The sequence below is a fragment of the Oncorhynchus mykiss genome, chromosome 25 (assembly GCF_057628025.1).
Source record: "Oncorhynchus mykiss isolate SJ-2025 chromosome 25, ASM5762802v1, whole genome shotgun sequence".
Taxonomy (NCBI): domain Eukaryota; kingdom Metazoa; phylum Chordata; class Actinopteri; order Salmoniformes; family Salmonidae; genus Oncorhynchus; species Oncorhynchus mykiss.
This window is the reverse complement of record NC_143046.1, coordinates 50,549,395-50,693,573: the sequence shown is the minus strand read 5'-3', so window position 1 is coordinate 50,693,573 and position 144,179 is coordinate 50,549,395. Positions and strand designations below refer to the sequence as shown.

At 41.8% G+C, this 144,179-nt stretch overlaps 1 protein-coding gene and 2 non-coding genes across 3 annotated transcripts; all 3 read right to left on the bottom strand.

Annotated features, from left to right (window-relative positions):
• Positions 1-54,982: 54,982 nt before the first annotated feature.
• Positions 54,983-143,688, bottom strand: eprs1 (glutamyl-prolyl-tRNA synthetase 1). The gene is made up of 34 exons (XM_021584352.3): positions 143,496-143,688; positions 141,527-141,611; positions 137,135-137,234; positions 131,456-131,612; positions 130,799-130,944; positions 130,454-130,551; positions 130,250-130,376; positions 129,770-129,962; positions 120,670-120,841; positions 115,941-116,174; positions 115,583-115,667; positions 113,947-114,006; positions 92,588-92,698; positions 84,137-84,273; positions 83,548-83,755; positions 83,215-83,327; positions 72,741-72,849; positions 71,868-72,224; positions 70,068-70,283; positions 69,396-69,614; positions 68,950-69,177; positions 68,419-68,678; positions 63,938-63,989; positions 60,689-60,898; positions 60,397-60,469; positions 60,064-60,143; positions 59,721-59,822; positions 58,292-58,447; positions 57,364-57,561; positions 57,040-57,213; positions 56,372-56,532; positions 56,115-56,193; positions 55,923-55,987; positions 54,983-55,762 (listed from the first exon to the last, which is right to left on the bottom strand). Exons 1-34 carry the CDS (start codon positions 143,536-143,538, stop codon positions 55,612-55,614), a joined length of 4,959 nt encoding a protein of 1,652 aa, XP_021440027.3. The 5' UTR covers positions 143,539-143,688; the 3' UTR covers positions 54,983-55,611.
• LOC118944385 (small nucleolar RNA SNORA5) lies at positions 56,669-56,805 on the bottom strand. Its single transcript, XR_005039611.1, has one exon. It is a non-coding gene; the product is annotated as a small nucleolar RNA SNORA5 (small nucleolar RNA).
• LOC118944384 (small nucleolar RNA SNORA5) lies at positions 57,951-58,088 on the bottom strand. The gene has a single exon (XR_005039610.1). It is a non-coding gene; the product is annotated as a small nucleolar RNA SNORA5 (small nucleolar RNA).
• Positions 143,689-144,179: the final 491 nt, after the last annotated feature.

Sequence of the window (144,179 nt, the reverse complement as noted above, 5' to 3'; positions counted from 1 at the left end):
GAAAGAGGAGTGGGAGGCCTCAATGCACAACTCAGCAAGAGGACAAGTACATTAGAGTGTCTAGTTTTAGAAACAGATGCCTCACCAGTCCTCAACTGGCAACTGGCATTAACTTCTTTGGAATAGGGGGCAGCATTTTCACTTTTGGATGAATAGCATGCCCAGAGTAAACTGCCTCCTACTCAGTCCCAGATGCTAATATATGCATATTATTATTACTATTGGATAGAAGACACTCTGAAGTTTCTAAAACTGTTTGAATGATGTATGTGAGTATAACATAACTCATATGGCAGGCAAAACCCTGAGAAACCATCCAAACAGGAAGTGGGAAATCTGAGGTTTGTAGTTTTTGAACTCAGCCCCAATCGAATTCACAGTGGGATACGGGTTATTTTGCACTTCATAAGGCTTTCACTAGATGTCAACCGTCTTTAGAATGTTGTTTCAGGCTTCTCCTGTGAAGGGGGGCCGGATGAGAGCTGTTTGACTAAGGGGTCTGGGAGCAGCCTCGTTCTCAGTCACATGCATTTCACATGAGAGGTATCTCTCGTTCCATTGCTTTTCTACAAACAATGGAATTCTCCGGTTGGAACATTATTGAACATTTATGATAAAAACATCCTAAAGATTGATTCTATCCTTAGTTTGACAAGTTTCTTCAACCTGTAATATAACTTTTTGAACTTTTCGTCCAACTGGACCTGAACGCGCTTTTGGATTTGTTTACCAAACGCTCTAACAAAAGAAGCTATTTGGACATGAATGGACATAAATTATGGACATTATCGAACAAAACATACATTTATTGTGGAACTGCGATTCCTGGGAGTGCATTCTGATGAAGATCAAAGGTAAGTGAATATTTATAATGCTATTTATGACTACTGTTGACTGCGCAACATGGCGGATATTTATTTTGGCTGGTTTGGGCTCTGAGCGCCATACTCAGATTATGCTTTTTCCGTAAAGTTTTTTTTAAATCTAACACAGCGGTTGTTGTAAGGAGATGTGTATCTAAAGTTCCATGCATAACACTTGAATTTTCATCAACATTTATAATGAGTATTTCTGTGAATTCATGTGGCTCTGCAATATCACAGCATGTTTTTGAACTACTGAACATAACACACCAATGTAAAATGAGATTTTTGGATAGAAATATGCACTTTATCGAACAAAACATACATGTATTGTGTAACATGAAGTCCTATCAGTGTCATCTGATGAAGATCATCAAAGGTTAGTGATTCATTTATCTCTATTTGTGCTTTTTGTGACTCCTCTCTTTGGCTGGAAAAATGGCTGGGTTTTTCTGTGGCTTGGTGGTGACCTAACATAATCGTTTGTGGAGCTTTTGCTGTAAAGCATTTTTGAAATCAGACACTGTGGCTGGATTAACAATAATTTTATCTTCAAAATGGTGCCTAATACTTGTATGTTTTAGAAATTTGATTAATGAGATTTCTGTTGATTTGTATTTGGTGCCTTGCAATTTCATTAGCTGTTGGCAAGGTTTCGGCTAGCGGTACGGGGTTCCCCAGTCCTAGATAGGTTAAATAGTACCCGCAAAACACCAGTCTCAACGTCAACAGTGAAGAGTCAACTCCGGGATGCGGGCCTTCTAGGCAGAGTTGCAAAGAAAAAGCCATATCTCAGATTGGCCAATAAAAAAAAGTAAGATAGGCAAAAGAACACAGACACTGGGCAGAGGAACTCTGCCTAGAAGGCCAGCATCCCGGAGTCGCCTCTTCACTGTTGACATTGAGACTGGTGTTGTCTTTCTCTCTCTTTGAGCCTACTGACCATATTTTATCTACTGCAGTGCTAGCTAGCTGTAGCTTATGCTTTCAGTACTAGATTATTCTCTGATCCTTTGATTGGGTGGACAACATGTCAGTTCATGCTACAAGACCTCTGATAGGTAGGAAGACGTCCTCTGTAAGTTGTCATAATAACTGTGTAAATCTATGGAAGGGGGTGAGAACCATGAGCCTCCTAAGTTTTGAATTGAAGTCAATGTACCAAGAGGAGGACGAAAGCTAGCTGTCCTCAAGCTACACCATGGTGCTACCCTACAGAGTGCTGTTGAGGCTACTGTAGACCTTCTTTACAAAACAGTGTGTTTTAATCCATTATTTGGTGATATGTGAATACACTGCATTTTATATAGTTTTATCTAAAAATGAAAACTTTTGAAATGTTTCATGATTTTATTTTTTCGAATTTTACTGTGCATGTGCCGAACTCGCTCTCTCTCCCACCCACACACACGCACACACACCCCAGATACCAATTTCAAAAAGCCTTACTGTTAAATATCTCAAACGTTGACAAGGATTTGCATACACAGGTCCAGTGTCTGTGAAAGAATAGCCCACTACCACTCACGTCAGTAGCCATGAAGTGCTTTGAAGGCTGGTCATGGCTCACATCAACAGCATCCTCCCGGATACCCTAGACCCACTCCAATTCGCATACCGCCCCAAAAGATCCACAGATGACGCAATCTCAATCGCACTGCACACTGGCCTTTCCCACCTGGACAAAAGAAACACCTATGTGAGAATGCTATTCCCTGACGACAGCTCAGCGTTCAACACCATAGTGCCCACGAAGCTCATTACGAAGTTAAGGACCCTGGGATTAAACACCTCCCTCTGCAACTGGATCCTAGACTTCCTGACTGACCGCCCCAAGGTGGTAAGGATAGGCAACAACACGTCTGCCACGCTGATCCTCAAACCTTTTCAGGGAACCAATATACACAGGCAGTTAGGAAAGCAAAAGGCTAGCTTTTTCAAACATAAATTTGCATCCTGTAGCACGAACTCCAAAACGTTCTGGGACACTGTAAGGTCCATAGACAAAAAGAGCACCTCCTCTCAGCGGCCCACTACACTGAGGAAACAAATTTTTCTACGGCTGGCCATGCTTTCCACCTGGCTACCCCTACCCCGGTCAACAGCCCTGCACCCCCCACAGCAACTTGCCCAAGCCTCCCCATTTCTCCTTCAACCAAATCCAGATAGCTGAGGTTCTGAAAGCGCTGCAAAATCTGGACCCCTACAAATCAGTCGGGCTAGACAATCTGGACCCTCTCTTTCTAAAATTATCCGCTGAAATTGTTGCAACCCCTATTACTAGCCTGTAAGAAGCATTTCAAGGTCCTGGAGTGGCCTAGCCAGTCTCCAGATCTCAACCCCATAGAAAATCTTTGGAGGGAGTTGAAAGTCTGTGTTGCCCAGCAACAGCCCCAAAACATCACTGCTCTAGAGGAGATCTGCATGTAGGAATGGGCCAAAATACCAGCAACAGTGTGAAAACCTTGTGAAGACTTACAGAAAACATTTGACCTCGGTCATTGCCAACAAAGGGTATATAACAAAGTATTGATAAACTTTTGTTATTGACCAAATACTTATTTTCCACCATTATTTGCAAATAAATTCATTACAAATCCTACAATGTGATTTTCTGGATTTTTTTCTTCTCATTTTGTCTGTCATAGTTGAAGTGTACCTATGATGAAAATTACAGGCCTCTCTCATCTTTTTAAGTGGGGGAACTTGCACAATTGGTGGCTGACTAAATACTTTTTTGCCCCACTGTATATCTATCCTACCCTGCCTTTCTAAGGTCTTCGAAAGCCAAGTTAACAAACAGATAACCGACCATTTAAAATCCCACCAAACCTTCTCCGCTATGCAATCTGGTTTCCGAGCTGGTCATGGGTGCACCTCAGCCACGCTCAAGGTCCTAAATGATATCATAACCGCCATCGAAAAGAGACAATACTGTGCAGCTGCATTCATCGACCTGGCCATGGCCTTCGACTCTGTCAATCACCACATTCTTATTGGCAGACTCAACAGCCTTGGTTTCTCAAATGACTGCCACGCCTGGTTCACCAACTACTTCTCAGAAAGAGTTCAGTGTGTCAAATTGGAGGGTCTGTATTATTGACTGTATGTTTGTTTATTCCATGTGTAACTCTGTGTTGTTGTTGTGTCACACTGCTTTGCTTGATCTTGGCCAGGTTGCAGTTGTAAATGAGAACTTGTTCTCAACTAGCCTACCTGGTTAAAGGTGAAATAAAAAAATATATAAAAACTAAACATCACTGGGGCCCCTCAGGGGTGTGTACTTAGTCCCCTCCTGTACTCCCTGTTCATCCACGACTGCGTGGCCAAACACGACTCCAACACCATCATTAACTTTGCTGATGACACAGCAATGGTAGGCCTGATCACCGACAATGATGAGACAGCCTATAGGGAGCTGGCAGTGTGGTGCCAGGACAACAACCTCTCGCCCAGTGTGAGCAAGACAAAGGAGCTGATCGTGGACTACAGGAAAAGACGGGCCGAACAGCTCTCCATTAACATCGACAGGGCTGTAGTGGAGCAGGTCAAGAGTTTCAAGTTCCTTGGTGTCCACATCACCAATCATCTATCATGGTCCAAACACACCAGACAGTTGTGAAGAGGGCACAACAAAACCTTTTTTCCCCTCAGGAGACTGAAAAGATTTGGCATGGGTCCCCAGATCCTCCAAAAGTTCTACAGCTGCACCATCGAGAGCATCCTGACCGGTTGCATCACTGCCTGGTATGGCAAATGCTCGGCATCTGACCGTAAGGTGCTACAGAGGGTAGTGCGTACGGCCCAGTACATCACTGGGGCCAAGCCAAATTGTTAGAGACTCCAGTCACCTAAGTCATAGACTTTTCTCTGCTACCGCACAGCAAGTGGTACCGGAGCACCAAGTCTAGGACCAAATGGCTCCTTAACAGCTTCTACCCCAAGCCATAAGACTGCTGAACAATTAATCAAATGACCACCGGTCTATTTACATTGACACCCCCCCCCATTTGTTTTGTACACTACTGCTACTCGCTGTTTATTATCTATGCAAAGTCACTTCACTTTGTACAAATTACCTCAACTAACCTGTACTCCCACACACTGACTTGGTACCGGTACCCCATGTATATAGCCTCGTTATTGTTATTTTATTGTGTTACTTTAGTTTATTTGGTAAATATTTTCTTAACTCTTCTTGAACGGCACTGTTGGTTAAGGGCTTGTAAGTAAGCATTTCACTGTAAGGTCTAGATTTGATGTATTTGGCGCATGTGACAAATAAAGTTTGATTTTATATTGTTCTGTTAGTTTTGTCAGTAGGCTAGGTATTTATCTTTGATCATCTCTGAAAAGTATAACGTAATAATTACAGGTGCCCTGAGGCAAATACTTTGATCCTGTCCTCAAGGAATGTCCTTCCTTTGAAAAACACCTTTGATATTTATAAGTGTGTGGACTCAAGTACCTAGCTCTCACACACATAATAAGGAAACACTCATGCTGCTACAGGTGGCTCCTTTTATAGTGAAACGACACCGCTGTTAACAATTAAACCTAATTAAGTAGAGATTGTGTTGGCATAGAGCCTGAAAATTGAGTAATACTTGATTACTGCAAATCTAGGGCAAATCTACTCGCCATATATCCAATACGTGATTTGTGGGATTTTATTGACATGCTACAACCGAGAGATGAGAGCAGAAAACAAAGCAGAAATTCCATGCCGCTAACAAGGAGAGTCCTCTAAAAGTTAACTAAACTTGAGGTAACACGTCCTATGAATACCCTCTTCATAATGCATTATAAACACAATATTATGAGTACTGAGCTTTGCATTATGCACTTTAATGCACAACATAAGTGCTAATAGCTAACCTTGTCTAATAGCAGTACATCAATGTTACTTAACATGTATAAATCTGTTAAAAATCTGTAAAAAATGTACAAAGTTGACCTCATTTGAATTAAAAAGACAACAGGATCCAAAGGTTAGAGCTGTGGCCCCACACTGTAAAGAGGTTTCTGTGAATTTGACAACAGTTTACAGGCAGCTCAGTGACAAGTAAAATTCTTTATTTCATATTACAGTACACCTACTGTAATATAAATATGGTATCAAAGCCAGTACTGTGTAATGACACACAGTACAATACCGTAAAATGGACTGTAATTATACTGTAAAAAAAAAAAAGTAACCGCTACTGTAATCGTTATGAATGGAGGAATACATTTAATTGAGGAAAGGGGTTTGTATCTCACAGTATTTTACTTTACAACCGATTGGTGCATGCAGGTTGGCTGCTAGGTAACACAGTTTACACACTCTTTACACATTACAGTACATTAATAATGAATATTTGGTGTTTTATATCACTTGCAGTTCTAGAGGTCTTCGCAAAGGCTTCCATACTGGCAGCAACTACAGGGCAAAACAGACCTAAAGGACATGGCAAAAGTCTCAACTATTTGAAGACTAAGACTGACTGCCTCTACAATCTGTCCCCTATACAGGTTGATGGGGCACTTTAATAACCACATAGGAGTTCAATTTGTATAGCTTTCTCACTCATAAGTACAACAAATATAGCTGCTTGCAAGGCATGCCTCAAAATATGTTCATGTGGCAGAAACAACAATAGCATGCACCCACTAGCGGTCAAATGTTTTTTGGCGATCAAAAGGTACTAGGAGGAGTATTTGCATACCTATAGGGCGCGTAGGGAGGTAGTAGTTCCGTTTTGTACCGTCAAAACTGTAATTACATGTAGAAGACAGGCAACATAGTTTAAATTTAGCCTTTAAAATCAATAGATCAATGTATCCCCAAGAGACCAGGAAATCGTGAGCAGTCAGTATTACGTTCCCCAGTTTCTGTGTTGAAGTTTGTGTATTTGAGTGTTTCAGGAGATGGCTTCCTGAAATCCCCCAGCAGCTGATTGGTCGACTCCACAATTAATTGGAGAGCTGACCCCGCCCCCTCATCAGGACACAGCTGTCTCCAATTTCCAATGCCTTCTGAAGCTATAAAAGCCAGTGTTCTGTTGTTCAGAGGAGAGACATTGATTGTGATATAGATCATTGCTGAGAGAGAGGAGGTTGATGGCTGAGGGGTATAGCGTGTTGGTCGTTGGTATGTACTATGTTAGTTGTTGTTGGTAGCGGCTTTGGTATGTTCTGTGTTTGTTGATTTGTCAGAGCTTCTTTAATGGCCTGATTTAGTTTTTTCTCAGTTTTGTGAAGTGGATTGTGTAATATTCTGTTTCATTTGTTCCCAGGGGGGAAGGGGAAGGCACCTAGGGAGTGCTTAGGCAAGAGGCCAGCAGGCATACATTTACCCATAGTATATTCACTGTCTAGGCACACTAGGTAAGACCTGGGCGGACCACCCCCTGTATTTTGGTTAGTGCACCAGGTGGTGCTAAATTAGGTAAGTAGTGGGTAGTAAGGTAGGAGAGGGGCTTTGAGATTTACTTTTGTTGCTTTGGTTCCGTCCAGACCCTTTTCCCCATATTACCGTGTGAAGGAATACATTCCTTGTAAATGGTAAATTCTCTGCCTTTTGTCATTCTTACTCACACCTACAGTCCATAACTCTTTCACTTCACGGAGAGTTGAGTTGTAGCAGGGTGTTGCGTTCCCTCTTCACAGAGTCGTCTGTAACATAATGCCTCAGCCATCAATGGGGAATGTAACAGTCAGTTACAAATGAGCAAACCAATCTGAGTAAAGCGACGCAGAGACTCGCCATGGCTTCCCTTAGAGAACTCTACAAAACTGTCAGTGTCCAACCTAGACATGTGATAACAATGCAACAAAGTAAATGTCATTCCTGTTCATCTGTTAACAGGTGGCCCAAAAAAATATTTATCATAGACTCCTCCAGGAAACCATTGCTACATAAATCCATTAAAGGTTCCTCCAAGAACCCCTCAACTAACAACTAACCAAAGGTGAAGATATGAACCATTGACTAGCAATGTTTCCTTGAGGATCTCCAGGGTTCCTCTAGTTGCCACTAATTCTAAGAATGTATGGGCCCTGGTCAAAGGTAGTGCACTATGTAGGGACTAGGATGCCATTTGGGATGCTTACATCTCGTATCAGTCTGGGTAACAGGTGGCCTCTCCAACCTTTTTTTTAAATCAATTAGTATATTTGAGTTCAACAATAGTATTTGATATATTTGTCCTGTCTTTTCTAGTGGATTCAACTGAAATTGCAACCAACTTTCTATGGCTTGTTTAATAGTAGTGATATTTTGGAGATTATTTCATTTTCAAATAACTGAAATTGAGAGGATGTAATCTGAATAAATGGAAAAAGGCCATTCTTGAACATGGTTTGAGACATTCTTACTAATCTGCTAGAATACCAGTTCTGATTTAAGTATAACTTTTGTATGACTGATGCCTTTAGTGAGAGGTCTAATGCTTTAATATTTAATCATGTCTGTCCTCCGCATTCATATTCATTATATCAATAGGCCTGTTTTGTCTGGTTTGCAGTTCCAAATAAAACTGAATATATTTAGCTCAAATAGGTAAACTGGGATATGACTAATCAGGGTGATTTTTCCACAAATAGACAGGTGTTATCTATTTTTGATAACTTTCTATTAAAATGTGTTGCAGTGAGATCATTTTTTGTCTTTGGGGATATGAATTCCATGTCCACTTTACTGTGATAATTTTTTGGGTAAACTACACGACAATGTAAAAGTTGTATTTTTTTGTGATCTAATATAGCACATTTATCATAATTTGACTGTAATCCAGAGGGTTATTTGGTGCCTTTTTCCCCATATTCCATCCAGTTCACTTTATTTTCATAATATGTTACTTAATCTTTCTTGAATAATTTCCTCCATTTCTTTTAGTTTTTCCTCTGTATTATGTGGCTCTGTGGTACGTATTTTATTGCTGTCTATCTGTACTGTTAGTCCCTCTATTTACTTTGTTAATATGAATTATTTTGAGCTAAATTACTTTTGTTTTAAAGATGAGTATTGAATTGCATGGCCTCTATAGGCTGCCGAAGTTCTATCAACACATTGACTGTAATACTAAAACACTCGACAACTGCTACTCCAATTTCCGGGACGCATACAAGGCCCTCCCCCTCCCTCCTCCTGGCAAATCTGACCACGACTCCCTTTTGCTCCTCCATTTCTATAGGCAGAAACTCAAACAGGAAGTACCCGTGCTAAGAACCATTCAATGCTGGTCTGACCAATCGGAATCCACACTTCAAGATTGTTTTGATAAAAGCGGACTGGGATATGCTCCGGGTAGCCTCCAATAAGAAGTTTATCAGGAAGCGTATAGGAGATGTTGTACCCACTGTTAAAACCAGAAACCGTGGATAGATGGCAGCATTCCAGCAACTGAAAGCGCGAACCACCACATTTATCCATGGCAAAGTGACTGGGAATATGGTAGAATACAAACATAGTTGTTATTCCCTCCGCAAGGCAATCAAACAGGCAAAATGTGAGTATAGAGACGAAGTGGAGTCACAATTCAACGGCTCAGACACGAATCGTATGTGGCACAGTCTACAGACAATCACTGATTACAAAATGAAAACCAGACACCAACGTCTTGCTTCCGGACAAACTAACACCTTCTTCGCCCACTTTGAGGATAACACAGTGCCACCGACGCGGCCCGCTACCAACAACTGTGGGCTCTCCTTCTCCGTTGTCCAAAGTGAGTAAGACATTAAATCTTGTTAACCCTCGCAGGCGGCATTCTTAGCCGCAAACTTCAGAGCATACGTAGACAAGCTGGCTGGTGTGTTTATGTACATATTCAATCTCTCCCTATCACAGTCTGCTGTCCCCACATGTTTCAAGACGGCCGCCATTGGTCCTGTACCCAAGAAAGCAAAGTTAACTGAACTAAATGACTATTGCCCGTAACACTCACGTCTGTCATCATGAAGTGCTTAGAGAGACTAGTCAAGGATCATATCACTTCTACCTTAACTGGCACTCTAGCCTCTGGGATAAGGGGCAGTATTTTCAAGTCCGGATGAAAAGCGTGCCCAAAGTAAACTGCCTGCTACTCAGGCCCAGAAGCTAGGATATGCATATAATTAGTATATTTGGATAGAAAACACTCTGAAGTTTCTAAAACTGTTAGAATAATGTCTGAGTATAACAGAACTGATTTGGCAGGAGAAACCCTGAGCACAATCCATCCAGGGAATTCTTTTTTTCGGGTCACTGTTTTCCAATGGATTTCTATGGGAGACCTGATTTATTACGGCTCAGATTGCAGTTCCTATGGCTTCCACTAGATGTCAACAGACTTTAGAAATTGTTTGAAGTAGGGCTGTTCTTTGTAGGTGTCACTCTGAAGGGCTTTTGTTGCGCATGAACCGGAGTGCGCTTAAAGTTGTTTTTATCCGGTATTAGAAACAGTTTATTCAGTCTTTAAATTTTATCGTTTATTTACATTTTAGGATACCTGAGGTTGGATTAGGAACGTTGTTTGAAATGTTTGGACCAAGTTTACAGGTAACTTATTAGATACTTTGTAGTCATGCTGGAACCGGTGTATTTCTGAATCAAACGGGCCAAATAAATTGACATTTTGGGGATAAAAGTAGGAATTTATCAAACAAAAATAACATTCATTGTGTCACTGAGACATTTGAGATTGCAAAAAGATCTTCAAAAGTTAAGGCATTTATTATATGGCTATTTCTGACTTTTGTGTCGCACCTACCTGGTTGAAAAATGATTGTCCTCAGATAATCACAAGGTTTGTTTTCGCCGTAAAGCATTTTTGAAATCTGACACAGCAGCTGGATTAACAAGAAGTTAAGCTTAATTTTGATGTATTACACTTATATTTTCGTGAAGTTTGAATATTGATATTTCTGTAGTTTGAATTTGGCGCGCTACAATTTCACTGGATGTTGTCAAATCAATCTCGCTAACGGGATTCGAGCGGGATTCGCGCTTAAGGGATCCAAAAGAGGCTAGACCCCCTTCAATTTGCTTACCGCCCCAATAGATCCACAGATGATGCAATCACAATTGCACTGCCCTATCCCATCTGGACAAGAGGAATACCTATGTAACAATGTGGTTCATTGACGATAGCTCAGCATTCCTCACCATAGTACCCTCCAAGCTCATCATTAAGGTTGAGGCCCTGGGTCTGAACCCCACCCTGTGCAACTGGGTCCTGGTCTTCCTGACGTGCCGCCCCCAGGTAGAGAAGGTAGGAAACAACAACAGGTCACGTCCAACCAGTGCAGTTCAGGGTTGCTTATCCAATGTTCACTAGATCTATGAATGTAATTACACCCAACACAATGTTGAATAGCATTCTTTATTAAAAAACTATTCATTGTGGCTAAGTAATAACGGAGTTCCTTGAAACTGCAAGGATGTCTGTGTATGACTGGAAGAAAAAAAACGGTGATAAATTGTAAGGTAATAAGTTGTGGCTATTTTGGAGATGACATCGCCGAAGTCGAGGATCGGTAGGATTGTCAGTTTTACGTATCATTGTTCGTATCATCTGAGATCCCCCAAGGATTGGAAAGCTGCCACGGTCATCTCGCACTTCAAAGGGGGAGACACCCAGGACCCAAACTGTTACAGACCTATATTTTATTTTTTATTTCACCTTTTATTTAACCAGGTAGGCTAGTTGAGAACAAGTTCTCATTTGCAACTGCGACCTGGCCAAGATAAAGCATAGCAGTGTGAACAGACAACACAGAGTTACACACGGAGTAAACAATTAACAAGTCAATAACACAGTAGAAAAAAAGAGTCTATATACATTGTGTGCAAAAGGCATGAGGAGGTAGGCGAATAATTACAATTTTGCAGATTAACACTGGAGTGATAAATGATCAGATGGTCATGTACAGGTAGAGATATTGGTGAGCAGAAAAGTAAATAAATATAAACAGTATGGGGATGAGGTAGGTAAAATTGGGTGGGCTATTTATCGATAGACTATGTACAGCTGCAGCGATCGGTTAGCTGCTCAGATAGCAGATGTTTGAAGTTGGTGAGGGAGATAAAAGTCTCCAACTTCAGAGATTTTTGCAATTCGTTCCAGTCACAGGCAGCAGAGAACTGTAACGAAAGGCGGCTAAATGAGGTGTTGGCTTTAGGGATGATCAGTGAGATACACCTGCTGGAGCGCGTGCTATGGGTGGGTGTTGCCATCGTGACCAGTGAACTGAGATAAGGCGGAGCTTTACCTAGCATGGACTTGTAGATGACCTGGAGCCAGTGGGTCTGGCGACGAATATGTATCGAGGGCCAGCCAACTAGAGCAGACAGGTTGCAGTGGTGGGAAGTATATGGGGCTTTGGTAACAAAACGGATGGCACTGTGATAAACTGCATCCAGTTTGCTGAGTAGAGTATTGGAAGCTATTTTGTAGATGACATCGCCGAAGTCGAGGATCGGTAGGATAGTCAGTTTTACTAGGATAAGTTTGGCGGCGTGAGTGAAGGAGGCTTTGTTGCGAAATAGAAAGGCGACTCTAGATTTGATTTTAGATTAGAGATGTTTGATATGAGTCTGGAAGGAGAGTTTACAGTCTAGCCAGACACCTAGGTACTTATAGATGTCCACATATTCTAGGTCGGAACCATCCAGGGTGGTGATGCTAGTCGGGCGTGCGGGTGCAGGCAGCGAACGGTTGGAAAGCATGCATTTGGTTTTACTAGTGTTTAAGAGCAGTTGGAGGCCACAGAAGGAGTGTTGTATGGCATTGAAGCTCGTTTGGAGGTTAGATGGCACAGTGTCCAAGGACGGGCCGGAAGTATACAGAATGGTGTCGTCTGCGTAGAGGTGGATCAGGGAATCGCCCGCAGCAAGAGCAACATCATTGATATATATACAGAGAAAAGAGTTGGCCTGAGAATTGGACCCTGTTGCACCCCCATAGACTGCCAGAGGACCGGACAGCATGCCCTCCGATTTGACACAATGAACTCTGTCTGCAAAGTAGTTGGTGAACCAGGCAAGGCAGTCATCAGAAAAACTGAGGCTACTGAGTCTGCCGATAAGAATATGGTGATTGACAGAGTCGAATGCCTTGTCAAGGTCGATGAAGACAGCTGCACAGTACTGTCTTTTATCGATGGCGGTTATGATATCGTTTAGTACCTTGAGCGTGGCTGAGGTGCACCCGTGACCGGCTCGGAAACCAGATTGCACAGCGGAGAAGGTACGGTGGGATTCGAGATGGTCAGTGACCTGTTTGTTGACTTGGCTTTCGAAGACCTTAGATAGGCAGGGCAGGATGGATATAGGTCTGTAACAGTTTGGATCCAGGGTGTCTCCCCCTTTGAAGAGGGGGATGACTGCGGCAGCTTTCCAATCCTTGGGGATCTCAGACGATATGAAAGAGGTTGAACAGGCTGGTAATAGGGGTTGCGACAATGGCGGCGGATAGAGGGTCCAGATTGTCAAGCCCAGCTGATTTGTACGGGTCCAGGTTTTGCAGCTCTTTCAGAACATCTGCTATCTGGATTTGGGTAAAGGAGAACCTGGAGAGGCTTGGGCGAGTAGCTGCAGGGGGGGGCGGAGCTGTTGGCCGAGATTGGAGTAGCCAGGAGGAAGGCATGGCCAGCCATTGAGAAATGCTTAATGAAGTTTCAATAATCATGGATTTATCGGTGGTGACCGTGTTACCTAGCCTCAGTGCAGTAGGCAGCTGGGAGGAGGTGCTCTTGTTCTCCATGGACTTCACAATATCCCAGAACTTTTTGGAGTTAGAGCTACAGGATACAAATTTCTGCCTGAAGAAGCTGGCCTTTGCTTTCCTGACTGACTGCGTGTATTGGTTCCTGACTTCCCTGAACAGTTGCATATCGCGGGGACTATTCGATGCTATTGCAGTCCGCCACAGGATGCTTTTATGCTGGTCGAGGGCAGTCAGGTCTGGAGTGAACCAAGGGCCATATCTGTTCTTAGTTCTGCATTTTTTGAACGGAGCATGCTTATCTAAAATGGTGAGGAAGTTACTTTTAAAGAATGACCAGGCATCCTCAACTGACGGGATGAGGTCAATATCCTTCCAGGATACCCGGGCCAGGTCGATTTGAAAGGCCTGCTCACAGAAGTGTTTTAGGGAGCGTTTGACAGTGATGAGGGGTGGTCGTTTGACTGCGGATCTGTAGCGGATACAGGCAATGAGGCAGTGATCGCTGAGATCCTGGTTGAAGACAGCGGAGGTGTATTTGGAGGGCCAGTTGGTCAGGATGACATCTATGAGGGTGCCCTTGTTTACAGATTTAGGGTTGTACCTGGTGGGTTCCTTGATGATTTGTGTGAGATTGAGGGCATCTAGCTTAGATTGTAGGACTGCCGGGGTGTTAAGCACATCCCAGTTTAGGTCACCTAACAGAACAAACTCTGCAGCTAGATGGGGGGCGATCAATTCACAAATGGTGTCCAGGGCACAGCTGGGAGCTGAGGGGGGTCGGTAGCAGGCGGAAACAGTGAGACTTATTTCTGGAGAGAGTAATTTTTAAAATTAGTAGTTCGAACTGTTTGGGTATGGACCTGGAAAGTATGACATTACTTTGCAGGCTATCTCTGCAGTAGACTGCAACTCCTCCCCCTTTGGCAGTTCTATCTTGACGGAAAATGTTATAGTTGGGTATGGAAATCTCAGAATTTTTAGTGGCCTTCCTGAGCCAGGATTCAAACACGGCAAGGACATCAGGGTTAGCAGAGTGTGCTAAAGCAGTGAGTAAAACAAACTTAGGGAGGAGGCTTCTGATGTTGACATGCATGAAACCAAGGCTTTTTCAATCACAGAAGTCAACAAATGAGGGTGCCTGGGGATATGCAGGGCCTGGGTTTACCTCCACATCACCCGCGGAACAGAGGAGGAGTAGTATGAGGGTGTGGCTAAAGGCTATCAAAACTGGTCGCCTAGAGCGTTGGGGACAAAGAATAAAAGGAGCAGATTTCTGGGCATGGTAGAATATATTCAGGGCATAATGCGCCGACAGGGGTATGGTGGGGTGCGGGTACAGCGGAGGTACGCCCAGGCACTGGGTGATGATAAGAGTTTGTATCTCTGGACATGCTGGTTGTAATGGGTGAGGTCACCGCATGTGTGGGAGGTGGGACAAAGGAGGTATCAGGGGTATGAAGAGTGGAACTAGGGGCTCCATTGCAAACTAAAACAATGATAACTAACCTGAACAACAGTATACAAGGCATATTGACATTTGAGAGAGACATACAGCGAGGCATACAGTAATCACAGGTGTTGATTGGGAGAGCTAGCTAAAACAGTAGGTGAGACGACAGCTAATCAGCTAGCACAACAACAGCAGGTAAAATGGCGTTGACTAGGCAGAGAGGGTCGGATTAACTACACACAGAAGAACCTGAGTGCGGCTGGGGCCGACAGATAAAACATAAACCAACAGAATGGAGTACCGTGATTAATGGACAGTCCAGCAGGCATCAGCTATGTAGCCAAGTGATCACAGTGTCCAGGGGGCAGCGGTGGATGGGACAGGGAAGCTAGACTGGCGAGTATTATCCAGGCTAAAAAAAAACTGGCTGGCTGTGCAGAAGGTAAAAGCCGCTAGCAGTGGCTAACAATGACTTAGCTAACAATAGCTTGTAGCTAGTTAGCTGGTTAGCTTCTGGAGGTTCTTGAATGTGTTCTAAAAATAATAGCGATTCCGTATCACATTGGGTGAGGCAGGTTACCGGAAGGTATAATAGAATTAAAAATCAAAAAGAGATTGAAAGTAAATATGGGTCCAGTGAGTGGTTGGGCTGGCTGGGGACGCGGCGATTCAGACAGTTAGCAGGCCTGTGCTAACAAGCTAGCAGTTAGTAGGCCGGGGCTAAACAAGCTAGCAGTTAGCAGGCCGGGGCTAAACAAGCTAGCAGTTAGCAGGCCGAATTAGCAAGCAAGCAGAAAGCAAGGGCTAGAAAGTTAGCCTTTGGAGGACGTCGCGATGGGGGTTAAGTCTGTTTATGCCTCTTCATGCGGTGACATCGATAGACCGGTCGTGGGTCCGGATATTGTAGCCCAGGAGTATGCTTCGGTGGTAGCACAGGAGCTCTGGCCGGGCTATTTTTAAGCTAAGTGGATGGAAACGCTAGCCAGGTGTAGTCATCGGTGGTTGTGGTTATCTAGTTGTGAAGATCCAGATGAAAATGTTCCGTTTGCGGTGGGAATCCGGGGATAAAAATAATAGGTCCGTTATGCTCTGGTTAGAGTCGCATTGTTCGAACTGGCGAGAGCTTTCCGAGCTAAAGGTTAGCTGATGACCGCTAGCAATGGTTTGCTGACTGATAGCTGGTAGTTAGCTGGCTAGCTTCAGTTGAGCGGTTCCGGATCCGAAGTAAATATAAATACTTTAGAAAAAAAAAGCAGATCCACTCTACATTGGGAGAGGCGGGTTGCAGGAGAGTATTTAGATGTTGAATTTTATCAAAATGTTTTAAAAGATATGCGAAGAAAAATATGTATGTATATCAATGATGTTGCTCTTGCTGCGGGCGATTCCCTGATCCACCTCTACGCAGACGACACCATTCTGTATACTTCTGTCCCTTCCTTGGACACTGTGCTATCTAACCTCCAAACGAGCTTCAATGCCATACAACACTCCTTCCGTGGCCTCCAACTGCTCTTAAACGCTAGTAAAACCAAATGCATGCTTTTCAACCGTTCGCTGCCTGCACCTGCACGCCCGACTAGCATCACCACCCTGGATGGTTCCGACCTAGAATATGTGGACAAGTACCTAGGTGTCTGGCTAGACTGTAAACTCTCCTTCCAGACTCATATCAAACATCTCCAATCCAAAATCAAATCTAGTCGGCTTTGTATTTCGAAACAAAGCCTCTTTCACTCACGCCGCAAAACTTACCCTAGTAAAACTGACTATCCTACCGATCCTCGACTTCGGCGATGTCATCTACAAAATAGCTTCCAATACTCTACTCAGCAAACTGGATGCAGTTTATCACAGTGCCATCCGTTTTGTAACTAAAGCACCCACCACTGCAACCTGTATGCCCTAGTCGGCTGGCCCTCGCTACATGTTCGTCGCCAGACCCACTGGCTCCAGGTCATCTACAAGTCTATGCAAGGTAACACTCCGCCTTATCTCAGTTCACTGGTCACGATGGCAACACCCACCCGTAGCATCCGCTCCAGCAGGTGTATCTCACTGATCATCCCTAAAGCCAAAACCTAATTTGGCCGCCTTTTCTTCCAGTTCTCTGCTGCCTGCGACTGGAACGAATTGCAACAAATTGCAGACATTTTATTTCCCTCACCAACTTTAAACATCTGCTATCTGAGCAGCTAACCGATCGCTGCAGCTGTACATTGTCCATCGGTATATACAGTGCCTTGCGAAAGTATTTGGCCCCCTTGAACTTTGCGACATTTCAGGCTTCAAACATAAAGATATAAAACTGCATTTTTTTGTGAAGAATCAACAACAAGTGGGACACAATCATGACGTGGAACGACATTTATTGGATATTTCAAACTTTTTTAACAAATCAAAAACTGAAAAATTGGGCGTGCAAAATTATTCAGCCCCCTTAAGTTAATACTTTGTAGCGCCACCTTTTGCTGCGATTACAGCTGTATGTCACTTGGGGTATGTCTCTATCAGTTTTGCACATCGAGAGACTGACTTTTTTTCCCATTCCTCCTTGCAAAACAGCTCGAGCTCAGTGAGGTTGGATGGAGAGCATTTGTGAACAGCAGTTTTCAGTTCTTTCCACAGATTCGATTGGATTCATGTCTGGGCTTTGACTTGGCCAGTCTAACACCTGGATATGTTTATTTTTGAACCATTCCATTGTAGATTTTGCTTTATGTTTTGGATCATTGTCTTGTTGGAAGACAAATCTCTGTCCCAGTCTCAGGTCTTTTGCAGACTACATCAGGTTTTTCTTCCAGAATGGTCCTGTATTTGGCTCCATCCATCTTCCCATCAATTTTAACCATCTTCCCTGTCCCTGCTGAAGAAAATCAGGCCCAAACCATGATGCTGCCACCACCATGTTTGACAGTGGGGATGGTGTGTTCAGCTGTGTTGCTTTTACGCCAAACATAACGTTTTGCATTGTTGCCAAAAAGTTCAATTTTGGTTTCATCTGACCAGAGCACCTTCTTCCACATGTTTGGTGTGTCTCCCAGGTGGCTTGTGGCAAACTTTAAACGACACTTTTTATGGATATCTTTAAGAAATGGCTTTCTTCTTGCCACTCTTCCATAATGGCCAGATTTGTGCAATATACAACTGATTGTTGTCCTATGGACAGAGTCTCCCACCTCAGCTGTAGATCTCTGCAGTTCATCCAGAGTGATCATGGGCCTCTTGGCTGCATCTCTGATCAGTCTTCTCCTTGTATGAGCTGAAAGTTTAGAGGGACGGCCAGGTCTTGGTAGATTTGCAGTGGTCTGATACTCCTTCCATTTCAATATTATCGCTTGCACAGTGCTCCTTGGGATGTTTAAAGCTTGGGAAATCTTTTTGTATCCAAATCCGGCTTTAAACTTCTTCACAACAGTATCTTGGACCTGCCTGGTGTGTTCCTTGTTCTTCATGATGCTCTCTGCGCTTTTAACGGACCTCTGAAACTATCACAGTGCAGGTGCATTTATACGGAGACTTGATTACACACAGGTGGATTGTATTTATCATCATTAGTCATTTAGGTCAACATTGGATCATTCAGAGATCCTCACTGAACTTCTGGAGAGTTTGCTGCACTGAAAGTAAAGGGGCTGAATAGTTTTGCACGCCCAATTTTTCAGTTTTTGATTTGTTAAAGTTTGAAATATCCAATAAATGTCGTTCCACTTCATGATTGTGTCCCACTTGTTGTTGATTCTTCACAAAAAAATGCAGTTTTATATCTTTGTTTGAAGCCTGAAATGTGGCAAAAGGTCGCAAAGTTCAAAGGGGCCGAATACTTTCGCAAGGCACTGTAGCCCACCCAATTTACCCACCTCATCCCCATACTGTTTTTATTTCATTTACTTTTCCACTCTTTTGCACACCAGAATCTCTACCTGCGCATGTTCATCTGATCATTTATCACTCCAGTGTTAACCTGCTAAATTGTAATTATTCACTCCAATGGCCTATTTATTGCCTACCTCCTCATGCCTTTTGCACACAATGTATACAGATTTTTTTTTCTATGTTATTGACTTGTTTACTCCATGTTGTTGTCTGTTCACACTGCTATCGCAGTTGCAAATGAGAACTTGTTCTCAACTAGCCTACCTGGTTAAATAAAGGTTAAATAAAGGTAAAATAAATAAATACAAATAAAAATGAGTGAAGGATGCTTTGACTGAAGTATAGACTGAAGAAGAAAGTGCTTATAAGAAAAGAGTTAGCGAAAAGACTGAAATCCTTCCATAAGAAATGCCTGTAACTAACAAATCCAAAAACATAACGTTTTTTAAAGTATAAGTAAAAAAAATGTAATGACTTACTTTTGTGACCCTATATATTGCCACCATTGCTTTCATCTTAAATAATCTTTGACTTTTAATGCCTTCAGGTTCCCCTTCAACTCCTGACCTCCTGCCTGTTGCTTGTCTGCCTCCTCACTGTAATGGGCTTTTGAGGGTGGCGGGAATGCCTGCCATTTGCCCTGTGTACCTGCCATATCTCCTGACATACAACAGAAAACATGACAATGTCAGTGACATTGTTTTATCGATCTAGTCTATCAAGGTATTAAAACAACAACAACATTTACTTGTTGAAACAAAGTAAAAATATTATCAGATGGAGTCAGTAGACTTCAGAATTTGTTGTTAGACCCATAAAGTTCTGAAGAGAAACACCTCTGATAATTCATCTAGAAATAATATTTACAAAGAAACAACGATTGAGAAATGCATACAGTCCACAATACTTGAATCCCCGCCTTGCTCTTGTAATTGCAAACAGGTAATTAATGACAAACCTGCACGAACCTTTTGCTTTAAGGTGGTCCCTCATAAACAGGTTGTAAGCTGACACATTACATTTGTGGAGCTTATTTTTAGGGACAGCTTGACTTTGGCCCAGTTCTTTCCTTCCATAACCAATTCTAGGGGAAACAATAGGAAGATAATAGTAAGCAATACTGCATCACATTTTCAAATCAGAGTACTTGCATATAAATGTATTAAGAGTAGACACAAAAATACTGCTCCACCAACTTAGCTTTTTATCTAACAGATGATTGGAAAAGGAGCCCTTATATACTATGAATTGTCTGTATTGTGTCACAATATAAAACTAGAGGGAAAACACAAATAACAAGTGGAAAAAGTTTAAATAACATAATCATTATTATCACCACAATAGCAGAGGATAAGATTCAGATTGCATGTTATTTTTTTCAGGAATTTGAAGTCATGACCCTCTGATAGCTAGCCAAGGGGAAGTGAGTGCATTGGGACCAGGTAAGGGAATCCAATAGTCTGAATATCACAGGACATACTTCACAAGACAAGGTCAGACAGACAAATAGAGGTATACTGTAGTGGTGGGTAACGGTTTTACTCTTCCTGGATTTAGGAACCTGATGCTGGTTGATATGAATGACTTGTGTGTCCTGTTTGTTCTACAGAGTGATGTTTTGAACCTTCGACTTGACAGCAGCAGTTGGTAGTGGGTGTGTCTTAGTAAAATTGTCTGGATTTATGGATGGTTCTTGTTTTGTAGAGTGATGGTATGCTTTGAGACTTGAAGCTGCCGAACCATACCACACAAGGAAGCAGAAGGTTAAAATGCTGTCAATGAATGTTTTATGTTTGTATTAATTATGGATCCCCATTAGCTGCTGCAAAGGCAGCAGTCCCTGCTGTTTTATCTATATTACAAAATCTATGTGCACTCGTATGTATAGTGCGCATGTTATCGTGTGTGTGTGTGTTTATGCATGTGTCTGTGCCTATGTTTGTGTTGCGTAACAGTCCCTGCTGTTTTATCTGTTTTTTAAATCTGATTCTGATGCTTGCATCAGTTACTTGATGTGGAATATAGTTCCATGTAGTCATGGCTCTATGTCGTACTGTGCACCTTCCATAGTCTGTTCTGGACTTGGGGACTGAAGCGAGCTCTTGTGGAATGTCTTGTGGGGTATGCATGTGTGTCCGAGCTGTCTGCCAATAGTTCAAACAGACAGCTCCTCTCACAAATACAAGTAGTGATGAAGTCAATCTCTCCTCTACTTTGAGACAGGAGAGATTGACATGCATATTATTAATATTAGCACTCTGTGTACATCCAAGGGCCACCTGTGCTGTCCCGTTCTGAGCCAATTGCAATTTTCCTAAGTCCCTTTTTGTGGCATCTGATCACACGACTGATCAGTAGTCCAGGTGTGACAAAACCAGGGCCTGTAGGACCTGCCTTTTTGATAGTGTTAAGGTAGAGCAACACTTTATTATGGACAGACTTCTCCCCATCTTAGCTACTGCTGCATCAATATGTTTTGACCATGACAGTTTACAATCCTGAGTTACTCCAAGTAGTTTAGTCAACTCCACGTGCTCAATTTCCACTTTATTTATTACAATATTTAGTTGAGGTTTAGGGTTTGTAGGGCTAACTTAGTCCTTGCCACGCACTCTTAAACTAACTGCAGCTGTTTGATAAGTGTTAGTCATTTCAGTCGCTGTAGTAGCTGACGTTTACAGTGTTGAGTCATCTGCATACATAAACACACTGGCTTTACTCAAAGAATGTCGTTAGTAAAGTCTAGAAAAAAAGGGCCTAGACAGCTGCCCTGGGGAATTCCTGACTCTACCTAGATTATGTTCGAGAGGTTTCCATTAAAGAACACTGTGTTCTGTTAGACAGGTAACTCTTTATACACAATATAGCAGGGGGTGTAAAGCCATAACAAATACATTTTTCCAGCAGCAGACTATGATCGATAATGTCAAAAGCCGCACAGAAGACTAACAAAACATCCCCCCAATATTTTTATCATCAATTTCTCCCACCCAATATTCAGTCATTTGTGTAAGTGCTATGCTTGTTGAATGTCCTTCCTTAAAAGCATGCTGAAAGTCTGTTGTCTGTTTTCAAAAGTTTACTAACGGTTGGTATCCGGCTGATGGGTCTACCATTTGAGCCAGAAAGGGAGGCTTTATTATTCGGAAAGACTTTTGCTTCCCTCCAGGCTTGGGGGTACACACTTTCTAGTAGGCTTAAATTGAAAATATCGCAAATAGGAGGCGCAATATCGTCCACTTTTATCCTCAGTAATTCTGCATCTAAGTTGTCAGACCCGGTGGCTTGTCATTGTTGATAGACAACAATTTCTCTCACCTCTTCCACACTCACTTTACAGAATTCAAAATTACTATTCCTGTCTTTCATAATCTGGTCAGATTTACTTGGATGTGTAGTGTCAGCATTTGTTGCTGGCATGTCATGCCTAAGTTTAATAATTCTTTAATTGGCAAGATTAGCAAAGCACTTGGCAATATCAGTTGGTTTTGTGATGAATGAGCCATCTGATTCAATGAATGATGGAGCTGAGTTTGCCTTTTATCCCCAAATGTAATTGAAGGTGCTCCAAAAGGTTTTTACTATCATTTTTTTTATGTCGTTTATCTTTGTTTCATAGTGTAGTTTCTTATTATTTTTATTCAGTTGCCACATAATTGTCAATTTGTATTAAGTTTGCCAATTGGTTGTGCAACCCAACTTATTTGCCATTCATTTTGCCTCATCCCTAAACCATACAATTATCCACAGGGTTTTATACAATTTGTCATTTTCTTAATGGGTGCATGCTTATTAGTAACTGGAATAAGCAATTTCATAAATGTGTCAAGCGCAGTCTGTTTCTTCCTCATTACACACAAACAAATATTCTTTACATCAACAACATAGGAATTACTACAACCCTTCTTGTATGACCTCTTCTACACTATATTAGGCCCAGCCTTTGGAACTTTGGTTATCCTAGATATGGCTACTTTATATTATGATCACTACATCCGATGGATCTAGATACTGCTTTCAAGCACATTTCTGCAGTATTAGCAAAGATGTGATCAATACATGTTGATGATTTCATTCCTGTGCTGTTTGTAATTACCTTGGTAGGTTGTCTGATAACCTGAACCAGGTTGCAAGCACTGGTTACAGTTTGAAGCTTTTTCTTGAGTGGGCAGCTTGATGAAAGCCAGTCAACATTTATAATCACACAGAAAATATCACATACATTATCAAGCATTTCACACATTATCCAGATAGTTAGCACTTTGGTCTATAGCAGCTTCCCACAAGAATGGGCTTCAGGTGAGGCAGATGAGGATTACTCAGACACCTTCAGAGGTGAAAATTGACAGATGAACCTGTAGCCATATTACTTCAACAGTATTTAACATGAGATCTTCTCTAAGCTTTACAGGAATGTGAATATAAACAACTCCACCATTGACATTTCTCTCTTCTGTAAATGTTATAAACTTGTATTGCTACCACTGTAGCATTAAAATGTATTATTTAAGTGAGTGTCAGAGATATGAAGTCAGAAGTCAGAATATGAATGTCATCTGTTACTAGCAAATTATTGATTTCATGAACATTGTTTCTTAAGCTACATATGTTAACGTGGGCTGTTTTGAGCTCTTTTCTTCTGGGATGCTTGATTATTTTCATTGCTTTACTGGGAAGCTTAACAGAAGTAGATATGCTCATGTTATATATGTTAGTGCAGGATGAGCTGCACACATTGGACTTCCTTACTAGTGCACAACGCCTCAGTGCTAACAGTATACATCTGGTTCATAAGCACATGATTACAGCATACAATAGCTGTGGGATCAGAAGAGGCATTCAGGGCAGTTAGAGGAACATACATTTGACTACTTACATTGTGTCTATCAACGCCCTTGGTATAATGTACATTTGCTGAAGAATGACAACTCAGCGTCACAATGGTAGGAATTAACTGAGCTGGGCTTGGATCATTAATAAGTCATTGTCTCAATGCAGCCGTATAATGCTGTGAAAGGATCCAGGAACCCAAATTATTTCCAATAAACCTCTCTTTGATCGGGAAGAATTTATAATTTTCTTTGTCCAAAGAACAGAATGACACTTGTTAAGACACATCCTAATTCAGTGTTATCTATGGATCAGTATACATTTCACATGATTCATATGAGAAGTGTACCATAAACAGCTAAGAAATCACTAAGGCATAATACAAGATTACATGCAAAGCAAGGCCCATGGCAGATGATACTGACTTAACATTATTCCCATCCAGCCAAGGCATGTTTCAGTATAAGCTTCACGCCCTTAGCCAGTAACACACTAAAAATCTACTCCACTGATTATTGCTATGACTTCCTAGTGAGGTCATTTCCATGATATGTAGGCTGATGCGGTACACTATTGTTATGTTACTGTGTTGTGTTGCTATTGACGTGGTGATTTTGCTTCTGTTTGTAAATAACTTTGTAACAATGGGCCGTAAAATCAGAACAAGCTTCACCAAGAACATTTACATGTACCAGAAATTTGACCTGGTGACATGGTGCTGATTTACTGTATGTGGATTATAAGAATATTATAAGAATATTACAAGGGCTCATGTATTCAAGTACGCTGTGCTGGTGTATGGTGATGTTCAGCTTGTCAGTAGCACCAAAGAGCTAGAGAAGGAGCTTGAGTGAGCACAATGCCGATGGCTATATTTTGCCACTCTGCTCCCCAGCTCTACCCTCACGTTTTTGGCCATGGTTGGTGACCTTAACAGAATGTAGATAGGAAGCCATCATTTTACTCTTCGAAGACATGAGAGATCCATCACACCCCCTTCACGACCTCCCTCCACTCAGAGAGCGCTGACAGTTCACAGCTTCTTATCCCACCTGCACGGATAAAGTGATAGATGAGAATTGTCTGTTAATTGAATTATTATAATATTCCGCCCTGAAACATATAATTGTATGGAATTGATTAGAATGTATAAAATCATCATCAATAAATTTGTAGTCCTAGTCAGAATTAGGGTATTTTAAACACAGCCTGTCTGAGCTTGGTGCCGACCTGACTAGAGAACGGGGAGTACGTCTCAAGGACAAGGTCACCATCTCTGTCGGCTGGGTAGTGAGACAGACAGTGTGTGCGTATGTTTGTGTGTGTGCGTATGTATGTGTGGGCGTGAGAAGTCAGTATAAAATTAATTGTTTTGTATTCTTGACGGGAGAACGTTGCCGTGAACCTTTTTGACTATTTAGCTGGGCCTCCGTCTGTTTCATTCGACCATGATCTTACAAATTCTGGTCTGCAGACAGAGTAAATATAATTAAATTGGGTTATGTACCTGGAGAACATAATTCTCTTATCAATTGGTCCTTCGAGCCGGATCTCAATATCTGCCGCTGTCGTCCCAAGGAACTGCTGAGAACCGTGCACGGGCGGATCCAGGATCCGTGAGACAAAGACCTGACCTCTGAATTGAGGGTTTATTGTGGGTGAACAGGTACACGACAGAGGTGGTGACGAGATCCAACCTACATTGCTTTTCCCAGTCTACGAAAGTAAAGCTTTATTCACGAATTTGGGGAATTAACGCTTAGGCTACATTCAGAAATATATTTGATTGTTTTTGGGTAGTTTAGGTGTTGATTTTAAATTCCCGTAGTAGGGCATTCTTACCCGGTGACCTATCTTTAGAATTTTGTGTAGAGAAAGGTTTTAAAGGCAACAAAGTATTCTATGCAAATGGATGGTAGGAATTGAGAGCCACCTAGGCAACAGTAGAAGGGGGTGCGTAATGACACCGGGTATGTGCAGTACCGAACTATACTAAAGATTATTAGAGAATATATTAGAAGGTCCGTAAATTACGCGAGGTATCAGTGACACCAAGATTATCAGTAGACACTACACTACCTATATAAACTAAAGAAGAGAGAAGGGAAACCTAATATAGCGGAGTGAGTTACGAGATATTAACGTCAAAAGAACAAGCAACAACAGTTGTATACGGGTGAGGCTTAATGTCCGATCGAAAGACACCTTCATAGATAAAGTTTCAGGAAAGGAAAAGCACACAGCGGTTAAGAGAGAGCAAAATACACGAGTGTGAGCACACACACAGGGAATAGTGGCATAGGAGATCAGAGTTTTAAGCACACACATAGAATGAGAAGATGATTATTTGCGTGTGAGAGATATATTTATCAGTCAAAAGTCATAAGGAGAAACTAAGAATAAGTAGAACGTATAGTCGTATAAAGTGTGAGATCTAAATAATGTATCAGGATACGTAAAATTCTAGGAAAGATTAACGGGGTATTTCTCAACATAGGTTCAGGAGAGCTCCTATAGTACTTGGACAACAGTAAAAAGCACATATATAGAAATAGATACACCTGGAGTGAGTTTGAGAATAAGCATAGAAACCACAAGGTTTTACTAAACATGAGTAGTAAATCCTCAATGGAGATTCCGGAATTAACTGGAGATGAGCGGGATATGCATCTAAAACATAAAATATATGTCTACTTCTGTTTAAAGTGGAGGAAGAAGTATGAATTTGATGGGAGTTTGGACGTAGAAAGGTTGGAACTGATGATACGGCGAATGCGTAAGACATGTGGAGACAAGGCAGATAAGCAGCAGGCAGAGGGCCTAGACACAGCGAGAGTATGGTTAACCGAAGCAAGGAAGAGAGCAGAAAGAGAAAATAAGTAAAAAAGAGGGAAGATGTAAGTAGTCAGCAACTAACTAACTCCCACAGCTCCTTTGGAGGTCTCTCATAAGCCTAAATTATAGCCAACCCTGATAGACCAGGCGTGGAGAGAGAATCCAATGATGAAATAGTGGTGGTGAGATGACGGCAGCCAAGGCTTCCCGTCCCACCCCCACCACTCCCATATGGGGAACCATCTGGAGCCTAGGGAGGAGTAGAGCAGGAGGAGGAAAGGATAGGGCTAGCTGCCCTAGGGAAAGTCAGGAAATATTTAACCAAACTAGGACAGGATATAGCAGACCTACTGAGAAAGTCGAGAAAAGTGGATAGAGACAGTCAGAAGAAAGGGGGAGATAGATGCTTTAACTGTCAAAACCGGGTCACTTTGCTAGAGATTGTGAGGCTCCGTGTAAATACTGCAATAAAATAAGCCATAATCACTGAGACTGAAAACAGAGAGAACAGGTTGAGTCAAAGCATCTGACCGTAACTATCGGGGTAATTCTAGACAAGCATAAAGGAGGCCTTAAGGGGAAGGGACCTAAGAGAGAAGGGAAAAATTGGACAGGATCAGACGATTACAAAATGTTTCAATTGCAATGAATGAGACAGGACATTTCGCCCGGAAGTGTAATGCTCCCTGCAAACATTGTGACCGAGTAGGGCACAACCACCAAGATTGTAATTCAACTAAGGGAAGGTCAGGTGTGACAATCGGGAGAAAAAGAGAGAGGCAGAGACAGACAACGAGAGCGAGATTAATGAGAATCTTAGCCTTTAAATTAGGGCTATTTTGGGGAAATTTTTATTTTTGGGGAATTTGTGGCTCCATCTCTTAAATAGTGCTGTTGTCAAAGGGTAGAATTTTTGCCTACAACGCGGGAGACTCGGGTTCGTATCTCAGCCTTGGCACCGATAGACTAAAATTAATTATGATTATAATTCAACTATTTATAGGTTTTGCCTGGAAAGATACGGTTGTTAGTGTTTGTTTTTTGATAGCTTGGTTAGGTTCAATTGAAAGACTAATTCCTTCCAAAATAATAGCGAGGCGATTTTGATGTGATACGTTGTGTTGCCTAAATGATCTGCTGGAATAATGTATTGAGACGGGAGTTGTATTTAAATTACTGAATCATAGAAGAGACAGTTACCTAAACCTGATGAATTCTAAAGAATAACGGAGAGATACGATAAAGCTGTGCCCATCAAAATGTTTTTATTCTTATGGATTGACTGACATGCAATATAAATTTAGCGAAGTACATGGAACTTTTAAAATTTGGAGTAGAGAAAGTTGGAAAGCTTGCGATAAACTTAAAGCGGATCTCGGTTTGAGTAGAGGGTAAATTGCAGGAGGCAGGTTGGGTTGTTGCTAACTAACGTTGTGATATCATTGAGTACTAACATATAACCGTGTCATAAAGTAGAATACACCATAACGGTACTCAAATTGATTTGACAGTTGTTCGGGTACAGACTCTTTTCTGTACTTCTGTCAGTACTATTTTGATTGAGAGATGTTGATTGATGTTGTAAATTCTGTTCAAGATCTGACATTCGTATTCTAAACATTATAATCTGTTTCCATTACGTGGAACCATGTCCGGTCGGTAGAGGGGATTGCAGGTTAGTTAATTTTATTTTAAAGGGACAGTGCACATTAATCACATTAGGTTTTGTTTGTAGTCACTGAATTGGGGTAGTTTGACAAAGTTTTTTTTGTGTGTGGGGGGGGGGGGGGGGGGGTAATGCTTCATTGTCTTTCTGTGGAAATGTTTTCAGGGGCTGTAATCTTGAAGGGGGCGAGTGATTGAGATAGAGGCATGTTTCTACCAAAATTGAAAAAGCCTGGATCTGTTTGTTTTTAGCCTTTGGGTTTGAGGAAGATTTCCATTTTCCTAGAGACACAATATCTTAACTTCTTGACGCCACCCATTCCTTTAGCGGGATAATTGTCATCAACAACCGCTGAATTGCATAGCGCCACATTCAAATAATATTACTAAAAATATTTATATTCATAAAATCACAAGTGCAATATAGCAAAACACAGCTTAGCCTTTTGTTAAATCCACCTGTCGTGTCAGATTTTGAAAATATGCTTTACAGCGAAAGCAATCCAAGCGTTTGTGTAAGTTTATCGATCGCTCGACAAAACATTATGAAAACCTAGCATCAAGTAGCTTGGTCACGAAAAGCAATCAAATTAGTCGTTTACCTTTGATCTTCAGATGTTTTCAAGTCACGAGACTCCCAGTTACACAATAAATGTTCCTTAAAGATGATTTTTATATCCAAAATACCTCCGTTTTGTTTGACGCGTTATGTTCAGAAATCCACAGGAAAGAGCGGTCACAACAACGCAGACAAATTCCAAATAGTATCCGTAATGTCCACAGAAACATGTCAAACGTTTTTTATAATCAATCCTCAGGTTGTTTTTAAAATATATTCAATAATATATCAACCGCAACTGTTTTTTGCAGTAGGAGGGGGAAAGGCAATGGTTGCCCAAACTCTGTTGCGACAAGCAAAACGCTGCTGGCTCCCGGCCATACAATGACGCAATGTTATCGTTCTCGCTCATTTTTCAAAATAAAAGCCTGAAACTATGTCTAAAGACTGTTGACACCTTGAAGCGATAGGAAAAGGAATCTGGTTGATATCCCTTTAAATGGAGCAAAGGCAGGCTATGGAACATGGAGTTTTCAAAATAGAAGCCACTTCCTGGTTTGATTTTCCTCAGGGTTTCGCCTGCAATATCAGTTCTGTTATACTCAACGACAATATTTTGACAGTTTGAAACTTTAGTGTTTTCTGTCCTAATCTGTCAATTATATGCATATTCTAGCATCTAGTCCTGAGAAATAGGCCGTTTACTTTGGGAACGTTATTTTTCCAAACATAAAAATAGTGCCCCCTTGCTTCAAGAGGGGTACACACATGTGGAATATGATACGTTTATTTTCTGAGTTTTAATTAAACACGTGAATTCTGTTGATAAGGGCATGTTCTGGATATGGGGTACAACATGTAGAAGCCGTTTGAGGGGTTCTTTAATTTGCATAATATAAATTGAGTAACACGACTGTAAAAGGGTGGTATAACCTTTGACCTCATGGCTTTCCCTTGTGGTCTGATCATCCTCAGGGGAGGGCCATTGGATAATGTATTTGTGGTCATTTGAGGTACTGATTTAAAGGTAAATTAATGATGAGTTTATAGCTCTTGGACATAATTGTAGGTTGAACCACAGAGGAGAAAGTGGAATTGAGACAGGACAAATTATGGGGAGCAGTGGAATAGACTCTAGTGAGGATAAGAAAGAGGTACAGGATTCTGTTGTAAACACTGACTGTGAAGGTTTGAATTGGCTACTATTGATTTGGTATTACAACAAGAACAGAAATCCCACTTATCATCGATAATAAATAGGGGAAGATATGGTACATTGAGGTTTGGACAGGACATATTTTAAGCAAATAGGGCAGGAAAATACATTGAGATTGAAAAATAATGATTTTATAAGCATTAAGATTATTTATGAAAAGAAATGAGTTGCAGTTCTTAGGGATGGTAAATTACTGTAGATACTGTATCCCACACTATGCAACATATATTAACATATATGCAACATATATTAAATTATTGATGAGACTGATTTAAGGTAGATAAAATACAGTGGACTCCCGAAGGAGAGATTTGATTAGTACAGAAAGCATATGATATGGTTAGCATTCGTTTTGGTTTCATTTGATCATTAGAATATTTTTTTTTAAATAGTATAAAGTGGACAGGGATATGACATCTGTGGTTATTCAGGATTATTGATAGGTTAATTAACCTATGTGAGGACTTTAGAAATTGCCACCAAAGACATGTTTTTTCATTTTATCCATGAGTTCAGATAAAGCCAAACAGTGAGACACTTAGTTAATGTTTGGAAACAACACATACAGTGGGGCAAAAAAGTATTTAGTCAGCCACCAATTGTGCAAGTTCTCCCACTTAAAAAGATGAGGCCTGTAATTTTCATCATAGGTACACAAAATGAGAAAAAAAATCCTGAAAATCACATTGTAGGATTTTTAATGAATTTATTTGTAAATTATGGTGGGAAATAAGTATTTGGTCAATAACAAAAGTTTCTCAATACTTTGTTATATACCCTTTGTTGGCAATGACAGAGGTCAAACGTTTTCTGTAAGTCTTCACAAGGTTTTCACACACTTGCTGGTATTTTGGCCCATTCCTCCATGCAGATCTCCTCTAGAGCAGTGATGTTTTGGGGCTGTTGCTGGGCAACATGGACTTTCAACTCCCTCCAAAGATTTTCTATGGGGTTGAGATCTGGAGACTGGTTAGACCACTCCAGGACCTTGAAATGCTTCTTACGAAGCCACTCCTTCGTTGCCCGGGCGTTGTGTTTGGGATCATTGTCATGCTGAAAGACCCAGCCACGTTTCATCTTCAATGCCCTTGCTGATGGAAGGAGGTTTTCACTCAATCTCACGATACATGGCCCCATTCATTCTTTCCTTTACACGGATCAGTCGTCCTGGTCCCTTTGCAGAAAAACAGCCCCAAAGCATGATGTGTCCACCCCCATGCTTCACAGTAGGCATGGTGTTCTTTGGATGCAACTAAGCATTCTTTGTCCTCCAAACATGATGAGTTGTTTTTACCAAAAAGTTATATTTTGGTTTCATCTGACCATATGACATTCTCCCAATCTTCATCTGGATCATCCAAATGCTCTCTAGCAAACTTCAGACGGGTCTGGACATGTACTGGTTTAAGCTGCAGGATCTGAGTCCCTGGCGGCGTAGTGTGTTACTGATGGTAGGCTTTGTTACTTCGGTCCCAGCTCTCTGCAGGTCATTCACTAGGTCCCCCCGTGTGGTTCTGGGATTTTTGCTCACCGTTCTTGTGATCATTTTGACCACATGGGGTGAGATCTTGCGTGAAGCCCCAGATCGAGGGAGATTATCAGTGGTCTTGTATGTCTTTCATTTCCTAATAATTGCTCCCCCAGTTGATTTCTTCAAACCAAGCTGCTTACCTATTGCAGATTCAGTCTTCCCAGCCTGGTGCAGGTCTATCATTTTGTTTCTGGTGTCCTTTGACAGCTCTTTGGTCTTGGCCATAGTGGAGTTTGGAGTGTGACTGTTTGAGGTTGTGGACAGGTGTCTTTTATAGTTCAAACAGGTGCCATTAATACAGGTAACGAGTGGAGGACAGAGGAGCCTCTTAAAGAAGAAGTTACAGGTCTGTGAGAGCCAAATCTTGCTTGTTTGTAGGTGACCAAATATACTTATTTTCCACCATAATTTGCAAATAAATTTAAAAATCCTACAATGTGATTTTCTGGATTTTTTTTCTCATTTTGTCTGTCATAGTTGAAGTGTACCTATGATGAAAATTACAGGCCTCTCATCTTTTTAAGTGGGAGAACTTGCACAATTGGTGGCTGACTAAATACTTTTTTGCCCCACTGTAGGTATTCCTCTTGTCCAGATGGGTTAGGTCAGTGTGCAGTGTGGTTGCGATTGTGTTGTCTGTGGACCTATTGGGGCGGTAAGCAAATTGGAGTGGGTCTAGGGTGTCAGGTAGGGTGGAGGTGATATGGTCCTTGACTAGTCTCTCAAAGCACTTCATGATGACAGGTAGTCGTTTAGCTCAGTTACCTTAGCTTTCTTGGGAACAGGAACAATGGTGGCCCTCTAGAAGCATGTGTGAACAGCAGACTGGGATAAGGGTTGATTGAATATGTCTGTAAACACACCAGCCAGCTGGTCTGCGCATGCTCTGAGGACGTGCCTGGGGATGCCGTCTGGGCCTGCAGCCTTGCGAGGGTGATAGGTGAGAATTGTCTGTTAATTGAATGATTTGAATATTCCGCCTTGAAACATATAATTGTATGGAATTGATTATAATGTATGAAATTATAATCAATAAATGTGTAGTCCTAGTCAGAATTAGGGTGAAAAGATATGCCTTTATGGTATTCTAAACACAGACTGTCTGAGCTTGGTGCCGAGCTGACTAGAGATTTGTGAGAGAATGAGGAGTACGTCTCAAGTCACTATCTCTGTCGGCTGGGAAGTGAGAAAGACAGTGTCTGCGTATCAGGACGTGTGTATGTGTGTGCGTATGTTTGTGTATGTGTGGGCGTAAGAAGTCAGTATAAAATGAATTGATTTGTATTCTTGACTTCAGAACGTTTCCGTGAATAAACATTTAACATGCATTTGGTTTTACTAGTGTTTTAAGAACAGTTGGAGGCCACGGAAGGAGTGTTGTATGCCATTGAAGCTCGCTTGGAGGTTAGTAACCTCTCTGGGATAGGGAGGACGCAAATGTCCCACCTGGCCAAATGCCAGGGAAAATGCAGGGCGCCAAATTCAAATAAAATGCTATAAAATTCAAACTTTCATTAAATTACCCATGTAAGATATCAAATTAAAGCTACACTCATTGTGAATCCAGCCAACATGTCAGATTTCAAAAAGGCTTTTCGGCGAAAGCACAAGAAGCTATTATCTGATGATAGCACAACAGTAAACAAAGAGAGAATAGCATATTTCAACCCTGCAGGCACCACACAAAACGCAGAAATATGCCTTACCTTTGACGAGCATCTTTTGTTGGCACTCCAATATGTCCCATAAACATCACAAATGGTACTCCTGTTCGTTTAATTCCGTCGATACATATCCAAAATGTCTATTTATTTGGTGCGTTTGATCCAGAAAAAAACAGCTTCCAATTTGCGTAACGTCACTAAAAAATCTCAAAAGTTACCTGTAAAACTTTGCCAAAACATTTCAAACTACTTTTGTGATAAACTTTACGTATTTTTAAACATAAATAATCGATTAAATTGAAGATGAGTCTGTTTTTCAATAGAGGATCACAAACTAACGCTACTTTTCAAGTCTTGCGCAACTCTCAAACAGTACACATAACGTTACCCTGTTCAAAGATGGCCGTACTTCTTCATTGCACAAAGGAATAACCTCAACCAAATTCCAGAGACTGGTGACATCCAGTGGAAGCGGTAGGAACTGCAAACAAGTGCCTTAGAAATCTCATTTCCCAATGAGACTCATTGAATAGACAGTGACAATACTTCCGGCGCCGACAGAGATGGCCGCCTCGCTTCGCGTTCCTAGGAAACTATGCAGTTTTTTGTTTTTTTACGTGTTATTTCTTACATTGGTACCCCAGGTCATCTTAGGTTTCATTACATACAGTCGAGAAGAACTACTGAATATAAGATCAGCGTCAACTCACCATCAGTACGACCAAGAATATGTTTTTCGCGATGCGGATCCTGTGTTCTGCCTTACAAACAGGACAACGGAGTGGATCCCATGCAGCGACCCAAAAAAACGACTCCGAAAAAGAGGGAAACGAGGCGGTCTTCTGGTCAGACTCCAGAGACGGGCACACCGTGCACCATTCCCTAGCATTCTTCTTGCCAATGTCCAGTCTCTTGACAACAAGGTTGATGAAATCTGAGCAAGGGTAGCATTCCAGAGGGACATCAGAGACTGTAACGTTCTTTGCTTCACGGAAACGTGGCTTACTGGAGAGACGCTATCCGAGGCGGTGCAGCCAACAGGTTTCTCCACGCATCGCGCAGACAGAAACAAACATCTTTCTGGTAAGAAGAGGGGCGGGGGCGTATGCCTTATGACTAACGTGACATGGTGTGATAAAAGAAACATACAGGAACTCAACAACAAGAACAGAAATCCCACTTATCATCGATAATAAATAGGGGAAGATATGGTACATTGAGGTTTGGACAGGACATATTTTAAGCAAATAGGGCAGGAAAATACATTGAGATTGAAAAATAATGATTTTATAAGCATTAAGATTATTTATGAAAAGAAATGAGTTGCAGTTCTTAGGGATGGTAAATTACTGTAGATACTGTATCCCACACTATGCAACATATATTAACATATATGCAACATATATTAAATTATTGATGAGACTGATTTAAGGTAGATAAAATACAGTGGACTCCCGAAGGAGAGATTTGATTAGTACAGAAAGCATATGATATGGTTAGCATTCGTTTTGGTTTCATTTGATCATTAGAATATTTTTTTTTAAATAGTATAAAGTGGACAGGGATATGACATCTGTGGTTATTCAGGATTATTGATAGGTTAATTAACCTATGTGAGGACTTTAGAAATTGCCACCAAAGACATGTTTTTTCATTTTATCCATGAGTTCAGATAAAGCCAAACAGTGAGACACTTAGTTAATGTTTGGAAACAACACATACAGTGGGGCAAAAAAGTATTTAGTCAGCCACCAATTGTGCAAGTTCTCCCACTTAAAAAGATGAGGCCTGTAATTTTCATCATAGGTACACAAAATGAGAAAAAAAATCCTGAAAATCACATTGTAGGATTTTTAATGAATTTATTTGTAAATTATGGTGGGAAATAAGTATTTGGTCAATAACAAAAGTTTCTCAATACTTTGTTATATACCCTTTGTTGGCAATGACAGAGGTCAAACGTTTTCTGTAAGTCTTCACAAGGTTTTCACACACTTGCTGGTATTTTGGCCCATTCCTCCATGCAGATCTCCTCTAGAGCAGTGATGTTTTGGGGCTGTTGCTGGGCAACATGGACTTTCAACTCCCTCCAAAGATTTTCTATGGGGTTGAGATCTGGAGACTGGTTAGACCACTCCAGGACCTTGAAATGCTTCTTACGAAGCCACTCCTTCGTTGCCCGGGCGTTGTGTTTGGGATCATTGTCATGCTGAAAGACCCAGCCACGTTTCATCTTCAATGCCCTTGCTGATGGAAGGAGGTTTTCACTCAATCTCACGATACATGGCCCCATTCATTCTTTCCTTTACACGGATCAGTCGTCCTGGTCCCTTTGCAGAAAAACAGCCCCAAAGCATGATGTGTCCACCCCCATGCTTCACAGTAGGCATGGTGTTCTTTGGATGCAACTAAGCATTCTTTGTCCTCCAAACATGATGAGTTGTTTTTACCAAAAAGTTATATTTTGGTTTCATCTGACCATATGACATTCTCCCAATCTTCATCTGGATCATCCAAATGCTCTCTAGCAAACTTCAGACGGGTCTGGACATGTACTGGTTTAAGCTGCAGGATCTGAGTCCCTGGCGGCGTAGTGTGTTACTGATGGTAGGCTTTGTTACTTCGGTCCCAGCTCTCTGCAGGTCATTCACTAGGTCCCCCCGTGTGGTTCTGGGATTTTTGCTCACCGTTCTTGTGATCATTTTGACCACATGGGGTGAGATCTTGCGTGAAGCCCCAGATCGAGGGAGATTATCAGTGGTCTTGTATGTCTTTCATTTCCTAATAATTGCTCCCCCAGTTGATTTCTTCAAACCAAGCTGCTTACCTATTGCAGATTCAGTCTTCCCAGCCTGGTGCAGGTCTATCATTTTGTTTCTGGTGTCCTTTGACAGCTCTTTGGTCTTGGCCATAGTGGAGTTTGGAGTGTGACTGTTTGAGGTTGTGGACAGGTGTCTTTTATAGTTCAAACAGGTGCCATTAATACAGGTAACGAGTGGAGGACAGAGGAGCCTCTTAAAGAAGAAGTTACAGGTCTGTGAGAGCCAAATCTTGCTTGTTTGTAGGTGACCAAATATACTTATTTTCCACCATAATTTGCAAATAAATTTAAAAATCCTACAATGTGATTTTCTGGATTTTTTTTCTCATTTTGTCTGTCATAGTTGAAGTGTACCTATGATGAAAATTACAGGCCTCTCATCTTTTTAAGTGGGAGAACTTGCACAATTGGTGGCTGACTAAATACTTTTTTGCCCCACTGTAGGTATTCCTCTTGTCCAGATGGGTTAGGTCAGTGTGCAGTGTGGTTGCGATTGTGTTGTCTGTGGACCTATTGGGGCGGTAAGCAAATTGGAGTGGGTCTAGGGTGTCAGGTAGGGTGGAGGTGATATGGTCCTTGACTAGTCTCTCAAAGCACTTCATGATGACAGGTAGTCGTTTAGCTCAGTTACCTTAGCTTTCTTGGGAACAGGAACAATGGTGGCCCTCTAGAAGCATGTGTGAACAGCAGACTGGGATAAGGGTTGATTGAATATGTCTGTAAACACACCAGCCAGCTGGTCTGCGCATGCTCTGAGGACGCGCCTGGGGATGCCGTCTGGGCCTGCAGCCTTGCGAGGGTGATAGGTGAGAATTGTCTGTTAATTGAATGATTTGAATATTCCGCCTTGAAACATATAATTGTATGGAATTGATTATAATGTATGAAATTATAATCAATAAATGTGTAGTCCTAGTCAGAATTAGGGTGAAAAGATATGCCTTTATGGTATTCTAAACACAGACTGTCTGAGCTTGGTGCCGAGCTGACTAGAGATTTGTGAGAGAATGAGGAGTACGTCTCAAGTCACTATCTCTGTCGGCTGGGAAGTGAGAAAGACAGTGTCTGCGTATCAGGACGTGTGTATGTGTGTGCGTATGTTTGTGTATGTGTGGGCGTAAGAAGTCAGTATAAAATGAATTGATTTGTATTCTTGACTTCAGAACGTTTCCGTGAATAAACATTTAACATGCATTTGGTTTTACTAGTGTTTTAAGAACAGTTGGAGGCCACGGAAGGAGTGTTGTATGCCATTGAAGCTCGCTTGGAGGTTAGTAACCTCTCTGGGATAGGGAGGACGCAAATGTCCCACCTGGCCAAATGCCAGGGAAAATGCAGGGCGCCAAATTCAAATAAAATGCTATAAAATTCAAACTTTCATTAAATTACCCATGTAAGATATCAAATTAAAGCTACACTCATTGTGAATCCAGCCAACATGTCAGATTTCAAAAAGGCTTTTCGGCGAAAGCACAAGAAGCTATTATCTGATGATAGCACAACAGTAAACAAAGAGAGAATAGCATATTTCAACCCTGCAGGCACCACACAAAACGCAGAAATATGCCTTACCTTTGACGAGCATCTTTTGTTGGCACTCCAATATGTCCCATAAACATCACAAATGGTACTCCTGTTCGTTTAATTCCGTCGATACATATCCAAAATGTCTATTTATTTGGTGCGTTTGATCCAGAAAAAAACAGCTTCCAATTTGCGTAACGTCACTAAAAAATCTCAAAAGTTACCTGTAAAACTTTGCCAAAACATTTCAAACTACTTTTGTGATAAACTTTACGTATTTTTAAACATAAATAATCGATTAAATTGAAGATGAGTCTGTTTTTCAATAGAGGATCACAAACTAACGCTACTTTTCAAGTCTTGCGCAACTCTCAAACAGTACACATAACGTTACCCTGTTCAAAGATGGCCGTACTTCTTCATTGCACAAAGGAATAACCTCAACCAAATTCCAGAGACTGGTGACATCCAGTGGAAGCGGTAGGAACTGCAAACAAGTGCCTTAGAAATCTCATTTCCCAATGAGACTCATTGAATAGACAGTGACAATACTTCCGGCGCCGACAGAGATGGCCGCCTCGCTTCGCGTTCCTAGGAAACTATGCAGTTTTTTGTTTTTTTACGTGTTATTTCTTACATTGGTACCCCAGGTCATCTTAGGTTTCATTACATACAGTCGAGAAGAACTACTGAATATAAGATCAGCGTCAACTCACCATCAGTACGACCAAGAATATGTTTTTCGCGATGCGGATCCTGTGTTCTGCCTTACAAACAGGACAACGGAGTGGATCCCATGCAGCGACCCAAAAAAACGACTCCGAAAAAGAGGGAAACGAGGCGGTCTTCTGGTCAGACTCCAGAGACGGGCACACCGTGCACCATTCCCTAGCATTCTTCTTGCCAATGTCCAGTCTCTTGACAACAAGGTTGATGAAATCTGAGCAAGGGTAGCATTCCAGAGGGACATCAGAGACTGTAACGTTCTTTGCTTCACGGAAACGTGGCTTACTGGAGAGACGCTATCCGAGGCGGTGCAGCCAACAGGTTTCTCCACGCATCGCGCAGACAGAAACAAACATCTTTCTGGTAAGAAGAGGGGCGGGGGCGTATGCCTTATGACTAACGTGACATGGTGTGATAAAAGAAACATACAGGAACTCAACAACAAGAACAGAAATCCCACTTATCATCGATAATAAATAGGGGAAGATATGGTACATTGAGGTTTGGACAGGACATATTTTAAGCAAATAGGGCAGGAAAATACATTGAGATTGAAAAATAATGATTTTATAAGCATTAAGATTATTTATGAAAAGAAATGAGTTGCAGTTCTTAGGGATGGTAAATTACTGTAGATACTGTATCCCACACTATGCAACATATATTAACATATATGCAACATATATTAAATTATTGATGAGACTGATTTAAGGTAGATAAAATACAGTGGACTCCCGAAGGAGAGATTTGATTAGTACAGAAAGCATATGATATGGTTAGCATTCGTTTTGGTTTCATTTGATCATTAGAATATTTTTTTTTAAATAGTATAAAGTGGACAGGGATATGACATCTGTGGTTATTCAGGATTATTGATAGGTTAATTAACCTATGTGAGGACTTTAGAAATTGCCACCAAAGACATGTTTTTTCATTTTATCCATGAGTTCAGATAAAGCCAAACAGTGAGACACTTAGTTAATGTTTGGAAACAACACATACAGTGGGGCAAAAAAGTATTTAGTCAGCCACCAATTGTGCAAGTTCTCCCACTTAAAAAGATGAGGCCTGTAATTTTCATCATAGGTACACAAAATGAGAAAAAAAATCCTGAAAATCACATTGTAGGATTTTTAATGAATTTATTTGTAAATTATGGTGGGAAATAAGTATTTGGTCAATAACAAAAGTTTCTCAATACTTTGTTATATACCCTTTGTTGGCAATGACAGAGGTCAAACGTTTTCTGTAAGTCTTCACAAGGTTTTCACACACTTGCTGGTATTTTGGCCCATTCCTCCATGCAGATCTCCTCTAGAGCAGTGATGTTTTGGGGCTGTTGCTGGGCAACATGGACTTTCAACTCCCTCCAAAGATTTTCTATGGGGTTGAGATCTGGAGACTGGTTAGACCACTCCAGGACCTTGAAATGCTTCTTACGAAGCCACTCCTTCGTTGCCCGGGCGTTGTGTTTGGGATCATTGTCATGCTGAAAGACCCAGCCACGTTTCATCTTCAATGCCCTTGCTGATGGAAGGAGGTTTTCACTCAATCTCACGATACATGGCCCCATTCATTCTTTCCTTTACACGGATCAGTCGTCCTGGTCCCTTTGCAGAAAAACAGCCCCAAAGCATGATGTGTCCACCCCCATGCTTCACAGTAGGCATGGTGTTCTTTGGATGCAACTAAGCATTCTTTGTCCTCCAAACATGATGAGTTGTTTTTACCAAAAAGTTATATTTTGGTTTCATCTGACCATATGACATTCTCCCAATCTTCATCTGGATCATCCAAATGCTCTCTAGCAAACTTCAGACGGGTCTGGACATGTACTGGTTTAAGCTGCAGGATCTGAGTCCCTGGCGGCGTAGTGTGTTACTGATGGTAGGCTTTGTTACTTCGGTCCCAGCTCTCTGCAGGTCATTCACTAGGTCCCCCCGTGTGGTTCTGGGATTTTTGCTCACCGTTCTTGTGATCATTTTGACCACATGGGGTGAGATCTTGCGTGAAGCCCCAGATCGAGGGAGATTATCAGTGGTCTTGTATGTCTTTCATTTCCTAATAATTGCTCCCCCAGTTGATTTCTTCAAACCAAGCTGCTTACCTATTGCAGATTCAGTCTTCCCAGCCTGGTGCAGGTCTATCATTTTGTTTCTGGTGTCCTTTGACAGCTCTTTGGTCTTGGCCATAGTGGAGTTTGGAGTGTGACTGTTTGAGGTTGTGGACAGGTGTCTTTTATAGTTCAAACAGGTGCCATTAATACAGGTAACGAGTGGAGGACAGAGGAGCCTCTTAAAGAAGAAGTTACAGGTCTGTGAGAGCCAAATCTTGCTTGTTTGTAGGTGACCAAATATACTTATTTTCCACCATAATTTGCAAATAAATTTAAAAATCCTACAATGTGATTTTCTGGATTTTTTTTCTCATTTTGTCTGTCATAGTTGAAGTGTACCTATGATGAAAATTACAGGCCTCTCATCTTTTTAAGTGGGAGAACTTGCACAATTGGTGGCTGACTAAATACTTTTTTGCCCCACTGTAGGTATTCCTCTTGTCCAGATGGGTTAGGTCAGTGTGCAGTGTGGTTGCGATTGTGTTGTCTGTGGACCTATTGGGGCGGTAAGCAAATTGGAGTGGGTCTAGGGTGTCAGGTAGGGTGGAGGTGATATGGTCCTTGACTAGTCTCTCAAAGCACTTCATGATGACAGGTAGTCGTTTAGCTCAGTTACCTTAGCTTTCTTGGGAACAGGAACAATGGTGGCCCTCTAGAAGCATGTGTGAACAGCAGACTGGGATAAGGGTTGATTGAATATGTCTGTAAACACACCAGCCAGCTGGTCTGCGCATGCTCTGAGGACGCGCCTGGGGATGCCGTCTGGGCCTGCAGCCTTGCGAGGGTGATAGGTGAGAATTGTCTGTTAATTGAATGATTTGAATATTCCGCCTTGAAACATATAATTGTATGGAATTGATTATAATGTATGAAATTATAATCAATAAATGTGTAGTCCTAGTCAGAATTAGGGTGAAAAGATATGCCTTTATGGTATTCTAAACACAGACTGTCTGAGCTTGGTGCCGAGCTGACTAGAGATTTGTGAGAGAATGAGGAGTACGTCTCAAGTCACTATCTCTGTCGGCTGGGAAGTGAGAAAGACAGTGTCTGCGTATCAGGACGTGTGTATGTGTGTGCGTATGTTTGTGTATGTGTGGGCGTAAGAAGTCAGTATAAAATGAATTGATTTGTATTCTTGACTTCAGAACGTTTCCGTGAATAAACATTTAACATGCATTTGGTTTTACTAGTGTTTTAAGAACAGTTGGAGGCCACGGAAGGAGTGTTGTATGCCATTGAAGCTCGCTTGGAGGTTAGTAACCTCTCTGGGATAGGGAGGACGCAAATGTCCCACCTGGCCAAATGCCAGGGAAAATGCAGGGCGCCAAATTCAAATAAAATGCTATAAAATTCAAACTTTCATTAAATTACCCATGTAAGATATCAAATTAAAGCTACACTCATTGTGAATCCAGCCAACATGTCAGATTTCAAAAAGGCTTTTCGGCGAAAGCACAAGAAGCTATTATCTGATGATAGCACAACAGTAAACAAAGAGAGAATAGCATATTTCAACCCTGCAGGCACCACACAAAACGCAGAAATATGCCTTACCTTTGACGAGCATCTTTTGTTGGCACTCCAATATGTCCCATAAACATCACAAATGGTACTCCTGTTCGTTTAATTCCGTCGATACATATCCAAAATGTCTATTTATTTGGTGCGTTTGATCCAGAAAAAAACAGCTTCCAATTTGCGTAACGTCACTAAAAAATCTCAAAAGTTACCTGTAAAACTTTGCCAAAACATTTCAAACTACTTTTGTGATAAACTTTACGTATTTTTAAACATAAATAATCGATTAAATTGAAGATGAGTCTGTTTTTCAATAGAGGATCACAAACTAACGCTACTTTTCAAGTCTTGCGCAACTCTCAAACAGTACACATAACGTTACCCTGTTCAAAGATGGCCGTACTTCTTCATTGCACAAAGGAATAACCTCAACCAAATTCCAGAGACTGGTGACATCCAGTGGAAGCGGTAGGAACTGCAAACAAGTGCCTTAGAAATCTCATTTCCCAATGAGACTCATTGAATAGACAGTGACAATACTTCCGGCGCCGACAGAGATGGCCGCCTCGCTTCGCGTTCCTAGGAAACTATGCAGTTTTTTGTTTTTTTTACGTGTTATTTCTTACATTGGTACCCCAGGTCATCTTAGGTTTCATTACATACAGTCGAGAAGAACTACTGAATATAAGATCAGCGTCAACTCACCATCAGTACGACCAAGAATATGTTTTTCGCGATGCGGATCCTGTGTTCTGCCTTACAAACAGGACAACGGAGTGGATCCCATGCAGCGACCCAAAAAAACGACTCCGAAAAAGAGGGAAACGAGGCGGTCTTCTGGTCAGACTCCAGAGACGGGCACACCGTGCACCATTCCCTAGCATTCTTCTTGCCAATGTCCAGTCTCTTGACAACAAGGTTGATGAAATCTGAGCAAGGGTAGCATTCCAGAGGGACATCAGAGACTGTAACGTTCTTTGCTTCACGGAAACGTGGCTTACTGGAGAGACGCTATCCGAGGCGGTGCAGCCAACAGGTTTCTCCACGCATCGCGCAGACAGAAACAAACATCTTTCTGGTAAGAAGAGGGGCGGGGGCGTATGCCTTATGACTAACGTGACATGGTGTGATAAAAGAAACATACAGGAACTCAAATCTTTCTGTTCACCTGATTTAGAATTCCTCACAATGAAATGTAGACCGCATTATCTACCAAGAGAATTCTCTTCGATTATAATCACAGCCGTATATATCCCCCCCAAGCAGACACATCGTTGGCTCTGAATGAACTTTATTTGACTCTTTGCAAACTGGAAACCATTTATCCGGAGGCTGCATTCATTGTAGCTGGGGATTTTAACAAGGCTAATCTGAAAACAAGACTCCCTAAATTTTATCAGCATATCGATTGCGCAACCAGGGGTGGAAAGACCTTGGATCATTGTTACTCTAACTTCCGCGACGCATATAAGGCCCTGCCCCGCCCCCCTTTCGGAAAAGCTGACCACGACTCCATTTTGTTGATCCCTGCCTACAGACAGAAACTAAAACAAGAGGCTCCCACGCTGAGGTCTGTCCAACGCTGGTCCGACCAATCTGATTCCACACTCCAAGACTGCTTCCATCACATGGACTGGGACATGTTTCGTATTGCGTCAGACAACAACATTGACGAATACGCTGATTCGGTGTGCGAGTTCATTAGAACGTGCGTTGAAGATGTCGTTCCCATAGCAACGATTAAAACATTCCCTAACCAGAAACCGTGGATTGATGGCAGCATTCGCGTGAAACTGAAAGAGCGAACCACTGCTTTTAATCAGGGCAAGGTGTCTGGTAACATGATCGAATACAAACAGTGCAGCTATTCCCTCCGCAAGGCTATCAAACAAGCTAAGCGTCGGTACAGAGACAAAGTAGAATCTCAATTCAACGGCTCAGACACAAGAGGCATGTGGCAGGGTCTACAGTCAATCACGGACTACAGGAAGAAATCCAGCCCAGTCACGGACCAGGATGTCCTGCTCCCTGGCAGACTAAATAACTTTTTTGCCCGCTTTGAGGACAATACAGTGCCACTGACACGGCCTGCAACGAAAACTTGCAGTCTCTCCTTCACTGCAGCTGAGGTGAGTAAGACATTTAAACGTGTTAACCCTCGCAAGGCTGCAGGCCCAGACGGCATCCCCAGCTGGCCGGTGTGTTTACGGACATATTCAATCAATCCCTATACCAGTCTGCTGTTCCCACATGCTTCAAGAGGGCCACCATTGTTCCTGTTCCCAAGAAAGCTAAGGTAACTGAGCTAAACGACTACCGCCCCGTAGCACTCACTTCCGTCATCATGAAGTGCTTTGAGAGACTAGTCAAGGACCATATCACCTCCACCCTACCTGACACCCTAGACCCACTCCAATTTGCTTACCGCCCAAATAGGTCCACAGACGATGCAATCTCAACCACACTGCACACTGCCCTAACCCATCTGGACAAGAGGAATACCTATGTGAGAATGCTGTTCATTGACTACAGCTCGGCATTCAACACCATAGTACCCTCCAAGCTCGTCATCAAGGTCGAGACCCTGGGTCTCGACCCCGCCCTGTGCAACTGGGTGCTGGACTTCCTGACGGGCCGCCCCCAGGTGGTGATCCTCAACACTGGGGCCCCACAAGGGTGCGTTCTGAGCCCTCTCCTGTACTCCCTGTTCACCCACGACTGCGTGGCCACGCACGCCTCCAACTCAATCATCAAGTTTGCGGACGACACAACAGTGGTAGGCTTGATTACCAACAACGACGAGACGGCCTACAGGGAGGAGGTGAGGGCCCTCGGAGTGTGGTGTCAGGAAAAAAACCTCACACTCAACGTCAACACAACTAAGGAGATGATTGTGGACTTCAGGAAACAGCAGAGGGAACACCCCCCTATCCACATCGATGGAACAGTAGTGGAGAGGGTAGCAAGTTTTAAGTTCCTCAGCATACACATCACAGACAAACTGAATTGGTCCACTCACACAGACAGCATTGTGAAGAAGGCGCAGCAGCGCCTCTTCAACCTCAGGAGGCTGAAGAAATTAGGCTTGTCACCAAAAGCACTCACAAACTTCTACAGATGCACAATCGAGAGCATCCTGTCGGGCTGTATCACCGCCTGGTACGGCAACTGCTCCGCCCACAACCGTAAGGCTCTCCAGAGGGTAGTGAGGTCTGCACAATGCATCACCGGGGGCAAACTACCTGCCCTCCAGGACACCTACACCACCCGATGTCACAGGAAGGCCATAAAGATCATCAAGGACATCAACCACCCGAGCCACTGCCTGTTCACCCCGCTATCATCCAGAAGGCGAGGTCAGTACAGGTGCATCAAAGCGACTGAAAAACAGCTTCTATCTCAAGGCCATCAGACTGTTAAACAGCCACCACTAACATTGAGTGGCTGCTGCCAACACACTGACACTGACTCAACTCCAGCCACTTTAATAATGGGAATTGATGGGAAATGATGTAAATATATCACTAGCCACTTTAAACAATGCTACCTTATATAATGTTACTTACCCTATATTATTCATCTCATATGCATACGTATATACTGTACTCTATCATCGACTGTATCCTTATGTAATACATGTATCACTAGCCACTTTAACTATGCCACTTTGTTTACATACTCATCTCATATGTATATACTGTACTCGATACCATCTACTGTATCTTGCCTATGCTGCTCTGTACCATCACTCATTCATATATCCTTATGTACATATTCTTTATCCCCTCACACTGTGTACAAGACAGTAGTTTTGGAATTGTTAGTTAGATTACTTGTTGGTTATTACTGCATTGTCGGAACTAGAAGCACAAGCATTTCGCTACACTCGCATTAACATCTGCTAACCATGTGTATGTGACAAATAAAATTTGATTTGACATAAACAAAAAAAAAATCTGAATGGTTAGTCCTCAGGGTTTTGCCTGCTACATAAGTTATGTTATACTCACAGACATGATTCAAAACAGTTTTAGAAACTTCAGAGTGTTTTCTATCCAAATCTACTAATAATATCCAGGGCACAGCTGGGAGCTGAGGGGGATCGGTAGCAGGCGGCAACAGTGAAAGACTTATTTCTGGAGAGATGAATTTTTAAAATTAGAAGTCCGAACTGTTTGGGTATGAAATTACTTTGCAGGCTGTCTCTGCAGTAGATTGCAACTCCTCCCCCTTTGGCAGTTCTATCTTGACAGATAATGTTGTAGTTGGGTATAGAAATCTCCAAATTTTTGGTGGCCTTCCTGAACCAGGATTCAGACACGGCAAGGACATCAGAGTTGGCGGAGTTTGATAAAGCAGTGAGTAAAACAAACTTAGGGAGGAGGATTCTGATGTTGACATGGATGAAACCAAGGCTTTTTCGATTACAGAAGTCAACAAACGAGAGTGCCTGGGGGCAAGCAGGGCCTGGGTTAACCTCCACATCACCTGAGAAACAGAGGAGGAGTAGGATGATGGTACGGCTAAAGGCTATCAAAACTGGTCGTCTAGTGCGTTGGGGACAGAGAATAAAAGGAGCAGATTTCTGGGCGTGGTAGAATAGATTCAGGGCATAATGTGCAGACGGGTATGGTGGGGTACAGGTACAGTGGCGGTAATCCCAGGCACTGAGTGATAAGAGGCTGCATCTCTGGACGTGCTGGTTATACTGGGTGAGGTCACCGCATATGTGGGGGGTGGGACAAAGGAGGAATCTGAGACATGTAGAGTGGGACTAGGGGCTCCACTGTAAACTAAAACAATGATAACTATCCTAAACAACAGTATACAAGGCATATTGACATTTGAGAGAGACAAAGTGAGGTATAAAGGAATCACAGGTGTTGATTGGGAGAGCTAGCTAAGGCAACAACGGGTAAGACAACAACAGCTAATCAGCTAAGACAACAAGAACAGGTAAAATGGCGATGAATGGGCAGAGGGGGTCGGGTAACTACACACAAGGCCTGCGTTCGGGGCTAGGGCCGACAGATGAACAAAAACAAACAAAATGGAGTACCGTGATAAATGAACAGTCCAGCAGGCATCAGCTATGTAGCTAAGTGATCATAGGGTCCAGTGAACAGCAATAGATGGAACAGGGAAGCCGCGGGATAGTCGTTACTATGCTAGCACACGGGAGACACAACGTTTAAAGTTAGCAGGCCTGGGTAAGTAGAAGCGTCTTCTCCGACGTCCAGCAACAGCCGGTAGAGGGCACAGCGGATGGAATTACGTCTGCGGACCAGTCGTGGTGGCACGGCGGGGTGTCATTTCGACAAAGGGTCCGGGCCAGATGGCGAAAGAGGTATTGTGTTTGTAGTAATTTAATTTGCTACCCGGGAGATGTGCCTGGCTCGCGGCTAACTGGTGCTAGCTTCGGGGCAGGGGCGTTAGCCACTATAGCCACTCAGTAGCAGCTAGCTAGCAGTGATGATCCGCTGCAAAGGTCCAGAGCTTACAGCAAGTAGTGGATTCTAGCCGTGTCCGGGAGGCATCGGCTGGGTAGCCGGGTGATCACAGAGTAGGCCGGGAGGTGGGCCTGGCTCAGGGCTAGCTTCGGGGCTGGGTCACTCGGTGGCAGCTAGCTAGCTGTGATGATCAGGAGTAATGGTCCAGGGTTTACGGCAGGAATCCGGCGTTGTAGTGGAGAAAAACAGTCCGAGGCTGTTAGGTATTATCCAGGCAAAAAAAAATGGTGCCTGTGCCTGTTGGTGCCTGTGCAGAAGGTAAAGGCCGCTAGCAGTGGCTAAATAGCTAGTAGCTAATTAGCTGGTTAGCTTCTGATGGCGGTTCTGGTTATATCTTTTTTAATTTTAAAAATTTTAAATAGCGGATCCGTGTCACATTGATTGAGGCAGGTTACTGGAAGGTATATTTCACATAAAAATAGAAATGAGATTGAAATATACAAAAGACGAAAGATACAAAAAGTAAACGAGAGGACGACAAACCACGTCTGCACTGCTACACCATCTTGGATTACACAGGTCCCAGGTGTGGGACACCAAAACAGGATAAAACATATCTGCTAAACATTAATTTCAATTCAAAACACATTACATACAGTACCAGTCAAAAGTGTAGACACACTTACTTAATCCAGGATTTCTTATTTTTACATTGTAGAATAATAGTGAAGACATTTGAAATCGTGTAGTAATCAAAAAAGTGTTAAATCAAAATATATTTTAGATTTTTCAAAATAGCCACCCTTTGCCTTGATGACAACCCTTTGTTTTGATGTCTGCACGATTATTCTACAATGTAGAAAATAGTTTTAAAAAATTAAGAAAAACCCTTGAATGAGTAGGTGTTCTAAAACTATTGACCAGTGGTGTATGTTTAAATAGAGTTGTGTGGTGATTGTGTGGTGATTTATTTTCCTTTTTTTCCAGAAAAGGGAGTTATTCTCCAGTCTAGTAGGTGGCTTTAATGCAACATTTATTGGATGCCAACCGCTGTGAAGTTGTCCATCAAACCCAGTTTTAGCTCCACCACGGCTCGAGTTGAACTGAAGCGCACGTCTTCATATTTTTAATATTAGGTTCTTTGTCAAACACAATCAAGTTAAGTTGCACTTTTAATTACCTTCCCCTTTTGTAATATTATACACTACCTTTCAAAAGTTTGGGGTCACTTAGAAATGGCCTTTTTGAAAGAAAAGCACATTTTTTGTGCCCATTAAAATAACATCAAATTGTTCAGAAACACAGTGTAGACATTGTTAATGTTGTAAATGACTATTGTAGCTGGAAACGGCAGATTTTTAATGGAATATCTACATAGGCGTACAGAGGCCCATTATCAGCAACCATCACTCCCGTGTTCCAATGGCACGTTGTGTTAGCCAATCAAAGTTTATCATTTTAAAAGGCTAATTGACATTAGGAAAACCCTTTCGCGATTATGTTAGCACAGCTGAAAACTGTTGTTCTGATTAAAGAAGCAATACATCTGGCCTTCTTTAGACTAGTTGAGTATCTGGAGCATCAGCATGTGTGGATTCAATTACATGCTCAAGATGGCCAGAAACAAATTACTTTCTTCTGAAACTCATCAGTCTATTCTTATTAAGGCTATTCCATGCGAGAAACTGCCAAGAAACTGAAGATCTCGTACAACGCTGTGTACTACTCCCTTCAATGCACAGCGCAAACTGTCTCTAACCAGAATAGAAAGAGCAGTGGGAGGCCCCGGTGCACAACTAAGCAAGAGGACAAGTACATTAGTGTCTAGTTTGAGAAACAGACACCTCAAGTCCTAAACTGGCAGCTTCATTAAATAGTTCCCGCAAAACACCAGTCTCAACGTCAAGTGTAGAGGCGACTCCGGGATGCTAGCCTTCTAGGCAGAGTTCCTCTGTCCAGTGTCTGTGTTATTTTGCCCATCAATCTGCCCATTAATCATTTATTTTTATTGTCCAGTCAGATGTAGGCAGTTTCAAAGAAAAAGCCATAAGGCCAGCATCCCATGGTGCAACTGACGACCGAAGTCAGCCTGCAGGTGCTAGGCCCGCCACAAGGAGTTGTTAGAGCGCGATGAGCCAAGTAAAGCCCCCCCCGGCCAAACACACCCCTAACCCGGACGTCGTTGGGGGCCGCTCTATAGTGATACAGTCTGGGATCGATCCCGGGCCTGTAGTGACATCTCAAGCACTGCGAGCTTTTGCTACTTTTTTCACCTGTGTAATACTGTCCTCTTCCTGCTTATTCTGGGGTTCAGACTGAATGCAGCTGCTCATAATTGACAGCAGCAACATGGACCTGTTAAATTGACAAGAAGGGTCAGATTTAGCTACATTTAGGCATGGCTTCCTTGTTTTGAGTTTGAGTTGGTCAACTCCAGCAGTTTGATACAAGTATTTCATATTAAACCTACCTCACATGGTGACTAGAACGGGCACACGCATCCGTTCGCGTGCGCCAACTTACACATATAGATTTTTTCCATCCCCACCAGACGCGATAAGGCCACACGCATGTTGAAATATCAAAACGAACATGTCCTGAAATTACATTTTTGTTCCCCCCAGTGTTATCATTGGAGTGTGATACAAAACGAGGCAACGGTGTGCTTTAGGACCATGCGGATGCCTCCGAGCGGTCGGGTAGGCTGTGTGAAGCGTTTATCCGACTGAAACAAATACAAATAATTAGGTTCCCCCACTTCTAAAACCAACGTTGCGCCCCTGTATTCAATAGTTGCCATTATACACCGATTTTTATTATACACCTACTGTAGTTACAGTTGTAACTTAAAATTGGCTTAAATCTATGGCAAGACTTGAAAATGGCTGTCAAGCAATGATCAATAACCAAATTGACAGAGCTTGAATAGTTAAAAAAAATAAATAAATGGGCAAATCTTGTACAATCCAGTTGTGCAAAGCGCTTATAGACTTACCCAAAAACACTCAGAGCTATAATCGCTGCCAAGGGCGATTCTAACATGTATGCACTCAGGGGTTGACTACTTATCTAATGAAGATGGTGTTTTATTTTTTTTATTAATCTTAAAAAGACAAATCAAAAAATAAAACTAACAAATTTAGTATTTTGTGTAGATCATGAAAATAAATACAATTAAAATCTATTTAAATCCCAATTTGTAAAAAAGCCAGTGAAACAAGTCTACTCAGGCGAGAAAAAATCCAAATGTATATCCCCATTGGAAAATATAAATGGACTGATGGTATTGTAACTGACAAAAACTTTGATGCACAACTACATTTTGAAATTGCACCTAGTGTATTTTATCAACTATTATTTCTCTCAATAGTAAATTGACACCCAGACTGAGTTCCCCTAGCGGCTGGGAGCCCTAAGCAACCGCCTTTGTTGTTTATGCATGGAACAGTCCCTGCTGCCACCAAAGGTGTCAGCTGGAGAGGACATGCACGAACAGGGAATTGTACTTCGAAGCGAATTAGCATTTTTGAATCGAGTAAATCAAGCCAAAAGTCACCTTGTCTAAGATTTTCACGGTTATAAAAACGGCACTCCAGGGAAAGCCTACATGAAACACAGATCTTATTTGAAGTGGTTTCAAAATCCAAGGGAAAAAAATATTAAAACCATTTCCATGTTTGACTACTAGGTTTTATGGGTATTATGAAACATCCACTGTTTCTTTGTGATGTTTTCTGTATGCTGATACAGAGAGCAGGGAAACCCAGTTTGCGGTTACATTTTTATTTATTTAACCTTCACCTGGAACCAAAAGGGGTTCTTCTATGGGGACAGCTGAAGAATAACCTTTTTTTCTGAGAGTACTTGTTACTAACATGTCTAACCTTTACATAGAGTATTTCCTTTAGGAATATAGTGGAGTAAAAGTTTTCTAAAATATCAATAGTAAAGTAGACACCCCCAAAAAATAACTTAAGTAGTACCTGAAAGTATTTTTACTTAAGTGCTTTACACCACTGACTACTCGTGGCACCATTAAAGCTTTGTATTGTGAAGATAAACACATTGGGCTTAATGTTTCCTGGACAGATTAAACCTACATAGTCCTTGACCAAGCATTTTAGCTCAGAATTAGGTTTAATTTGTCCTGGAAACCGGCCCAGTCTTTTAATGATTGTTTTTAGAGTGTGTTTTCTCATTTTAAGCCTGCATGCAAAACACATTTCCCTATGTGATAAGAAAGACTACCTTGAAATGTTCTACTCATATCTTATTAAAATAGTAAAATAACATACCATTGTGTGGCTTTGATCTGTTGAGAATATAATAGTGATCTGTAGACAAGTGTCTTCACTCTAATATAGTTCAGAATGAGACAAGAAAACACATGGAGCTTTCATATCATTCAGAATATGAGACAAGGAAACACGTGGAGCTTTCATATCGTTCAGAATATGAGACAAGGAAACACGGAGCTTTCATATTGTTCAGAATATGAGACAAAACACACGGAGCTTTCCGCCAGGTGCTTTAAGACGTTACATCACTTCAAGGAGTGACAAAAACAAAAAATCTCCAAAGATCTGGTAAAAAAAATGAAGTTTCTTGAAGGTTATAAATCCATTGAGCAAGGAGCATACAGCCATTAATACAACAGTCTATGTTAATGTCTCGTTTGAGTGCATTGTTGAAACAGGTCAACACTGACAGGATTGAAAGGAAGACAGAACTGCTCCGGATTCTGCTCTCTCTTCAAATTCTTCACCTTAACAGCATGAACACACAATACTGACGACAGATCAGCTGCTGGATAGACAATTATCATATGGCTGCAAATATTGATGTAGTTTATTCTAATGGAATTGCCTATAATAGTGGTAACCAAACTTTTGTCCTGTACCCCTTCAAGCATTCAACCTCCAGCTAGCACCAGGGTCAATGCACTCTCAAATGTTTTTTTTGCCATCATTGTAAGCCTGCCACACACACAAACACAACACATTTATTAAACAAGAATGAGTGTGAGTTGTCACAACCCAGCTCTTGGGAAGTAAACAAAGCTCTTATAGGACCAGAGCACAAATAATAAATAATTTTGCTCTTTATTTAGCCCAACTCACTCAGGTGCTTCGCTATATCACATTTGACATTGTCAGTAAGCTTGAGTTCATTTACACACAAAAAAAATCATACAAATGATGGAAAGACCTGTGTGTTGTCCTTGTTAATGCAGACAGAGAAGAGCTCCATCTTCTTAATCATAACCTCAATTTTGTCCCACACATTGAATATAGTTGCGGACAGTCCCTGTAATCCTAAATTCAGATCATTCAGGCGAGAAAAAACATCACCCAGATAGGCAGGTTGTGAGAGAAACTCGTCATCATGCAAGCGGTCAGACAAGTGAAAATGGTCAGTAAAAAAAATAAAAAATAAGCTTGTCTCTCAATTTCCCTTTGATAACCAGCGCTGCTGTTGTAAAACCGTTACATGGTCGCTGCCCATATAATTGCATAGTGTACAAAATACACAAGAGTTCATGGGCCTTGCTTTAACAAAGTTAACCATTTTCACTGTAGTGCCCAAAATGTCTTTCAAGCTGTCAGGCATTCCCTTGGCAGCAAGAGCCTCTCGGTGGATGCTGCAGTGTACTCAGGTGGCATCGGGAGCAACTGCTTGCACGCACGTTAACTATGGAACGCCATTTGGGTCACAAAGCACATAGTCAAAACGCAATCTTTTTAATGCTACGTGTGTAAAGTTAACAGGTGCAGGCGCAAAATTAAGTTAACGCTTACACGCGTCAAATAAGCTCGTGCAAATGTGCTGGCATGCGGTCCAACATGTGCTAAATAAACGTCTGCAAGCGGTCCTGCACACGTCAAATTAAACGCCTACAGCTACTAAATATACACCTACACGCGCAAATTTAACTGCCAATTTTCCTAGCTCCTCCTTTCAATAATCAGTGTTCAGTCAATTTGAAGCAACAACACCACAAATGAAGACGGAGAGAAGGAACTTCCTTATCCGCTGCAAACAGACCTTAAATGACTGCGGTTGGCTTCTGCACTCTGATAATCCTGGACTGGGGCGGTGTGTCACAGCATCATCGGACTGAGCTTGTTGTCATTGCAGGCAATCTCAAGGCTGTGCATTACAGGGAAGACATCCTCCTCCCTCATGTGGTACCCTTCCTGCAGGCTCATCCTGACATGACCCTCCAGCATGACAATACCACCAGCCATACTGCTCGTTCTGTGCGTGATTTCCTGCAAGACAGGAATATCACTGCTCTGCCACGGCCATCGAAGAGCCTGGATCTCAATGAGCACGTCGGGGACCTGTTGGATAGGAAGGTGAGGGCTAGGGACAGGGCCGCTCCCCCCAGAAATGTCTGGGAACTTGCAGGTGCCTTGGTGGAAGAGTGGGGTAACATCTCACTGCAAGAACTGGCAAATCTGGTGCAGTCCATGAGGAGATGCACTTGGTGGCCACACCAGATACTGACTGTTAGTTTTGATTTTGAACCCCCCTTTGTTCAGGGACACATTATTCCATGTGTTAGTCACATGTCTGTTGTTGAATCTTGTTAAGTTCATACTATTTACACATTAAGTTTGCTGAAATAAACGCAGTTGACAGTGAGAGGACGTTGCTTTTTTTGCTGGTCCAACGTCCCCCGTCTGTTGTTCGGTGCTTTCCCGGGAAAGGGGGCAGTATCTCTTCAGCTGCATCAGATTCACAACTGTCAGTGTCCATGCTAGCTGGGCTAACAACACATTTAGAATTACTGATGCTAGCATTGGATGTGCTCGTGGAAGCAGAACAACTTGTGTCGTCGACAGATGCAGGTATTATTATATTCTGCCGGTAGTAGCAGTAGAGCTGGTATGTGTCTATGGACGCGGGCCTATTTTTGTTTTTAACCATTTATTAATTTTTGAGCAAACGGAATGAGCAGTGGCTACGTTTGGCTACATATGTACCGTTAGTGGAATTCCCGCGAGAGTGTAACAGTTAATGTGATTGGATGTTAATTATTTGACTAGGCTACCTGTAATTGACATAGTGTTGTTATTTCTCTCTGCACTACACGGTTTCATTTTATTTTTCGCAGTGAAACGAGGCTACTCAGGCGACAAAAAAACCTCACCCAAATGTATAGCCAGCCCCGTTCGAAAATTGAATTGGACTGTTTGAAAATGTTTAGAATTATTCTAATGAATCATATTTTTATTTGGCGTACCCCCACGGCATTGCGTGTATCCCAGTTTGGGAATACCTGACCTATAACAATGCAGTAAATCATATATTTGGCACATCATTGTGCATGATCAATTATATTGGAGGTAAAAATTACTGTAGCCTACAATAGTAAAATAAAACTCAATTGATTGCCTGACTTTTGAATCACTGATTCATTTGTAATGTGAATAAAAACCCTGGGAAAGTGGAAAGTTTCACTTTTCCACACCTGAACACAAAACAAATATTTCTGTCCTGTCCGCACCTGAACAAGTCCCTCTTCCTCCTGATGTGTGCACTCGCTTGGACGATCATCAACACAATCACCCCCTTTACAGATTAAGTGCAGATAATGTACAGGTAAAAACAGCTCTCAAATGATAATGCCTATACAGTGGAATTTGAGAATCCCTTTATTATAGAAAAGTTTTAATATTGCGTTAGAGGAACTCAAGAGTACAGGTATGGGAACACAAGAGTACATGTATGTGATAGTTCCTTATTCCATGATGTATGCAGTATTCCTATGAGTTTGTACTGGGGACAAATGTGGCTATAACCTCCAGGGGTCAACCCTCACCACCCACCTATAGTACACCCCCAATAGCTATGATATCAGTTCAGTTAGTGGGAAACATCTTGCCTGAGTACCATGTCATCTTTCTACCTGGGAAAGGTCCTGAGATAAGGTAGGGTGGGAGTGAGAAAGGGACAAAAATATAAAGATTGTGTCATTGGGTATAAAGAAAGGGTCATTTTTGTTACATTTGGGGCTAGTGGGAGAAAATAGCTGACTATGGAGAGTGTCTGGTCAATCTTGAGGGGTTGGGCCACCATTGCAAGGTTAGGGTCAAAAGGAAAGGAACACACTACAAGGTGTTGACTCTGGGTATATCTCCTCGTCTCTTCTCCATCTCTGCTGATTTGAAAGCGCATGATAGGTGAAAACAAATCTTTGTTCTTTCACCTATCCGCCTCTTTCTTATATCCCAGATCGAGGAGAGAAAGCCACTTAAGACTGTATTTAGTAGCTGCGGCCAAACAGGGTGTAATACTGTGCGGCCTCCTTGCCACTGACGCACATCTGACCCGGCTGCAGGGGCTTGAGGGGCTTGAAGGGGATACACAGGCTCTTTGCACCCATGGAGGGGGCACCGGGCTCCAGATCCTGGTCCCTGCAGAGGGGGAGAGAGAGAGGGGCACCGGTAACACTTCACTTAGAGTAGATAACGCATCTTGATGTGAAGGTGTTAGGGAGGTGTTCCTAATGTTTGGTATAGTCAGTGAATGTTAGCATGCATCTCAGTCATTGAGTGGTACTTGAGTGAGTCTTACTTGGCAGTGGTCTTCTTGATCCAGTCTTCACACTCGATGCCTCCACAGAAGGGGATCTGGACAATCTGTGGTTATCAACATAAAACAAATACATGTAAGTCAGTTCATTTATATTACTTAAGCCAGCCAGACATGGAAACGATTCATCTGATGATTGGGAATCTGACAGAAACAAACTTCAACGTAACACACCCTGCCCTGGTCCAGGTCTTTCTGGAACTGTTCCATAGAGTCTGCTACCACCATGTGTTTGTTCAGGTCGTCCGATGCCCTGCAACACAGAGGAAGAGGCATATTAGTCACACTATGTGTGTGTTCGCATGCATGTTAGTCCCTGTGCAGTAGCTCAGAGAGCGCGAGAGAGTGAGAATGAGAGGGATTGTGGGTGTTACAAGATATTGCCCTTGATTTCCTCCAGTTGGTGTGTGTGTGGATCAGCATACGCATACCTCTTGAAGAGGTTGGTCTGGATGTCCTCCAGTAGCTGTACGAGTCTCTTCTCGGTGTCTGCCTCGGGCAGGATGATCTTCTCCCCCGTGTCTCTCCTCACGGCCACACACTGACCCTGCTTCAGATCCTTAGGACCCACCTCAAGGCGAATGGGCACGCCCTGAGAGAGAGGGATGGAAGGAGGGGTGGAGAGAGGATGGAGAGCAAGAAAGAAAGCGAAGGAGAGAGAGAGAGTATAGAGATGCAGACATTTCCTTTCAATTGGACTGATGAGAAGTTTATCCCTGAAATCAACCAATTGTCAGTAGTACAAATTTATCCCCAACATCCATGGAAAAGTTACATGAGGCCCATGAACTACAGGTTCACTGTGGCAGCCATTTTGGCCAGTGCGGTCCATTTTAGAGGAAGCACTGAATGAGACAAGGCTGCAAACTTTCTAATGCCCCTAGAAAGGGTTCTGGGGATTATTGCAACAATAATAATAATAATAATAATAATAATAATATACACCATTTAAGATCTACTTTTATCCAAAGAGACATACAGTACAGTGAGTGCAAAATGTTTAGTGTATGACTCCAGTGACAACCGAACCCACGACCCTGACGTTGTGGAGCCAGTTCTTACAAACTGAGCCACACAAGACCGTGAGTGGTGGTTTTACCTTGAGTTCCCAGTGGTTGAACTTCCAGCCGGGAGAGTAATTGTCTCGGAGGTCGGCCTTTACCCGGGTCTCTCCCCTCTGCAGCCGGGCCAGGTACTTGGAGCACTGGGCCAGCAGAGACTCCTTCTCAGCCTCAGGCAGGGAGGCTGTGATGCCACACGGGATGATGATCACCTGGAAGAGAAGAGCAGGAGAAATTGCAGGGTTATAGAATTTGACTAGGGCCAATGAAAGGTGAAATTCTTTACCTTTTGCCAGGCAGTCCTTATTAACTGACTTGCCTGGTAAAATAAAGGTGGAATCAAAATGTAGATCAAAACATACCTGGAGACAGGCAACTCTGGGGGGCAGCACCAGGCCCATGTTGTCCCCATGTACCATGGTGAGCACGCCGATAGTGCGGGTGGTGATGCCCCACGAGTTCTGGTAGGCTAGCTGCTTCTCGCCCGGCTTTCTGGGGTCCTCAAACTCGATGTTAAACATCCGGGAAAAGTTTTGGCCCAGGTGGTGGGATGTGGCACCCTGAGAGGAAGAGAACCATTCAACTTGTTTTTTATATATATATTTTATGAATCATATTTTTACATTTAGATTAATTGATGATAGAAAGGTGGTGGCACCCTGAGAGGAAGAGGAAACATTTACTTAAGCATCAATAAAAGTATGCCTAAGAGGTTGTTTTGCTGATAGAGAGTATTTCACTGTGCTTTATAAAACTGCATTACAAGCTAGTGTCTTTGGTTTGGTTTTTCGGCTAAGAGGCCAAGTTTCCCCTAGTCTTCTATTAGGCCAGAATTAACCATGGGCAAGAACTGTTGAAGGCTCTAGCCATTTTAGGATAACTTCCTATAGATTGCTTACAAAGGGCTAGGAAAAGAGACAGGGAAAATCTGAAATCAACGAATAGGCCTTATTGTCCGTAGTACAAATTTATCCCCATCATCCATGGAAAATGGGATGTGAGGCCCATTAACTACAGGTTCACTGTGGCAGACATTTTGGCCAGTGCGGTCCATTATAAAGGAAGCACTGAATTTGACAAGGCTGCAGACTTTCAAATAATTGAGGTGGGCTTTAATTCAATTAATGTCTGAATGAATGTGATGGATATTAGCACTTATGGATCAAGGCTCCAGCAATTTTATAGGACCTTCATACATTTTGCTTACACCTACACCCATTAAACAACTACTGTCTCAATCCAGAATTTTGTGGTACAAAATCCAAATGTAGCGGCAGCCTATAAGTGTACCTGGATGGCTCTGCCACTGGCAGAGATGAAGGCCTCCACAGTGGTAGTGTAGTCTCCTCCTGCAAACTTCTCCTTCTCTGTCTTTCTGCCCTTTACCACAGGGATGGCCATCAGCTCCTCGTAGACCCGTGCGTACAAGTCAAGGATCTGTAACACCTGGACACATGCACAGACAGGGAGAAGATGAGTCAGTATTTATTAAAAGACTAGGGGGGGGGGGGGTCAAAAGGTATGTTGAGGGAGAAAAATGGTTTTATACATCTCTAAATGTAGAGATGAAAGATTCATTTGCCATTTTGGTCACTTCAAAGTGATTAAAATGACAGTTTTACAAATGATAAGTGCAGTAGCTTTGTTCACAGATTGCAGGTCAGATTTCTAAGTCATTAAGACGCATAGGCCTATTGATCATTTCTCTGTTGCACGTTCTCTTTTCTTCTGATCCATCCACGACTACAGCAACACTCAACAATACATATATCTAGCTATATCCCTAGAATTACAAATGAGACTCATTTTAAATTAGAGTGATAAAGAATAAAAGTGTTATTTAGCTGACAAATGCATGTTGGAACGGTTAATAATATTGGCTCCTGGCTGTCAATCCGTCTGTGCGTTGTCTGTGTGCAATAGCTGATGATGCGCAGGATTTGATGTTGCTCGCTTGAACTTCCAAACGAAAATTGGAATTGTGGGGGATTTTCATTCAGCAATGAGAATATTTTCTTGCTAGTTGAGCGGATAATAATAACGAAAGCCAGCTCTGTCTACTACTGGTAGGTGAAGCTAGCTAGTTTTGCTGGCAAGCAAACAGATTACGTTAGTTCCACACACGCATTGCTTGCAAATAGGTGGGTGATTAGCCTACAGCCAAATAAACATTCATGCACTTACTTGCAAACTTTGCAGAGTTGCTAGCGGGCTAAGTGCTTTCCTATTGGATGTTAAATTTACCATTGCAACCTTTTGGTGGCGAATTAATCCTATAGTTGCTGATGGTCAACATTTCCAGGTAAGTGTTCGCACAGCAAGAGATCATGCAGATTAAGCCACTACCGTTGTCTATGTAAATGAGATTTACATTTTACTGCTTATGCATATTTACAATACAGTAGAGTAGCGTAGTACACGCTTGTAGGCTACAAGCAAACGAGAACACCAGCTGCCTGATACTGACGAATCAAAGGGTGGCTGGCCCAGCTGCTGCTTGAAAACTCTCAGAGCACATTATGACATCTTACCTGGGTTTGTTTTGTCACTCCAACAGTGATATTTCATAAATACAAATGAAGTAAATGAGACTTACCAAGTCTGCCTTCAAGCATTGTTTGAATGCACTCCCCAGACATGACAAGTCCAAACTCAACATTCAAGACAGAAAAGTAAGATCTAGTCTCAAGGACAGTTGAAAATAAATTGACCTTTTTACCTCTTCCGCGGCCTCCTCTTTGGTGGCAAACGCCGTGTGTCCTTCCTGCCACAGGAACTCTCTGGTCCTTAGGAAGGGCTGGGGGTGCTTGAACTCCCACCTCTGAGGAAGAAAATAAAAAATTAAATAAATGAGAAAACGAGAGAAGGAGTAAAACTCTGGATCCATTCTGTTAAGGTATCCTAAAGAGTTCTGCCAAAAGACAGTGGAAACACTGGCCATGGTTAGGCGTCTTCCATTTTAAGTACGTTTGGGCTCGTCCAATTAAGATTTTTCTTTCTGGAATTGACTCCAAACGATGATGGTGAATATAACAATTATCATTAGTGGAGTGGACACTGACCACAACGTTGCACCACTGGTTGAGTTTGATAGGTAGGTCTCTGTGGGACTGGACCCATTTGGCGTAGGCAGGGTACATCACTGTAAAAAGAAGAGAGAGGTGGTACAGAAACTGTATGACAGTATTAACATTATGGGTCAGTATCAATTAGTACATTTAGAACTGTATGGAAGAAATACCGGGTAGAAGTGGTGAGCGTCATGGGTAAAAAATATAGTCATGATATACAGCCATACAATAAAGCTTTTGAGACAGAGAAAAGCATCTGGAAATTCAATGCATCAAGTTTAACCTTACGGACTGACAGAAGGTGGGAAGGTGTGTGTCTCTTACCAGTTTCACTAGTGGGTCGGACAGCGATGGGCTCGGCAAGCTCAGTGTTCCCTGACCGTGTTACCCAGGCAACCTGAGGCCAGAAGACACAAACACAGTTAACTACAAATGTGTCAAATCATTTTAAAAGAAGATCTTCTTGAGCATTCCAAAAAGACAAAATGGTGGTGTCACACACACAAATCACTGGAGAAGCGAGGACCAGGATTTCCAATAGGGCTCGATACACACCGAAAACACATCTCACCACAAGATGTCAGAACACCCATCACCCCCCCCCCTCAATACACACCTCTGGGGCAAAATCAGCTATGTGGGACTTCTCTTTCTCCAGGGCAGCCTGCGAGACGAACATGGGGAAGTAGCAGTTCTCCACACCCAGCTTCTTAATCTCGCGGTCAAAGAACTCCTTGATAGACTCCCAGATAGAGTAGGACCAGGGTCGCAGCACATAGCAGCCGCTCACGTCATAGTACTCAATCATCTCTGCCTTGGTGATCACCTGGAGGGAAGGTGGAGGGCAGAGTTAAGGGTAAATGGGGAGCATGTGAGGAAGTGAAGGGAAACATTATTGACTGGTAAACAAACAAAAAACATAATTCTCATATACAGTGCCTTCAGAAAGTATTTACAGGCCTTGATTCCCCCCCCCAAATGTTCTTGTGTTACAGACTGGATTTAATTTAGATTGTTTTGCCACTGGCCTACACACAATACCCCATGATGTCAAAGTGGAATAATGTTTTGAAAAATTAATAAATGAAATAAAATGGCTGAAATGGCAATAAGTATTCAACCCCTTTGTTATGGCAAGCCTAAATAAGTTCAAGAGTAAAAATGTGCTTAAAAAGTTGCATAATAAGTTGCATGGACGCAATAATAGTGTTCAACAAGATTTTGAATGATTACCTCATCTCTGTACCCCACACATAAAATTATCTGTAAGGTCACCCAGTCGAGCAGTGAATTTCAAACACAGATTCAAGACCGTGCATGTCAGAGCAAAAACCAAGCCATGAGGTCGAAGGAATTATCTGTAGAGCTTTGAGTCAGGATTGTGTCAAGACACAGATCTGGGGAACGGAACCAAAATATTTCTGTAGCATTGAAGGTCCCCAAGAACACAGTGGCCTCCATCATTCTTAAATGGAAGAAGTTTGCAACCACCAAATATTTTCCTAGGCCAAACAAAACAATCGGTGGAGAAGAGCCTTGGACAGGGGTCACGGCGGTGACCAAGAACCCGGTGGTCACTTACAGAGCTCCAGAGTTTCTTTGTGTAGATGGGGAGAACCTTCAAGAAGGACAATCATCTTTGCAGCACTCCACCAATCAGGCCTTTTGGTAGAGTGGCCAGATGGAAGCCACTCCTCAGTAAAAAGGCACATGACAGCCCGCTTGGAGTTTGCCAAAAGGCACCTAAAGGACAATCAGACCATGAGAAACAAGATTCTCTTGTCTGATGAAATTAAGATAACCATTTGGATTGAATGCCAAGCGTAACATCTGGAGGAAACCTGGAACATCCATACGGTGAAGCATTGTGGTGGCAGCGTCATGCTGTGGGGATGTTTTTCAGGGGCAGGGACTGGAGACTAGTCAGCGTCAAGGGAAAGATGAACGACGCAAAGTACAGCAAGATCCTTGATGAAGTCCTGAATGCTCTGGAGCAGGTTCTCAGACTGGGGCGAAGGTTCAGCTTCTAACAGGACAAAGGACCCTAAGCACACAGCTTAGACAAAGCAGGAGAGGCTTCGGGACAAGTCTATGAATGTCCTTGAGTGACCGAGCCAGAGCCCGGACCTGAACGCGATCGAACATCTCTGGAGAGACCTGAAAATAGCTGTGCAGCAACGCTCCCCATCCAACCTGACAGAGCTTGAGAGGATCTGCAGAGAAGAATGGGAGAAACTCCCCAAATAGAGGTGTGTCAAGGTTGTAGCGTCATACCCAAAAATACTTGAGGCTGTAATCGCTGCCAAAGGTGTTTCAACAAAGTACTGAGTAAAGGGTCTGGAATACTGTGAATGTGACGTTTCAGTTTTTCTTCTTTTTCATAAATGTACAAACATTTCTAAAAAACTTTTTTTGCTTTGTCATTATGGGGTATTGTGTGTAGATTAATGAGGGGGAAAAAGTATATCCATTTTAGAATAAGGCTGTAACTTAAAATGTGGAAAAAGTCAAGGGGTCTGAATACTTTCCGAATGCACTGTATTTGTAGATGGGTACATTTAAATAAGAATAAAAATAGACATTGAATATACCTTTGAGCATGATGAAGTTATGACATCGACTAGGTTTCAGTTTAACAACGTTTACTAAACCGTATTTCCACAATACATGGTTGCCATTGCACTCAGGCCAGGTCCATCAACAGAGACACCCGCGCAGGTGCACTAATAACTGAGTAATAGCACCGTAATAATAGAAATAGGGAAACTTAAAATCACAAATTTAACATTACACTTTGGATCATAAATAAATATATAAATATCAATACACCCAGTCACTACAAAGACACAGGTGTCCTTCCTAACTTCGTTGCTGGAGAGTAAGGAAACCGCTCAGGGATTTCGCAATAACAAAAACAATAACAGAGTTGAATCTCTGTGATAGGAGAAAACTGAGGATGGATCAACATTGTAGTTACTCCACAATACTAAACTAAATGACCAAGTGAAAAGAAGGAAGCCTGTACAGAAAACAAATATTCCAAAACATGCATCCTTGTTGCAAAACAAGGCACTAAAGTAATACTGCAAAAAATGTGGCAAAGCAAATAACTTTTTGTCCTCAAGGTTATGTTTGGTCACCTTCCTGATCAAGGCCCTTCTCCCCTGATTGTCCTCAATGTTATGTTTGGTCACCTTCCTGATCAAGGCCCTTCTCCCCTGATTGTCCTCAATGTTATGTTTGGGGAAAACCCAATACAAAACCTTACTGAGTACTACTCTCCATATTTACAAGCATAGTGGTGGATGCGTCATGTTATGGGTATACTTGTAATCGTTAACTGGGGAATTGTTCAGGATAAAATAGATACGCTCAGAACACCTGATTCTGACCGCTTTCCCCCAGCCGCTGGGAGAAGAATTCACCTTTCAGCAGGACAATAACCTAAAACACAAGGCCAAATCTACACAGGAGTTGAAGAAGACAGTGGATGTTCCTGAGTGGCCGAGTTACAGTTCTGACTTAAATCTGCTTGAAAATCTATGGCAAGACCTGAAAATGGTTGTCTAGCAATGATCAACAACCAATGGTGACAGAGCTCAAATTATTTTTTAAATAAAACTGGGCAAATGATGCACAATTCAGGTGTGGAAAGACTGTCAAGATACAGCTGTAATTGCTGCCAATTGTGATTCTAACATGAATTTTTCTTACACTTTGACAGAGATTTTGTATAGATCATTGACAGAAAATGACAAATAAATCCATTTTAATCCCACTTTGTAACCACTAAATGTGGAAAGGTTTAAGGGATGTGAATACTATCTGAAGGCACTGTATGTACAGTACACGCATACACACTCACCTGAGAGTACCAATCAGCTAGGTTCTCCTCCTTCTTAGCCTCCAGCCCCAGTCTGAATTAGGAAAAGACACATACATCATTAGGGTGATATTTTGCATGAGCAAATGGCAGTGAGAAATTAGCAAAATAACCAATAAGTGTGAAATCGATTGGAAGGCATATTATCCAATACCTTGCATTGTTCATTTTACTTAACCCGGGTTAAATAATCAGTTCCTTAGAACCTACAATGTTACCCAAGTACATTTTCAAATTAAATCACAGTGCAGATTATAGTGAGTTTTAAGTCTTATCTCTGATCTGTGCTTTTTTGCATTTGGCTTACTTTGTGTGATCAGTAGCGGACTGTGCCTATTGGGCCTTGGCCTTCAGAAGCATGGCTCCTAAGTTAATCATCATGCCATCATCGCCCGGCTCAAAACAAACCACATTTTATTTGTCACATGCGCCAAATACAACAGGTGTAGACCTAACCGTGAAATACTTACTTACAATCCCTTAACCAACAATGCAGTTCAAGAAATATATCTAAGAAAATATTTCATAAATAAACTAAAGTAAAACATGTAATAGAAAGTTACAATAAAATAGCGTTACCGAGTCAATGTGTAGGTAGGGGTAAAAGTGACTATGCATAGATAATAAACAGCAAGTAGCAGCAGATTATTAGTCTATAGGTCCTGGATGGCAGGAAGATTGGCCCCAGTGGGGTACTGGGCAGTACGCACTACCCTCTGTAGCGCCTTGCGGTCAGATGCCGAGCAGTTGCCATACCAGGCGGTGATGCAACCGGTCAAGATGCTCTCGATGGTGCAGCTGTATAACCTTTTGAGGATCTAGGGAGCCATGCCATATCTTTTCAGTCTCCTGAGAGGGAAAAGGTGTTGTCGTGGCCTCTGATTTGGTGTGTTTTGACCATGTTAGTTTTTTGGTGATGTGGACACCAAGGAACTTGAAACTCAACCTGCTCCACTACAGCCCCTTCAACGTGAATTGGGGCGTGATCGGCTCTCCTTTTCCTGTAGTCCAGGATCAGCTCCTTTGTCTTGCTCACAGGGAGAGGTTGTTGTCCTGGCACCACATTGCCAGGTATCTGAACTCCTCCCTATAGGCGGTCTCATCGTTGTCGGGATCAGGCCTACCACTGTTGTGTCTTCAGCAAACTTGGTTTTGGAGTCGTGCTTGGCCACACGGTCGTGGGTGAACAGGGAGTACAGGAGGGGACTAAGCACGCACCCCTGAGGGGTCCCCAAAACCAAGAGATATGTTATTGCCTACCCTTACAACCTGGGGGCCTCCCGTCAGGAAGCCCAGGATCCAGGTGCAGAGGGAGGTGTTTAGTACCATGGTCCTTAGCTTAGTGATGAGCTTTGTGGGCACTATGGTGTTGAACACTGAGCTGTAGTCAATGAACAGCATTCTGTTCCTTTTGTCCAGTTGGTAAAGGGCAGTGTGGAGTGCGATGTGGATCTGTTGGGGCGGTATGCGAATATAGAGTGGGTCTAGGGTTTCCCGGGATGATGGTGTTGGTTTTGGAGTTGTGCTAGCCTTTCAAAGCACCACCGACATCAGTGCTTGGGATGATAGTCATTTGCTTTCTTGGGCACAGGGACTATTGGTGGTTTGCTTGAAACATGTAGGTATGACATACTCGGTCAGGGAAAGGTTGAAAATGTTAGTGAAGACACTTGACAGTTGGTCAGCGCATGCATGCTCAGTGTATAGGTCCTGGTAATCAGTCTGTTTGCTTATGGGCTTATACAGCTCGTTGAGTGCCGTCTTAGTGCCAGCATCGGTTTGTGGTGGTAAATAGACGAAAAATAGAAACTCTTGGTAGATAGAGTCTAGTCCAAAAATGTTGTTGCGTGTGAACGCAAAACAACAACCTCATCTGGCCACAGCCTGCCATCCCAAATCACCATTACATGCATGAGATCATTCTTTAAAAATGCAATACACTCCCAGCTCATTCAGATCAAGTCAACCACGCAATTACAGCACTTAATTAGTATCAGCTAAAACAAAAAAACTATCGATACACTTTGTAATGCGTTGTTAACTTTTCATAATTGAGCCAACAAGGTTGAAGGCCAAACTTTTAGCTAGCTAACTTAACTCACAATTTTCACAGCATTCAAGCTGCAATAAAAAAATAAAAAAAACAGAACATCAGTGATAAATTCAACAGATTTTTTTCAGAATCGATTAGTTTGTTTGCTAGGGGAGTATATATATAAGTATATAATCGATACTCAAAGTTAGTTTTAGACTAATACATTTGGGTTTTCTTGGCAACACACCTACTTAATCAAGGGTTTTACTTTATTGTTTTTACAATTTTCTACATTGTAGAATAACAGTGTAGACATCAAATCAAAACTATGAAATAACACATATGGAATCATGTAGTAACCAAATCAATTTTAGATTCTTCAAATAGCCACCCTTTGCCTTGACAGCTGTGCATTCACACACTTGGAATTGTCTCAACCAGCTTCACCTGGAATGCTTTTCCAACAGTCATGAAGGAGTTCCCACATAAACTACCTTTCAAAAGTTTGGGGTCACTTAGAAATGTCCTTGTTTTTGAAAGAAAAGCACATTTTTTTTGTCCATTTAAAATAACATACAATTTATCAGAAATACAGTGTTCATGTTGTAAATTACTATTGTAGCTGGAAACGGCCGCAAACTGGCTCTAACTAGAATAGAAAGAGGAGTGGGAGGCCCCGGTGCACAATTGAGCAAGAGGACAAGTACATTAGAGAGTCTAGTTTGAGAAACAGGCGCCTCTCACAAGTCCTGAACTGGCAGCTTCATTAAATAGTACCTGCAAAACACCAGTCTCAATATCAACAGACTCCGGGATGCTGGCCTTCTAGGCAGAGTTCCTCTGTCCAGTGTCTGGAGTTCTTTTGCCCATCTTAATTTTACATTTTTATTGGTCAGTCAAGATATGGCTTTTTCTTTGCAGATCTGGCAAAGGAACACAGACACTGGACAGAGGAACTCTGCCGTTGTAAGAGATCTTCAGTTTCTGGAACAGCCTTCATTTCTCAGAACAAGAATAGACAGACGGGCCTCCCGGGTGGCGCAGTACTGCAGCGCCAGCTGTGCCATCAGAGTCCCTGGGTTCGCGCCCAGGCTCTGTCGTAACCGGCCTCGACCGGGAGGTTCGTGGGGCGACGCACAATTGGCCTAGCGTCGTCCGGGTTAGGGAGGGCTTGGTCGGTAGGGATGTCCTTGTCTCATCGCGCACCAGCGACTCCTGTGGCGGGCCGGGCGCAGTGCGCGCTAACCAAGGTTGCCAGGTGCACGGTGTAGCCTCCGACACATTGGTGCGGCTGGCTTCCGGGTTGGATGCGCGCTGTGTTAAGAAGCAGTGCGGCTGGTTGGGTTGTGTATCGGAGGACGCATGACTTTCAACCTTTGTCTCGCTCTCGAGCATGTACGGGAGTTGTAGCGATGAGACAAGATAGTAGCTACTACAACAAATTGGATACCACGAAATTGGGGAGAAAAAGGGGTAAAAAAAAAAAAAAGAATAGACAGACAAGTTTCAGAAGAAAAGGACAGTTTCTGGCCATTTTGAGCATGAACCCATAAATGCTGATGCTCCAGATACTCACCTAGTCTAAAGACAGTTTTATTGCTTCTTTAATCAATCAGAACAGTTTTCAACTGTACTAACATAATTGCAAAAGGTTTTTCTAATGATCAATTAGATTTTTTTTTTCAATTCTCACAGGAATGACGGTTGCTGATAATGGGCCCCTGTACGCCTACGTATATATTCCATTAAATATTCCACTAAACATCAGCCGTTTCCAGCTACAATAGTCATTTACAACATTAACAATGTCTACACTGCGGTCCAACTCATCACAAACCGTCTCAATTGGGTTGAGGTCAGGTGATTGTGGAGGCCAGGTCATCTGATGCAGCACTCCATCACTCTCCTTCTTGGTCAAATAGCCCTTACACAGCCTGGAGGCGTGTTGGGTCATTGTCTTGTTGAAAAGCCAATGATAGTCCCACTAAGCAATCCCAGATGACCCAGATTTATTTTCACAAGTAATTTTCAATAAAGCAATGTTCATTTAATATATTATTAGGCCTCCTCTGAATGCATTGAAGGCCCTGACGGTATTCCACTGTGTGCAATAACAATTTGAAACATTTATAGGAGCAATGTGTTGAGCTTATTGCGCAGCAGGTCAAACCATACAGGTAAGAATATTATGTTTGCTGCCATACATTTTCTTACTGGTGACCTCAGCAGGAATCGAACCCACTACACTGACGTTACAAGCGCCAAGCTCTACCAACTGATCATACAGGACCACATCCATTCAGCAGTACACCCCCTATGTTCAACACTCTCTCTCTCTCCATCTCTGCCATCTATCCCACTATCTTCAAATCTTCACTCCATTAAAGTACCAATGATTTCTATTCATCCATCCATCCCGCTCTCTCACCTTGTCTGTTTCTTGGGACCACCATCTCCTCCTCCCCCTGTGCCTCCCAACGAGGCCTCCTTGCCCTTTTCTCCCTTTGGCTGCTTCTTCCCTCCTCCTCCTCCTGCCTGTTTCTCAGACTTGTTCTCTCGGTCCTTGCGGTTCTTGTCCTCTCTGCTCGAGGCTCCAGTGGCAGCCACAGGTTTGTAGTCCTCTCCGGTGAGGGCCTTGTACTGAGTCTTCAGGGCCAGCAGCTGCTTCACGGCACAGTCCACCTGGTCCTGGTGGCATTTTATATTGCGTTATGAGGTCTGCCTGTGGCATTTCATCAATCTACTAGCAATTAGGGTTATCCCTAAATCACAATATAAAGACTTAAATCTGATTAATAATTGTTAGCAAATATTTATATAATAAATGTTATTATTTATAGTTAGCTATACTAGGTACCAGCACCAAAACTCCAGTATTCCTCATCTGAATAACTTCTCGCCAACACGCTTTCAGCATTTTTGGTCATAGGTTTGCAAAGTGAAACGAAATCCCACTTACCTTAGGAGCCTTCTCTGATTTCAGCTTCCTCACTAGCTCCCCCTTTTGGACAACCTGGGTGAAGAGTGCCTGAGGGGAAGAACCAGACTGGTCCTGGGGGGCGGGGCTAGCCTGAACAGGGGCAGGGCTGACAGCTGGGGCCACGCCTGGTTTGTAGTCCTGGCCAGTCGCCTGCTTGTACTCAGCTTTGAGTGACAGCAGCTGCTTGACAGCGGTGTCCAACTGGTCCTGAGAGGGAGGGGACAAAGATAAAAGGGTTCCTGTCACTTTCTTTTAAACTACCAAAAATGAATTAATATTTTATAATAATATTATAAAATAAAGAATTTTGCCGATAGAAATGTTGCAATAGAGCAGGCATGATGTCCATTCAATATTTTATGAAGCATTTTATCCAACGCGTGCCTAATGTATGCCAACCTATCATCCCTTCCTGTTGGTCTCACCTTGGGGGCCTTCTCTGTCTTCAGCTTCCTCACCAGGTCACCCTGCTGAGTCACGCGCTCATAGATGCCTGAGCCAGAAGTGGCTGTGGGGGCTGGGTTGCTCTGGACTGAGGCATGAGCAGGGGCTAGGGCAGCTCCTGGCTTGTAGTCGTGACCTGTCACCTGTTTGTACTCTGCCTTCAAGGCTAAGAGCTCCTTCAAGGCAGCATCCACCTGGTCCTTTGTGGAGTGATTGATCAAATACAGAGGTTAGGGAGGAGAAATCAGGGATGAAGGAGCTAAAAATGTATAGAGCAGCTATGAACAGTTGGAGCAAATACAGAGATAATACATAAATAACGGGCTCCCGGGTGGTGCAGCAGTCTAAGGCACAGCATCTCAGTGCTAGAGGCGTCACTACAAACCCTGGTTTGATCCCGGGCCGTATCACAACCGGCCGCGATCGGGGGTCCCATAGGGCGGCGCACAATTGACCCAGCGTCGTCCCGGTTAGGGGAGAGTTTGGCCGGGGTAGGCCGTCATTGTAAAATAAGAATTTGTTCTTAACTGACTTGCCCAGTTGAATAAAGGTGAAATAAATAAATAGGAGTGACGAGTCCATTACAACCTCATAATAATATCCAATACCTGCAGGGTTAAAGTAAAGCGTTAGTGAACACTTCTCCACCTTACCTTGGGTGCTTTCTCAGATTTAAGCTTCCTAACAGTGTCTCCCTGTTTGGTCACACTTTCATATAGGCCTGAGGCAGAGGAGGATGAGGCAGTGGGGGCATTCTTGGCTGGGGCAGCATCAGGAGGGATCATCCCTGGATTGTACTCTTGTCCTGTGATCTGTTTGAACTCAGCTTTGAAAGCCAGCAGCTGTTTGACTGCAGCATCAACCTGGTCCTGGAGAGAACACAAGAGAGAGAGTATAAAAAATAAATGTATCATATATTTTCGGCAGGAAAGCCTCAAAACAAAGAAACACATTTGCAATGTTCTATTTGTAGGAACTACAATTGTGGCGGCTATTTCACCTCAGGATTCTAAATGTAATGTCATCAATTAAAAACAAGCCAACAGTAAACATGTCGTCCCCCACGAATTATACAGCCCCCCTGGACAAATATTTAAACTTAAATTGCGTGGATTAATGAAAAAAGTGTTTTTCCTCTCGTTGGAAATCAATACTTGATAGCTCACAATAGGGTTGGGCGATGTCAACTTTTGTCCAATCGTGACAAAGTACCCATACAACATTATGATACATCGTACCCCCCCCCCCTAAAAAGGACCGCTAGCAACAGGAGGGACGGGAGGAATCATGACAAAATATATTTTGGAGCCAGATAATTTTTTTGTAGCTCTGTTGGGAGATGTGGCGCTAAAGAGGTGTGCCCCCGTGTGTGCGTTATGTGATAAGCTATAAAATCGATACACGAGTAACATAGAATCAGACTACACCGGCTATGACGCTAATCGAGGCAAACATTGAACCATGCATTAGACGAGATGCATTAGACGGTTCCGGACGACTGTGTGGTCTCACTCTCAGTAGCCGATGTAAGTAAGAACTTTAAACAGGTTACCATTCACAAGCCCGTAGGGCCATACGGATTACCAGGATGCGTACTCAGCGCATGCGCTGACCAGCTGGCAAGGGTCTTTACTGACATTGTAAACCGCTCCCTGGCCCAGTCTGTAATACCTACATGGTTCAAGCAGACCACCATAGTCCCTGTGCCCAAGAACACCTAGGTAACCTGTCTAAATGACTATCATCCCGTAGCACTCACGTCTGTAGCCATGAAATGCTTTGAAAGGCTGGTCATGGCTCACATCAACAGTATCATCCCAGACACCCAGGACCCACTCAAATGTGCATACCGCCCCAACAGATATGACGCAATCTCTATTGCATTCCACATACCACCTGGACAAGAGGAACACCTATGTGAGAATGCTGTTCATTGACTGCAGCTCAGGTGGTGAGGGTAGCAACATGAGCAACATATTGAGTTTGTCTTGTGGGAACGTAACAATACAAAGTGTTATGTTTGGGGCAAATCCAATACAACACATTACTGAGTACCACCTCTCCATATTACCAAGCATAATGGTGTTTCATTCGAAGACGAACGAAGCTAAGTACAGAGAGATCCTTGATGAAAACCTGCTCAGGAGTGCTCAGGACCTCAGACTGGGGTGAAGGTTTACCTTCCAACAGGACAACGATCCGCATCCAATCAGTGTAATTCAGAACATTCTGGATCTATGGCAAGATGCATCATTCACTAAAGTTTCGTCATAATCAGGCCAGTGGGTGTCTAAGATGTAACTAACGTATGTACTAACAGACAGACAAATTCCAAAAATGTACAGTAGCTACAAATCTGGATTTTTTTTTACCACAACAATACAATAGCATTTCATGTCAGTTTTTTAGGGGTGTTACTGCACCAAATGATAAACAGAAAAATAGACTCAAACCTTGGGAGCCTTCTCGGATTTAAGCTTCCTCACTAACTCCCCCTGCTGGGTGACGCAAGCAAAGGGGCAGGAGGCGGAGTCAGAAGAAGGGGATGCTGCCTTCTGAGGGGCGGAGCTAGCGGGCAGGCCCATGCCTGGTTTGTAGTCCTGGCCAGTCAGATGCTTGAACTGGGCCTTGAGTGAGAGTAGCTCCTTCACCGCTTTGTCCACCTCCTCCTTAGGGGCCTTGGTGGTTTTCAAATTGCGCACCTTCTCGCCTTGAGCCACGATGTAGGAGAAAACGGTGCTGGCGTCGCTAGCGGTAGGGGGGGCTGGGGCAGAGACCGGGGCGGTTTTGCACTTGGCTGTGGAGGCGGGCTAAGAGGAGAGGAGACAAGGAGTTAGAATACACGCTCAAGTTGTTTTTTTGTGTCTTATTTCTTGCTCGTTTCACAATAAAAAATATTTTGCATCTTCAAAGTGGTAGGCATGTTGTGTAAATCAACTGATACAAACCCCCAAAAATACATTTTAATTCCCTGTTGTAAAAATAGGATAAATGCTAGGGTGGTGAATTATTTTGCAAGCCACTGTACAATAATCAAATCTACATTAATATATAATACAGGGTGCATCTGAAAAATGTGAAGTGATTCAAGCTCTATTTGACTAACAACTGCCTCTCCTATCTGCATTAATCAGAAAGATCATGACAGTTGATAGAAAATTGTCTGGTGAGCATCAGCCATCCTATATCTTTGGACCAGTGCAGATGAAGGGGAGGAGAAAACTAGATGAAACCACTTTAGATTATTGAGATGAGCCTGTAGTTAGTTCCTCTCTCCTTCCCTAATGCAGTGTCACTCTAGTATACTGGTAGGTAACAATACTCACTGTGGTGGCGGCCTGGCTCTTGCTCTTGGAGCCAGCGGTGGGCATCTCCTTGGTGTGGCCGTCGGGGATGTACAGCAGCACACAAGGACTCTCCTTACAGCTATAGGGACTGGGCCAAAACACCAGGGTAACATTACTCATGCTGGCATACTGGAACAATGTAGTAGGGCTTAATTTCAATATCCAACCACACCTGGGTTCAAATCTTATTTTGAATGATAATTTTATTGATTGAGCTTGACTAGAATTGAGCCAGTAGCAGGGTGTTAGGGGCTAAAATGAAACAGTGGTTCTTAATTTCACGAGAACAAGACTTACGCTGAGATAGCTTGTTTTCAAGTAATCGGAAAATGTCAGCGGACTGGTCAATGTTAATCCCTAGTGAAAATTGCCACCAAGTCACCTGTCTGGATACTTGATTTCAACACGTTTTGTCCAATATCTCAAGATAGGGCTTTCATATTGTTATTATATTTTCAGGGCTGATGGAGATAAGAGTTGAGTCAAATAAAAGTAAAATGTATGAAAATAAATTGCAATATTATGCAAATGTTCAATCAATGAGGCAGTACAGTTTACATAATTACAATAATTTAAAATCAATAATTTAAGGTAGGGTAGTCATAACATGAAATCCTTGTTATGTTATGGGGTGAGGGCCCGGTCGGATTGGTGCCAGGAAAATAACCTATCCCCCAACGTCAACAAAATGAAGGCGCTGATCGTGGACTTCAGGAAACAGCAGAGGGAACACACCCGTATCCACAACAACGGGACCGCAGTGGAGAAGGTGAAAAGCTTGAAGTTCCTCTGCGTACATATCACTGACAATATTAAATGGTCCACCCACACTGACAGTGTTGTGAAGGCGGAACAGAGCCTCCTCAACCTCAGGAGGCTGAGGCCGTGGCCCCTAAGACCCTCACAAACTTTTACAGATGCACAATTGAGAGGATCCTGTCGGGCTGTATCACCACCCGATGTCACTCGAAGGCCAAAAAGATCATCAAGGATATCAACCACCCGAGCCACGGCCTGTTCACCCTGCGACCATCCAGAAGGTGGTCAGTACAGATGCATCAAAGCTGGGACTGAAAGACTGAAAAACAGCTTTTATCTCAAGGCCTTCAGACTTAACTTCTTGGTGACAGGGGGCAGTATTGTCCAGATTAAATGCATGCCCGAATTCAACTGCCTGCTACTCATCCCCAGAAGATAAGATATGCATATTATTAGTAGATTTGGATAGAAAACACTCTTAAGTTTCTAAAACTGTTTGAATCATGTCTGAGTATAACATAACTTATTTAGCAGGCGAAACCCAGAGGACAAACCATTCAGATATATATTTTTTTATGTCACTCTTTTCAATGGGTTTTCATTGGGAATCCAGAGTTCTAAGGGACCTTATTGCAGTTCCTATCGCTTCCACTGGATTTCAACAGTCTTTAAAAATTGGTTGAGGTTATTCCTTTGTGTAATGAAGAAGTACGGCCATCTTGAACGAGGGTCACTTGAAGTGTACTGTTAGATAGAGGAACGTGACCAGAAAGCATGCTTCGGTTTGTTTTCTTCCTGTATTGAACACAGATCATCCAGTCTTCAATTTTATCAATTATTTATGTAAAAAAAATACCCAAAGTTGTATTACAAAAGTAGTTTGAAATGTTTTGGCAAAGTTTACAGGTAACTTTTGAGATATTTTGTAGTCACGTTGAGCAAGTTGGAACCAGTGTTTTTCTGGATCAAACGCGCCAAATAAATTGACATTTTGGATATTAAATTGACAGAATTAATAGAACAAAAAGGACCATTTGTGATGTTTATGGGACATATTTGAGTGCCAACAAAATAAGCTTGTCAAAGGTAAGGCATGAATTATATTTTCTATTTCTGCGTTTTGTGTCGCGCCTGCAGGGTTGAAATATGATTTCTCTCTTTGTTTACGGAGGTGCTATCTCAGATAATAGCATCGTTTGCTTTCGCCGAAAAGCCTTTTTGAAATCTGACATGTTGGCTGGATTCACAACAAGTGTAGCTTTAATTTGCTATCTTAAATGGCTCGGGTGGTTGATATCCTTGATGATCTTTTTGGCCTTCGAGTGACATCGGGTGGTGATACAGCCCGACAGGATTCTCTCAATTGTGCATCTGTAAAAGTTTGAGAGGGTCTTAGGGGCCACGGCCTCAGCCTCCTGAGGTTGAGGAGGCTCTGTTCCGCCTTCACATACTGTCAGTGTGGGTAGACCATTTAAGATGTGTGATTTAATGAAAGTTTGATTTTTATAGTAATTTATTTGAAATTGGCACTCTGCATTTTCCCTGGCTTTTGGCCAGGTGGGACGCTAGCGTCCCACATATCCTAGAGAGGTTAAATAGCAATCACTTGCCAGCTTCCACAGTTACTAAACCCTGCACATTAGAGGCTGCTGCCCTACATTCATAAACATGGAATGACTGCTCACTTTAATAATGTCTACATACTCCTTTACTCATTTCATATGTATATACTGTATTCTAGTCAACTTTATTTTAGTCAATGCCACTTCGACATTGCTCGTCCTAATATTTATATATTTCTTAATTCCATTTATTTTAGATTTGTGCGTTTCGTGAATTGTTAGAAACTACTGCACCGTTGGAGCTAGACCCGCAATAACATCTGCTAAATATGCGTATGTGACCAATAAAATTAGAGTTGATGCTTCATGCAAAAATGAAAGTTTGTTACAATTTATGAAATTAGAATGCAACTGTTTATACTACTTCAATTCCAATCTTATTGGTCACATACACAGATTTAGCAGATGTGCATTTCGCTACACCCGCAATAACGTCATAAGCTAAATAGTATATACGGAATAAATAAATAAAATACAGCATGTTAAGACCAGAAAATGTGCAGTTTTGTCACAACACAGATGTCTCAAGTTGGGGAGCTTTGAGGGAGTGTGCAATTGGCATGCTGACTGCAGGGATGTCTACCAGAGCTGTTGTCAGATAATTTATTGTTATTTCTCTACCATACACCGAGAATTTGGCAGTAAGTCCAACCGGCCTCACAACCGCAGACCACGTGTATGGCGTCGTATGGACGAGCGGTTTGCTGACGTCAACATCAACATCAACATCAACTCTATGCGTAGATGATGTGTCGTGCTGCATGAGGCAACAGATGCCCATTTGTAGTCCCAGTCATGTGAAATCCATAGATTTGGGCCTAATTAATTGGTTTCAATTGAGTGATTGTACTGCATTCCAGTTCATATAAGGCCATCTTTGAAATTGTTGCGTTTATATTTTTGTTCAGTATAGTCTGCGAATTGTGACGTTCCATTCACTTCAAAGGGAAATGTAGAATGTATTATTACAATTACAAGCAGGTGACCTAATAACCCAATACCCTATCTTTTTCACCATCTCTGAAGCGTGCAAAAAAATTCTCCAGTAATAGTAAAAAAATAAATAAACTTAATACCTGAACATATAAACATATAAAAAAAGAAACGTCCCTTTTTCAGGACCCCGTCTTTCAAAGTTAACTCTTAAAAATCCAAATACTCCAAAAACTTCACAGATCTTCATTGTTTCTCATGCTTGTTCAATGAACCATAAACAATTAATTAACATGCACCTGTGGAACGGTCGTTAAGACACACAGCTTACAGACGGTAAGCAATTAAGGTCACAGTTATGAAAACTTTAGGACACTAAAGAGGCCTTTCTACGGACTCTGAAAAACACCAAAAGAAAGCTGCCCAGGGTCCCTGCTCATCTGTGTGAACGTGCCTTAGGCATGCTGCAAGGAGGCATGAGGACTGCAGATGTGGCCAGGGCAATAAATTGCAATGCCCGTACTGTGAGACACCTAAGACAGCGCTACAGGGAGGCAGGACAGACAGCTGATTGTCCTCACAGTGGCAGACCACGTGTAACAACACCTGCACAGGATCGGTACAGCCGAACATCACACCTGCAGAACAGGTACAGGATGGCAACAATAACTGCCCGAGTTACACCAGGAACGCACAATCCCTCCATCAATGCTCAGACTGTCCGCAATAGGCTGAGAGAGGCTGGACTGAGGGCTTGTAGACCTGTTGTAAAGGCAGATCTTCACCAGACATCACCATAAAACGCCACCTATGGGCACAAACCCACAGTCGCTGGACCAAACAGGACTGGCCAAAAGTGTTCTTCACTGACGAGTCGCGGTTTTGTATCACCAGGGGTGACAGTCGGATTTGCGTTTATCGTCAAAGGAATGAGCGTTACACCAGGGCCTGTAGTCTGGAGCGGGATAGATTGGAGGTGGAGGGTCCGTCACGGTCTGGGGCGGTGTGTCACAGCATTATCGGACTGAGCTTGTCATTGCAGGCAATCTCAACGCTGTACATTATAGGGAAGACATCCACTTCCCTCATGTGGTATCCTACCTGCAGGCTCATCCTGAAATGACCCTCCAGCATGACAATACCACCAGCCATACTGCTCGTTCTGTGCGTGATTTCCTGCAAGACAGGAATGTCAGTGTTCTGCCATGGCCAGCGAAGAGCCCGGATCTTAACCCCATTGAGCACGTCTGGGACCTGTCGGATCGGCGGGTGAGGGCTAGGGCCATTCCCCACAGAAATGTCAGGGAACTTGCAGGTGCCTTGGTGGAAGAGTGGGGTAACATCTCACAGCAAGAACTGGCAAATCTGGTGTAGTCCATGATGAGGAGATGCACTGCAGTACTTAATGCAGCTGGTGGCCACACCAGATACTGACTTACTTTAGATTTTTACCCCCCTTTTGTTCATGGACACATTATTCAATTTCTGTTAGTTACATGTTTGTGGAACTTGTTCAGTTTATGTCTCAGTTGTTGAATCTTATGTTCATAGAAATATCTACAAAAGTTAAGTTTGCTGAAAATAACCGCAGTTACAGTGAGGGGACGTTTCTTTTTTTGCCGAGTTTAGCTTAAATCGCCATCAGGAAGTTGACAGTAAATGTTTTTCAGGGCATTAAGACCAGAAAAATTAAGCCCTCCCCACACACCAACAGGGGCGTTTCTCTCTCTCACAAATCAAATATTATTATCTTGGTGCATTATTAATATGGTACTCAGTGCAGCAAGGGTGACTTATATGGTCATAAGTGTACAGTGCAAACATGAGCAGTAGCAGCATTGGTAAAAGCTTTATATACACTTTTTCGCTTACTACATGATTCCATATGTGTTTTATCACAGTTGATGTCTTCACTATTATTCTACAATGTATAAAATAGTCAAAAGAAAAACCCTTGAATGTCCAAACTTGACTGGTACTGTGTGTGTGTGTTGACAGTTATATATATATATATACACACACACACACACACACACACACACACAGTACCAGTCAAGTTTGGACATTCAAGGGTTTTTCTTTATTTTTTACTATTTTATACATTGTAGAATAATAGTGAAGACATCAAAACTGTGAAAATGTAGTAAGCGAAAAAATGTTCAAAGTAGGCACCCTTTGCCTTGTTTAACTTTGCACACTTTTGGCATTCTCTCAACCAGCTTCATGAGGTAGTCACCTGGAATGCATTTCAATTAACAGGTGTGCCTTGTTAAAAAGTTCATTTGTGGAATTTCTTTCCTTCTTAAAGCATTTGAGCCAATCAGTTGTGTTGTGACAAGGTAGGGGTGGTATACAGAAGACCAAGTCTATATTATGGCAAAAACAGCTCAAATAAGCAACGATAAATGACAATCCATCATTACTTTAAGAAATGAAGGTCAGTCAATCCGGGAAATGTCAAGAACCTTGAAAGTTTCTTCAAGTGCACTCGCAAAAACCATCAAGTGCTATGATGGAACAGGCTCTCATGAGGACCGCCACAGGAAAGGAAGACCCAGAGTTACCTCTGCTGCAGAGGATAAGTTCATTGGAGTTACCAGCCTCAGATTGCAGCCCAAATAAATGCTTCAGAGTTCAAGTAACAGACACATCTCAACTGTTCAGAGAAGACTGTGTGAATTTGGCCTTCATGGTCAAATTGCTGCAAATAACCCACTACTAAAGGACACCAATAAGGAAGTAGAGAATTGCTTGGGCCAAGAAACAAGAGCATTCGACATTAGACCTGTGAAAATCGGTCCTTTGGTCTGATGAGTCCAAATTTAAGATGTTTGGTTCCAACCGCTGTGTCTTTGTGAGAGGCAGAGTAGGTTAACGGATCATATCCGCATTTGTGGTTCCCACCGTGAAGCATGGAAGAGGTGGTGTGATGGTACTGTGCTGGTGACACGGTCAGTGATTTATTTAGAATTCAAGGCACACTTAACCAGCATGACTGCCACAGCATTCTGCAGCAAAACACCCTCCCGTATGGTTTGCGCTTGCTGAGACTATCCATTGTTTTTCAAAAAGGACAATGACCCAAAACACACCTCCAGGCTCCGAGGGGCTCTTTGAACATGAAGGAGAGTGATGAAGTGCTGCATCAGATGACCAGGCCTCCACAATCACTCGACCTCAACCCAATTGAGATGGTTTGGGATGAGTTGGACCGCAGAGTGAAGGAAAAGCAGCCAACAAGTGCTCAGCATATTTATTTGATTTATTTAACCCTAATTTTAACAGGTAAATTGACTGAGAACACATTCTCAATTACAGCAACGACCTGAAGAATAGTAGTAGTATGTAGTAGTAGTATGTGGGACCTCCTTCAGGACTGTTGAAAAAAAAGCATTCTTCATGAAGCTCATTGAGAGAATGCCAAGTGTGTGCAAAGCTGCCATGAAGGCAAGGGGTGGCTACTTTGAAGAACACAAAATATATTTTGATTTGTGTAACTATTCTTCGGTTACTAGATGATTCCATATGTGTTATTTCGTAGTTTTGATGTCTTCACTATTATTCTACAATGTATAAAATCCCTTGAGTAGGTATGCCCAAACTGTTGACTGGTTCTGTACTGATGTACTGGAAAATGAAAAAAATAGAATAAATAAAGTGTACAGTGCCATATGCTTAAGCAATGACGAATGTACACTATGGAGCAAGGGGACACCCTTGAACACGTACCAGGGGTGATAGAGTACATATAATTGGGATTAAATAATCTTGAACAAAAAGCAGGTTAACTATTTACCTATTATTAACAGTTAGGCTACATATCACAGTTATGTTGTATTCAGTACCAGCACAGCCTAACTCAGAAGGATACTCTAGTGTAATAACATAGATTACTTCTAAGGTAGGCCTACACCTGAGTTGTGTTACATTGTAATGTTATATTTGCTGTTGATGAGAAGATAAACTATACCATTTCCATCAAATAATTAGCCTAGGCTGAGACTAGATTGAGCTGCTTGCCTGCAACCTGCACAGCAAGATAGATGGGACACATTTTCAATTCACTGGTATTTCTGTTTTTATCGATTGTAGGTCTGTAGCTACTGAATTCTGGTAGTTTACCACTTGAAAAAATTAAACCATCAATCACAACAATTGCCGCTGGCACAATAGTGTTACCTCAGCAAACAGCGGCAAACAAAAACTCCCTTGCACAGCTAACTAGCATCTCATCTTGAAAACGGGTGGTGACGTGAATTTGGAGCCCAATTTCTCCTTATTTTTATTGGTCACACAAGTTATGGCACTTCATATAAGTAAGGATAGTTTTAGGGGTATTCAGATACAAGACAAAGAGATAAAATGTTCACAATTGGCTGACGACACCAGAATTTGTTTTTGAAAGATCATAATGAAGTCAAGAAAGCTATTGAGTGTATTAACGCCTTCACACATGTATCAGGTTTATCTCTGAATATTAGGAAATGTAAATTATTTGCGTTGAAAAGATGCGACTGAAACTCAGTATGTAATATCCCTGTAAAAGTGATCACATATCTTGGTATTACAGTTAGCAAAGATCAGAAAGGGTCAACTTAAATTTCTCTCCTATTGTAGAGAAATTTGAAATTAGATTTAACTCCTGGTTATTAAGAGATCTTTCTTTATCTGGACGTGTACTTTTGTCAAAATCTGAAGGTCTGTCCAGATTAGTTTCTTGCCTCTGTCAGTAACTAAAATGGTTGATACTAAATGATTTAACTTCATATGGAGGAATAAACCTCATTATTTTAGAAAAGCGGTAATATGTAGCACCCAAGGTGAGGGAGGGTTGAATGCTCTGGATTTTAAAACCTCTAATCTAATATTTAAGATTAAATGGATACAAAACTATTTAAGAAATAAGGATTGCATCTGGAATTTCATCCCTAATTTAATATTCCAACAAATTGGTGGTCTAGAATTCTTACTGAAATGCAACTTTGATATGGCTACTAAAATCCCTATTAAGCTTGCAAACTTTCATAAACAAGTACTTCTAACTTGAACCTCATGTCCAAACACAATTCTTCCCCTCATAGGTAATACAAATCTGGAATAATAAAGACATAAAATACAAAAACAAGTCTGTTTTTCCAGAACTGGTTTGACAACAACATTATTTGGGTTAAACAATTATTGAATAATGATGGACAACTATATTATCCAGAATTTATTAGAACACACAATGTTACATTCACTCCAGAGGAGTATCAAATTGTTGTTAGAGCTGTGTCCCTAAAGGTGCTATTCTTCTTTTAGGAGAATATAACAGTACTCCAAGTGCAACTGTTGAGGATTTTGTAGCCTCAATACAACTAGAAGGAATTGACATTTTAAACTGTAAATGTAATAACATGTATTTAAGGAAACGATGTCAATATGTTACTATTCCCTCTGCTAAAATGTACTGGAATGCAGCCCTAGGACAAGTGAACTGGAACAAAATGTCCTTGTTATCTGGTACATTTTGCATATCTAATAAGGTGAAAGAAGTATCATACAAACTCATTCATAGAATCTACCCTATAAAGACCTTTATTACACACAGATTTAAAATAGCCATTGATAACAAATGTGTATTTTGTGATTGTGACCCAGAGACTCTTGACCATTTATTTTGGGACTGTGCTTATGTCAGAAGATTTTGGTGTGAGTTAGAAGATTTTAAAGACTCTGATATGTGTTTTGTTTTGAACCAAATGATATGGACCCCGATTTAACTTTCATTGTTAACTTGTTTATCTTTCATGGAAGATTCTTTGTCCATAAAATTAAGTGGGCAGAGAACAAACTCCTTTTCACATTATTTAAGGTAGAATTGAAATATTATTTTGAAATTATCAGTAAACGTAAAAACAAAAAAGCAATACGCACCATAAAAGTATTTAACAAATAGAAATTGAAAATGAATCTTGATATGTAATACGCACAATTTTTCAGTTTTTGATTTGTTAAAAAAGTTTGAAATATCCAATAAATGTCGTTCCACTTCATGATTGTGTCCCACTTGTTGTTGATTCTTCACAAAAAAATACAGTTTTATATCTTTATGTTTGAAGCCTGAAATGTGGCAAAAGGTCGCAAAGTTCAAGGGGGCCGAATACTTTCGCAAGGCACTGTATATCTTCCCCTTTCCTCCCCAATTTCTTGATATCCAATTGGTAGTTAGTCTTGTCCCATTGCTGCAACACCCGGAACGGACTCGGGAGAGGTGCAGGTCGAGAGCTGTGTATCATCTGATACACAACTCAACCAAGCCGCATTGCTTCCTGAAACACTGCTCGCTTAACCCGGAAGCCAGCCGCACCAATGTGTCGGAGGGAACACCGCCCAACTGGTAACTGTGTCAGCGTGCATGACATTTAGATATATACGGACGGAATTAATCGAACAAAAGGACCAATTGTGATGTTTATGGGACATATTGGAGTGCCAACAAAAGAAGCTTGTCAAAGGTAATGCATGTTTTATATTTTATTTCTGCGTTTTGTGTAGCGCCTGCAGGGTTGAAATGTGCTATCCCCTTTGTTTTTCTGCTGGTGCTATCATCAGATAATAGCTTCTTCTGCTTTTGCCGAAAAGTATTTTTTAAATCAGATGATGGCTGGATTCACAAGGAGTGTAGCTTTAATTGAGTATCTTACATGTGTGATTTAATGAAAGTTTGATTTTATATCTTTTTTTTTTTTTCCCCCTGTTTTTTTGCCCAAGTGAGACGCAACTGTCCCGCCTATCCGTATTAACTTCCACATTCATGTTCTCAAATTATTTATGTATTTTGAGACCACATTATTGACATGTAGTGAAAACTGATTTTATCACAGCTGTTTATTTTATTTTTTATTTATTTCTCTCCTAGTGTCCAATGTTTGTCGAATCACCTAACACCCTACCAATAGACCAATCCCCAAACTTCAAACCCTGCCGATCTGAGAGTCCAGGCAGCGTAAAGCAAATGCTCAAAGTATTTCAAAGAGCATTTGAACCCAGGTCTGCGTCCAACCATCCTTCTATCCATTAAACTCACCATTCACCCACGCATCCCTCCCAAAACTGGTAAAAATGAATGAAGACCTTGCAGAGAAGATAGGACAAACCTGATTGGCTCGTAGGGCTGGTCACAGATGTAGAAGCCCCGCCTTTGCAGCTGGATGATGTCACCTTTCTTCAGGTCCTTCAGACATGGGTCTCCCAGCATCTTCTCCTCCAGCTGAGAAAAAGCAAGGATGGGAGAGGGGAACCCTGTTCAGTCTTCAGGAAGGATTACAAGTGATTCTTCATACTGGTCAATGATATCTGCTTTAATTATAATAATGATCTTTACTAACTACTTAAGCCCTTCTTGTAACAGTTTAGCACACATCACATGCACACACTCCCTCATACATACCGCATAGACAACCACAGGCTTGACCCATCCACACACCCACCTTGCTCTGTTTGTTGATGTATTCCTTGAAGTCGTCCTCCTTGCCCATGACGGGCTTGGTGATGAGGTGCTGGTAGTTGACACAGACTGTGGGCAGCAGGGGGGCGTGGGGGGTCTCGGCCAGCCACGTGATCTTGGTGGTCTTCTTGAAGTCCTTGTTTTCCAGGTTCAGCTTGCCCTCCAGGGAGGTGACCTTACCTCTGGGATCTCTGGATCACACAGCGATAGAGATGAGGGGATAATAGTTAAGGAATTGAGATATTTATTTTCTTCCTTCTACATTTGGTAAAATTTCACTTAAGCCTTTTTAATGCGATACATCAGTTACACACACACACACACACACACACACACACACACACAGAGAGAGCGAGAAGACAGAGACAGAGAAAGAGAGACGAGTTACATAGTGTATCTATGCCAGTGATCCTAGTTGTGATCCCAGCTTCTGGAAAGCCACAGTTCAATATGGTGTTTCACTGCTGCACTGATAATGTAGCTTTCTGGGACTGGGTGAACACTTGCCAAGGCAAGCCCTCTTGATTAACTTCCTGTAAAAAGTTGCACGTCCAAAAATCTATTCAACTCACTTGTGGATCTTGGTGATGATGATGTTGCCCCAGTTGATGAAGGTGACCGTCTCTCCCTCGGTGAAGGTTTCTGCATCCGCCCCCTCTACCAGCACCCTGGGTCCGTACCACACAGCCTTCATACCCACCTCTGTGTTCTGGGAGGGTTCAAAAATACGTTTGCCAGGTTTAGTTGCTGATGTTATGTTGGATTGTCTATATTTGGTTGGTTTGGCAGTTTATTTGGGTATATTGGTAAGGCAAGGGGTTTTCAAACTTTTCTTGCCCAGGGGCCCCGCCCAGGCAAATTGGCAACCCCCGTCATATATAAGTTAGCAAAAATATATGTCTCGTCTTATCAGTTAAATGATGGCAAGTATAAGTAAACAACATTTTAAAATTAATACATTTGGAAGATAATTTCATTATTTTGATTTCACAGTTCATTGGAAGAGGATGTCTAAATTCTAACAGTATGAAAGGTATCTTGGTGGCATAAAGGACATTACGCCGTTTTAAAGCTAATTTCCTGCAATTCTATGCATTTTGCCATGGCTAATGCTGTGTTCCTCTGCTCAAACATAACAAATCACTAGGCATGTGCACTGAATGCACAGATTTTGGAATTTGCAATTCTCTGACTGTCTAATTGATTGTTAGTTATAAAATATGTTATAATATACACACAACACATTACCAAAAGTATGTGGACACCTGCTCCTCAAACATCTCATTCCAAAATCGTGGGCATTAATATGGAGTTGGTCCCCCTTTGCTGCTATAACAGCCTCCACTCGCTTTTCACTAGATGTAGGAACATTGATGCAGGGACTTTCAACCACAAGAGCATTAGTGATGTTGGGCAATGATGTTGGGCGATTAGGACAGGCTCGCAGTCTACGTTGACTCTGTGTCAGGACTCTGTGCAGGCTGTAAGTTCTTCCACGCCGATCTTGATAAACCATTTCTGTATGGACCTCGATTTGTGCACAGGGACATTGTCATGCTGAAACAGGAAAGGGCCTTCCCCAAACTGTTGCCACAAAGCTCCCGAGTGGCGTAGCATCTCAGTGCAAGAGGCGTCACTACAGACCCTGGTTCGATCCTGGGCTGCATCACAACCGGCCGTGATCGGGAGTCCCATAGGGCGGCGCACAATTGGCCCAGCGTTGTCTGGGTTAGGCCGGTGTAGGCCGTCATTATAAAATAATCTGTTCTTAACCTTTTTGGCATAGGGAGCAGCATTTTCACTTTTGGATGAATAGCATGCCCAGAGTGAACAGCCTCCTACTCTGTCCCAGATGCTAATATATGCATATTATTATTAGAATTGGATAGAAACACTCTGAAGTTTCTAAAACTGTTTGGATGATGTCTGTGAGTATAACAGAACTCATATGGCAGGCAAAAACCTGAGAAAAATCCAACCAGGAAGTGGGATATCTGAGGTTTGTAGTTTTTCAAAGCTTGGCCTACCGAATACAGTGTCTATGGAGTCAAGTTGCAAACTTAACTTATAAAAAACAATCAATCAATCATAATCACACATGGTTGATGATATTACTAGTTTATCTAGCGTGTCCTGTGTTGCATATAATCGATGCGGTGCGCATTCGCGAAAAAGGACTGTCGTTGCTCCAACGTGTACCTAACCATAAACATCAAAGCCATTCTTAAAATCAATAGACAGAAGTATATATTTTTAAACCTGAATATTTAGCTAAAAGAAAGGTTAGCAGGCAATATTAACCAGGTTAAATTGTGTCACTTCTCTTGCGTTCATTGCACGCAGAGTCAGGGTATATGGAACAGTTTGGGCCGCCTGGCTCATTGCGAACTAATTTGACAGAATTGTATGTAATTATGACATAATATTGAAGGTTGTGCAATGTAACAGCAAAATTTAGACTTAGGGATGCCATCCGTTAGATACAATTCCGTATTTCACTGAAAGAATAAACGTTTTGTTTTCGCAATGATAGTTTCCGGATTCGACCATATTAATGACCTAAAGCTCGTATTTCTGTGTGTAATTATATTATAATTAAGTCTATGATTTGATAGAGCAGTCTGACTGAGAGATGGTAGGCACCAGCAGGCTCGTAAGCATTCATTCAAACAGCACTTTTGTGCGTTTTGCCAGCAGCTCTTCGCAATGCTTCAAGTATTGAATGCGCTGTTTATGACTTCAAGCCTATCAACTCCCGAGATTAGGCTGGTGTAACCGATGTGAAATAGCTAGCTAGTTAGCGGGGTGCAAGCTAATAGCGTTTCAAACGTCACTCGCTCTGAGACTTGGAGTAGTTGTTCCCTTTGCTCTGCATGGGTAACGCTGCTTTGAGGGTGGCTGATGTCGATTGTGTTCCTGGTTCGAGCCCAGGTAGGAGCGAGGAGAGGGACGGAAGCTATACTGTTACACTGGCAATACTAAAGTGCCTATAAGAACATCCAATAGTCAAAGGTATATGAAATACAAATCGTATTGTGAGAAATAGTCCTAGAATTCCTATAATTAACTACAACCTAAAACTTCTTACCTGGGAATGTTGAAGACTCATGTTAAAAGGAACCACCAGCTTTCATATGTTCTCATGTTCTGAGCAAGGAACTTAAATGTTAGCTTTCTTACATGGCACATATTGCACTTTTACTTAATTCTCCAACACTTTGTTTTTGCATTATTTAAACCAAATTGAACATGTTTCATTATTTATTTGAGCCTAAATTGATTTTATTGATGTATTATATTAGTTTTAAAAAAGTGTTCATTCAGTATTGTTGTAATTGTCATTATTACAAATACATTTTCAAAAATTGTCCGATTAAATCGGTATCGGCTTTATGGTCCTCCAAAAATCGTTATCGGTGTTGAAAAATCAGAATCGGTCGACCTCTACTATGCGCTTTAGCACCCTGAGCTGTTGTTGCTCCTAGTTGATGCCACTTCACAATAACAGCACTTGCAGTTGATCAAGGCAGCTCTAGCAGGGCAGAAAGTTTTACGGACTACGTGCTTCAGCACTCTGCGGTCCTGTTCTGTGAACTTGTGTGGCCCACTACTTCGCAGCTGAGCCGTTGTTGTTCCTAGATGTTTCCACTTCACAATAACCGCACTTACAGTTGACCAGGGCAGAAATTGAATGACCTGACTTGGAAAGGTGGCATCCTATGACGGTGCCACGTTAAAAGTCACAGAGCTCTTCAGTAAAGCCGTTCTACTGCCAATGTTTGCTATGGAGATTGCATGGTTGTGTGCTCAATTTCATACACCTGTCAACAACGAGTGCTGAAGCGCGCAGCACATAAAAATCTTCTGTCCGTCCTCGGTTGCAACACTCACTACTGAGTTCCAAACTGCCTCTGGAAACAATAAACGTTAGTCGGGAGCTTCATGAAATGGGTTTCCATGGCCGAGCAGCCGCACACAGCGCAGCCGAGTATTATTAATATCACCTCCCCTGTCTGATATCTTAACTTTCCCTATGCCACAAAATCTATTTAAAAAAAAGAAGGTAGAAATGGCATGCTTTAGGGCATTAAAATGTACTGCGACTGGATAATCCCTGTCGTTTATCCTGATTGAACTTTTATGTTCACTGATTCTCTGTTTGAGAGAACGAGAGGTTTTACCTACATAGCACAGCCCACATGTACATTTAATCATATAGATAAAATGGGTGGTGGAGTGCATAATAATTTCATATATTTGGATCCATTTTCCTGTATGTGGGTGGCAGAAATATTCACACTTCATCATATGCACTGTGTGCTTCCTCTGCATTATTTGCTACCATTTGGAGGGCGTATTTTATTTTGTGGCTGGCAGTTGTCATGAACCAATTTAATCACGTAAATTGTGACCTGTCCTCTACACAATAAGTGGTGGATTCTTAAATTCAGCTGGCAAAGCTGGGTCCGATGATAAAATAAGCCAGTGTTTCTTGACAGCATCTCCCACTTTCCACGAGTTCAAAGTAGAAGTGTTGGTGAACATTACAGAGTGTTCTTTAGCTCTCGTGAGCCTTTTTTTGTAGCAGTTCATCTCGTGTTTTCCCTAATGCCAAATTAAGAGCTTCATCCACACATTGTGGAGAGTAGCCTCTTAGAAACCTATTGGCATCTCCGTTGCTTTTTCTAGACAATCCTCTGTGGAGTGGCATATACGGCGGAGTCTGAAAAACTGTCTTGGAAGTCCTCTTTTTAATGGCTCAGGATGGAACCTGTCCCCCTGTAATAGTATTAGTATTTCTGTCCATTTCTTTTCTATACAGAGTTGTAAAACAGGGTTCCATATGATTTCTCAATCCACATAGAGGTAATTAACCCGTCAATAGTGAGTTTGAGATTGGGGTCAATGTCATTGAGTAATGACATGAAGTCTGGCAGCTCTTCTCCCGTTACTCCCCATTTACAAAAAAATGTTAATATATCCACACCACTTCAGGGCTTTATTTAAAAATAGATTTTAGTTTTCATTGTTAAAACGTTCTTTAAAAAGACCCAAAGTTTAGCATAACTCGGAGCGAATGTGGAATAGTTATATGTCAAAAATATTCAGCCAGCTCAAATAAAGTTTGTTGGTGGGAATTCATTAGTATCTCGGTCTCTCAAATAGTGAGCTAGGGCTGCCAGCCCCCCCGTATGGGGAATGCTGATATATAGACTCTCAACATCTAATGTGACTAAAATACAGTCTTCTGTTAAACCCGTTATTGGTGAAATCTTGTTTATGAAGTTTCTAGTCTTTCACATATGACGGCAATGCTTGCACATGAGATTTAATAAAAGAGTCTGAAGTTCGACAATGGTTCTAGCATTGAGCCTATTCCTGCAACCACTGGTCTGTCTGGATAATTGCCTTGTGTCTTAGGTTTGTGTCATTTCGGCAAAATGTACAGGCATGGACTTATGGCACATTTGCAGCAAAGGTATTCATATTCAGGTTTTGAGATAAGGTTGTTTAATATATGCGCTAATCTGGAGCCCTATCCTTTTGGAACACCTGTGTGGGATCAAAACTCAGTTTTCTATAGAAACGGTCATTAATGAATTGTGTCTGAATCTCTTCTTTGGATTTTTCGTAGTCTAAAATGACCACAGCACCCCCTTTTGTCTGCAGGTTTGGCAATGAACTAATGAAAGATTCATCTTCGGTTAAGTGCCTGTTCTTCTGTCCTAGTGATGTCCTTCTGAATGTGGTTTGTTTTTCTCATATATACTGACATGGCTTCTTGTTCCACTAACCTAATAGGTATTAATCGAGGAGTTGTTAACTATAGGAGAGAATTAGCTGTCCTAGAGGCCCTTAGATAAAACTGAGACTTGCACGTCTGAGAACTTTTTTGGAGAGGTTAATAACCGCGTCCTGCTGTCACTCCGTGTCTACGGCCTGTGCTCCTGGTCCCCTCTTTGACCACTTGCCTCTCCTACATCGTTTCTTTTCTTTTGTGGAGCCTTGTTGTGCTGCTTTCGGGCTAGAAAACAGTGTGTGTGACTTCAACCTCTTACTTCCTTTGACACATGTTCAACAATTAATAGCATTAAATCTAAAAAAGAACATTTGTTGAGGATTTCATTCCATTTCTGAACGAAAGCTGTCGTTTTTCCCTATTGTAGGCTCCTTCTGTATTCTCAGTCAATTTATTGCTGGTAGGTCTATGTCCTCAGTGGTTTTACAGACGTGTTTAATACATTTTATGTACACACTTTATTAGAATATTTATGAAATGCATATTGCTATATTTGGTAGCACTTATTTGTTTTCCCTCGACTCAACCTCATTCGATGCATGGAACGGATGTGGGTGGGGCTAGGGAAACATAAGGGTGTTTTTTTTTTACTCACAAAAGCCCTGGCGACGGCCGTAAGGACGATACATAAAGCTTATTAAAGATCAGTGACACTATATCAAGAGCAGTGTTTCTTATTTTTTCTCGTTTTATTCAGCCGCTACCACGCACCTGGGAAAAAAATGGCCCACAGCCATATGGCATGGCCAGATCAGGACAACTCAGAGTATGCTATTATGTTCTTCTGAAATAAGACATTCTTTATATCGTGCATTTTAAGACGTCTAAAATAAATAATTGATTTATTGTGATGGTGTAGGCTATATTACATGGATTTATTAGACTTTTTATAAAATGTATATGTTCCAAAGGTATGTGGTATGACAAATACAATAGAACATAGCTGAATAAAATAGAAAATATAATTTCTATTTGCGCACATGCAGATATTCTGTGTTGAGCGGTTAACAAAGGAACAGGTACTCCTATATGCTTTATTTAGAGTTATTTATGTAACAGTTGTGATACAAATGTTGGGCTATATGTTTTGATTTTTAGTACATTCTAAGGCTACATAAGGCAACGAATGAAGATTTGAAAAAAAGTTGCATGAAAGTCAGGAGCTCCGCTTATTTTTTTGCGCAGGCTGTACACACTTCATCAGTTCTCATTCACAATATGACAATCACTTGATAATTCCTCTAATTTCCCGGCCGTATCCCCTTTTGTGGCAGTAACGCCCCCTAAAAAAAATCTATGCCATTTGCGGCCAATGGCCGTTGTACCCTTGGGCTGAATATAATTGTAATTCCATTCTCCCGGCTGCGTTCCGAGACACCTCTCACTTACATGGCTCTCTGTCAAGTGATCGGGTCTCTCACAGGCTACAAGTGACCGACAAACATCGGGGACGCAACGACGCGCATCCTCATCCAATTCCAAGGCGCATTCACAAGTGATAGGCTAATAGTCACCTATTACACTATTCTTGATTGAATCTCATCTTTACGTGTGAAATTCGTTTTGATTTGGAATGGACCATTATCATGCACCCGTCTCGAAACAGGGGTCACGGTAAAAATACATGTCATCTATGCAGTTAAATAGTGAATGGAGGACGCTTTTCCCGTGGTTCATTTTCATGCCAGCCTGGTAGGCTATGCTGCTGTTGTAAAGAGAAGCAATGTGCTTAATATTAGAAAAGTTGATTAAATAAATATAGTAGGCCAAGCCTACAGAAAGTTGATGGGACCTTCTTAAGAGGCATGAATTACATGTTTGTCCTCAACAATCTACACACAACAACCCATAATGACATGTTGAAAATAGGTGTAGACATTTTTGCAAATGTAAAAAATAAGTATCCAGATCAATTGTTATGAGACTTGAAATTGGGCTCAGGTGCATCCTGTTTCCATTGATTATCCCTGAGCTGTTTCTGCAACTTGGAGTCCACCTGTGGTAAATTCAATTGATTGGACATGATTTGGAAAGGCACATACGTCTATATAAAAAGCTCTCATGGTTGACAGTGCATGTCAGAGCAAAAACCAAGCCATTTCAAAGGAATTGTCCAAAAACGCCACAGAATTGGGGAGAAAACAGGGTAAGTAAAAAAAAGAACTTGGTCACCAACAGAGCTCCAGGGCTCCTCTGTGGAGATGAGAGAACCTTCCAGAGAGACAACCACCTCTGCAGCACTCCACCAAATCAGGCCTTTATGAAAGTGGCCACATGGAACAACTTCTCAGTAAGACACATGACAGCCAACTTGGAGCTTGCCAAAAGGCACCTAAAGGACTCTCAGACAATGAGATGAGAAACAAGATTATCTGGTCTGATGAATCCAAGGTTGAGCTCTTTGGCCTGAATGCCAAAGAGCATCTGGAGGAAACCTGGCACCATCCCTACGGTGAAGCATGGTGGGGGCTGTTTCATGCTGTGGGGATGTTTTTCAGCGGCAGGTACTGGGAGACTCGTCAGGATCGAGGGAAAGACGAACAGAGAAAATAACAGAGATCCTTGATGAGAACCTGCTCCAGAGCGCTCAGGACCTCAGACAGGGGCGAAGGTTCACCTTCCAACAGGACAACAACCCTAAGCACACAGCCAAGACAACGCAGGAGTGGCTTCGGGACAAGTCTCTGAATGTCCTGGAGTGGCCCAGCCAGAGCCCGGACTTGAACCAGATCTAACATCTCTGGAGTGACCTGAAAATAGCTGTGCTGCAACGCTCCCCATCCAACCTGACAGAGCTTGAGAGGATCAGCAGAGAAAAATGGGAGAAACTTTCCTGTGAAGCACTAACACGCGACATACGCCTAGTTTCCTGAAATGAGTCACAAATACAATTGTGGACTGCAGTTTAGAAACCCCTCAGTTAGGCTATTCATTATGGTAAGATTTAGTTGGTTGATTATTTACTTCTCATCACATCCTCAACTTGACTTGTGGGGGGGGATTATCCATTTTAGCATTGTCAGAGTAATATACACATCATGCTTTCGCTGCTGAACACTAGATAAGAATGCAATACTTCTATATAGTCAGGGTGTGTCCAAAATTATACCCTAATCCCTATACCATGCACTACTTTTGGCCAGGCTTTGGTAGTATAGGAGTACACATCATAGGGAATAGGTTGCCATTCCATAAACAAGAGTGGAAATAACAGTCAATGTACCTTGGGGTGTTTGACGGCCATCTTCATCTCCTCTGGTGCTTCGGGGATGACAACGGGGACGGAGTAGGATCCTGACAGGGCTGTGTATCTGGGCGCCACTGGGTCGACAACCTACAGACACATGGGAGAGGTTCATTATTGGAATGGTGTCCTGTGTAGAGACAGAAATTCTCATTCAATATTCTGACTAAACACATAGGACATTTCAATTGGACCGGAGTGCAGGGATGAGAGAGAAAAGGATAGAAAGTAGTTTGAGAAGCCAGTTTTCAGTATGCATTGCCAACAACACAGACAACGGGGAAAAGAAGACCCATTCTGAAAGGAAATCTGCATCCATGGCCATGAGGTGGTGAAGTCCCTTCAATTTTTCACATCCTGTAGCCTATTCAAAACAGACCCTTAGAATGCCCTGCTTTCATGATAAGACAGATATTTCAGTGCCAAAGGTTTTGCTGTAGGTAGGGGTAAAGTGACTCTGCATAGAAAATAAACAGCGAGTAGCAACAGTGCAAAAACAAAGGGGAGGACAATTTTTTGAGCCTTCTTCTGACACTGCCTGGTATAGAGGTCCTGGATGGCAGGAAGCTTGGCCCCAGTGATGTACTGGGCCATACGCACTACCCTCTGTAGCACCTTGCGGTCAGATACCGAGCAGTTGCCATGCCAGGCGGTGATGCAACCGATCAGGACGCTCAATGGTGCAGCTATAGAACTTGGAGGCTCTGGGGACCCATGCCAGATCTTTTCGTTGTCAGTGATCATGCCTACCACTTGTGTGGTCAGCAAACTTAATGATGGTGTTGAGAGACATGCACGCACCCCTGAGGGGCCCCGTGCTTGGCCACGCAGTCGTGGGTGAACAGGGAGTACAGTAGGGGACTAAACACATACATTTAAGGGAACCCTTGTTGAGGACCAGCATGGCAGATGTGATGTTGCCTTCCCTTACCATCTGGGGGCGGCCCATCAGGAAGTCCAGGATCCAGGTGCAGAGGGAGGTGTTTAGTCCCAGGGTCCTTAGCTTAGTGATGAGCTTTGTGGGCACTATGGTGTTGAATGCTGAGCTGTAGTCAATTAACAGCATTCTTCTTTTGTCCAGGTGGGAAAGGGCAGTGTGGAGAGCGATTGAGATTCTGTGGATCTGTTGGGCCGATATGCAAATTGTTGTGAGTCCAGGGTCTGGGATGATGGTGTTGTGAGCCTTGACCAGCCTTTTCAAAGCACTTCATGGCTGCCGACGTGAGTGCTACGGGTCGATAGTCATTTAGGTACAGTGCCTTGCGAAAGTATTCGGCCCCCTTGAACTTTGCGACCTTTTGCCACATTTCAGGCTTCAAACATAAAGATATAAAACTGTATTTTTTTTGTGAAGAATCAACAACAAGTGGGACACAATCATGAAGTGGAACGACATTTATTGGATATTTCAAACTTTTTTAACAAATCAAAAACTGAAAAATTGGGCGTGTAAAATTATTCAGCCCCTTTACTTTCAGTGCAGCAAACTCTCTCCAGGAGTTCATTGAGGATCTCTGAATGATCCAATGTTGACCTAAATGACTAATGATGATAAATACAATCCACCTGTGTGTAATCAAGTCTCCGTATAAATGCACCTGCACTGTGATAGTCTCAGAGGTCCGTTAAAAGCGCAGAGAGCATCATGAAGAACAAGGAACACACCAGGCAGGTCCGAGATACTGTTGTGAATAAGTTTAAAGCCGGATTTGGATACAAAAAGATTTCCCAAGCTTTAAACATCCCAAGGAGCACTGTGCAAGGAGCACTGTGCAAGCGATAATATTGAAATGGAAGGAGTATCAGACCACTGCAAATCTACCAAGACCTGGCCGTCCCTCTAAACTTTCAGCTCATACAAGGAGAAGACTGATCAGAGATGCAGACAAGAGGCCCATGATCACTCTGGATGAACTGCAGAGATCTACAGCTGAGGTGGGAGACTCTGTCCATAGGACAACAATCAGTCGTATATTGCACAAATCTGGCCTTTATGGAAGAGTGGCAAGAAGAAAGCCATTTCTTAAAGATATCCATAAAAAGTGTCGTTTAAAGTTTGCCACAAGCCACCTGGGAGACACACCAAACATGTGGAAGAAGGTGCTCTGGTCAGATGAAACCAAAATGGAACTTTTTGGCAACAATGCAAAACGTTATGTTTGGCGTAAAAGCAACACAGCTCATCACCCTGAACACACCATCCAAACTGTCAAACATGGTGGTGGCAGCATCATGGTTTGGGCCTGCTTTTCAGCAGGGACAGGGAAGATGGTTAAAATTGATGGGAAGATGGATGGAGCCAAATACAGGACCATTCTGGAAGAAAACCTGATGGAGTCTGCAAAATACCTAAGACTGGGATGGAGATTTGTCTTCCAACAAGACAATGATCCAAAACATAAAGCAAAATCTACAATGGAATGGTTAAAAAATAAACATATCCAGGTGTTAGAATGGCCAAGTCAAAGTCCAGACCTGAATCCAATCGAGAATCTGTGGAAAAAACTGAAAACTGCTGTTCACAAATGCTCTCCATCCAACCTCACTGAGCTCGAGCTGTTTTGCAAGGAGGAATGGGAAAAAATTGTCAGTCTCTCGATGTGCAAAACTGATAGAGACATACCCCAAGCGACTTACAGCTGTAATCGCAGCAAAAGGTGGCGCTACAAAGTATTAACTTAAGGGGACTGAATAATTTTGCACGCCCAATTTTTCAGTTTTTGATTTGTTAAAAAAGTTTGAAATATCCAATAAATGTCGTTCCACTTCATGATTGTGTCCCACTTGTTGTTGATTCTTCACAAAAAAATACAGTTTTATATCTTTATGTTTGAAGCCTGAAATGTGGCAAAAGGTCGCAAAGTTCAAGGGGGCCGAAAACTTTCGCAAGGCACTGTAGGTTACCTTCGCTTTCTTGGGCACAGGGACTATGGTGGTCTGCTTGAAACATATAGGTATTACAGACTCGGTCAGGGAGAGTTTGAAAGTGTCAGTGAAGACACTTGCCAGTAGGTCCATGCATGCTCCGAGTACACATTCTGGTAATCCGTCTGGCCTCACAGCCTTGTGAATGTTGACCTTTTTTAAAGGTCATGCTCACATCGGCTACAGAGAGTGTGATCACAGTCATCTGGAACAGCTGGTGCTCTCATGCATGCGTGCACCATCATGCACATGTTGATTTTGTCTATCCCCACCAGACGCAGGTTAAAATACCTAAACCAACTATATTAGTTGGGGGACAGGTCGAAACATTCATGGACATTTAGCTAGCTTGAGGTTGCTATCTAATACGTCCTGGGAGAAACGTTGGGTTGTTATTTAACCTGAAATGCGTATGGTATGTTTTTTGCTTTTTCTTGGTAGACATTTCACCCAACTTGAGTCACATAATCGTGTTCTCTACTCCGACAATTAATTCCCATATAAAAAGGGGAAACTTTGTTTTTAGTTCTTTGATTAATCTCTCCTCGTTCATTCTTCTTCTGTGGATTTAATACGGCGGTTGGCAACCAACTTGACTGGAATGCGGACCACATTCATCTATCACCCACCCACGTGGTTTAGTATGCTCGAAACAACCAATGAGTAGACGGGAGAGGTAGGACTTGCAGCCTGTAGACCCACAAGAGCAGTTTGGATGAAATGTTTGAATAACATGTAGGTAGGTGTACATCTATTTTGCAACGCTCGCACACACAAGGCTGGCGGTTTGGTCAGCATGTTATGTTTGGGAACAACACATTAAGTGACACTGCATATTTTCAAGCAGAGTACTGTCTGCATCATATTATGGGTATGCTTGTAATTGTTAAGGACTGGGGAGTTTTTCCAGGATAAAAAAATTAACGGAATGGAGCTCAGCACAGGCAAAATCCTAGAGGAAAACCTGGTTCAGTCTACTTTTCACCAGACAGAGATGAATTCACCTTTCAGCAGCACAATAACCTGAAGCACAAGGCCAAATCTACTCTAGTGTTGCTTCCCAAGAAGACCGTTCCCAAGAATGTTACCGAGTGGCCGAGTTACAGTTTTGACTTAAATCTACTTGTGTCAAGTGGAAAGCAGAAAACCAGGTTCTCATCTACGATTTTACTTGTGCTTAGCTCTATTCTGTTTTTTTTTATTCCCCAAATAATCCCTAGTCCTTGCATATGACAAGCATACCCAAAACGTGTAGCCACCACACAAATGCAGTGCATTCGTAAAGTATTCAGACCCCCTGACTTTTCCCACATTTTGTTATGTTACAGCCTTACGGTCTGCTAAGATGGCGCCCACTCAGCTAAGACGGCGCCAACAGAGAAGGTCACCTTGCTTCAGGTCCTTAGGAAACTGCTGTAATTAGTTTTTTAAATGTATTATTTCTTAGTTCAGAAAATCTCAAGTGGTATTACATCTTTACATTTGTGTGTATATAAAGGTAGTCGTTGTGAATTTGTTAGATTACTGCACTGTCGAAACTAGAAGCATAGCTACACTCACATTAACATCTGCTAACCATGTGATCAATAACATTTGATTTATTCTAAAACTTCCCTCATCAATCTACACACAATACCCCATAATGACAAAGCAAAAAAATATATACAAAAATAAATAAACAAGTGTGTTCGGACCCTTTACTCAGTACTTTGTTGAAGCAAACTTGGCAGCGTTGACAGCCTCGAGTCTTCTTGGGTATGACGCTACAAGCTTGGCACACCTGTATTTGGGGCGTTACTCCCATTCTCCTCTACATATCCTTAAGCTCTGGCAGTTAGGATGGGGAGTGTGGCAGCAGAGGATGTACATAACAGCCTTATTCTAAAATATATATATATTTTTTTATGTATCCTCAAATTTACACACAATACCCCATAATGACAAAGAGAAAACAGGTTAAGATACTTGCTAATTTCTAAAAAAAATAAAAAAATAAAAAAAAATACCATATTTACCTAAGTATTCAGACTAATTTAAAAAACTATTTAAATCCTTTTAGAATTATGATGAAACGTAACAAAAAAATGTGGGGGGGAAAAAAATCAAGGGGTCTGAATACTTTCCCGAATGCACTGTATGAAGAGCAGTACTCAGTGATGTGTTGTATTTGCCCCAAACATAACACTTTGATTTCAGGATATAAAGTACATTTCTTTGCAGTTGGCTTTAGTGCCTTGTTGCAAAGAGGATGCATGTTTTTGACTATTTTCTATTCTGTACAGGCTTTTAGGTTAGCATTGTGGAGTAAGTACCTAAAATGTAAGTTATTTTAGTTTTTTTTTGGGGGGGGGGGGGTTATTGTAATTGTCGGCAACATTTCCAATCCCCCATAAATACACAGAAAATCAGCCCAAAAGAAAACGGCCCTTTTTCAGGACCCTGTCTTTCAAAGATTTTGATTTTTACGAATTAACTTCAAAGATCTTCATTGTAAAGGGTTTAAACACTGTTTCCCATGCATAAATAATTAATGAACATACACCTGTGGAACAGTCGTTAAGACACTAACAGCTTACAGACGGTAGTCAATTAAGGTCACTGTTATGAACACTTAGGACACTAAAGAGGCCTTTCTACGGACTCTGAAAAACACCAAAAGGAAGATACCCAGGGTCCCTGCTCATCTGCGTGAATGTTCCTTAGGCATGCTGCAAGGAGGTATGAGGACTGCAGATGTGGCCAGGGCAATAAATTGCAATGTCCGTACTGTGAGACACCTAAGACAGCGCTACAGGAAGGCAGGACAGACAGCTGATCGTTCTTGCAGTGGCAGACCACGTGTAACAGTACTTGCACAGGATCGGTATATCTGAACATCACACCTGCGGGACAGGTACAGGATGGCAACAACAACTGCCCGAGTTACACCAGGAACACACAATTACTCCATCAGTGCTCAGAATGTCCGCAATAGGCTGAGAGAGGCTAGACTGAGGGGCCTGTAGGCCTGTTGTAAGGCAGGTCCACACCAGACATCACCGGAAACAACATCGCCTAGGGGCACAAACCCACCGTCGTTGGACCAGACAGGACTGGCAAAAAGTGCTCTTCACTTACGAGTAGCGGTTTTGTCTCACCAGGGGTGAAGGTCGGTTTTGTGTTTATCGTCGAAGGAATGAGCGTTACACTGAGGCCTGTACTCTGGAGCGGGATCAATTTGGAGGTGGAGGATCCGTCTGAGGCGGTGTGTCACAGCATCATCGGACTGAGCTTGTTGTCATTGCAGGCAATCTCAACGCTGTGCATTACAGGGAAGACATCCTCCTCCCTCATGTGGTACCCTTCCTGCAGGCTCATCCTGACATGACCCTCCGGTATGACAACGCCACCAGCCATAATTCTTGTTCTGTGTGTGATTTCCTGCAAGACGGGAATGTCAGTGTTCTGCTATGGCCAGCGAAGAGCCTGAATCTCAATCCAATTGAGCACGTCTGGGACCTGTTGGATCGGAGGGTGATGGCTAGGGTCTTCCCCCCCAGAAATGTCCAGGAACTTGCAGGTGCCTTGGTGGAAGAGTGGGGTAACATCTCACAGCAAGAACTGGCAAACCTGGTGCAGACCATGAGGAGGATGCAGTACTTAAGCACTGCAGTACTTAATGCAGCTGGTGGCCACAGCAGATACTGACTGACTTTTGATTTTGACCCCACCCCTGGTTCAGGGACTCATTATTCCATTTCTGTTAGTCACATGTCTGTGGAATTGCTCAGTTTGTGTCTCATTTGTTGAATCTTATGTTCATACAAATATTTTCTGATGTTTGCTGAAAATAAATGCAGTTGACAGTGAGGAAGTACATTTCTTTGCTGAGTTTATATTATTAAAAAAGGAAAATATATATAATTTCATTCAAGGGTTTTTCTTAATTTTTACTATTTTCTACATTGTAGAATAGTGAAGACATCAAAACTATGAAATAACAGAGTATGGAATTCATGTAGTAACCAAAAGTGAAACAAATCAAAATATATTTTGTATTTGAGATTCTTCAAACCAGCCACCCTTTGCCTTGATAGCTTTTCACACTCTTGGCATTCTCTCAACCACCTTCACCTGTAATGCATTTCAATTAACAGGTGTGCCTTGTTAAAAGTTAATTTGTGGAATTTCCTTCTTAATGCGTTTGAGCCAATCAGTTGTGTTGTGACAAGGTAGGGGTTGTATACAGAATATAGCCCTATTTAGTAAAAGACCAAATCCATATTATGGCACTAACAGCTCAAATAAGCAAAGAGAAAAGACATGAAGGTCATTCAATCCGGAAAAAAAACATTTTATTAGTTTTGATGTCTTCACTATTAGAAAAGAAAAAGAGTACAAAATTAAGAAAAACCCTGGAATGAGTATATTGGTTCAAATCCAAGACGACTTGAGGCTGGAATCACTGCAAAAGGTGCTTCAACAAAGTACTGAGTAAAGAGTCTGAATACTTATGTAAATGTAATCCGTTTTTATTTTTAATACATTTGCAAACATTTCTAAAACCCTGTTTTTGCTTTGTCTTTATGGGGTTGTGTGTGTAGATTGATGGGAAAAAACTATTTAATACATTTTAGAATAAGTCTAACGCCTTCTTTGTAGTGACTGGGTGTATTGATACACCATCCAAAGTATAATTAATAACTTAACCATGCTCGAAGGGATATTCAACGTCAGCTTGTTTTACCCATCTAGCAATAGGTGCCTTTCTTTGTGAGGCATTGGAAAACTTCCCTGGTCTTTGGGGTTGAATCGGTTTTAAATTCACTGCTTGACAGAGGGACCTTACAGATAATTGTACGTGTGGGGGACAGAGTTAAACACTATTTTGAGTCCATGCAACTTAAGCACATTTTTAGGCTTGCCATAACAAAGGATTGAATACTTTGACTCAAGACATTTAAACTTTTCATTTGATTGAATTTATAAATATTTCTTAAAACATTATTCCACTTGGACATTGAGGGGTATTGTGTGTAGGCAAGTGACAAAATCTCACTTGAATCCATTTTAAATTCAACAAACTGTGGAAATTTTCAAAAGGACTGCGAACACTTTCTGTATACTTATACAGGCACTGTAGACTTATTTTTTTTATTTTTTTTTATTCGGTAATATGATCATAATGATCAATACTTTATATCTACGTACTTTAAATAATTTTTCATTTTTGAGTGGCAGCCAACAGGACAATGCAAATTGCTTTTGAGAATGTTTGAGTTTGTGTAGCGTACTTGAAACCCCCACCCATCAACAAAAAAATGTAAAAATATATACAAATTTGGTTAAACAAAAAAGGGAACACACTGTCAAACCCAGTAATGATGTCATTCATAAGCTTTGCACAGAGTCAGTTGGTTCGGTGAAGGAGATGTGAGGCAGGGTTAGTTTTCATTGGGACTAAGTGAATAAAGATGAAAATCAGCATATTCTACGTTATGGTCACAATCAAAGTACTAGGGTAGTGAACTGATTTTAGCATTAGCTGTAAGCTATCAAGGACAGTTAGCCCCCAAAGCTGTATCTTCTTGCATTGAAAATATAGTGTTCTAGCTTTATGGACATTGTTTGGCGAACAGTAAATAACAGTTCTACATGCCGAGGTGCATTACTCAAGTGTGTTAACTTCTAGGCAGAACGAGTGTGGAGCTAACATGACACAGCCCAGAATCCCAGTGCAGTGGTTCCTTGTCAGGACAGGTTAGAGAGCAAGCACTAGCAATGAGTAAGTGGAACAGACAAGAGATATACACGGTGCGCTCGTGCTACAGGGGGATATCAGCTGCGCTGACTCAATCAGTATACAACATGACACATTTCATAAAAGTACCGAAAGAAACCAATTCTAGTACCAAACCGTTTTTTTATGTTCTGACATCGAAAAAGTACATTAGTTCTGGTACACTGTGCAGCACTAGAAAGCACATAGATGAAGGGGTGGAGGGAGGAAGCGAGGGAGTGGAGGAGTAAGAAGAGTACCTTGATACAGCTAATTGGCAGCTTGGAAACAGAAAGAGTGAGATGCAGTTCAATGTCAAATACATGAGGAAGTGCGAGAGAGAAGAGGTTCAGCGAGGGCAAGAAAAAGTTCAGGCAGGATGGGATAGGGGTACATGTATGTCAATCCATCCTCCCCACCACACACCCTCTCCTCATCGCAGATACCACAAGCTTAAAGGAGAAACAAATGTTTTCCCTAGCTATGACATACATACAGTTGAAGTCGTAAATGTACATACACCTTAGCCAAATACATTTAAACTCAGTTTTTCACAATTCCTAACATTTAATGCTAGTAAAAATTCCCCGTCTTAGGTCAGTTAGGATCTACACTTTATATTAAGAATGTGAAATGTCAGAATAATAGTAGAGAGAATGATTTATTTATTTAATCACATTCCCCAGTGGGTCAGAAGTTTACATACACTCAAATAGTATTTGGTAGCATTGCATGGAAATTGTGTAGCCTTCCACAAGCTTCCCACAATAAGTTGGGTGAATTTTGGCCCATTCCTCCTGACATAGCTGGTGTAAGTGAGTCCAGTTTGTAGGCCTCCTTGCTCGCACACACTTTTTCAGTTCTGCCCCCAAAAATTCTATGGGATTGAGGTCAGGGCTTTGTGATGACCACTCCAATACCTTGACTTTGCTATCCTTAAGCCATTTTGCCACAACTTTGGAAGTATGCTTGGGGTCATTGTCCATTTGGAAGACCCATTTGTGACCAAGCTTTAACTTCCTGACTGATGTCTTGAGATGTTGCTTCAAAATATCCACATTATTTTCCTTCCTCATGAAGCCATCTATTTTGTGAAGAGCACCAGTCCCTCCTGCAGCAAAGCACCCCCACAACATGATGCTGCCACCCCCATGCTTCACGGTTGGGATGGTGTTCTTCGGTTTGCTGGCCTCCCCCTTTTTCCTCCACGGTCATTATGGCCAAACAGTTCTATTTTTGTTTAATGAGACCAGAGGACATTTCTCCAAAAAGTACGATCTTTGTCCCCGTGTGCAGTTGAAACCGTAGTCTGGCTTTTTTACGGACGTTTTGGAGCAGTGGCTTCTTCCTTGCTGAGCGGCCTTACAGGTTATGTCGATATAGGACTTGTTTTACTGTGGGTATACAGCTCTGGAAAAAATTAAGAGACCACTGCAAAATTATCAGTTTCTTTGGTTTTACTATTTATAGGTATGTGTGTGTTTGGGTAAAATTAAAATTATTTTATTTATATACTGACAACATTTCTCCCAAATAAAAACATTGCTATTTAGAGCATTTATTTGCAGAAATAAATAACAAAACAAAAAAATGCAGTTGTCAGACCTTGAATAACGCAAAGTAAATAGGTTAATATTCATTTTTAAACACAATACTTGTGTTAACTTAGGAAATGTTCATAAATCAATATTTGGTGGAATAACCCTGATTTTCCATGAATTAAATTCAATTAATTAATTAAAGGTTTCATGGGTCTTGGCATGCTCTCCCCCAGTCATTCACACTGATGTTGGGTGACTTTATGCCACGCCTGGCGCAAAGACTCAAGCAGCTCGGCATTGTTTGATGGCTTGTGACCATCCATCTTCCTCTTGATCACATTCCAGAGGTTTTCAATGGGGTTCAGGTCTGGCCATAACAGGGTCTTGAACTGGTGGTCCTCCATCCACACCTTGATTGCCCTGGCTGTGTGGCATGGAGCATTGTCCTGCTGGAAAAACCAATACTCAGAGTTGGGGAACATTGTCAGACCAGAAGGAAGCAGGTTTTCTTCCAGGACAATCTTGTACGTGGCTTGATTCATGCGTCCTTCACAAAGACAACTGACGAATTCTAGCCTTGCTGAAGAACGCCCAGATCATCACCGATTCTCCACCAAATTTCACAGTGGTTGCAAGACACTGTGGCTTGCAGGACTCTCCAGGTCTCGCACAAATTTGGTGAAATTTGTGCGAGGATTCTCCAGATGTGACACTTGGCATTCAGGCCAAAGAGTTTAATCTTGGTTTAATCAGACAAGAAGATCTTGTTTCTTATGGTCTGAGAGTCCTTTAGGTGCCTTCCGGCAAACTCCAAGTGGGCTGTCGTGCCTTTTTACTGAGGAGTGGCTTCAGTCTGGCCACTCTACTATAAAGGCCTGACCGGTGGAGTGCTGCAGTGACAGAATAACCTTCCCAGAATGACATCCATCTCCACAGAGGAACTCTGGAGCTGCCTGACCTAGGCCCTTCACCTGTTGCTCAGTTTGGCCAGGTGGACAGCTCTAGGAAAAGTCTTGGTGGTTCCTAGCATCATCCACTTAAGAATGGAGGCCACTGTGTTGCTGGGGACCTTCAATGCGGCAGAAATATTTCGGTACCCTTCCCCAGATCTGTGCCTTGACAGAATCCTGTCTCGGAGCTCTATGGACAATTCCTTTGACCTCATGGCTTAGTTTTTGCTCTAACTTGCACTGTCAACTGTGGGACCTTCTATAGACAGGTGTGCGCCTTCCCAAATCATGTCCAATCAATTGAATTTACCGCAGGTGGACTCCAATCAAGTTGTAGAAACATCTGAAGGATGATCAATGGAAACAGGATGTATTTCAAGTCTCATAGCAAAGGGTCTGAATACTTACATAAAGAAGGTACCTGTTGTTTTTTTTTATACTCTTTTCTCTGTATACATCAATGATGTCGCTCTTGCTGCTGGTGATTCTCTGATCCACCTCGACGCAGACGAAACCATTCTGTATACTCCTGGCCCCTCTTTGGACACTGTTAACTAACCTCCAGATGAGCTTCAATGCCATACAACTCTCCTTTCGTGGCCTCCAACTGCTCTTAAATGCAAGTAAGACTAAATGCATGCTCTTCAACCGATCGCTGCCCGCCTGTCCAGCATCACTACTCTGGACAACTACAAATACCTAAGTGTCTGGTTAGACTGTAAACTCTCCTTCCAGACTCACATTAAGCATATCCATTCCAAAATTAAATCTAGAATCAGCTTCCTATTTCACAACAAAGCATCCTTCACTTATGCTGCCAAACATACCATCGTAAAACTGACCATCCTACCGATCCTTGACTTCAGCGATGTCATTTACAAAATAGCCTCCAACACTCTACTCAGCAAATTGGATGCAGTCCATCACAGTGGCATCCATTTAGTCACCAAAGCCCCATATATTACCCACCACTGCAACCTGTACGCTCTCGTTAGCTGGCCCTCACTTCATATTCGTCGCCAAACCCACTGGCTCCAGGTCATCTAAGTCTCGCCTTATCTCAGCTCTCTGGTCACAATAGCAGCACCCACCCGTAGCACGCGCTCCAGCAGTTATATTTCACTGGTCATCCCCAAAGCCAACACCTACTTTGGCTGCATTTCCTTCCAGTTCTCTGCTGCCAATGACTGGAACGAATTACAAAAATTACTGAAGCTGGAGACTCATATCTCCCTCACTGACTTTAAGCACAAGCTGTCAGAGCAGCTCACAGATCACTACACCTGTACATAGCCCATCCAACTACCTCATCCCCATATTGTTATTAATTTCTTTGCACCCCAGTATCTCTTCTTGCACATTCATCATCTACACATTAGCACTTCAGTGTTTAATTACTTCGCCACCACGGCCTATTTATTGCCTTACCTCCCTAATCTTACCTCATTTGCACACACTGTATATATATTTTTATATTGTGTTAGTGACTGTACTTTTGTTTATCCTATGTTTAAGTCTGTTGTTTTGGTGGCACTGCTTTGCTTCACCGTGGCCAGGTCGCAGTTGTAAATGAGAACTTGTTCTCAACTAGCCTACCTGGTTAAATAAAGAAAGAAATATACACATTTGCGAAAATGTCTAAAAACCTGTTTTCGCTTCGTCATTATAGGGTATCGTTTGTAGATTGATGAGGAAAACAATTAAATCCATTTTAGGATAAGGCTGTAATGTAACAAAATGGGGAAAAAGTCAAGGAGCCTGAATACTTTCCGAATTCACTGTAAATAGCTGAATATGACAGTCCATAATTTATTCATCTCAGGGATCCTACTTGAAAACATCAGAGAAGTCATTTCGCTCATCACTAAACAGTCAGACATGAAATCATAAAATTACACTAAAACTGTCTAGGACATCACTAGATACTTCATAATAGTGTAAATGTTTAAAGGGCAGAGTTGCCCTTTAAGGTAAGAAGAAAATTAAGGTTAATTTCTCTGAAAACATTTAACCTTTGATAGCGCTATGCAGAACTACATCATGAATTGAGAGGATGTGTAGAATGCAGACCTTGGCAGAAAATGTTGTATTGTGTAGTTTATTTGAAAAATACCAACTTTTCAAATACTTGAGGTAGTTGAATATAGTTTATTTACTATGATGGGTTCTGAGTTCTAAACATGAAAATATGATGAATCCTTATTCATGTCACTGAGGGAGAAAGGGGAATGTTGAATTCTGTCAGGTTACAGTGGGGCAAAAAAAGTATTTAGTCAGCCACCAATTGTGCAAGTTCTCCCACTTAAAAAGATGAGGCCTGTAATTTTCATCATAGGTACACTTCAACTCTGACAGACAAAATTAGAATTTTTTTCTCTCCAGAAAATCACATTGTAGGATTTTTTATGAATTTATTTGCAAATTATGGTGGAAAATAAGTATTTGGTCACCTACAAACAAGCAAGATTTCTGGCTCTCACAGACCTGTAACTTCTTTAAGAGGCTCCTCTGTCCTCCACTCGTTACCTGTATTAATGGCACCTGTTTGAACTTGTTTTTCAGTATAAAAGACACCTGTCCACAAACTCAAACAGTCACACTCCAAACTCCACTATGGCCAAGACCAAAGAGCTGTCAAAGGACACCAGAAACAAAATTGTAGACCTGCACCAGGCTGGGAAGACTGAATCTGCAATAGGTAAGCAGCTTGGTTTGAAGAAATCAACTGTGGGAGCAATTATTAGGAAATGGAAGACATACAAGACCACTGATAATCTCCATCGATCTGAGGCTCGACGCAAGATCTCACCCCGTGGGGTCAAAATGATCACAAGAACGGTGAGCAAAAATCCCAGAACCACACGGGGGGGACCTAGTGAATGACCTGCAGAAAGCTGGGACCAAAGTAACAAAGCCTACCATCAGTAACACACTATGCCGCCATGGACTCAAATCCTGCAGTGCCAGACGTGTCCCCCTGCTTAAGCCAGTACATGTCCAGGCCCGTCTGAAGTTTGCTAGAGAACATTTGGATGATCCAGAAGAAGATTGGGAGAATGTCATATGGTCAGATGAAACCAAAATATAACTTTTTGGTAAAAACTCAACTCGTCGTGTTTGGAGGACAAAGACTGCTGAGTTGCATCCAAATAACACCATACTTACTGTGAAGCATGGGGGTGGAAACATCATGCTTTGGGGCTGTTTTTCCTGCAAAGGGACCAGGACGACTGATCCGTGTAAAGGAAAGAATGAATGGGGCCATGTATCGTGAGATTTTGAGTGAAAACCTCCTTCCATCAGCAAGGGCATTTTAGATGAAACGTGGCTGGGTCTTTCAGCATGACAATGATCCCAAACACACCGCCCGGGCAACGAAGGAGTGGCTTCGTAAGAAGCATTTCAAGGTCCTGGAGTGGCCTAGCCAGTCTCCAGATCTCGACCTCATAGAAAATCTTTGGAGGGAGTTGAAAGTCCGTGTTGCCCAGCAACAGCCCCAAAACATCACTGCTCTAGAGGAGATCTGCATGTAGGAATGGGCCAAAATACCAGCAACAGTGTGTGAAAACCTTGTGAAGACTTACAGAAAACGTTTGACCTCTGTTATATACCCTTTGTTGGCAATGACAAAGTATTGAGATAAGTATTTGGTCAATAACAAAAGTTTATTTTCCACAATAATTTGCAATAAATTCATAAAAAAATCCTACAATGTGATTTTCTGGATTTTTTTCCCTAATTGTCTGTCATAGTTGAAGTGTACCTATGATGAAAATTACAGGCCTCCTTCATATTTTTAAGTGGGAGAACTTGCACAATTGGTGGCTGACTAAATACTTTTTTGCCCCACTATGTTATCGTTAGCCATGAGGGATCATATGGGAGGAGAAGAGCCACAGTCTGGTACAAGTCAACATGACAGCCGTGACTTGGGGAGGAATGAGGAACTTGGGCAGGTCGGTTTAGATGAAGAACAGATATCACTAAATATCTGTATAGCAATAGAGATGTATTGGCTGCTCAGAGATGAGGAGAAGGAAACTCAGCATAAATACTAGTGCTTGTGTGGATATGCTTGACTTATGCAGCTGGATGACCCAGCGGGTGAATAAACTTGGTATGAGCTCTCATAGTTGTCCGTCAGTTTTTACCCTGTTATTTATAACTTCAAAGGCAACTATTTCCTTTGATTTTCAAATAGAGGTCTCTGGAAAACCAATATTTGAACGTATTTTGAATACATCTCAGAAAACCAAATAATATTTGAAGTTACTGAATGTATGCCAGTAAAATACACACACACTTGAAGTCAGAAGTTGACATATAGCCGTGGCCAAAAGTTAAGACACAAATATTCATTTCCACAAAGTTTGCTGCTTCAGTGTCTATAGATATTTTTGTCAGATGTTACTATGGAATAGTGAAGTATAATTACAAGCATTTCATAAGTGTCAAAGGCTTTTATTGACAATTACATGAAGTTGATGCAAAGAGTCAATATTGCAGTGTTGACCATTCTTGTTCAAGACCTCTGCAATCAACCCTGGAATGCTGTCAATTAACTTCTGGGCCACATCTTGACTACTGGCAGCCCATTCTTGCATAATCAATGCTTGGAATTTGTGGGTTTTTGTTTGTCCACCCACCTCTTGAGGATTGATCACACGTTCTCAATGGGAATAAGGTCTGGGGAGTGTCCTGGCCATGGACCCAAAATATCGATGTTTTGTTCCCCGAGCAACCTAGTTATCACTTTTGCCTTATGGCAAGGTGCTCCATCAGGCTGGAAAAGGCATCGTTCGTCACCAAACTGTTCCTGGATGGTTGGGAGAAGTTGCTCTCGGAGAATGTTTTTGTACCGTTCTTTATTCATGGTTGTGTTCTTAGGCAAAATTGTGAGTGAGCCCACCCCTTTGGCTGAGAAGCAACCCCACATATGAATGGTTTCAGGATGCTTTACTGTTGGCATGACATAGGACTGATGGTAGCGCACACCTTGTCTTCTCCGGATGCTCCAAACAATCGGAAAGAGGATTGAGACAATGACTTTACCCCAGTCCTCAGCAGTCCAATCCCTGTACCTTTTGCAGAATAGTAGTCTGTCCATTATGTTTTTCCTGGAGAGAAGTGGCTTCTTTCCTGCCCTTCCTGACACCAGGCCATCCTCCAAATGTCTTCGCCTCACTGTGCGTGCAGAAGCATTCACACCTGCCTGCTGCCATTCCTGAGCAAGCTCTGTACTGGTGGTGCCCCGATCCCGCAGCTGAATCAACTTAAGGAGACGGTCCTGGCGCTTTCTGGACTTTCTTGGGCGCCCGGAAGCCTTCTTCACAACAATTGAACCGCTTTCCTTGAAGTTCTTGATGATCCAATAAATGGTTGATTTAGGTGCAATCTTACTGGCAGCAATATCCTTGCCTGTGAAGCCCTTTTTGTGAAAAGCAAAGACGACAGCACGTGTTTCCTTGAAGGTAACCATGGTTGACAGAGGAAGAACAATGATTCCAAGCACCACCCTCCTTTTGAAGCTTCCAGTCTGTTATTCGAACGCAATCAGCATGACAGAGTGATCTCCAGCCTTGTCCTCGTCAACACTCACACCTGTGTCAACGAGAGAATCACTGACATGATGTCAGCTGGTCCTTTTTGTGGCAGGGCTCAAATGCAGTGGAAATGTTTTTGGGGGATTCAGTTAATTTGCATGGCAAAGAGGGACTTTGCAATTAATTGCAATTCATCTGATCACGCTTCATAACATTCTGGAGTATATGCAAACTGCCATCATATAAACTGAGGCAGCAGACTTGTGAAAATTAATATTTGTGTCATTCTCAAAACTTTTGGCCACGACTGTACACTTAGGTTGGTGTCATTAAAACTTGTTTTTCAACCACTCCACAAATTTATTGTTAACAAACTATTGTTTGCCGGTTAGGACATTAATTCATGCATGACAAAAGTCATTTTTCCAACAATTGTTCACAGACAGATTATTTAAGTTACAATTCACTGTATTACAAGTCCAGTGAGTCAGAAGTTTACATACACTAAGTTGACTGTGTCTTTAAACAGCTTGGAAAATTCAAGAAAATGATGTCATGGCTTTAGAAGCTTCTGATAGGCTAATTGACATAATTTGAGTCAATTGGAGGTGTACCTGTGGATGTATTTAAAGGCCTACCTTCAATCTCAGTGCCTCTTATCATGGGAGAATGAAAGGAAATCAGCCTAGACCTCAGGAAAAAAATTGTAGACCTTCACAAGTCTGGATCATATTTGGGAGCAATTTCCAAACGCCTGAAGGTGCCATGTTCATCTGTACAAACAATAGTACGCAAGTATAAACACCATGGGACCACCCTGCCGCTCAGGAAGGAGATGTGTTCTGTCTCCTAGAGATAAACGTACTTTGGTGCGAAAAGTGCATATCAATCCCAGAACAACAGCAAAGGACCTTGAGAAGATGCTGGAGGAAGCAGGTACAAAAGTGTTTATATCCACAGTAAAACAAGTCCTATATCGACATAACCTGAAAGGCCGCTCAGCAAGGAAGAAGCCACTGCTCCAAAACAGCCACAAAAAAGCCAGACTACGGTTTGCAATAGCACATGGGGACAAAGATTGCACTTTTGGAGAAATGTCCTCTGGTCTGATGAAACAAAAATAGAACTGTTTGGCCATAATGACCATCGTTATGTTTGGAGGAAAAGGGAGAGGCTTGCAAGCTGAAGAACATCATCCCAACCGTGAAGCACGTGGGTGGCAGCATCATGTTGTGGGGGTGCTTTGCTGCAGGAGGGACTGGTGCACTTCAAAATAGATGGAATCATGAGGCATGAAAATTATGTGGATATACTGAAGCAACATCTCAAGGCATCAGTCAGGAAGTTAAAGCTTGGTCGCAAATGGCTCTTCCAAATGGACAATGACCCCAAGCATACTTACAAAGTTGTGGCAAAATGGCTTAAGGACAACAAAGTCAAGGTAATGGAGTGGCATATCAAAGCCCTGACCTCCACCCTACAGAAAATGAAAAAAGCATGAGCGAGCAAGGAGGCCTACAAACCTGACTCAGTTACACCAGCTTTGTCAGGAGGAATGGGCCAAAATGTAAACAACTTATTGTGGAAGCTTGTGGAAGGCTAACCGAAACGTTTGACCCAAGTTACACAATTTAAAGGCAATGCTACCAAATACTAATTGAGTGTATGTAAACTTCTGAACCATTGGGAATGTGATGAAAGAAATAAAAGCTGAAAGATATCATTCTCTCTACAATTATTCTGACATTTCACATTCTTAAAATAAAGTAGTGATCCTAACTAGTCTAAGACAGGGAATTTTTACTAGGATTAAATGTCAGGAATTGTGAAAAACTGAGTTTAAATGTATTTGGCTAAGTTGTATGTAAACTTCCAACTTGAACTGTGCGTGTGTATTTTGATAATGAGTGAGACAAAAGGCAATACAGTAACACTTGACATGAAGTTCTTATACATGTGGAGTAACTTTGCGATTATTACAAAAGCAATGTTGTTACATAGGACTTTGGAAATTGCATAACATTGAGTTATATATATATATATATATATATATATATATATATATATATATATGCGGAATAAGTCACTATTCCTCTTTACAAAAACTACGCAAGTAAGATACAATTACCAAAGTACTATGTAACATGCTAATAAAATATTGTTTAAAGTAATATCAGTTGTAATAAGACATGAACAAAAACTGCCAACATGCTGCCAACAGTAACAATTTGATGTGATTTATTAGGATCCCCGTTAACCGACGCCAATGGAGACAGCTAGTCTTACTGGGGTCCTACAGACTAAATACTTTACAACTTACATTCATTTCAAAACACGTGTGCGTGTATGGATCTATCAGTCACAATACATGTCAGTATATACACACAATATGGATATTAAGTGTCGAAAAGAAACTAAATATTCCAACACTTGAATCAACTACAGCCAAGGTAGGTTGAAAATCGTGTTAGCTTGTATTCTGAGGAGTGGTGTAAACAACTTAAGTAAAAAATATTTTAAAATAGTACATAAGTAGTTGTTTTGGATATCTGCACTTTTACTATTCATTTTTGACAACTTTACATCACTACATTCCTAATGAAAATAAATTTACTTTTTAGTCCATACATTTTCCCTGACACCCAAAAGTACTCGTTACATTTTGAATGTTTAGCAGGACAGGAAAATGTAAAATTCTTTATACTTTGATACATTTTAACAATTAAATGTACTTTTGATACTTAACTATATTTAAAACCAAACACCTTTACTCAAGGAGTATTTTACTGGGTGACTTTCACTTGCGCCACTATCCCTTTAAAGATATAGTGTGTGTTTGATTCAAGAACACCGCAGCTACACTATATCAACAGAAGTTGGTAGAACCCCCTTTAAATTAGAGGAATTGGCTATTTCAGCCACACCCTCTGCTGACAGGTGTATGAAATTGAGCACACAACCACGCAATCTCCATAGAGAAACATTGGCAGTAGAAAGCTTTACTGAAGAGCTCAGTGACTTTTAACGTGGCACCGTCATAGGATGCCACCTTTCCAACAAGTCAAGTCATTACATTTCTGCCCTGGTCAACTGTAAGTGCGGTTATGAAGTGGAAACGTCTAGGAACAACAGTGGCTCAGCTGCGAAGTGGTGGGCCACACAAGTTCACAGAACAGGACCGCAGAGTGCTGAAGCACGTAGTCCGTAAAAATTGTCTGTCCTCGGTGGCAACACTCACTACTGAGTTCCAAACTGCCTCCGGAAGCAACATCAGCACAATTACTGTTCAGCAGGAGCTTCATGAAATGGGTTTCCACACACAAGCCTAAGACCACAATGCGAATGCCAAGGGCGGGTTTAGTGGTGTAAAGCTCGCCACCATTAGACTCTGGAAGGGCTAGGCCCCTTCGTTCCAGTGAAGGAACATCTTAAAGCTACAGCATACAATGACAGTCGACGATTCTTTGGGATAAACACCTTTAGGATAAATTGGAACGCCGACTGCGAGGCAGGCCTAATCCCCAACATCACTGACTGACCTTACGAATGCTCGTGGATGAATAGTAGCAAGTCCCCACAGCAATGTTCCAACATCTAGTGGAAAGCCTTCCTAGAAGAGTGGAGGCTGTTATTGCAGCAAAGGGGGACCAACTCCATATTAATGCCCATGATTTTGGAATGAGATGTTCGACGAGCATGTGTCCACATACTTTAGGTCATGTTGTGTATCATAAAAGTAAAAATATAAGTAGTTGTGTGTCACTATGTATTTATACGTATCGGCATAAAATATAATTGGTTTAACTTGATTATGTACACATAGGGCAATGGACATTCAGGATAATGGTAATCAAAATATTCAGATAGTCATATTTAATCTAAACAATACATTTATTTCAGAGAGATTGGAATAGTATTTGTGAGGTGTGCTCTATTCATTCTATTTCTATCTTCAACATGCAGTTCCAGATAGAACCCTGCCATTAGTTGAAGGCAGCCAATCCAGTAGTTTCTGAGATCTGTATTCAAATATTTGTAAAAAGTAGGTGTTTCTCAGATCTGTATTCAAATAGTATGGAAAAGCAGTCACTTTCTGAGATCTGTATTCCAATAGTTTTAAAAAGTTGTCATTTTTGGGGCTCTGTATTCAAATTGTTACTTTCCACAAAGCATAGCTAAAACTATAGTTATTCCAGGTCTGGAGGAACGCAGGGGATGAGGGGAGGAAAAGGGGGAAAGCAAAGCGGGAAAAGAATAGCATAAAACAAGAAGGCAGCCATGCAAGCTGTGAGTAGGCGAGCTATCAGAGAAACAAAGTGTGTGCGTGCGTGCATGCATGTTATAAGCTTCCTTAAGGATTTAGTGCATTTGTTTCTAAGCCAACCAATTTAGGCAACCAAAACCATTAATAGTGTATAAATATGCCTAAAACTTACAATACCAGTCTTGTCAAATCTACCAGCAATGCCAGCATGCCAATGATTTTCATTTGCGGATTCTTAGACTTGATCTAAAAAGAGCTTCTCCCATGCAGTGGATTTACAAAGGGGCAGGTTTCAATCATGATCAGTCCAAAACATTGTGTAGAGAAAGGGGAAGATCGGTATACATGCATGCATACCTTCTTGTTAAAGGCCCAGATCTTGTCCCATTCCATGTTGACCACAGACCTGGATCCACCCTGGGTGAAAGAACAGACGGTTTCAAAGATGGAATCAACCACAAAATAAAAGGTTCAACAGTCTAAAAACATGACAATAAGAGTTTATTACAAGGTCCAACGCAGCCATTTTTATCTCATATCAAATCAGTGTAACAATCAAGTACCTGAATGTGATTGTTTTCAATTTAAGTGTTCAAAAATAAACAAAAATAGCTTCTTATAAGACAGAAATTTCTCAAGCAACAATTTTGCTAGGACTGTGTGGGAGTGGTCTGAGTGGAGGGGAAAACTGAAAACTAGCTGTTATTGGCAGAATACTTTGGAACTGTTTCTTATTGGTCTATTAACTAATGACACCAGGCAGGCCAAAACAGGATGACATTTCCAGTAGTCTTTTCAAACAGCTCTTACACTAGAATGGCATTATCATCATTTTCACAATTACAGTGTGGACATATATATAAAACACAGGAATATCACTACACTGGGCCTTAAGGGTCTATTGAAGTAACAGAATAAAAAAAATCCCCATCAAAATCTGTCAGTTAAGCTAGTTGTTTTTGCATGGGCTGCATCTCAATCCACCACATACGTCCTTCCACATCCACAGTGGAAGGTGGCAGAGCTACAACGGTGTTTGCTCGACCACGAGACATCCCGGAAATTCTTCTCACGAAAACATCTGTTATATGCAAACGGTTTGGACTACAAGCCCCATGGGACTCGTCTGAAGTTGGGAGCACCGATGTGCAAATTCCTGTCTGTAACGTCCGAACCGTTTGGGTTACAAACTAATATGACCCCACCGTGGAAAGGGGACACTCATTCTATGTTTTGCTCTACTACCCCCTACCTTCATCTGAAGGTAACCCACACAAATTAATGAAAGTTAAGAGGTTAAAAACTTCTGCCATTTAAGAATGATGGCCACTGTGTTCATGGGGACCTTCAGATCTGTGCCTCGACATGATCCTGTCTCTGAGCTCTATGGACAATTCCTTCGACCTCATGGCTTGTTTTAGCTCGGACACGCACTTTGTAAACATTTCAAAAACTCTGTTTTCGCTTTGTCATTAAGAGGTAAATTATAGTTATTTCAATAAAATGAAAGCATACGTTTGTTTTATTAACAAGGAATAATGAGCAGAAAGGGAGAAAATATTATTTAATCAATTTTAGAATAAGGCTGTAACGTAACAATGTGGAAAAAGTCAAGGGGTCTGAACACTTTCCGAAAGCACTGTATGTGTCCAGAAAAACCTAAGTATTTCCTGAGCTTTCTTATATCTCCTCGATATAAGGACAGACACTTCAAAACCTTATTCCTTTTGATACACTATAAATACAAGTATATGGACACCCCTTCAAATGAGAGGATTCGCCTATTTCAGCCACACCCATTGCTGACAGGTATATAAAATCGAGCACACAGACATGCAATCTCCATGGACAAACATTGGCAGTAGAATGGCCTTAAAGGACCTCAGTCACTTTCAATGTAGCACCGTCATAGGATATCACTTTTACTGTCCATGATTTTGGAATGAGATGTTCGACAAGCCAGTATGGTCATGTAGTGTAGAAACACACACACCTGGGCAGCAATGAACTGCTTGAGGCCCTCGACGGTCATTCCTCTGCGCAGGACACCTCTGACAGTCGGGAAGCGTGGGTCATCCCTGAGGCAGGGGAAAAAAAACATTTGATTTGGATCTGGGCTTCAATGAAGAATTAAGATTATTTTACTAACAGGTATCACAAATCTACTCCATCAGTGCAATGGGAAGTGACCATCATCTCCAGGTGTTGTGTTTAGCAGGGAAAAAACAGAATGGTACTAACTGTACTTGTCAAATAAAAACAGATTAATTTACGGATTGCCAAAAATGTTGTTAAGGTGAGCCGTACTAAACATAACCCTGTCGTATGGAAAGGGTATTACGTTTACTCACCAGCCGTCGACGTAACCCTGGTCGACAAACCATGTGAGCTTGCGTTTGGAGAGCACCGTGTTGTTGAGGTTGAGCCGGGCATATTCCCAGATGTAGGGCTTGCGCAGGCGCAGTGCCTCGATCACCCAGTAGAACTGGTCATCGCGGTCGTGGTACTCCGTGGTGCGGAGCGCGTGGGTCACACCCTCTATGCTGTCCACGATTGGGCAGGCGAAGTCGTACGTGGGGTACACCCTGGGGGGTAAATATAAATGTAAATGTGTGAAGCCTGTTACGCGCCTAAGTGAGCTGCTACACAGGACATGCAATAGGGCATGAGTCGCGAGTGATACACTCCCATTTTATTAAATGTAACCAGCTGCACTGACCATGTGAACAACAGGGTGCTTTTGGTACGCGAACGTTACACACCCGGTATATCGGCTATTGTTCTATTGTATATGTGCATCTCTGGGCTATGTTCCATTGATTCCCGGGGTCATTTCATGTTAATCTGAGCTATAGTCATTCAAGCAGGTAGAAATTCAGCCGGTATTGCGATAAAGCCACTATCACTACACTAGAAGTCAACAGCAATACAACTTTTAGATAAAAATGACAAGTCAGATTTCAATATTGGCCAATGTCATAACGATAGAGGTTGTCTTCTCTCTAATGAGCAATTGATCATATTTTTGTGAAATTCCTACCACCACATTTCTCCTATTTGTCTGCCACTGCAGTCCAGGGTGCATTGCATGGTGCCTTCGCAAATGTCAGACACCACTCTGTAGGGCACATCGATCTGCAGGTTGAACATGGAGAGATTGTGGACTCCTAAATTGACGGCGCAGTTTGTTTAGGTGATTTTAAAGCCAACTAGCTCCTTCATATACTGATATTGACTTTGGTATTGTGTCTACGTTTAATAGCTCGCTACAGTGACTTCAGAAATTATTCACAGCCCTTGACATTTTCTACATTTTGTTGTATTACAGCCTGAATTTGCAACGAATGAAATTGAGATTTTGTCGTCACTGGCCTACACACAATACATTATGTGGAATAATGTTTTAGAATTATTTACCAATTTTTTTAAATTAAAAGCTGATAAGACCCCTTTGTTATAGCAAGCCTCACTTGCCGGAGAGGAAGGAAACCGCTCAGGGATTTCACCATGAGGCCAATGGTGACTTTAACTGTATTAAAGTTTAACGGCTCTGATAGGATATATCCATCTTCAGTTTAGGGCTGTCCCCGACAAAAAAAAAATAATCTTGGTGGACTGAAAGTAGTCTGTTTTTTCGACCAATCGATTGCTCGAAAATTGCAAACGTATTTTTCCATACACTGTACATAGACAACCTCTATGTGTTTTAATCAAATCAACTACAGTACCAGTCAAAGGTTTGGACACTCATTCAAGAGTTTTACTTAAATTTGTACTATTTTCTACATTGAAGAATAATAGAGAAGACAAAACTATGAAACAACTTTTTTGTTTAAGTGTTAAATCAAAAATATATTTTACATTTGAGATTCTTCAAAGTAGCCACCCTTTGCCTTGCTGACAGCTTCACACACACTTGGCATTCTCTCAACCAGCTTCACCTGGAACGCTTTTCCAACCGTCTTGAAGAAGTTCCCACATATGCTGAGCACTTGTTGGCTGCTTTTCCTTCACTCTGTGATCCAACTCATCCCAAACCTTCTCATTTGGGTTGAGGTCGGCTGATTTTGGAGGCCAGGTCATCTGATGCAGCACTCCATCACTCTCTCCTTATTGGTCAAATAGCCCTTACACAGTCTGGAGGTGTGTTTTGGGTCATTGTCCTTTTGAAAAACAATGGATAATCTCAGCAAGCGCAAACCATCCAGGAGGGTGTATCACTGCAGAATGCTGTGGCAGTCATGCTGGTTAAGGGTGCCTTGAATTCTAAATCAATCACAGACCGTGTCACCAGCACAGCACCCCCTCACCGTCACACCTCCTCCTCAATGCTTTACAGTGGGATATACACAAATCAAATCAATCAAATTTTATTTGTCACATACACATGGTTAGCAGATGTTAATGTATCGAAATGCTTGTGCTTCTAGTTCCGACAATGCAGTAATAACCAACAACTAATCTAGCTAACAATTCCAAAACTACTACCTTATAGACAAGTGTAAGGGGATAAAGAATATGTACATAAAGACATATGCATGAGTGATGGTACAGAGCGGCATAGGTAAGATACAGTAGATGGTATTGAGTACAGTATATACATATGAGATGAGTATGTAAACAAAGTGGCATAGTTAAAGTGGCTAGTGATACATGTATTACATAAAGATGCAGTAGATGATATAGAGTACAGTATATACGTATACATATGACATGAATAATGTAGGGTATGTAAACATTATATTAGGTAGCATTGTTTAAAGTGGCTAGTGATATATTTTACATCATTTCGCATCAATTCCATTATTAAAGTGGCTGGAGTTGAGTCAGTGTGTTGGCAGCAGCCACATGCAGAGATCACATGCAGAGATCATCCGTTCACCCACACACCACCTCCTCCATGCGTCACAGTGGGAATCACACACGCGGAGATCTATTTGCCTACTCTGCGTCTTACAAAGACATGGCAGTTGGAGACAAATATTTAAAATTTGGACTCATCAGACCAAATAACAAATTCCCAATGGTCTAATGTCCATTGCTCATGTTTCTTGGCCCAAGCAAGTGTCTTCTTCTTATTGGTGTCCTTTAGTAGCGGTGGTTTCTTTGCAGCAATTTGACCATGAAGGCCGGTCACACAGTCTTCTCTGAACAGTTGATGTTGAGATGTGGCTGTTCCTTGAACTCTGTGAAGCATTTATTTGGGCTGCAATTTCCTGAGGCTGGTAACTCTAAAGAGCTTAAACGCCGCAGCCGAGGTAACTTCCTTTCCTGTGGCGCTCCTTATGAGAGCCAGTTTCATCATAATGCTTGATTGTTTGTGCTACTGCACTTGAAGAAACTTTCAAAGTTCAAGAAATGTTCCATATTGACTGACCTTCATGTCTTAAAGTAATGATTGACTGTTGTTTCTCTTTGCTTATTTGAGCTGTTTTTCTCATAATATGGATTTGGTCTTTTACCAAATAGGGCTGTATTCTGTAAACAACCCCTTCCTTGTCACAACACAACTGATTGGCTTAAACTCTTTAAGGAAAGAAATTCCACAAATGAACTTTTAACAAGGCACACCTGTTAAATGAAATGCATTCCAGGTGACCACCTCATGACGCTGGTTTTAGGGAATGGCAAAGGGTGGCTATTTGAAGAATCTGAAATATAAAGTATATTTTAAATTGTTTAACACTTTTTTGATTCTGTGTGTTATTTCATAGTTTTGATGTCTTCACTATTATTCTACAATGTAGAAAATAGTACAAATAAAGCATGATCAGAGCATGATCCAGTTGAGGAACTATTGTAATTCTCAATGGACGTAAAAACAAACTGTTTGCGTGCTGTTTGAGGTGAAGAAAACATTCCATTGAGAAGCTCCAGGTCATTAGTGGTGTTGCGTTAAGCCAATCAGATCCCCAAATGGGCACATTTATATGCCTACAACTGCACACAGGCCATGTACCTTTAGGCCTACTTCTATGCGTGCACGTCCTTAGTCAACATTGACAGAACTTGTAAATAGAATTAAAAAACCTAAACTTGTTCAAGTGTAGCATAGGTTGTGCACTCTGCAAACAATGTGTCCAAGACTGAAATATTGAATGAATTAATATAAAATGACCATAACCAAAGTAACAAACACTATAGAATAGAAATTATAGGAAGTAGCCGTCAATGTACTACTGGTGATATATAGTGCAATCGGAAAGTATTCAGACCCCTTCACTTTTTCCACATTCTGTTACAGCCTTATTCTAAAATGGACTAAATAAAAAAATGGCCTCAATCTACACACAATACCCAATAATGACAAGGCGAAAACAGGTTTTTAGACATTTAATAAAGAACAGAAATACCCTATTTCCGTACGTATTCAGACCCTTTGCTATGAGAATCGAAAATAAGCTCATCCTTTTTCCATTGATCATCCTTGAGATGTTTCTACAACTTGAAGTCCACCTGTGTTAAATTCAATTGATGGCCTCAAAATAACCCGTCTCGGAGCTCTACGGACAATTCCTTAAACCGCATGGCTTGGTTTTTGCTCTGACATGCACTGTCAACTGTGGGACCTTGTATAGACAGGTGTGTGCCTTTCCAAATCATGTCCAATCAATTGAATTTACCACAGGTGGGCTCCAATCAAGTTGTAGAAACATCTCAAGGATGGTCAATGGAAACAGGATGCACCTGAGCTCAATTTCAAGTCTCATAGCAAAGGGTCTGAATACTTAAGTAAATAATGTATTTCAGTTATTTTTAATACATCTTCAAAAATGTCTAAACTGGTTTTCACTGTCATTATGGGGAATGGTGTGTAGATTGATGAGGATTTTTTTAATTGATCCATTTTAGAATAAGGCTGTAATGTAACAAGTCGAGGGGTCTGAATACTTTCCAAATGTATAGTGTAATTATTGTTTATTGATGTATTCATGCAGGGCCCATCTGCAAACAAAATCATGGTCTCAGCATGACTCCCTGATTATATAAAACTTAAATAAAACATATCAAAACATTTTAAATAGCGGATGAATTTAATAAATTGCTACATTTTTTCGTAGTGTGCCGTGTCCCCCCTACCTGTAGGTGGTGCCAGTTCGGGGGTGGGGGGCATTCTTGCAGCGGTAGAAGGTGGGGTCGCGCATGCAGCCGTTGTTAGAGGCCATGTCAATCTTGGCCCGCATACAGCAGGTCTGGCCGTACTCCGTGCCTGCCTTCATCTCCTCCCACATCTTTAGGTTCAGCTCCACCGCTGGGGGAGGGGTGGAGAAAGGCATGGGAGAAAGAGGAGGAAAGGCGATGAGTGAAGACTGCGAGCGGTTTTAAGTATCACAGTCATCATCAACTGAATTCCAAATCGACCTTAGATAAGTTGAAGCAAAGTGAATTATTTAAAAAAGTATGGTCTGTTTTTGGATTAAAACAGAATTCACTAGAACACCACGTTTTCTAACCACCTAATTAATTTGAACATCAAAGTGTAAGTACAATTTTAAAGCCTCTGATGAGATCCAACTTTCAAAACAAGTACTTGGCTTGCTAATTCAACTGACAAGCTAGCAAACTACAATCAAAGGAACAAGTGCTTTCTTACCCCTTTACTTACTGCACATTTTATTATGTTACAGCCTGAATTCAAAATGGATTACAAACAAATTCTCAACACATAATGACAAAGTGAAAACATGTTAAGACATTTTTGCCAAATTATTGAAAATGAAATCTCATTTATATAAGCATTGACACCCCTTTGCTAGGAGACTCCAAATTGAGCTCAGGTGCATCCAATTTCCTTTGATCGTCATTACAACTTGATGAGTACACCTGTGGCCAATCCAATTGTTTTTGACATGAATTAGAAACACACCAGTCTATATAAGCACAGGAGGTTGGTGGCACCTTAACTGGGAAGGACGAGCTCATCAACTGAGCAAAAAAAGAAACGTCCTTATTTCAGAACCCTGTCTTTCAAAGATCATTCGTAAAAATCCAAACAACTTCACAGATCTCCATTGTAAAGGGTTTAAACACTGTTTCCCATGCTTGTTCAATGAACCATAAAAAAGTAATCAACATGCACCTGTGGAACGGTCGTTAAGTCACTAACAGCTTACAGAAGGTAGGCAATTAAGGTCACAGTTATGAACACTTAGGACACTAAAGAGCCCTGAAAAACACCAAAATAAAGATGCACGGGGTCCCTGCTCATCTGCGTGAATGTGCCTTAGGCATGCTGCAAGGAGGCATGAGGACTGCAGATGTGGCCAGGGCAATAAATTGCGATGTCCGTACTGTGAGAGCCCTAAGACAGCACTACAGGATGACAGGACGGACAGCCGATCGTCCCCGCAGTGGCAGACCACGTGTAACAACACCTGCAAGGGATCGGTACATTCGAACATCAGACCTGCGGGACAAGTACAGGATGGCAACAATTACCCAAGTTACACCAGGAACGCACAATCCCTCCATCAGTGCTCAGGCTGTCTGCAATAGGCTGAGAGAGGCTAGACTGAGGGCTTGCAGACCTGTTGTAAGGCAGGTCCTCACCAGACAATCACCAGAAACAACATCGCCTATGGGCACAAACACACCATCGCTGGACCAGACAGGACTGGCAAAAAGTGCACTTCACTTACGAGTAGTGGTTTTGTCTCACCAGGGGTGAAAGTCGGATTCGTGTTAGTCGTCGAAGGAATGAGCGTTACACCGAGGACTGTACTCTGGAGCGGGATCAATTTGGAGGTGGAGGGTCCGTCACGGTCTGGGGCGGTGTGTCACAGCATTATCGGACTGAGCTTGTCATTGCAGGCAATCTCAACGCTGTACATTATAGGGAAGACATCCACTTCCCTCATGTGGTATCCTACCTGCAGGCTCATCCTGAAATGACCCTCCAGCATGACAATACCACCAGCCATACTGCTCGTTCTGTGCGTGATTTCCTGCAAGACAGGAATGTCAGTGTTCTGCCATGGCCAGCGAAGAGCCCGGATCTTAACCCCATTGAGCACGTCTGGGACCTGTCGGATCGGCGGGTGAGGGCTAGGGCCATTCCCCACAGAAATGTCAGGGAACTTGCAGGTGCCTTGGTGGAAGAGTGGGGTAACATCTCACAGCAAGAACTGGCAAATCTGGTGTAGTCCATGATGAGGAGATGCACTGCAGTACTTAATGCAGCTGGTGGCCACACCAGATACTGACTTACTTTAGATTTTTACCCCCCTTTTGTTCATGGACACATTATTCAATTTCTGTTAGTTACATGTTTGTGGAACTTGTTCAGTTTATGTCTCAGTTGTTGAATCTTATGTTCATAAAAATATCTACAAAAGTTAAGTTTGCTGAAAATAACCGCAGTTACAGTGAGGGGACGTTTCTTTTTTTCCCCGAGTTTAGCTTAAATCGCCATCAGGAAGTTGACAGTAAAAAAAATTCAGGGCATTAAGACCAGAAAAATTAAGCCCTCCCCACACACCAAGGGGGGGCGTTTTCTCTCTCTCACAAATCAAATATCAGTATCTTGGTGCATTATTAATATGGTACTCAGTGCAGCAAGGGTGACTTATATGGTCATAAGTGTACAGTGCAAACATGAGCAGTAGCAGCATTGGTAAAAGCTTTATATACACTTTTTCGCTTACTACATGATTCCATATGTGTTTTATCACAATTGATGTCTTCACTATTACTCTACAATGTATAAAATAGTCAAAAGAAAAACCCTTGAATGTCCAAACTTGACTGGTACTGTGTGTGTGTGTGTGTGTGTGTGACAGTTATACACACACTCACACACACACAGTACAAGTCAAGTTTGGACATTCAAGGGTTTTTCTTTAGTTTTTACTATTTTATACATTGTAGAATAATAGTGAAGACATCAAAACTGTGAAAATGTAAGCGAAAAAAAATTAAAAGTAGCCACCCTTTGCCTTGTTCAACTTTGCACACTTTTGGCATTCTCTCAACCAGCTTCATGAGGTAGTCACCTGGAATGCATTTCAATTAACAGGTGTGCCTTGTTAAATAGTTCATTTGTGGAATTTCTTTCCTTCTTAAAGCATTTGAGCCAATCAGTTGTGTTGTGACAAGGTAGGGGTGGTATACAGAAGACCAAGTCTATATTATGGCAAAAACAGCTCAAATAAGCAACGATAAATGACAATCCATCATTACTTTAAGAAATGAAGGTCAGTCAATCCGGGAAATGTCATGGTCTGGGGCGTAGTGTCACAGCCTCATCGGACTGAAATTGTTGTCATTGCAGGCAATCTCAACACTGGGCGTTACAGGGAAGAAGACATCCTTCTCCCTCATATGGTACCCTTCCTGCAGGCTCATCCTGACATGACCCTCCAGCATGACAATGCCACCAGCCATACTGCTCGTTCTGTGCGTAATTTCCTGCAAGACAGGAATGTCGGTGTTCTGCCATGGGCAGCAAAGAGCCCTGCTCTCAATCCCATTGAGCACGTCTGGGACATGTTGGATCAGAGGGTGAGGGCTAGGGCCATTCCCCCCAGAAACTTGCCTTGGTGGAAGAGTGAGGTAACAGTTCACAGCAAGAACTGGCAAATCTGGTGCAGTCCATGAGGAGGAGATGCACTGCAGTACTGCAGCTGGTGGCGATACCAGATACTGATTGTTACTTTTAATTTTGTCCCCCCCTTTGTTCAGGGACACATTATTCCATTTCTGTTGTCTGTGGAACTTGCTCAGTTTCTCTCAGTTGTTGAATCTTGATATGTTCATACATATATTTTCACATGTTAAGTTTGCTGAAAATAAATGCAGTTTTCAGTGAGAGGACGTTTCTTTTTTGCGGAGTTGAATAATGGCTGGAACTGAATTAATGGAATTTATTGGAACTTGATAACATTCCATTAACCACATATTCCAGCCATTATTTTCTCTGAACATCTTTTGGGCGGCAGGTAGCTTCGCAGTTAAGAGCATTGGGCCAGTAACCGAAAGGTCGCTGGTTCGAATCCCAGAGCCGATGAGGTGAAAAATCTCTCAATGTGTCCTTGAGCAAGGCACTTAACCCTAATTGCTCCTGTAAGTCACTTTGGAAAGGGTTAATAATAGTACAAAACATGTACACACAACAGTGTTCGAGAATATTGGACTATTGGCTTTCATACCTTTTGAATTCTGAGCGCAGCTCAAGCAATTTCCTCAACTGTCAACATTCAAATTAATAGAGGACGTGTACCGGAGGGCGTTCGTTGGGAATTGCGGTGAGGTGCGTGTTCGGGATATGAGTCCCCGGCGGATGGTGGTCTCAGAGCCACGTAGCTATGTCACAATGGGACACCGGACTATCGCGTCTCACCGTCCATCGACTATGATTTATGCTTAAGGGCTTCTTAATGACTAAAATGTAACATCTGATCAGGGATAACTCTGTTATAACTAGGGATGCACCGAAATGACATTCTTGGCCGATAGCGATATCCAATATTTTCCTTGCCAAAAAAAAACAACTGATACCCAATATTATTATTTTTTGCGGCCTTTTAAGCATTCTAGTATAGTTAAATAGTTGAACACCAAAAAGTTGTCGGCATTTACATATGTCTCCATTACCAGTAAAACAATCAAAACCTTGCTGTGCTGTTTCGTTGTTCATTTGTTCAGTCATTTCATTCTCAACCAGGATTTCATCATACATGTCAAACAGTGAAGTTCCAGCTCAGTCTGTCCGTGGCCTCTCGTCCTCGGTCCGCACTGTCACTGTGTCCGTTTCCATCTTGTCCGGTGTATGTAACATTTCAGGTAAACCCTGTTTCTTGTCTGTATCGAAGTAGCGGTCCTTGTACCTAGCATCGAGCATGGTGGCAACACAGTAAAGAGGCTCAGAAAGAATGCCAACAAATCGCTTGCTCACAGCCTCTAGTAGAGTACTTTTCAAAGATAACCCGACGGTCTGTGTTGGCATTTTTGTTGAGCTGGCGTTTCAATGCCATGACAGAGGGTATCACGTCTGCTACAGACACAGTTGATGAGCTTATTTCTCCAGTCAGTTGTTCTAATGGAGCTAGGAGTGTGTTCATGTTTCAAACATTTTCTTAAAATGCCATTGAAATGGCAGCAGCGGTATGAGAACCACCACATTCTTGCGCATGTAATACGGCTTCCCTCAGTACTGAATCCTCGTCGACCAACTCTGCTGTCAGACTCTGCATGCGCATGGGGCTGACAATGCTGGTCCAAACGTCAGTCGTGGACTGCTAATAGCAGTGAAGCCATAGCAAGTAGCTCATGGTTGTGAGTTTCAACAATACTGTTTAACTCCGGTAGGGCAACATCTGAAAAAAAGTGCCTACTTGGTAGTGTGTAACGGTGCTGGATCAGTCGGCGAAAGCCAACATCCTCCACGACAGAACGGTTGAATGTCAATGGCAATGAATTCCATTATCTTGGCATTAATGGATTTCGCCTTTTGAGTTGTCTCGCTGAAATGTTGTTACTCTTTGACATGACTGCTCGACTTGTTGACGGCTCAATCCACACAGCACACATTGTGGGCTAGGTTAGGAATGCTGTGTGGCACATGTAGCGCTACATTTTATGTGCCGTCATTACGTTATGTTATATATGTATGCACGTTAGCTTTGACATCGGTTTTGCACATCGTCGTTAAACTAGACGTCGGGCCGATGCTGATGCGGGCACTTTTAGCTAATATCGTCCGATTCCGATATGCTTACCGATATATCGTGCATCCCGAGTTATAACTAGCTCTACTGAGCTCAATTTAGAGAGCTGAAACACAAGTTAAACATCGTTTTGAAGCTTAGAACCTCTTTTCAAGAATGTATAGAGTTCAAAATGTATGTTGGGGTCATGATGGAGCAAGTCACGTGGTAATAACTTCCGCATACCCTCTGAGCAGTGGCGGCTCCTCAGAGGAGGATGTACTGAAACATTTCAAAAGTTATCCTTTTTAGATTAAACAATACTAAATATATTCTCCTGTCACCAAATAATTCATTAAAAGACACTGTTTTGCAATGAAGGTCTACAGTAGCCTCAACAGCACTCTTTAGGGTAGCACCATGGTGTAGCCGGAGGACAGCTAGCCTCTGTCCTCCTCTTGGTACATTGACCTCAATACAAAACCTAGGAGGCTCTTGGTTCTCACCCTGTTTCATAGACTTACACAGTAATTATGACAACTTCCAGAGGACGTCCTCCAAAGTATCATAGCTCTTGCAGCATGAACTGACATGTTGTCCACCCAATCAAATCATCAGAGAACATACCTAGTACTTAACTTCTCTAGGGTACGTGGGACGCTATCTGGCCAACATCCGGTGAGGTTGAAGAGCGCCAAAATCAATTACAGAAATGCTCATTATAAAAATTCAGAAAACAAAACATATATTTTACATAGGTTTAAAGATGTACTTCTTGTTAAACGAACCAGTGTCATATTTATAAAATACTTTTCGGCGAAAGCATACCTAGCCCAGAACATACCTAGCCCAGTTGACAAATTATTACAAACAGTAACCAACCAGCCAAGCAGAAGCGTTACAAAACTCAGAAATAGAGAAAATTAATCCCTTACCTTTGATGGTCTTCATATGGTGGCTATCAGAAGACATTCATTTACTCAATAAATGTTTGTTTTGTTCGATGAAGTCTCATTATATCCAAAAACCTCAGTTTTGTTAGCGCGTTTTCTTCAGTAATCCACAGGCTCAAACTCAGTCAAAAAATCCTAATTTTATTTGGAAAGTTCATAGAAACATGTCAAACGATGTTAATATTCAATCCTCAGGTTGTTTTTTAGCCTAAATGATCTATAATATTTCAACCAGACAATAACATTGTCAATATAAAAGGTAAACAAGAAACGCACATGCGCCTGAAAAAGCTCTGCTTCACTTTAGGGTCCACTCGTTTAGACTGGTCTTACTCCCCCATTTATAAGAATACAAGCCTGAAACTATTTCTTAAGACTGTTGACATCTAGTGGAAGGCACAGGAATTGCAAATGGAGTCCTAAGTCAATGGATACTGTAATGGCATTGAATAGAAAACTACAAAACCAACAAAAAAACGACTTCCCGAATGGATTTCTCTCCGGTTGTCGCCTGCTAAATCAGTTCTGTTATACTCACAGACACTATTTTAACAGTTTTGGAAACTTGTGTTTTCTATCCAAATCTACCATTTATATGCATATCATATCTTCTGGGCCCGAGTTGCAGGCCGTTTAATTTGGGCATGCAGAGGGAGAGGTTAATGAGAAATACTCATAAAAATTCAGAAAATATTCAACTATTTAACATAGGTTTAAAGATCAACTTCTTGTGAATCCAATCACGGTGTCAGATTTCAAAAATGCTTTACGGCGAAAGCATACCTTACAATTATTTCAGAACATAGCCCAGCAAACAAATCATTACAAACAGTAACCAGCCAAGTAGAAGAGTTACACAAGTCAGAAATAGAGATCAAATTAATCACTTACCTTTGGTGATCTTCATATGTTTGCACTCAGAAGACATTAATTTATTCAATAAATGTTCCTTTTGTTCGATAAGGTCTCTCTTTATATCCGAAAACCTCCGTTTTTTTTGCGCATTTCCTTCAGTAATCCACTGGCTCAAACGCAGTCCCCCCACAAAAAACAGGCAGACAAAAAAATGCTAATTGTATCAATAAATTCATAGAAATATGTCAAAATATGTTTATATTCAATCCTCAGGTTGTTTTTAGCCTAAATAATGAATAATATTTCAACCGGACAATAACGTTGTCAATATAAAAAATATAAAAAGTAAACAAGAAAGGCACTCTCTCGGTCGCACACATGAAAAAGCTCTGTGACACGGCAGGGTCCACTCATTCAGACTGCTCTTACTTCCTCATTTTTCAGAATACAAGCCTGAAACAATTTCTAAAGACTGTTGACATCTAGTGGAAGGAATATGAACTGCAATTTGAGTCCTAAGTAATGGCATTGAATAGAAAACTACAACAACAAAAAATCCTACTTCCCGAATGGATTTCTCTCAGGTTTTCACCTGCCAAATCAGTTCTGTTATACTCACAGACATTATTTTAACAGTTTAGAAACTTTAGTGTTTTCTATCCAAATCTACTAATTATATGCATATCTTGTCTTCTGGGCCCGAGTAGAAGGCAGTTTAATTTGGGCATGCTTTTCATCCAAAATTCCAAATGCTGCCCCCTTCCCTAGAGAGGTTAAAGAATAAGCTATAGGGCATAACATGTGGTGAGTAGTTAATGCGGAGAGAGAAAGACAGTAGTTTAACAGTTTTCAACAAATTAAGGAGAAGCAAGAGATATTTAGTATTTTTTTCACTTTCACTTCCGCCGGTATAACTGCTAAACTGCTTACTGTACTGCATGATTGTAGCAGGTTTACTAACGCATTAGTTCTATTAGCTATGTTGACTACAACGTTACTTTAGCTGATATAGGTTACTTTAGCTGATATAGGGACAACGATGTAGGCTGTGTGTAGAGGTTATGATATGGTTTGGCTTGGAAAGGTTTTCACCTGGTCACACATAGCTTATGTGTTTTGCATTGAAGTCCACAAGCGAAGGGAAAAGGTGAGAGGAGGAGAGTGCATAGATGGGAGAAGGTATACAATGTGGCTCCTATGAAAGTGAACTGTGTTTATGTATGATCAGGGTTGTTCCTATTCATGCCACCGATTCTTTTGAAAAAAAAAAAAATCTTAAAATGGAAGCGAACGAAACGGGGATAAACATACCAGAATTTGTCCAATAAAATTTGTTTGCAACTGTTGGACTAATGATTATACCACAGATGAGCTAGTTGCAGGCAAGCGTGTGCAAGGCGGTATTGAAGGTGCCAATGTATGTCACCTCAAATTTCTCTCTCGACTTGTGAGCACATACGTTGTCAACTTGCATTCATAGGCTAGGTTGCAGCAACATGATGGTTATAGGGCAAATTCGAGTATTATGTAGTTGCCTAAACCTATCGATGTTACATTGAACTTTGTGAATGGAATATGAATGACAGTCATCCAATATGCTGTAATAGAAATAAGGCCATGCTCATGAAAAAAATTAGCGTCCTTCTTCATCTGAAACGGCACCAACGGACAAGGGGACAAGTTTAGGGGACAAGTTTTCAGCTATCGCACCACTCATATTGCCCTTACAGTTGCTGCGGTGGCTTGACTCTGTGCGCTGCTCCCTCTCTGCCTTCATCTGCTCTGGGGGTGTGTCATCGATGTAGGCCTTGCCCTCCCTCAGCAGCTGCTCCGCCATGCCCTGGATGCGGGGAAAGTGGTCGCTGGTGTAGGTGAACTGGTCTGGCTTGATCTGCAGCATGGCCACGTCCTCCAGGATCACCTGAGACAGACACAAAGGAAAATTATTTGGATAGATCCCATTTCTGCAGTTTCATCCCGACCATTTTATACTTGTGGTTGTTTTAGTAGGCCAGACATTCAATAATTTCCCTTTTTTTTTTTACAAGTATCAATTAATTCAGCTTTTACATAATGCTTCCAGGCAATAGTAGAACATAAAAGCATTCTCTCCTAAAATGTCTTATATTCTTTAACGTGTAGCCTATTCTCAGTTTCCACACAGGATTGTTTATACATGAATTCAGAAGATTGAAGTGTGGGAGATACCTTCTCAAAGTCCTCCTTTTCCTTCTCAGGGTTGGTGTCGTCAAAGCGCATGATGAGCTTGCCCTTGAAGGTCACCTGATAGTGCTGGTTGAGCAGGGCAGCCTTGGCATGGCCAATGTGCAGGTACCTGAGAAAAAGAGACATGTACAAAATATCTGTTTTTCCTAATGAACATCACTGTTGCTTTGGGAAGTTGCCCCTTACCCGCTGGCCTCAGGGGGGAAGCGGACCACCACCTTGCCCATCTCGGCTCCTGGCAGCTCCACAAACTTCCCCAAATCCTGCTGCTTCTCCTTCTCAGACTGAGAACAGGAACATAGAGAGGAGGATACAGTCAAGGGGATATTAGAATGCAGTAATGCTTGATTTAAGTGAACATTTGCGTTAAGTGTGCAGATCTCAAATTAGGACTCCACTCTTAACAGTGTATTCACATAGCTCACTACTTGTGGCACAAAACAACCAGAATTTTGTATTTTCAGAATCTTGTATTTTCAATGGAAGGAGGAGACTATCAGCGAGTTGACCATTGGCAGTTGTGTTACTTACATTGAAATTGCGTGAGGGGGCCTTGCTGTTGGTGTACTTGTGGCCCACGGCGGTGAAGGGCACCTGGGAGCCAAGGAAGGCGAACCAGCGAGCCACATGGGAGAAGGCCCCAGCTTGTGTCTGCATCGACTGCCACTCGCTACTACCTATACACAGATGAGAAAGGGAGAGAGGTCCTGATGGGCAGTAGAATGTGTGAGTGTGCGGGACTCTGTTTGAATCTGGGTTACAAGACTGTAGAAGCCTAGGCAACATGGCTGCATCTACCCCATCCATCTTCAAGTTTAGTGTTAAAAGACTATTTCATCAGCTGAACATGACAAGTGCCAAGTTTTCCCCAAGATGTATTTTTATGACAGGACATACAAGAGAAGGTATACAAAGTAGCATTCAGGGCTGAAAACATCAACGCATTAAATTGAAACCAACAGAAGCCCAGTGGGGAGGCCAAAACTACCTAAGACCCTCAAACTCAATTCTAGACCTCGAAGCCAGTTCCACTTCATCGTTCCCCTCTAAATCAGGGACTGATTTACACTTGGGACACCAGGTGTGCTCAATTATTTATTAGGTCGAACATAAAACCAGCAGGTTCCAGACCTCGTAAGGTATCAGTTGAGTTCCCCTGGCATAAGATATGGTGGGAGAAACACTGACCTTTGAGCGCGGCCCACACACAGATGTCGGCCAGGGTCAAGCTGTGGCCCACGAGAAAAGTGCGCAGCTCCAGAGCCTTGTCCAGTTCCCCCAGGGCTGCAGCCAGGCCAGACTGGCCACACACACGTTGTGCACTGAACTCCAGCCAGTGGTCCACCTTTGAAGAAAAATAGAGAGGCACACAAGCAGTGAGGGACAGAGGAAGAAGAATGGGGTGGGCATAGATAATCTTGCATTCTGACTGAAAATAATGTACAGTGCATTTGGAAAGCATTCGGACCCCTTGACTTTTTCCACATTTTGTTACGTTACAGCCTTCTTCTAAAATGTATTAAATTGTTTTCCCCTCATTGATCGACTCAAAATACCCCATTATGACAAACCAAAAACAGGTTTTTAGATTTGTTTTTAGCAAATGTATTAACCTCTCTGCGCACGGAACCCGGTAGCGGGATGAAATTCGACAGCATACGGTGATCGCTACATAAATAGTCATATTAAACACTCATGAAAATACAAGTGTCTCACATGTTTCAAAAGCCTAGAATCTTGCTAATCCAACTGCGTTGTCAGATTTAAAATAGGATTTACTGCGAAAAAATACGATGCGATTATCTGAGGATAGAGCCCCATAAAAACAACTATTTCAACCAGCACAGGCGTAATAAAATCACAAACTGCAATAAAATAAATTGTTTACCTTTGACGATCTTCCTCTGTTTGCAATCCCAATGCTCATTGTTACACAATGAATGGTCTTTTGTTTGATAAAATACAATTTTTATAGCCTAACACGAAACATTTTGTGAACCGCTTGTGTCGTGAATTCCATCTCATTCAATTTTCGCCGACACATTCGAGGTAAATACACACACAAAACGTGATTTTCCAGTCATGTTTGGTTTCATTGCAATCAACTGGTTTGTTTGTAACAACCAAACCTGATGGGCCATTTCGCGGGACGTATTGACTGAAAGAAACCGATTTGAAGACAACAAGTAATGACATCATTGTGCACCAATGATTTGCCAGCTGTTTCATTGATTGACTGTATTTTAACCCAGTGACCACTGATCGTCTTGAAATCTAGCTGGGTAGATAGCCAATGAGCTGAGGTAAACAGCAATATGTCATGTTTATGTGTTGGAAGACCAAGCCATGTAGGAAACTCTGGCGTAAAGAGGTTCATTCGCCATTGACGATTCATACCGGAAGGAGCAACGCATGTTGCGCACAGCATTGTTTTGGTAAAGCGCATATTCAGCTGTTTACATATCAATCAGTATGGCGACTAAGTCAGGAAAAGCTCAATTTAAGTCTAGATATACAGATGTACACACAATTTTAGAAGAAATTGATCCGAGGACGATTAATTTAGCAAATCCCAAATGGAGGAATATTTTTTGAAAGGAGAGGACAGTTTTGGACTGGTAAGTTCTTCTCATGCTAATGCCGTTGTTTGAAATTAATAATATAAAATATTATTTGTGAAATGAAATAGCCTATGAGGCTGTTGAGGGGAGGGCAGGCCCACAACAATGGCCAAAGTGAAATGGAGACAGTAGATACAGCTGGTCTGTTGTAATATAATAAAGAGTAGATCTTGCTGGTCTGTCATAATACACTGCTCAAAAAAATGAAGGGAACACTAAAATAACACATCCTAGATCTGAATGAATGAAATATTCTTATTAAATACTTTTTTCTTTACATAGTTGAATGTGCTGACAAAAAACAAATCACAAAAATGATCAATGGAAATCAAATTTAACAACCCATGGAGGTCTGGATTTGGAGTCACACTAAAAATTAAAGTGGAAAACCGCACTACAGGCTGATCCAACTTTGATGTAATGTCCTTAAAACAAGTCAAAATGAGGCTCAGTAGTGTGTGTGGCCTCCACGTGCCTGTATGACGGCCCCCCAAAGAAATGCCACCCCACACCATGACTGACCCACCGCCAACCCGGTCATGCTGGAGGATGTTGCAGGAAGCAGAACGTTCTCCACGGCGTCTCCAGACTGTCACGTCTGTCACATGTGTTCAGTGTGAACCTGCTTTAATCTGTAAAGAGCATTGGCGAATTTGCCAATCTTGGTGTTCTCTGGCAAATCTGCCAAACGTCCTGCACGGTGTTGGGCTGTAAGCACAACCCCCACCTGTGGACGAAGGGCCCTCATACCACCCTCATGGAGTCTGTTTCTGACCGTTTGAGCAGACACATGCACATTTGTGGCCTTCTGGAGGTCATTTTGCAGGGCTCTGGCAGTGCTCCTCCTTGCACAAAGGCGGAGGTAGCGGTCCTGCTGCTGGGTTGTTGCCCTCCAACGGCCTCCTCCACGTCTCTTGATGTACTGGCCTGTCCCCTGGTTGCGCCTCCATGCTCTAGACACTACGCTGACAGACACAGTAAACCTTCTTGCCACAGCTCGCATTGATGTGCCATCCTGGATGAGCTGCACTACCTGAGGCACTTGTGTGGGTTGTAGACTCCGTCTCATGCTACCACTAGAGTGAAAGCACCGCCAGCATTCAAAAGTGACCAAAACATCAGCCAGGAAGCATAGGAACTGAGAAGTGGTCTGTGGTACCACCTGCAAAACCACTCCTTTATTGGGGGTGTCTTGCTAATTGCCTATAATTTCCACCTGTAGTCTATTCCATTTGCACAAGAGAATGTGAAATGTATTGTCAATCAGTGTTGCTTCCTAAGGGGACAGTTTGATTTCACAGAAGTGTGATTGACTTGGAGTTATATAAAGTGTTCTTTATTTTTTTGAGCAGTGTATAATAGAGACATTAGATCTAGCTGAAATGTCATAATATAAATGAGACAGTATATCTAGCAGTGCTATAATAATATATTCAACCTCATGTTCCCTGTACTCATCTGCCCAAATGTATTTCTGCAGGCATGGATGTGCTACAGTGGGGGGAAAAGTATTTAGTCAGCCACCAATTGTGCAAGTTCTCCCACTTAAAAAGATGAGGCCTGTATTTTTCATCATAGGTACACCTCAACTATGACAGACAAAATGAGAAAAAAATCCAGAAAATCACATTGTAGGATTTTTTTTGAATTTATTTGCAAATTATGGTGGAAAATAAGTATTTGGTCAATAACAAAAGTTTCTCAATACTTTGTTATATACCCTTTGTTGGCAATGACAGAGGTCAAACGTTTTCTGTAAGTCTTCACAAGGTTTTCACACACAGTTGCTGGTATTTTGGCCCATTCCTCCATGCAGATCTCCTCTAGAGCAGTGATGTTTTGGGGCTGTTGCTGGGCAACACGGACTTTCAACTCCCTCCCAAGATTTTCTATGGGGTTGAGATCTGGAGACTGGCTAGGCCACTCCAGGACCTTGAAATGCTTCTGACGAAGCCACTCCTTCGATGCCGGGCGGTGTGTTTGGGATCATTGTCATGCTGAAAGACCCAGCCACGTTTCATCTTCAATGCCCTTGCTGATGGAAGGAGGTTTTCACTCAAAATCGCACGATACATGCCCCCATTCATTCTTTCCTTTACACGGATCAGTCGTCCTGGTCCCTTTGCAGAAAAACAGCCCCAAAGCATGATGTTTCTACCCCCATTCTTCACAGTAGGTATGGTGTTCTTTGGATGCAACTCAGCATTCTTTGTCCTCCAAACACAACAAGTTGAGTTTTTACCAAAAAGTTATATTTTGGTTTCATCTGACCATATGACATTCTCCCAATCTTCTTCTGGATCATCCAAATGCTCTCTAGCAAACTTCAGACGGGCCTGGACATGTACTGGCTTAAACAGGGGGACACAGGGGACACGGATTTGAGCCCATGGCGGCGTAGTGTGTTACTGATGGTAGGCTTTGTTACTTCGGTCCCAGCTCTCTGCAGGTCATTCACTAGGTCCCCCCGTGTGGTCCTGGGATTTTTTTTCTCATTTTGTCGTCTGTCATAGTTGAAGTGTACCTATGATGAAAATTACAGGCCTCTCATCTTTTTAAGTGGGAGAACTTGCACAATTGGTGGCTGACTAAATACTTTTTTGCCCCAATATATGGCGCATGGCATCAGCAGCATAATATTGTGTAGAGGACTGAGGGTCTTCCAAATATTGAAAGTGTTATTTTGTAAATGTATATATTTTTTTCTTCATGTTTTTTCTTCATTTTTTTTTTTTTTGGGGGGGGGGGGGGGGGGGGTTTATTCCATTCAAAATGTATAACTTCACCAATTTGGCCACTTGGGTACATTTGGGCTACTTGTGTGGGACACCTGGGTGACTTCATGATAAATGTTATGTAGCACACTCATTTTGGAAGTTATCATTCTGAAACTTAGTGCTGTTGCCCTCTTATTTTTCACTGAAATTGTCCCCATCATCCTATCTGAATGTGTTTTATCCTGTTCATTTTAAAGATGATACAACAATTTTTTTTTAAATATGTTTTTTTTCATTGTATTATCTAAACCAGATCTATTGTGTTATATTCTCCTACATTCAATTCACATTGACACAAACTTCAGTGTTCTCTTTCAAATGGTACCAAGAATATGCATATCCTTGGTTCTGTGCCTAAGCTACAGGCAGTTAGATTTGGGTATGTCTTCAGGCAGAAATTTTAAAAAGTAGGGGGTAGCTCTGAGAGGTTTAAAAAAATAAACTCACATTTACACAAATATTCAGACCATTTAGTCAGTACTTTGTTAAAGCCCCATTTGCAGCGATTACAGCCCCGAGTGTTCTTGGGTATGACGCTACAAGCTCGGCACCCCTGTATTTGAGTAGTTTCTCCCATTATTTTCTGCAGATCCTCTCAATATCTGTCAGGCAGATTTTTTTTCCAGGTCTCTCCAGAGATGTTCGATCAGGTTCAAGTCCTGGGCCACTCAAGGACAGTCTGAGACTTGTCCCGAGGCTACTCCTGGGTTGTCTAGGCTGTGTGTTTAGGGTCCGTTGTCCTGTTTGAAGGTGAACCTTCACCCCCAGTCGGAAGTCCTGAGCACTCTGGAGCAGGTTTTCATACAGGATCTCTACTTTGCTCTGTTCATCTTTTCATCGATCTATGACTAGTCTCCAGGTCCCTGCCGCTGAAAAACATCCCCACAGCATGATGCTGCCACTACCATGCTTCACCATAGGGATAGTGCCAGGTTTCCTCCAAACTCCAATCAAGTTGTAGAAAAATCTCAAGGATATTAAATGGAAACAGAACGCACCTGAGCTCAATTTCGAGTCTAATAGCAGAGGGTCTGAATACCTATGTACATAAGGTATCTGTTTTAATTTTTAATACATTTGCAAAAAATGTCTAAAAAACTGTTTTTGCTTTGTCATTATCAGATATTGTGAAGAGGATTTTTATTTATTTAATCCATTTTAGAATAAGGCTGTAACGTTACAAAATGGGGAACGGGTCTGAATACTTTCCGAAAGCACTGTAAGCATTCATGGCATTTCGGAATGTGCACCATGCGACCGTGTGCCATTTGAGGACAGAAAACATCTGACAAATTGTGATTTGAGTGTTATGTCCCTTAAATTGATTAAATAGCTGTTGATTTGCTGAGTGAATTGAATGCAGCCTCTGGACTACTTCTGCCTTTCAGGTTTTCCATTCAGTAGCTCAAGCTAATAATGCAGGGTAAATTTTGGGTACGCCCAAGCGTTGGGGTCAGTGCTAGTCTCACCTCAGTTTGTTCCAGCATGTTGGAGCCGTACAGGCCCAGACTGGGAGCCAGGCGGGCAAGGTAGCGCGTGATGGAGTTCAAATCGCAGAACTGCACTGACCTAAGGGAGCGAGATGGGGAGAAACACCACAGACAACACACTTGATCGTTGCAAAGGCTAAGCCTTATAAAACACTTTCTACAGCGTGGCTGCAGACTGAACTCTTATCTGGCTGAACTAAAGATCCTGAAGCTTGTGTGCATACACGGATCACGTTGTAAGCGTGTGTTTATTCTCTACTTTACAGTCTCTGCTCCACTCATAGAGAACAGGCTACTCTGGCAAATAGTGCTAGTTTAAAGTTAGGTCAAAACCCAATCAATGTCTGCAAGACCACATAATGACAGTATTCTCCATAACAAATCCAACTATAAAATAGCATAACGTTACTGTAAGAGAAAAACGCCACCGCATATATCTCTCTTTCTCATACACATACGTCCATACACACACTAGAGGTCGACCGATTATGATTTTTAAACGCCGATATCGATACTGATTATTGGAGGACCAAAAAGGCTGATAATTAAATCGGGCGATTTAAAACAAATTAAAATTGTAATAATGACAATTACATCAATACTGAATGAACACTTATTTGAACTTAATATAATACATCAATAAAATCAATGTAGCCTCAAATAAATAATGAAACATGTTCAATTTGGTTTAAATAATGCAAAAACAAAGTTTTGGAGAAGAAAAGTACAATATGTGCAATGTAAGAAAGCTAACATTTAAGTTCCTTGCTCAGAACATGAGAACATATGAAAGCTGGTGGTTGCTTTTAACATGAGTCTTCAATATTCCCAGGTAAGAAGTTTTAGGCTGCAGTTATTATAGGAATTATAGGACTATTTCCCTCTATACCATTTGTATTTCATTAACCTTTGACTTTTAGATGTTCTTATAGGCACTTTAGTATTGCCAGTGTAACAGTATATAGCTTCAGTGCCTCTCCTCGCTCCTCCCTGGGCTCGAACCAGGAGCACAACAACAACAGCCACCCTCGAAGGAGCGTTACCCATGCAGAGCAAGGGAAACAACCACCCCAGGGCTCAGAGCAAGTGACGTTTGAAACGCTATTAGAGCGCGCTAACTAGCTAGCCATTTCACTTCGGTTACACCAGCCTCATCTCGGGAGTTGATAGGCTTGAAGTCATAAACAGCGCAATGCTTGACGCACAACGAAGAGCTGCTGGCAAAACGCAAAAAGTGCTGTTTGAATTCATGTTTACGCGCCTGCTTCTGCCTACCACCGCTCAGTCAGATACTTAGATACTTGTATGCTCAGTCAGATTATACGCAACGCAGGAAACGCTAGATAACATCTAGTAACATAAACCATGTGTAGTTTACTAGTGATTATGATTGTTTGTTTTGTATAAGATAAGTTTAATGCTTGCTAGCAACTCACCTTGGCTTACTGCATTCGCGCAACAGGCAGTCTCCCTGTGGAGTGCAACAGTCGTTATTGCGTTGGACTAGTTAACTGTAAGGTTGCAAGATTAAATCCCCCGAGCTGACAAGGTGAAAATCTGTCGTTCTGCCCCTGAACGAGGCAGTTAACCCACCATTCCCATGCCGTCATTGAAAATAAGAATGTGTTCTTAACTGACTTGCCTAGTTAAATAAATATTAAATAAAAAGGTTTTTAAAAAACTGTAAAATATTAAAATACAAAAAAAGTCAAAAAATACCGATTTCCGATTGTTATGAAAACCTGGAATCGGCCCTAATTAAATCGGCCATTCTGATTAATCGGTCAACCTCTAATATACACATATACATACATACACAAACATACACATACATGTATACACGCGTATATATATATATATATAAAATATGATAAATAAAATATGGTGGGTTAACTGTCTATATATATATATATATATATATATATATATATATATATATATATACACACACACATATACTAGTCGGTCGACCAATTAATTGGAATGGCTGATTAATTAGGGCCGATTTCAAGTTTTCATAACAATCGGAAATCGGTATTTTTGGACACAGATAAAAAAAATATATATTTTTGATTTAACTAGGCAAGTCAGTTAAGAACACATTCTTATTTTCAATGACGGCCTAGGAATGGTGGGTTAACTGCCTCGTTCAGGGGCAGAACGACAGATTTTCACCTTGTCCGCCCGGGGGATACAATCTTGCAACCTTAGAGTTAAACTAGTCCAACACAATAACCACCTGCCTCTCGTTGCACTCCACAAGGAGACTGCCTGTTAAGCGAATGCAGTAAGCCAAGGTAAGTTTCTAGCTAGCATTAAAGTTATCTTATAAAAAACAATCAATCAATCATAATATATATATATATATATATATATATACACATACATACACACACACACACACACACACACACACGTATGTACAGTGGGGCAAAATTATATTTCGCCAGCCACCAATTGTGCAAGTTCTCCCACTTAAAAAGATGAGGGACACTTCAACTATGACAGACAAAATGAGATAAAAAAAAATATCCAGAAAATCACATTGTAGGATTTTTAATGAATTTATTTGCAAATTATGGTGGAAAATAAGTATTTGGTCAAACACAAAAGTTTCTCAATACTTTGTTATATACCCTTTGTTGGCAATGACAGAGGTCAAACGTTTTCTGTAAGTCTTCACAAGGCTCACACACACTGTTGCTGGTATTTTGGCCCATTCCTCCATGCAGATCTCCTCTAGAGCAGTGATGTTTTGGGGCTGTTGCTGGGCAACTCGGACTTTCAACTCCCTCCAAAGATTTCTATGGGGTTGGGATCTGGAGACTGGCTAGGCCACTCCAGTGTGTTTGGGATCATTGTCATGCTGAAAGACCCAGCCACGTTTCATCTCAATGCCCTTGCTGATGGAAGGAGGTTTTCACTCAAAATCTCACAATACATGGCCCCATTCATTCTTTCCTTTACACGGATCAGTCGTCCTGGTCCCTTTGCAGAAAAACAGCCCCAAAGCATGATGTTTCTACCCCCATTCTTCACAGTAGGTATGGTGTTCTTTGGATGCAACTCAGCATTCTTTGTTCTCCAAACACGACGAGTTGAGTTTTTAACAAAAAGTTATAGTTTGGTTTCATCTGACCATATGCCATTCTCCCAATCTTCTTTTGGATCATCCAAATGCTCTCTAGCAAACTTCAGACGGGCCTGGACATGTACTGGCTTAAGCAGGGGGACACGTCTGGCACTGCAGGATTTGAGTCCATGGTGGCGTAGTTTGTTACTGATGGTAGGCTTTGTTACTTTGGTCCCAGCTCTCTGCAGGTCATTCACTAGGTCCCCCCGTGTGGTTCTGGGATTTTTGCTCACCGTTCTTGTGATCATTTTGACCCCACGGGGTGAGATCTTGCGTGGAGCCCCAGATCGAGGGAGATTATCAGTGGTCTTATATGTCTTCCATTTCCTAATAATTGCTCCCACAGTTGATTTCTTCAAACCAAGCTGCTTACCTATTGCAGATTCAGTCTTCCCAGCCTGGTGCAGGTCTACAATTTTGTTTCTGGTGTCCTTTGACAGCTCTTTGGTCTTGGCCATAGTGGAGTTTGGAGTGTGACTGTTTGAGGTTGTGGACAGGTGTCTTTTATACTGATAACAAGTTCAAACAGGTGCCATTAATACAGGCAAGGAGTGGAGGACAGAGGAGCCTCTTAAAAAGGAAGTTACAGGTCTGTGAGAGCCAGAAATCTTGCTTGTTTGTAGGTGACCAAATACTTATTTTCCACCATAATTTGCAAATAAATTCATTAAAAATCCTACAATGTGATTTTCTGGATTTTTTTTCTCATTTTGTCTGTCATAGTTGAAGTGTACCTATGATGACAATTACAGGTCTCTCATCTTTTTAAGTGGGAGAACTTGCACAATTGGTGGCTGACTAAATACTTTTTTGCCCCACTGTACACACACACACACACACGTATATATACACATAATATAAATAGAAAAAAACACTGTCTGCTTCATAATTGGCTCACTGTACATCATTCAAAACAACACTGTAGGCTACTTCAAAACACTGTATAGCTCAAGAAGATCAGAATGCATAGCCCCATTAAAGTGACTGAACATTTCACCTGTAAAACTTGAAGAATTATCATTCACGATTGAAAGTGAGAACACAAAAATGTGCGCACAAAATAGTAGTAAAGAAACATGCGCAGAACGTGATCCACACATGCGCAGAAGCTTCAGTAAAATAAATAAGACCTGGCTCTATTACAGTTCCTTTATCAGCTATTCACACCTCAATGACACATTGTTGTGATAACATTAAGAAACTGACATTTCTAAACTTTGTGGCTGTTGTGTACTCACTGTGAGACGCAGAGCTTGTTGTCTTTGCCCTCCTCCACAGACACGTTCACGCTGCCCTTCACATGCTCTGCTGTCAACAGCGCCCCTGCAGGAGAGGAATCACAATGAATGACCCCACCTGTCACTGCATTCAATGCATTCCTTGACAGAGAGCCCTAAATACAAAGTTTGTGTGTGTGATACTCCAGAGACTGAACACACACAACTTTGTGTTCTCACATACAGATGACACCCAAAACCAATAGACAAATGTCTGTTGACTTTTAAATATATTTAAAGCTACTAGCCCCAGCAGCTAATGGGGATCCATAATAAATACAAAATACAAATACCTATTGGTAGATGGGTAAAAAAAAATAGCAGACACTGAATATCCCTCTGAGCATTACGCTTTGGATGGTGTATCAGTACACCAAGTCACTACAAAGATACAGGCGTCCTTCCTAACTCAGTTGCCGGAGAGGAAGAAAACCACTCAGGGATTACATGAGGCCAATAGTGACTTTAAAACAGTTACAGAGTTGAATGGCTGTGATAGGAGAAAACTGAGGATGGATTAACAACTTTGTAGTTACTCTACAATACTAACCTAATTGTCAGACTGGAAGCCTGTACAGAATACAAATATTCCCCAAAATTAATCCTGTTAGCAACAAGGCACTTGTATTCAGGAATTCAGGACAAAGTTAAGTTTGGGGAAAATCCAAACTGACATTACTGAGTACAGCTCTCCATATTTCCAAGCATAGTGGTGGCTGCATCATGTTATGGGTATGCTTGTAATCATTAAAGACTGGGGAGTATTTCAGGATGAAAACAAAATTTAATGACACGAAGAACAGGCTAAATCATAGAGGAAAACCTGGTTCAGTCTGCTTTCCAACAGACACCGGGAGATTAATTCACCTTTCAGTAGGATAATAACCTAAAACAAATCTACACTGGAGTTGCTTACCAAGAAGACAGTGACTGTTCCTGAGTATCCAAGTTATAGTTTTTACTTAAATCTTCTTGAAAATATAATGCAACCCTGAAAATGGTAATCTAGCAATGATCAACAACCAATTTGTCAGAGCTTGAAAACATTTTTTACGAATAAATGGGCATATGTTGCACAATCCTACATGTACAAAACTCTTACAGATTTACCCAGGAAGACTCTCAGCTATAATCGCTGCCAAAGGCGCTTTACAAAGTATTGACTTGGGGGTGTGAATACTTATGTAAATTAGATTAGTATTTAATTTTCAATAAATTTGCAAAAATGTCTAATAACATGTTAAACTTGTAACAAAATGTGAAATACGTCAAGGGGTATGAATAATTTCTGAAGACACTGTACAGTGCAATAGAAAATAATGATTCGAATGCATGAACTAGTTTAAAGACAGTCCAGATAGCTTAAGGATAATTTACACTATGGAGACAGTATGTTCAGAGCGTAGCACTGCTGCCTTATGACTCTTTCATGTCGCTTGCATCAGCCAGTGACACCGGCCTGACACACAGGATGGCGCTTTTGAGTTCAGGGGTATGGAGTGCAGTGATTGCAAAGCCACAACAACTCTCCTTAGTAAAATACAAAATAACATTTGAATCATGAGGGGAAATGACTAAAGTGATGCACCCAGGTAGCTAGCTTTGAGACCTTGCAAGATAAATGCAGCAAATGTTATAATTACATTATCCAGATAGCTAGCTACATAATCAGCTGTATTGTTGTGGCTTTTTCAGCTGGCATTTACAACATATCGTTACAACATGCAATGATAAATTAACTAGCTAGCTATGATCTATTAGTTACATCAAATATACATTTTCTTCATCCTGGGGATAGCTTATTTGTGCCACGACGACAAGCCTGGATATGCTAACGTAAGCTAGCAAGTTAGCGTCCTTTTAGCCAAATAGTCTTATCCATTTATTTTAGTTTTAGCTAAAAAATAAAAAACAATACTACCACGCATACCTAAAGGAGGGTTGCTGCTGTTGATGGTAAGGTTTAAAGCCATGCTTTCTCCTCCCTTTCTGATCGTGAAAGTTCTCGCACAGTTTCAAAACCTTCCTGCTCGCGGATAGCACTCAACTCAAGCAAAGGCCACGCAGCACCTAGCCTTTTCGATTATATGCAACGGCTTTAGAAACCCCTTGAAATTGGTCTAGATAAGAAAAGGTTCCACTACTTTAAATCATGGCCATTTCATGACCTAGGAAATAAAGAAAACAAAGAAATTATAGTGGGAGAGAAAGAAAAGTGGAGGCAGAATAAATAAATCACCACATTTATTAATGAATGAATGGCAAAAACATGGATTGTGTGGTAAAGCCAATAATTTGGTAAAGCTCATATCAGTTTGTAAAGATATTCAAATGACATATTATCATATTTAATTTGCATACAATAAAACAGTACCAAACATCATATGTGACAGTAAAATATCCCGTCATGATTTTTCACACATTTTATTACTCTTCGTATTTTAATCAAAGAAAACAAGGCTAGTGATAAAGAGTGATGAGTCATATTTATTGCACAAATAGGCCTAATTATTGACAAAACACACGGGAATAGCCTACCATTGAAAGCATCTTACTGCCAAAGGGAATCTATACTCTCTGTTGCAGTCGGTGCCATTTAAGATGAGGGAGGACG

What these genes read in the sequence shown, in the direction of transcription:
- eprs1 (XM_021584352.3), bottom strand. Translation starts at nt 143,538, where the DNA reads ATGGCTTTAAACCTTACCATCAACAGCAGCAACCCTCCTTTAG. An exon ending in TTCCCCCCTGAGGCCAGCGG is followed by an intron (nt 130,377 to 130,453) that starts GTAAGGGGCAAC and finishes TCTTTTTCTCAG; the next exon opens with GTACCTGCACATTGGCCATG. An exon ending in ATCATCACCAAGATCCACAA is followed by an intron (nt 83,756 to 84,136) that starts GTGAGTTGAATA and finishes TGTGTGATCCAG; the next exon opens with AGATCCCAGAGGTAAGGTCA.